This window comes from Melanerpes formicivorus, unplaced genomic scaffold (assembly GCF_026170545.1).
Source record: "Melanerpes formicivorus ecotype bairdi unplaced genomic scaffold, bMelFor1.0.p_v2 SCAF_16, whole genome shotgun sequence".
NCBI lineage: Eukaryota > Metazoa > Chordata > Aves > Piciformes > Picidae > Melanerpes > Melanerpes formicivorus.
The window spans coordinates 1003049-1126048 of record NW_027142368.1 but is presented as its reverse complement, the minus strand read 5'-3'; the positions used below and the strand labels follow the sequence as shown (position 1 = coordinate 1126048).

Below are 123000 nucleotides of genomic sequence, written 5' to 3'. Positions count from 1 at the left end.
AGTGCTACAGGCTGGGGTCAGAGTGTCTGGAGAGCAGCCAGGCAGAAAAGGACCTGGGGGTACTGGTTGATAGTAGGCTGAACATGAGCCAGCAGTGTGCCCAGGCAGCCAAGAAGGCCAAGGGCATCCTGGCCTGCATTAGGAACAGTGTGGCCAGCAGGAGCAGGGAAGTCATTGTGCCCTTTAGTCAACACTGGTTAGGCCACACCTTGAGTCCTGTGTCCAATTCTGGGGTCCTCAATTTAAGAAGGACATTGAGAGACTTGAAGGTGTCCAGAGAAGGGAAGTGAGGCTGGAGAGAGGCCTCGAGCACAGCCCAGTGGGGAGAGGCTGAGGGAGCTGGGGTTGCTTAGCCTGGAGAAAAGGAGGCTCAGGGGAGACCTCTTTGCTCTTTACAACTACCTGAAGGGAGGTTGTAGCCAGGTGGGGGTTGGTCTCTTCTCCCAGGCAAGCAGCACCAGAACAAGAGGACACAGTCTCAAGCTGTGCCAGGGGATGTTTAGGCTGGAGGTGAGGAGAAAGTTCTGCCCAGAAAGAGGGATTGGCCATTGGGATGTGCTGCCCAGGGAGGTGGTGGAGTCACCGTCCCTGGAGGTGTTCAAAAAAAGGCTTGGATGTGGCACTTGGAGTCATGGTTTGGTTGTCAGGAGGTCTGTGGTGACAGGTTGGACTTGATGATCTTTGAGATCTCTCCTATGAAGAAAGACTGAGAGCTTTGGGGCTGTTGAGTCTCAAGAGGAGAAGGCTGAGAGGAGATCTGATCAGTGTCTATAAATATCTGAGGGGTGGGGGTCAGGATGAAGGTGCCAGGCTCTTTGCAGTGGTGCCCAGTGAATGGACAAAGAACAATAGGTGCAAAGTGGAACAGAGGAGGTTCCATCTCAACAGGAGGAGAAACTTCTTTGCTGTGAGGGTGACGGAGCCCTGGAGCAGGCTGCCCAGAGAGGCTGTGGAGTTTCCTTCTCTGGAGAGATTCCAAACCTACCTGGACAATGCAATCCTGGGCAGCCTGCTGTGGGTTGGGGTTGGACTGGATGATCTCCAGAGGTCCTTTCCAACCCCTTCCATGCTGGGATTCTGGAGGAGCAAAAGTGCTGCTCACAGCACTACTGCTCTCTTTGTAGGCATACACAGCTAAAGCTTCTTTCCTTTGTTTCTCTCCAAAAGACTTAGCTGCGGTGTTCTCTGCTGGGAAATGTTTATTCTGTTCCATTTTGTCACCCAGTTCCAATGGAAGTAAAGGTGCAAAGTAAACTGCAAAGTAAACTGCAAAGTTCTAAGGTGACTAGGAGTGCAGAAAGGGCTGGAGGTTTGACATGTACAGTTTGACCTGGAACTGCCAAGCACTTGTGAGCAAGAAGTCACTGACACTGCCCACTTGGGAACCTGCTTATGGGCAGCACTGGCCCAGCACCTATCCTGATGAGGCTGCTCTGATCCAGAGCACTCCTGGGAGCACCACCCTCTGCATGCCTGTAAATTCATCTCAGAGTGATTATTTCTCACTGCTTACTTAGGAGGATGCAAGTGTCTGTGGGCAAACAGCAGCATTCTTTTATTCTCAGGGGTAAAAGCCTCTGCTTGATGAAGCACAGACTCCCTTTTGGAGGCAGCTTGCCTTTTTTTGTGTCCAAAATGATTTTGCATTCATAGCCAGAGACTGCCCTGTAGTGGTGAAGCCAAAATTTGCAGCCTCACTGATTCTCAGGCAGGATCTTTTGCCTCCCTTCTGTCAAAGTAGTCAGCCCATCAGAAAAAGGGACACAAGAGGCCTTCATTACAGAGTGGAAGAAAAACCTGAAGAAAGGATTTTCATCTGCATCTGGGTGGAGGCAATGCCAGGCACAAATCCAGGTTGGGCAGGGACTGGCTGGAAAGCAGCCCTGAGGAGAGGGACTTGGGGGTGCTGGGGGAGGAGAAGCTCAACCTGAGCTCTCAGTGTGCACTTGCAACCCAGAAAGCCAATCAGATCCTGGGCCACATCAAGAGAAGTGTGGCCAGCAGGGCAAGGGAGGTGATTCTCCCCCTCTGCTCAGCTCTGGGGAGACCCCACCTGGAGTACTGCCTCCAGTTCTGGAGCCCCTATGACAAGAGGGATCTGGAGGGGCTGGAAGGTGTCCAGAGAAGGGCCAGGAGGATGAGCAGAGGGCTGGAGCACCTCTCCTGTGAGGACAGACTGAAGGTCTCTCCTGAGCCTCCTCTTCTCCAGGCTAAGCAACCCCAGCTCCCTCAGCCTCTCCTCACAAGGCTGTGCTCCAGACCCCTCCCCTGCCTCATTGCCCTTCTCTGGACACATTCAAGTGTCTCAATGTCCTTCTTAAATTGAGGGGCCCAGAACTGGACGCAGGACTCAAACTACTTTGGGTAACCCTGAGAAGGAAGACTTCCTTTTCTGTGCGCACATTTTTGCTCATCTCTCTCTAGACAGGGTTGATGCACAGGGGAAAGGCAGCTGATGTCATCTGTCTGCACTTGGGTAAAACATTTGACACTGTCCCCCACAACATCCTGGCCTCTGAAAGACATGGATTGGATGGGTGGACCACCCAGTGAAAAAGGAATTGGCTTGATGGTTGTACTCAGAGTGATAGCCAATGTCTTGGCAACTACATGGAAACAGGAGTGGTGCTCCTCTGGGCTTGTAATGGGGCTGGTGCTGTTTATCTTCTTTGTTGGTGGCATGGACAGGGGGATCTTCACAGAGAGAGTAATTGGCCATTGGAATGTGCTGCCCAGGGAGGTGGTGGAGTCACCATCCCTGCAGGTGGTCACAAAAATATTGGATGTGGCACTTGAAGCCATGGTTTAGTTAGTCATGAGGTGTTGGGTGACAGGTTGGACTTGATGATCTCTGAGGTCTTTTCCAACCTTACTGATTCTATGATCAAGGCACCCTCAGCATGCTTACCCCTGACACCAGGCTATGTGAGGTGGTCAACATGCTGGAAGGAAAAGATGTCACCCATGTCACCCAGAGGGCCCTTTGAGAGGCTTGAGAGGTGGGCCAGTGCCAGTCTGATGAAATTCAATAAAACCAAGGACAAGGTCCTGCACCTGGGTCAGGGCAACCCCAAGCATAAGTACAGGCTGACAGATGAGTGAATGGAGAGCAGTCCTAAGGAGAAGGACTTGGGGGTGCTGGGGGGTGAAAGGTTGGACCTGAAGCAGTAATGTGTGCTCACAGCCCAGCCCCAGTCATGTCCTGGGCTGATCCCCAGCAGCATGGGCAGCAGGGGCAGGGAGGGGATTCTGTCCCTCTGCTGTGCTCTGCTGAGACCCCCCCTGCAGTGCTGGGGCAGCTCTGGAGCCCTCAGCACAGCCAGGGACCTGGTGAGGCAGGGCCAGAGGAGGTCACAGCAATGCCGGCAGGGCTGGAAGCCCTCTGCTGGGAGGCCAGGCTGAGAGAGTTGGCCTTGGGCAGCCTGCAGAGGAGAAGGCTGCAGAGCATCTTAGAGCAGCCTTCCAATACCTGAAGGTGGCTACAGGAGAGCTGGAGAAGCACTTTTCACAAAGGCATGGAGTGACAGGATGAGGGCAATGGCTTCACACTGGAAGAAGCTGGATTTAGATTGGACACTAGGAGGAAATTCTTCTCCATGAGGGTAGTGAGACACTGGGACTGGGTTCCCAGAGAAGATGTGGAGGTTCCAAGCCTTAAAGTGTTGAAAGCCATCTTGGCTGGGACCTTGAGCAACCTTGTGTAGTTGGAGTTGTCCCTGCCCTGTGTCAGGTGGGCTGGAACTAGATGATATTTCAGGTACTTTCCAACCCAAACCATTCTTTGGCATTGTTCTGGCAGCCAGCATCAACTTCTGCCACACCTTATGTGTTGGGAGCTTTAGATAGTCCTCCTGATGCTTCAGTTTTTAAGGAGCCAGAAACAGAGCTTAAGACTTAGGGAACAAGTCAGGTGACTTAGAATACATAGAATAAAACAGGTTGGAAGAGACCTTCAAGATCATCACATCCAACCCATCAACCAATCCAACACCACCTAAACAACTAACCCATGGCACCAAGCACCCTATCAAGTCTCCTCCTGAGCACCTCCAGTGATGGTGACTCCACCACCTCCTCGGGCAGCCCATTCCAATGGGCAATCACTCTCTCTGTGTAGAACTTCTTCCTAACCTCCAGCCTAAACCTCCCCTGGCACAGCCTGAGACTGTGTGCTCTTGTTCTGGTACTGGATGCCTGGGAGAAGAGACCAACATCTGCCTGTCTACAACTTCCCTTCAGGTAGTTGTAGAGAGCAAGAAGATCACCCCTGAGTCTTCTCCAGGCTAAGCAACCCCAGCTCCCTCAGCCTCTCCTCACAGGGCTGTGTTCCAAACCCCTCCCCAGCTTTGTTGCCCTTCTCTGGACACCATCCAGCAAGTCAACCTCCTTCCTAAACTGAGGGGCTCAGAACTGGACACAGGACTCAAGGTGTGGCCTAACCAGTGCTGAGCACAGGGCACAATGATTTCCCAGCTCCTGCTGGCCACACTCTTCCTGATGCAGGCCAGGATGCCCTTGGCCCTCTTGGCTGCCTGGGCATACTGCAGGCTCATGTTCAGCCTACCATCAACCAGTACCCCAAGGTCCCTCTTCACCTGGCTGCTCTCAGCCACTCTGACCCCAGCCTGTAGCCCTGCATGGGGTTGTTGTAGCCAAAGTGCAGAACCTGGCACTTGGATGTGTTCAATCTCCTGCCCTTGGCCTCTGCCCATCTGTCCAGCCTGGCAAGGTCCCTCTGCAGAGCCTCTCTACCCTCCAGCAGATCAACTCCTGCCCCCAGCTTGCTGTCAGCTGCAAATTCACTGCTGATGGACTCAATGCCCTCATCCAGATCATCAATGAAGATGTTAAAGAGCACAGGGCCCAGCACTGATCCCTGGGGCACTCCACTGGTGCCTGGCTGCCAGCTGGCTGTGGCACCATTCACCACCACTCTCTGGGCTCAGCCTCCAGCCAGTTCCTAACCCAGCTCAGAGAGCTGCTGTCCCAGCCAGGGGCTGACAGCTTGGCCAGCAGTATGCTATGGGGGGACAGTGTCAAAGGCCTTGCTGAGGTCCAGGCAGACCACATCCACAGCCTGCCCCACAGCCCCCAGGCAGTCACCTGATCATAGAAGGAGCTCAGGTTGGTCAGGCAGCACCTGCCCTTCCTAAATCCATGCTGGCTGGGCCTGATCCCTTGGCCATCCTGTAAGTGCTGTGTGATTGCACTCAAGATGACCTGTTCCATGATCTTGCCTGGCACTGAGGACTTCCTGTAACATCAGGTGGATCTTGTCTCATCTTTTCAAACTCAGGCTCATCAAGACCACACGTGAATAAGTCCAAACCCCCTGTGTTTCGAGAGATGCTTTTTTAATCATTCAGAGGAAATGAGGTGATTATAAAAGGCCCCAGAAGGCCATGCACCACCAGGAAGAATACAAATTTGTGTCCTTCTTTCGTCCACAAATAAATAGAGCAGCATTAACAATGCACAGAGAACAATCAGGGTACAGAAACCAGGCAAATGCAAAGGTCAGCATGAGCCAAGGAAGAAGAGAATGGTGCATAGGCCTTTTAGATCACCGTTGAAGGTTATTTCTCCTTCGTTTTGAGGCTAAGCTGATGGCCCTCCTGAGGCGATTCAGAGTGCGCGCAGTGTCATTTTCTTCCCTGCTCTACTTCCTCTCTGTGGTTTGGCACTCAGTGTCTTGACAGCTGCAGCTCTCCACATACATATACGTATGTGTGATGGTGTCCCCTTCGGGGCATTGCAGTGTCACTTCCTTCGTTGTAGTCTCTGATTCCCTGCAGCAGGAACAGCTGTGGTCCATGGAATTGGCCTCAACAGAGTACCTGTTAAGATAGGAAACAGCAGCGTTACCCGGTGCCAGCAGCAAGGAGCAAATGAGGCACAGAACTCCTGTGACAGGTTTGGAATAAAACCATAGAATCACTCGGTTTGGAAGAGACCTTTAAGATCACAGATTCACAGAATCAACCAGGTTGGAAGGGACCTCCAAGATCATCAAGTCCAACCATTCACCCAACCCTAACTAATCAACCAGACCATGGCACTAAATGCCCCATCCAGGCTCTTCTTAAACACCTCCAGGGACACTGGCCATACCCCCTCCCTGGGCAGCCCATCCCAAAGGGCAATCTCTCTGTCTGTGAAGAACTTCTTGCTAAGATCCAGCCTAAACTTCCCCCTGCCCAGCTTGAGACTGTGTCCTCTTGTTCTGGTGCTGGCTGCCTGGGAGAAGAGACCAACCCCCAGCTGGCTGCAACCTGCCTTCAAGCAGTTTAACCCAGCACTGCCAAGTCACCACTAACCCACAGCCTTCAGCCAACACCTACATATAATTTAAGACCTGTAGAAGAGCCACAGCTGTGGCTAATGCAAGTGCTGAGCTCCCATGACAGAGCAGCAGTTATCACAATGTGCTTTTAAAATTCATTGCATTTCCTGAGACTTCCTTCTGCCAAACCGATTAGTCCTAGAAAAAACACCCAGGGAGTTCTATGAGCTCAGCTTCCCTAAGGAAGTGCTGAAGGATGTCCACAATTAAAGGCAGATGAAGCCCTGACCTGAATAAGGAAACTGTGTAGGTGAGTGGCTGTAATGCCATCTACAGTGGCATCACATCCATCAGTTGGCTACAAGGGTTATGGTTGCCTCCCATGAATCCCAGTGCACATCCCAGTACTAACAGGAAGGGGAAGCACCAGCTCTCTCCATTCCCATCTCACACTGAAGGATTGTTTGCAGCCTTGTGCTCATCAGCTTCCCAAGCACCATTCCTAACCAGGCTATAAACTGTGTCAAGACTCCTCCTTTGCTCATGTTTGTGTGCAGAGGCAAGACTCTAAGCTGCTAAGGGATTTCCACACACTGATATCCCCCTGGCTAATGGGGGATCAGCCTGAGATTGGGACAAAAGGCAATGGTTTGAAACTCAAGTAGGGGAAATTTAGGTTGGACATCAGGAGGAAGTTCTACACAATGAGGGTGGTGAAACCATGGAACAGGTTGTCCAAGGATGTGGCTGAGGCCTCAATCCTGGAGACATTCAAGATAAGACTTGATGTGGCCTTGGGCAGCCTGCTCTAGCTGGAGATGTCCCTGATGCCTGCAGGGGGGTTGGAGAAGATGTCTTTTGAGGGTCCCTTCTAATCCAACACACTCTGTGAATCAGCTTTGTCCCATGTAATATGCCCTGTGGCATATTCAGTGACAGCTTCTTTGAGGAGCAAGAATCCTATTCCTCCTGTGTTTTAGTAGCTCAGTCCCAGGTGTCCTACTAGCCACTTTCTTAGAGACATTTCCTCATGGAGTCTCCTGTTTCAGAGAAAATCCTAGAGTGAAACTACTCTACTAACACCACTCCTACAGCACTGCTTTTCTAACTTCTTTACTGGGCAAAAACTGTGCAATGTTTGACTCTTCCTTTAAAGGATGTAGGACCATTTCATTTTGGATGTTAGTCTTTGAGAAGCAGCTTTTCAGTTTAGGGACATCAAGCCTGGCTGCTCTCCGGGCTCCTTCCCACCACAGGAAATAATCCATGTTGTGGTGGTTTCAAGCCAAGATGATCTGACACAAATGACAGCTGGACATTAATGGATGAGTAGACCTTATAATATAATGGTCCAGGATGGAAGGGACCTCCAGAGGTCATCCAGTCCAACCCCCTCTACAGTCAGCAGGGACATTCCCAACTAGATCAGGCTACCCAGCACCTTCTCAAGCCTCACCTTGAACATCTTGAGGGAAGGAGCCTCAACTACCTCCCTGGGCAACCTATTGCAGTGTTTCACCACCCTCATGGTGCAGAACTTGTTCCTAACATCCAATCTAAATCTGCCCTTCTCTAGTTTGAAGCCCATAACAATGTCATACACTTCTCTGCTCTGTATTAAAACAAAACAACTGTTCAGTCACAGACTTCACAACTTTATGCCCATGACATGGCAAGCAGGTTCCAGGTCTTCTACCATTCTGTAGCCTACCTATTTATTGTTCCTTTTATATAAACAAGCTCAGTGCCAGCAGGGCTGAAATCTCATTGTTCTATCAGTTTACTCACATGGAGAAGGTTCCACATGTTCCTTCACACTCAGTCATGACAACTCTCTCCAGAGAGCGGCAGCCCTGGTAGACGATGAAGTCAGTCCTCTGGCGGACAGAGCACGGCGTGGGGCTATCCAGAGGTGCACCTGCAGGGAAAGAGCAGAAAACACTTCCAGTGAAATAGCTCCAGGATCTCCCTGCAGCTCAGCACTCTCTGGGCTTCACTTATTCACTTAAGGTATTGTCTTTGGTGCTCTTTCTGCTTTGGTTTAAACTTGCCTGGAGACATCAGACTACTGGTTATAGAAGTGACTGTTTGAATAGAATCATGGAATTGTCAGGGCTGGAAGGGACCTCAAGGCTCAGCCAGTTCCAACCCCCCTGTTGTGGCCAGGGACACCTCACACTACAGCAGGTTGCTCACAGCCACATCCAGCCTGGCATTTAAAGCCTCCAGGGATGGGACTTCTACCATCTCCCTGGGCAACCTGTGCCAGTGTCTCACCACCTTGTGGTGAAGAACTTTGTCCTACCATCCAATCTGAATCTACCCATTTCTAGTTTTGCTCCATCCCCCCCAGTCCTATCACTCCCTGACACCCTAAAAGTCCCTCCCCAGCTTTCTTGTAGCTCCCTTCAGATACTGAAGGCCACAAGAAGGTCTTGTGGAGCCTTCTCTTCTCCAGACTGACCAGCCCCAACTCCCTCAGTCTGTCCTCATAGGAGAGGTGTTTCAGCCCTCTAATCATCCTCGTGGCCCTTCTCCAACCTCTGTGGTTGGAAAATGGCTGATTCAAGAGGAAAACTCATTCCCTGTGCTGTTGGCTCAGGTATACTTACAGGTCCTGCAGCAACCGTTGGGCAAGAATGTGATGGTTCCCTAAAAGAACAAAGAAAGAGGAGAAATTATATTATTTTCTTTCCCTGTATTAAGGAGGCTTTTAGGGCAGTAACTGAGGAGAGCAATTCCTCAGCAGCTGGAAACAATCAAAGTAAACTGCATCATTATTCTTGTTCCCCATATTAAGGAGGCTTTTAGGGCAGTAACTGAGGAGAGCAGCTGGAAACTACCAAAGATATCTGTAGCACTGGTCTGAATAGTCCAGACTTGAAGACTATCAGTCTGCAAAGGATTGTGATAATAAAGATAATACTTTGAAGGAACTCTACAAAGTTGCCATTGTACATTTTTTCCCCCTCAGAATCAAACCTAAAAACTATTTTCTGGGAGATGTTTGTATCTGAAGGGTGGTACTGGCAGCCTACAGGGGGATCAGCTTGTAGCATTCAAGAGAACTTGGTTCTTGTAGAGACTGCACAGAGCAGTCAGCAAGGAGTCTGTGTCTCAGCCCTGAGCAGTGTTTTGGCTTCTGAGAGACAGCTGCCAGCTACAAGCCTTGAATTCTCACCCATATCTCTTATTTTATGCACCCTAAAGATCTGTGCAGGGTGCAGCAGAAACTTCTGTCCTGGGGACTGGGAAACTTCAGTGAGCGGTCATCAAGAGCTTAACCGGCCTTCCGTTGCTAGTTAGGTGTCTGAACCGGGCTGAAGCCATCTCTGCACTGAGTAGAGGGTAAGTTTTCCCTGCTCACTTACAGGTTTGCAGCTTTCCTCACTGAATGCTGGGCAGGTGATCTCAGATGTGGAGGAGATGAACTGGTCGTGGAGGTTTATACAGCTATAGATGGTGCAGTTGTTTTGAGGATCGTTTTTGAACTCCCCAGGCTGCAAGCGAAACACAAAATGCAATAAGGAAAGGTGAAGGGAGCTCAGACAGAAATTTTCCTGCCCTCTGACAATTACTTTCCTCTGACTTCCCAGTCAAATCTTTTTAGGTTAAGAGCCACTGGAGGTACAGATTCTCATATGTCTTGCAGTATGCCATAGGTGAAGAGAATCTTACCCAGATTTCCCTTGGAAAACATAAATCCCTCTAAAGTTTGTTGAGTACATTAAAGTTGTAAACAAAATCATCCATGCCCAGGGTGAGCTAAACTGTTATGTGGTAATTAAGAACAATCCTAAACTTCCACCCTACAGGGGCATTTCCTACTCATTTCCTACTCAGGCCTTACTGGTGCTTTTCAGCACTCAGACATCAAACAACACAGCAAAGGCCAAGCTTCCAGAGCACGCAAGGAAAACCCTTCCAATGGGATTGGATTCCAGGAAGAGCCTCCCAGGAAACTTGATTTCCTGAGTCCTTCCTTCAGGCCAAAAAACCTTGGAGATAGGCTTTGCTTTAGGTAAACCTTTGGCCTTTCAGGTGCAAAGTTGCACTAAGCCTTAGCCCTGGCAAGGAGATGTTCCCTCTCTGAAAGGGAGAACTGACAATCATAGACTCATAGAACAGTCTGGATTGGAAGGGACACCCAAAGGCCATCTACAACTACCTGAAAGGTGGTTGTAGCCAGGAAGGGATTGGCCTCTTCTCCCAGGCAACCAGCACCAGAACAAGGGGACACAGTCTCAAGCTGTGCCAGGGGAGGTTTAGACTCGAGGTGAGGAGGAAATTCTTCACCGAGCGAGTCATTCGTCATTGGAACGGGTTGCCCAGGGAGGTGGTGGAGTCATCGACCCTGGAGGCGTTCAAGGGGAGATTGGACGTGGCACTTGGTGCCATGGTCTAGTCATGGGGTCTGTGTTGATAGGTTGGACTCAATGATCCTCGAGGTCCTTTCCAACCTAAGTGATACTGTGATACTGTGTGATACTCCTAGCCCCTCTGCAGTCAGCAGAGACATCCTCAACTAGATAAGGCAGGGATGTAAGGTGTAGAGCATACTTACACTCAGGATGAGGTTGGAGTCGTTCTGTGCGTGTATAACACACTTAGTCTGCACACATTTTCCACAGCATTCACCATTCTCTGCCTGAAGCTCATAGCCCTAGGAATTAGAAATGAAAGCACTGTGATAAATGCATTTTTGAGGAATCAATAACAAAATACTAACCCATTCATAGATTGGGTTCAGGCCTTTCTGTGTTCCAACCCAGTGGGAGACAAGTAATAAAAGCAGACAACTGATGGAATAAATTGAAAGGCTGTGATAAATAAGCCTAATAATTAAATATCATTCCATTGATCACAGAATGGTTTGCCTTGGAAGAGACCTTAAAGATCATCCAGTTCCATTTCCCCTTGCCATGAACAGGGACACCTTCTACTAGATCTGGTTGCTCAGAGACCCGTCCAACTTGTCCTTGGGCATTTCCAGAGAGGAGGCATCCACAGCTACTCTGGGCAACTTGTGTTAAGCTGCTCCCATGCATCACCACCCTCACAGAGGAGAAATTTCTCCTTATTTCTAATCTAAAGCCTACCCTTTTTCAGTTTAAAGCCATCACCCTTTGTTCCCAGTACAAACCCTTGTAAAAAGTTTGTTCCCAGTTATCTGATCAGTCCCTTGAAGCACTGAAAGGCCACCAGGTCTCCCTGGAGCCTATTCTTCTCCAGGCTGACCAAGACCAACTCTCTCAGTCTGGCTTCACAGCAGAGCCCTCCCAGCATTGCTATGTCCTCCTCTGGCCCCACTCCAACAGATCCCTGTCTAAGCTGTGCTGAGGGCTCCAGAGCTGCCCCAGCACTGCAGGGGAGGTCTCAGCAGAGCACAGCAGAGGGGCAGAATCCCCTCCCTGCCCCTGCTGCCCATGCTGCTGGAGATCAGCCCAGGACATGGCTGGGGCTGGGCTGTGAGCACACATTGCTGCCTCATATCCAACTTTTCACCCCCCAGCACCCTCAAGACTGTCTCCTCAGGGCTCCTCTCCATCCACTCATCTCTCAGCCTGTACTTATGCTTGGGGTTGCCCTGATCCAGGTGCAGGACCTTGCACTACAGAAACTCCCCAGCTAATCCTGCCAACATGCACTGAACACTGCAAATTACACAGGCAGGCTTCACACAGCAGACTGCTCCAGGAGAGTTGGTACCCACACTGGGTTTGAACTCCACCGTTCTGCCTCTTGTGCTTTGCTTACATCACTCATTAACCAAACTGCTTTCCACACACATGGCTGGTTTGGGGGTTTGTTGTTTCAGTTTGTCACTTACTGGCTGACAAACTGTGTTGCACGGAACGTATTCACACGAGATGATGTTCAGCTGCGTGCTGGAGTTCACATTGCTAGTGCAGACACAGTTCTGGCACTTGTCAACAAAGACTGAGGAATTAGGCTGGAAATTTGAAGGAAGCAAACAAAGATTAATATATTAGTGGTATATTAATAAGGCATGACACCATGTGACAGACATTTCTGAATTTAGTTTAACTTGTGTCTTTACTGCAGCCTTACACAGCACTGACAAACTCTGATATTAAACCTAGACAAAGCCTAAACCTAGACAAATCCTAAGCCTAGACAAATCCTAAACCTATACAGCCTTACACAGCACTGATAAACTCTGATATTAAACCTAGACAAATCCTAAATTAGACAAATCCTAAATCTAGACAAATCCTAAATCTAGACAAATCCTAAACCTATACAGCCTTACACAGCACTGATAAACTCTGATATTAAACCTAGACAAATCCTAAAAGTAGACAAATCCTAAGCCTAGACAAATCCTAAACCTAGACAAATCCTAAGCCTATACAGCAATGATAAACTCTAATACTAAACCTAATCAAATCCTAAGCCTAGACAAGTCCTAAGCCTAGACAAATCTTAAACCTATACAGCCTTATACAGCAATGATAAAACTCTGATATTAAACCTATACAAATCCTTAGCCTAGACAAATCCAAAGCCTATACAGCTTTATACAGCAATGATGAACTCTGATATTAAACCTAATCAAGTCCTAAGCCTAGACAAATCCTAAGCCTAGACAAATCTTAAACCTATACAGCCTTACACAGCACTGATAAACTCTGATATTAAACCTAGACAAATCCTAAATTAGACAAATCCTAAATCTAGACAAATCCTAAATCTAGACAAATCCTAAACCTATACAGCCTTACACAGCACTGATAAACTCTGATATTAAACCTAGACAAATCCTAAAAGTAGACAAATCCTAAGCCTAGAGAAATCCTAAATCTAGACAAACCCTAAACCTATACAGCCTTACACAGCAATGATAAACTCTAATACTAAACCTAATCAAATCCTAAGCCTAGACAAATCCTAAGCCTAGACAGCTTTGTACAGCAATGATGAACTCTGATATTAAATGTAGACAAATCCTAAGCCTAGACAAATCCTAAACCTAGACAAATCCTAAGCCTATACAACAATGAGAAACTCTAATACTAAACCTAATCAAATCCTAAGCCTAGACAAGTCCTAAGCCTAGACAAATCTTAAACCTATACAGCCTTATACAGCAGTGATACACTCTGATATTAAACTTATACAAATCCTAAGCCTAGACAAATCCTAAATCTAGACAAATCCTAAATCTAGACAAATCCTAAACCTATACAGCAATGATAAACTCTAATATTAAACCTAGACAAATCCTAAGCCTATACAGCTTTATACAGCAATGATGAACTCTGATATTAAACCTAGACAAATCCTAAGCCTATACAGCAATGATAAACTCTAATACTAAACCTAATCAAATCCTAAGTCTAGACAAATCCTAAGCCTAGACAAATCTTAAACCTATACAGCCTTATACAGCAATGAGAAACTCTAATACTAAACCTAATCAAATCCTAAGCCTAGACAAATCCTAAGCCTAGACAGCTTTATACAGCAATGATGAGCTCTGATATTAAACCTAGACAAATCCTAAGCCTAGACAAATCCTAAACCTAGACAAATCCTAAGCCTATACAGCAATGAGAAACTCTAATACTAAACCTAATCAAATCCTAAGCCTAGACATGTCCTAAGCCTAGACAAATCTTAAACCTATACAGCCTTATACAGCAATGATAAACTCTGATATTAAACCTAGACAAATCCTAAGCCTAGACAAATCCTAAGCCTATACAGCTTTATACAGCAATGATGAACTCTGATATTAAACCTAATCAAGTCCTAAGCCTAGACAAATCCTAAGCCTATGCAGCAATGATAAACTCTAATACTAAACCTAATCAAATCCTAAGCCTAGACAAATCCTGAGCCTATACAGCTTTATACAGCAATGATGAACTCTGATATTAAACCTAGACAAATCCTAAGCCTAGACAAATCCCAAGCCTAGACAGGCCAATATTAGACCCATACAGCCCTACATTTAAACTATCAACCCTCTATTAAACCCACCAGCCCTATATTAAACCCATATAAACTCAGATATTAAAATGACAGGTATCATAAAGAAACCAGCTGCTAGACCAAAGAGAATTTACTAAGATCTAAATCTGGTCAGAATAATACTTTGTACAAATCTTTCCAGTTTTGAAAGCAGGGTCTTAAAAGTGCAATCATGTCATAGGTTGGGTTTTTAATCAGCTGCTGTTGTTCAAGGCCATCCTGCCTCCTGCTGACAGTTCATGTGGCCTGACTCAACTCTAACCCCAAACCTCTCTCTGGTACAGACCTGCAAACAGTTCTTCAGCCTTTCAATCTGTTCAGGAAATATTTGGACTTTGTGTAATTGGTGAACTCCTGATGGGAACTTAAACATTTCTGAAGCACTGATTGTATTAGACAAAGCTGCTCACAGCCCTCCTGATAAAGTACCCTGAGTAGTCTCTTAATCATTTTCAGAAGACTGTTGAAATAGGAACTTACCAAGAACTCAGCATTCTCATGAACACAAACTCCCTTGGGAACTGTTAACAAGCAAAGAATTAGATGGTTACAGAGAGGAAGGAACAAAAAGAGGTCTTCACCCCACTCTAGTTCTCTAACACTCCAACTCATTTCTTCCACAATGCTTATGGTCAAATGCATTGCTTGTTCCCCATTTCTGGTAGCAGATCTGACACATGTGAAGTATAAGAACAAATACTGCACGTGCAATATGTAGGCAGTGCAGTGCTTAGCCAAGAATGGCCACTTCACAGGTGCCAGTCATGTTTTGATTCAGAATACAGAATTAACCAGGTTGGAAAAGACCTCAGAGATCATCAAGTCCAACCTATCACCCAGCACCATCTGATCAACTAAACCATGGTTCCAAGTGCCTCATCCAGTCTCCTCTTAAACACCTCCAGTGATGGTGACTCCACCACCTCCCTAGGCAGCACATTCCCATGGCCAATCTCTCTTGCTGGGAAGAACTTCTTCCTAACCTCCAGCCTGAACCTCCCCTGGCACAGCTTGAGACTGTGTCCTCTTGTTCTAGTGCTGGGTGCCTGGCAGAAGAGACCAACCCCCACCTGGCTACAGCCTCCCTTTAGGGAGTTGTAGAGAGCAAGAAGGTCTCCCCTGAGCCTCCTCTTCTCCAGGTTAAGCAACCCCAGCTCCCTCAGCCTCTCCTCACAGGGCTGTGCTCCAGACCCCTCCCCAGCTTTATTGCCCTTCTCTGGACACCTTCCAGCAACTCGAATTCTTTCCTAAACTGTTGAGCCCAGAAGTAGACACAGGACTCAAGGTGTGGCCTCAGCAGTGCTGAGCACAGGGCACAATGACCTCCCTGCTCCTGCTGGCCACACTCTTCCTGGTGCAGGCCAGGATGCTATTGGCCTTCTTGGCCACCTGGGCATACTGCTGGCTCATGTTCAGCTGCTGTCAACCACTACCCCCAGGTCCCTTTGTGCCTGGCTGCTCTCCAGCCACTCTGATCCCAGCCTGTAGCACTGCCTGGGGTTGTTGTGGCCAATGTGTAGAACCCAGAACTGAGATGTGTTAAATCTCGTGCCCTTGGACTCAGTTGCTAAGACCAAAAGCCATCTTTGCAAAGCTACCTTTCTCCTGGAGATGCTGACAGGAACTTTTTACCAGCCCCAGTTGGTTCTGTACTTGTTCTTACAGGTACTTAGAACCAGGAAAACCGAACTTGAGCCACTCATACTGTGTCTGATTTTGTAGTTATTCACCATAAACAGTGTTAGTGGTAACTTCTTAGTAGATGTTGTCTGTGTTTGTTACCCCCTTTCAACAGGCTATTGCATGCTTATTGCATGTCTAACTAGGTGTGATGCTAATTATATCATAGGTAATGCTAATCAGAGTAATATGTTTTCAAGGGACTTACCACACTGGTACACAGGACAGCACTTGCCACTGGGAATATAAGATTGAACTTCAAACCCTAGACTACACTTGGGAGCTGTAGATGTGCACAGGCTTGTGTTGCATTCTGAAAACAAAGCAAAATAAGAAAGGGAATGAGCCAGAAAGCACATTTAATCACAGCTGCTAGAGACAGGCATCTAGCAAAGCATGTTAGATAGACTCCCCACTGCTAGGGAAGAGTGCAGGTCCTCCAGGTGCTAAAACAGTATCACAGCTCTTGGCAGAGAAGTAGGGGACAGTAGTTATTCTCTTTAAGGTTGCAGGTAACTGCTGCAGAATGAAAACCCACGTAGAATTCCATACTCTATCTGCATTTTACTTGAATAAAAAGTGGTCCTGAGCTACAGGTTCAGTTATATTGAGTCAGTGCAGTATTCACCCTTATTTTCCCTAACACTAGGCAAGCTGAATTTAGAAAGCATGGGGAAAGATCCTGTCTTGTGACTCCCTGCTGCAGGTCTCTGGTGCTAGCCTACTTTAGTTCTCTTTTCCTTTCTCTTCCTAAAAGATACAGAAAGAGTAGAAAGAAAAGTATAAACTTACTGCAGGAGTTGATGGGGCAGCAAGCATCTTCCGAGTTGACCACAGCGACCTTATAGAAACCTTCTCCATCACAAGCGGTCTGCTCTTGTGCAGGACATGTATGAGGCGCACACACAATGCCGTTTCCACCTTCCAGGCAAATGCAGTCCTGACAGTCCACTGTAAACCTTTCCCCAAACTGTTGTTAAAGAAAAAGGGAGTGATTACATGGTCACCAGTTAAAAAGAACAGCAGTAAAAACAGAAATGAAAAGCTGAGAGAGCCCAAAACAAAGACCACTCTCCTCTCCCCACCTTCAACCTCTACGTGAAAGGCAAAAGCACATAGCAGCCTACCTCTCTCGGTATCATGTCCATTCCAACACAGCCTGTGAAAACACCAACACAAATCTCCATTACCATCCATATAACAGTAGACATCTCCTCCATATGTTGCTTGAGTGCTGCCCAAAACCTGATCTATGTTGCATACATGAGAAGGAAACAACAAGGCAGAAGCCAGCACAGCCTCCAAGTGAAGCAGTAAGACTCACCGCAGGTTTTGACGCAGACATCTATGCTGGAGTCATAGAGCATAGTTCCATTGGGACAGAAGCAGCCTTCCACTTGCTTAGTGGAAGTTTGATTTTGTGAACTGCATGAGACAAAATATTGCAAGGAACACTGTTACTGTCACAGGCAGGCAGTGGAGGATTGTGCCAAACAGCCTCTCACTGAAGGCAGCGTGGCAAATGATGTGCACATAGAATCATCATAGAACTCTCAGGGTTGGAAGGGACCTCAAGGATCATCCAGTTCCAATGCCCCTGCCATGGACAGAGACACCTCACACTAGAGCAGGTTGCTCAGAGCCACATCCAGCCTGGCCTTAAACCTCCAGGGGTAGGGCTTCTACCACCTCCCTGGGCAATCTGTTTGTGAAGAATTTCTTCCTAAAGTTACAGAAGTGTCTATTTCTTCTTCCTACCAGTTATAGAAGTGTCTATTTAAATAGAATCATAGAATTGTCAGGGTTGGAAGGGACCTCAAGGATCAGCCACTTCCAATCCCCCTGCCATGGGCAGGGACACCTCACACTACAGCAGGTTGCTCACAGCCACATCCAACCTGGCCTTTAAAGCCTCCTGGGATGAGGCTTCCACCACCTCCCTGAGCAACCTGTGCCAGTGTCTCACCACCTCGTGGGGAAGAACTTCTTCCTACCATCCAATCTGAATCTACCCATTTCTAGATTTACTCCATTTCCCCCAGTCCTATTAATCCCTGACACCCTCTCCAGCTTTCCTGTAGGCCCCCTTCAGATACTGGAAGGCCACAAGAAGGTCTCCTCAGAGCCTTCTCTTCTCCAGACTGAACAACCTCAGCTCTCTCAGTCTGTCTCCATAGGAGAGGTGCTCCAGAGGTGCTCTGTCATTTCAGGATGGTCAGCATTCAGGTCTGTTGTCACCAAACAACATGAACACTAGAGGCAGCCAGATTGAGGATCAAGAGACCAGTGGTACCAAATTTGACAGTTTATGAGATGACAAGAGGCTGTTGTCTCTCATCCACCTGTGACTGCAGGGTGCTAAGAGCCATGAGTAACTGTGAAGGAATTATTTACCTTGATTTGCAGGTTGTCTCTTGAATAGGACCACATGCTCTGTATTCTTTCTCTGAGGGACACGTATAAGCTGGAAGGGGAGAAAAGAAGAAAAGGGAGGAAGAGCTCAGTAAGATTATATAAAAGCCCTGGGACCTCATGCTAAGAAATTAAAGACTGGTGACTCATTTGCTTATGCACCTTTGACAATCTTGAGAAGCAAAGGAAAAATCAGCCCCAAACCCCAGATATCAGACTCACATCTCTCTATTTTATGCCATTTAGCCACCAGCACAATTTACATTAAGGAGGTAAAGTAAAGAGTCTACATCTCAACCACTCTATCTTTTTTCCATAATTTTGGTCTCTTTTGCCCAATTTCTCAAGGGAAAAGTGTATCTTTACCCTCTGTCATCTTCTGACTGCATCCAGAACAGGTTTAGGTAGGATATTAGGAACAATTTATTTCCTGCAAGAGTGGCCAGGGATTGGAAGAGGCTGCCCAAGGATGTGATGGAGTCACCATCCCTGGAGGTATTCAAGGAATATGTGGCCATGGCTCTTAGGGACATGGCTTGATGGCTGTGGTGGTGTTGGGTTGATGGTTGGACTTGGTGATCTTAGAGGTCTTTTCCAACATTTATGGTTCTGATTCTATGAAAACAAGTAACTAAATACAGAATGGAATGGAATGGAATGGAATGGAATGGAATGGAATGGAATGGAATGGAATGGACCAGGTTGGAAAAGACCTCAGAGATCATCAAGTCCAACCTATCACCCAACACCATCTAAGAAACTAAACCATGGCACCAAGTGCCTCACCCAGGCTCTTCTTCAACACCTCCAGGGATGGGGACTCCACCACCTCCCTGGGCAGTACATTCCAGTGGCCAATCTCTATTTCTGTGAAGAATTTCTTCCTAACATCCAGCCCAAACCTTCCCTGGTGCAGCTTGAGACTGTGTGCTTTCATTCTGTCACTGCTTGCCTGTGAGAAAAGACCAACCCCCACCTGGTTACAGCTTCCCTTCAGGGAGTTATAGAGAGCAAGAAGGTCTCCTCTGAGCCTCCTCTTCTCCAGGCTAAGCAGCCCCAGCTCCCTCAGCCTCAGAAAGCTGCCTGTGTGCAAACAACTGTCTCTTGTTACAGATGTTTCTGGCACAGTCAAGAGATTTATATTTTTGCTTCCCAATAATAAATGCTTCCCATTGCTCAAAGATGTTGCCTGTAAAATACCTTGCAGAAAGCAGGAGGTGTGATCCATTGGTGTCACCACTGCTTGGGCAGCGATATGACTCACCATTAGGACATGCCACCTAAGCTTCCCTACTAATTCCAAGACAAATGGCCAAATACTTACAGCAGACACCATTGGTGTGACTTCTCCAGTCAATGCACACATTTTGATCAGCACAGGTGGCAGCATAGATCTGCAGACTTGAGCATTCCAGGTCTAAGTTGGGCAGCGCACAGCTATCAAACACGCAGGCTGCATAGTACTTGTCCGGGTTGACGGCACCGTGGCATGGCTGAAACACACTAGAAGCAGAAACAGTTCTCATGGTTAGTGTGGCACTTTCCAGCCTTTAAGAAAAACACCCCACAGAGTTGAGTCCTCCAGGAGGACCAGAAAAGACAAGCAATGGATTGGAAAATTGTAATGTTGTTATTCAGTGCCATAATTCTGCTGTCATAGAATCACAGAATTGTCAGGGCTGGAAGGGACCTCAAGGATCAGCCAGCCCCAACCCCCCTGCCATGGGCAGGGACACCTCACACCACAGCAGGTTGCTCACAGCCACATCCAGCTTGGCTGCAAAAACCTCCAGGGATGAGGCTTCCACCACCTCCCTGGGCAACCTGTGCCAGGCTCTCACCACCCTCATGGGGAAGAACTTCTTCCTAACATCCAATCTCAATCTCTCCACTTCTAGTTTTACTCCATACCCCCCAGTCCTATCAATCCCTGACACCCTAAAAGGTCCCTCCCCAGATTTCTTGAAGCCCCCTTCTGATACAGGAAGTCCACAATTAGGTCTCCCAGGAGCCTTCTCCTCTCCAGCCTGCACAACCCCAACTCTCTCAGGCTGTCTCCAGAGCAGAGCACCTCCAGCCCTCTGCTCATCCTTGTGGCTCTCCTCTGGACACCTTCCAGCACCTCCAGAGCCTTCCTGTAACGGAGGCTCCAGAACTGGATGAAGTGCTCCAGGTGAGGTCTCACCAGAGCAGAGTAGAGGGGGAGAATCCCCTCCCTGTCCCTGCTGGCTATGCTTCTCTGGATGCAGCCCAGGATGTTACTGGTTTTCTGGGCTGCAAGTGCTCACTGCTGGCTCCTGTTGAGCTTCCAATTACAATATCTGAAGGGGGCTACAGGAAGGTTGGGGAGGGACTGTTTGGAAGGGCCTGAGGGGATAGGACGAGGGACAATGGTTTGAAAGTGGAGGAGGGGAGATTTAGATAGGACATCAGAAGGAAGTTCTTTACATTGAGAGTGGTGAAATACTGACAGAGGTTGTCCAGGAATGTGATTCAGGGCCCATCCCTGGAGACATTCAAGATCAGACTTGATGTGTCCCAGGCACTAGCCTGATCTTGTTGGAGGTGTCCCTGCAGACTGCAGGGGGGGTTGCACAAGATGCCCTCTGAGGGTCCCTTCCAACTTAATGCAATCTGTGAATCTGTGACACATGCTTAACATTTTCTCCCCTCAGCTACAAAACACTCTGACACCAGCATCTTCTGTCCAGGACAGAATGTTACCAAGTGGAACCATGACCTACTTTTCTAAAGAGATTACTTTGATTTCTTCTTTTTCTCAGTACTGACATGCCATTCCAAAATGAAGATTCACTTGGGCTGTTGTCTCCTGAGTGAGTGTGGGGAAAGGCAACAGCACAGGACAGTGGAGGGCAGAGAATGTAGAACATGAGAGTATCAAGAACAGTTGATGTAGTAACCAGAAGGTTGGAATCAAACTATCAGCAAAGAATGACACCGAGAAACAGTAAAAAGAACAGAAGCAACCCACACAGTAATAGCTAGAAGCACTTTATACAGAGAAATGAAACCTCCAATTGCCACCTAATTTGAGGAGAGAAGGCTTCCAGCCCCCAGAGGAATGCCTACCTTCCCCGGAGCAGCTCACAGATGGCAGATTCTTTGCAAGGCTGCACCGTGGTTATGCTGGGTGACTTTGTAGGAGATAATCCTGGAGAGCACTGTGGTTTGGAGGGATCAACAACTTGCCAGTGATCTCCCATGGTTTCACAGTTTTCTGCAAGCATCCCATTTGGCATCATGCAGTCATCTGCAGTATTGTTATTGCAGGTACCTAGAATGGAAGAGGGGAGAAGGATTCAGTATCTGAAGGGGGCCTACAGGAAGGCTGGGGAAGGACTTCTCAGGATCTCAGGGAGTGATAGGACTAGGGGGAATGGAATGAAGCTGGAGGTGGGGAGGAAGTTCTTCCCCATGAGAGTGGTGAAGCCCTGGAATGGGTTGTCCAGGGAGGTGGTTGGGGCTCCATCCCTGAAGGTGTTTAAGGCCAGGCTGGCTGAGGCTGTGGCCAGGCTGATCTAGTGTGGGGTGTCCCTGCCCATGGCAGGGGGGTTGGAACTGGATGATCCTTCCAACCCTGACTGATAGTACGATACTATGATTCACTCACACATTTGTTATCAAATTCCACTCATCCTTCTGGCAGGGCTGTCCTTTCCCTCTTTGTGGTTTTCTGACAGCACCCAAATGACCAGAGTAAGCCCTTACCACACTGTCCTTGAGTGTTGTTGCCAAACAGGCTGTAGGGCATCTTGATGGAAAAGGACAAGCCATTGTAGGTCACATTCATCTTCAGTTCAGGGATTTCCACCACGCTGTTTATGCCTGACTTGTAGATGAGCACACCAAATTTCTTGTAAGGCAAAGCCACTTGCTGTTTGTTTACTGTCACCTAGTTAACAAAAGAAACCAGAAGGGAGGCATGTTTAGTTTGGCTCTAGAAAACAACTGACTCCTTCATTAGCTTGCGTTGGAGACAGAATGTAAAGGCCTCAAGTTGCACCAGGGGAGGTTTTGGTGGGACATGGGAAGAAACTTCTTCACTGTTTTCAAACATTGGAACAGGCTGCCCAAGAAGGTGGTTGAATCCTTAGCCCTGGAAATCTTTAAAAGAGGCAGGGATGTGGTGCTGAGGGACATGGTTTATCACCAGCCTTGGTAGTTAGATGATCTCTTGAGGTCCCTTCCAACCTCTAATATACTGTGATACTGTGACACCTGTGATAATGGTTGGGATATATGATCTTAAAGGTCTTCTCCAACCAAAATGATTCTAGGATTCTAATGTGCTTTTAGTTTGAAATAAGTGTCCCTTTTATGTTACAAACTTCTACTCTGAGCCAAAAAGAAAAGGCTTATCAGCACCTGATAACCTAGGCTAAAACTCAGAGTTTCAGCCAGCTAAATTCCAGCACTCAACAGGTTTATTGGAATGACTGTGGCACCAAGGACACCTTGTGACAATGCAACAGAAAATCCTCCTAAATTCCTAGTGCACACAGGCATAACTTTCATTACATAAAGGGAGCATACTTGTAGAAAGATGAAAGAAATAAGCCAAAATCTGTATTATTCATTTAAATCTATATGGAGCTAACACTACTGCTTTTACTCAGCAATAGTAGATCTACCTTGAGTCCTGTGTCCAGTTCTGGGCCCCTCAGTTTAAGAAGGACATTGAGAGACTTGAAGGTGTCCAGAGAAGGGCAACGAGGCTGGGGAGGGGTCTGGAGCACAGCCCTGTGAGGAGAGGCTGAGGGAGCTGAGGTTGCTTAGCCTGGAGAAGAGGAGGCTCAGGGGAGACCTCATTGCTGTCTACAACTACCTGAAAGAAGGTTGTAGCCAGGTGGGGGTTGGTCTCATCTCCCAGGCAACCAGCACCAGAACAAGAGGACACAGTCTCAAGTTGTGCCAGGCAAAGTTTAGGCTGGCAGTGAGGAGAAAGTTCTTCCCAGAGAGAGTAATTTGCCATTGGAATGTGCCATTGGAATAGCTATTGGTGAGCTTTGAGGCTGCTCTCCTTTGTGCTCAACAGCCACAGGTCTCTTTGCTTTTCCTTCTCACAGAGATGCTCCAGGCCCCTCAGCAGCTTTTTAGACCATTTTTTTTCTTTAACACTGTGAATATAATGATCAGGCAGATGCTGTATGAATCTTTCAGGGAAGAACCCAAAGGTGTCATCCTTGCTTACCTCCACTTCCATAGTGTTTGGTGTGACGGTGGCCATGCGCACTTCCTGAGTCTCGTGCCTCACAATGAGGGTCCGAGGACAGGAGACCACATCCCTTGTATCACAGTGGTAGTTATCAATGTAGACACCAAAGTTGTCCACTTTCTTGTTAATCTCTTCCACCAGGACATAGGTACAGTTTCCTTGGAAGCTGTAGTACAGTCCATCAAAAGTCATGTAGTGGGGGTCTCCCCAGCCAGTGCAGTAGCCTAGGAAAGCATAGAGCTGGCTTAGCTCCTTGTGGCAAGGTACCAAGAGCAGATCAGACAACAAAGGGAATCTGTAGGTGTGGGATTCAGCTCATCTGATTTTAAGGAGTTCAGTTTCTGAAGTGTGCATGTCAATGCATTGGATCATTAGCTCATTATCTAGGACATCCGTAGCAGAGAAAAAGAGGCCCTCCTCAGGGCACAGCTCGTCTGACACCTCTGACAGACAGCTGAGAACAGGATCAACTGCAGTTTAGGTAAGCCTTTATCCATAGTCTGAACAAGGCACTGCTGTGTAGACTTCTAGCCTAGAGATAGCTGCATCTGGACATTTCAATCCTGCTTAGGGAGGCCAGTTTATTCCACTAATGCAATAGTTACTTGGAAATGATGGCAAATTAAGTAAAAGCCCCCAGTTAGCTCAGAAAACACAATGAAGCACTCCAGACAGACCAACACTAGAAATCTGAGGGCCACAGCCTTGTGAGATACTTGTCTCCTGATAAATGTTGTTGCTCTTGACAGAAGTATTGCTCCCACAGGAGACCTATGAGGAGAGGCTAAGGGAGTTGGGGTTGCTTAGTCTGGAGGAGACTCAGGGGTGACCTTATTGCTCTCTACAACTACCTGAAGGGAGGTTGTAGACAGGTGGATGTTGGTCTCTTCTCCCAGGCAACCAGCACCAGAACAAGAGGACACAGTCTCAAGCTGCATGAGGGGAGGTTTAGGCTGGATGTTAGGAAGAAGTTCTACACAGAGAGAGTGATTGCCCATTGGAACGGGCTGCCTGGTGAGGTGGTGGAGTCACCATCATTGGAGGTGTTCAGGAGACTTGATGGGGTGCTTGGTGCCATGGTTTAGTTGATTAGGTGGGTTGGATTAGTTGATAGTTTGGACATGATGATCTTGAAGGTCTCTTCCAACCTGGTTTATTCTATTCTATTCTATTCTAAAATATTCCACAACATAAGTACTTACAGTCACACTCCCAGTGCCAGCAGCATCCATCGTCATCAATGACTTGCACAGGAGAAAGCCCGTTGGCACATGTAGGCTTAGGAGGTGGATCACAGACCACAGGAACCACTTGGATTTTATCATCTTCTATACACACTGCCTTAATGCATTCACAGAGCCACCATGTCTCTCCTGGCTGTGTGTGGAAAGAGAGGAGAAGGGGGAAGAGAAAGAGAAACCTTATGAAGCAGTCAGACTGACCACACTTACACCTGAACATCCTTTACAAAGATTTAAAGTGCCATATGTATTGACCATGTTTTCCCCACCAGAAGCCTGAAAACTGGAAGGTAGTGCAGCAGTCAGCACCATCAAGGCCTGGAAGATGAGGTAGCACTGCTGAGAGCTGCTGAGTGAAAAGCATCACTCACACAACTTGAGCCAGCAAGCTGAAGGGGGAATAGCCTACTTTAGTTTCAGCTAAAAATGAGGTGTCTCACCACTTAGACTCCCTCTCTAATGAACAGTGAGAGACACTGGTCAAAACCAGTGATCAATAGATGATCAATCCCCTTCTATGAATTCCTAGAACAGATAAACAGCTAAAGCTATAGTGACTACCAGTTCTTTGGTGAGTAATGTCCAAGCTGATTACTTACATGCATTGCGGTTGCATGCACTTTTTCTATCTCCCATCAGTTTTTCAGCTAGGTATCATTTTTATCCCTGCAGACCTACTGAGCAAGTTGGTAGACACCTGAGCTATGAGGAGGCATTAGAAATGTGCAAGGTATTAGCTTGGCTGGATCACAGGTGGATCAGAGGTGGAGGGTTCAAATTTCACAAGCACTGGAATGTGATGATCTGTGTCAGACCTCTCCTGAAGCCAGCCTATGGCCAAGTATGACTCACTCCAAACACAGACTAGTTCAGCCTTCTGGTTTCTTGTTGGGCTGCACTTTAAGCACACACACAACTTCTCCACACAAAAGCAGAGACAGAACTACTTAGGCTACCTCCTCATCAAAGTTACCCCACAATAATAAGAAACACTGAACCATTCTTCACTGAAAGGGTTCTCAAAGTCTGGAGCAGGATCCCCAGGCAGGTGGTTGAACCCTGCCATCACCCCAGTCCCTGGAAGTGTTTAAAAGAGGTAGAGTTGTGGTGCTGAGGGGTATGGTTTAGCACCAGACTTGGCAGAGTTAGAGAATGGTGGGACTCAATGATCTTAAAGGTCTTCTCCAACCAAATTAGTTCTAAGATTCCTAACTCACAGAATCACAGAATCAACCAGGTTGGAAAAGACCTTTGAGATCGTCACTCCCTGAAGAAAGCTATCCTTGAAGAACAAATAGAAGGTTATAAGCTATCAAACTGACTATCATAGAATATTAGAGGTTGAAGGCACCTCCAGAGATCATTGAGTAAAACCCCCCTGCCCAAGCAGGATCAGCTAGGGTAGGTCACACAGGAAGGCATCCAGGCAGGTCTCGAAAGTCTCCAGAGGAGGAGACTCCACAACCTCTCTGGGCAGCCTGTTCCACAGCTGCACAGTAAAGAGTTTTCTCCTCTTATTGAAGTGGAACCTCCTGGGTTCCAGCTTGTACCCATTGTTCCTTGTCCTGTTAGTGGTCAGCACCAAAAAGAGCCTGGTACCTTCATCCTGACACACATCCCTCAGGTATTTATAGAGATTGACAAGATCCTCTCTCAGCCTTCTCTTCTCCAGACTAACCAGTCCCAAGTCTCTCTTCACTGGAAGTCACAGTGACATCCAAGAGAACAAGAAGAAATTGCATGGAGCGATACTTCTCCATCCAGATTAACGTCCACCCCACATTTCTGCCCTTGACATGATGTGCCTCATCTCCACCCAAAGCACAATGCTAAAACAACTCACAAAAGCCACTTACCACATAAGATTCATCGGGTGAGATAGTACAATTCTTTCCAGGAGTGGTTGGTGGTGAAGATGTAGTTGTACTGTGTGGAGTAACTGTACTCGGAGTAGAAGTTCCTGGGATGGTGACTGCACTTGATGTGGTGGTTGGCCTAGAAGTAGTAGTTGAGATGGTGGTGGTGGTGGTGGTGGTGGTAGAAGTGACTGTACCAATGCTGCTAGAGGTTGTTCCTGAAGTGGTGGTAATAGATACTGTTGGAGTTGTACCAGAGGTGGTGACTTGCTCTGAGGTGGTTTGCTCTGGCGTTGTTGTAGCCCCTAAAGCAAGGAGAAAACACCAAGGGGTTTTTGTTAAGTGGGCAAATGGTGCTTGCTATGAATTTCAGTTGCTAATCAGCAATTGCTAATCAGCAACTGAAATTCAGCAAAGTTAAGCATAGGGTATTTAGAAAGGAATGAAGCAGAAACTGTTTTATTAATGGCTTTTGCATACCAGAGTCATTAAATAACCTCCTACCACCTGCACAGAAATCTTTATGTAAACCCTTCATCATCAGTCTGTCCTGGATGGAAGAGCTGTCTGCAGTGTTAACACTGCAGAGAAGAGCAGGGGAATTCACTGAGCTGATCAGTGAACTCTGCTTAGTTCTGTATTGCTGTCATACCTCATCCCATGGATAAGCCACTCTTCCTTGTGCTGCTTCTTGCCAGCATTGCTTATCTGATGACTCTGGGCAGCTGCTAGAGCAATCTGTGGTCTATACCTAGCTCCCAGGCCTTTAAGACTACTCACAAGCTACTTTAGCATTCTAGGAACCCAAAAACCACTCTCCTGTTTTTCTTTCTTCTTGCACATGGCAGACAGTTTTTGTTATAGGCCCTAACACAGGCTCCTCAGGGGCTAGCCTCAGAGACATCTGTTTGTGCTTTCACCACACAATGTAGTAAGCAAGTAGCAGGGAAGCAGCCTGTGTGTTAGAAGAATGCAATCATAGTGCTGGAAGTCAGGAGTATCACAGAATTACAGAAGAGTCTGGGTTAGAAGTGACCTCCAAAGCTCATCCAGTCCAACGCCTCTGCAGTCAGCAGGGACATCCTCTACTAGACCAGGCTGCCCAGAGCCCTGGTGAGCCTCACCTTGAATATCTTCAGGGATGGGCCCCAACCACCTCTCTGGGAAACCTGTTCTAGTGTTCCAGCACTCCCATGGTGCAGAACTTATTCCTACCATCCAATCCAAATCTATTCTTCTCTACTTTGAAGCCACTGCCCCTCGTCCTATTACTACAGGAGGAAGCAAGATACACTGCTTCAGCCCACACTGTCCACTAGGACAGTCCTTCAACTGCAGTTAACTCACATTTGTGTGAGGATAGGCAAACTCCTTCGTGGTCAGAAGGAAACAGAACAGGTGATGTACTGTCACACAGGCAGGTTCACTGGGATGTTAGAGAGTCAAAGCATCATCTGGCTTCCCAGCTGCATGCAGACAGCTGGAGAATGATTCTTATGGGAATACTGGGAAAAGCCAGCTGCACAGAGCGTTGGTCTGTGGCAAGAGGTAAACCTCAGTCTGAATCCTTTTCCTAAATCCTGCCAGGGAAAACCTTCAAGGCTTCCTACAGCCAGCAATGGCCACAGAGGCAATACAAGAAAGGGAAGAAAGCCTGCCAAACAGAGCCTGAAATGACAGTGCCACAAAACCAGGCCCCACTTCCACTCCACACCACAGGTCCTGCTGAGTACATTTGCTCCAGCTGAAGGACAATGTCCAACAGAAGCAAAAGCAAGATTCCCCCTCCCTTCAGAGCCTGCCTCAGGCAGAGAAACAGGAATGAAAACACTCCTGATGTTCCCACTAATCAGAGGAATGGAACTGAGAACTAGAACCATGTTGTGCAATATCCCGCCTATCAAGAGGTCAGTGCAGAACCTGCTCTACTCCATACCCATAAGAGCCCACCTGGAATACTACATCCATCTCTGTGGTCCCCTGTACAAGACACACATGAAACTCGACAGCCAGGTCCAGAAGAAGGCCAGAAAAATGATCAGAGGTCCAAAACACCTTCCCCAGCAAGAGAGGCTTAGAGAGTTTGCGTCATTCAGCTGGAGAAGGGAAGGCTCCAGGGAGACCTTATTGCAGCCATTCAACAGATAAAAAGAAACCAGTCTTTTACTGCAGCATGTAGAGACAATATAAAGGCCAATAGCTTTGAACTCAAAGCTCAGGGATTTAGAATGAATGCAAGGAAGAGATATTTTGTGATGGGTGTGGTGAGACTCTGGAAAAGGTTGCGCAGAACATTATGGATGTCCCAGCTCTAAAAGCATTCAAGGTCAGGTTGAATGGAGCTCTGAGCAACCCTGTCCATGGCAGAGAGATTTGACTAAAAGATCTACAAAAAGGTGCCCTGCAAGCCAAATTCTGCCATGGTTCTATGCTAATTTAGAACTGTCCAGCAGGTATACCTTCAGAGAAGTGAAATTCAAACAGAAGTTAGGCTGCAAAAAGAAAAACAAAACCAAAGGGATTTTTCCCATTATAATGGCAAAATGACAACACAGCCAGAGGATTACCTTGCTGTCCTTCAGTTGGTGGCACTACTGGGGGTTTGGTAACTATAGTTGGACCTGGGACCGTGCTTGCAGTAGTTGTGCTGCTGGGAGGTGTTGTGGTCGTGGTGCTGCTGGGAGGTGGTGGTGTTGTGGTTGTGGTACTGGGAGGAGGTGGGGTGGTTGTGGTGCTAGATGGTGGCACAGTGGTTGTGGTGGTGCTGAGAGGAGATGTTGTGGTGGTGGTACTGGGAGGAAGCGTGGTGGTGGTGGTGCTGGGAGGAAGAGTCGTGGTGGTGGTGCTGGGAGGAAGCGTCGTGGTGGTGGTGCTGGGAGGAGGCGTGGTGGTGGTGCTGGGAGGAAGCGTCGTGGTGGAGGTGCTGGGAGGAGGCGTGGTGGTGGTGCTGGGAGGAAGCGTCGTGGTGGTGGTGCTGGGAGGAGGCGTGGTGGTGGTGCTGGGAGGAAGCGTCGTGGTGGTGGTGCTCGGAGGAGGTGTGGAGGTGGTGCTGGGCGGAAGAATCGTGGTGGTGGTGCTGGGAGGAAGTGTGGTAGTGGTGGTGCTGGGAGGAAGCGTCGTGGTGGTGGTGATGGGAGGAAGCGTCGTGGTGGTGGTGCTGGGAGGAAGCGTCGTGGTGGTGCTCGGAGGAGGTGTGGAGGTGGTGGTGCTGGGAGGAAGCGTCGTGGTGGTGGTGATGGGAGGAAGCGTCGTGGTGGTGGTGATGGGAGGAAGCGTCGTGGTGGTGGTGCTGGGAGGAGGCGTGGTGGTGGTGCTGGGAGGAGGCGTGGTGGTGGTGCTTGGAGGAGGTGTGGAGGTGGTGCTGGGCGGAAGAGTCGTGGAGGTGGTGCTGGGAGGAAGTGTGGTGGTGGTGGTGCTGGGAGGAAGCGTCGTGGTGGTGCTCGGAGGAGGTGTGGAGGTGGTGCTGGGCGGAAGAGTCGTGGAGGTGGTGCTGGGAGGAAGTGTGGTGGTGGTGGTGCTGGGAGGAGGTGTGGTGGTGGTGGTGCTGGGAGGAAGTGTCGTGGTGGTGGTGCTGGGAGGAAGTGTGGTGGTGGTGGTACTGGGAGGAAGTGTGGTGGTGGTGGTGCTGGGAGGAAGCGTGGTGGTGGTGCTGGGAGGAAGCGTCGTGGTGGTGCTGGGCGGAAGAGTCGTGGTGGTGGTGCTGGGAGGAAGTGTGGTGGTGGTGGGAGGAGGTGTCGTGGTGGTGGTGCTGCTGGGAGGAGGCGTGGTGGTGGTGGTGCTGGGAGGAGGCGTGGTGGTGCTGGGAGGAAGAGTTGTGGTGGTGGTGGTGGTGCTGGGAGGAGACGACGTGATGGTGGTGCTGAGAGGAGGCGTGGTGGTGGTGCTGGGAGGAAGTGTCGTGGTGGTGGTGCTGGGAGGAGGTGTGTAGGTGGTGGTGCTAGGAGGAAGAGTCGTGGTGGTGGTGCTGGGAGGAGGTGTCGTGGTGGTGATGGGAAGAGCCGTGGTGGTGGTGGTGGTGGTGGTGGTGACTGGGGTGCTGGTAGGTCCTGAAATGCACTCTGGCAAGTTAGGAATGCAGCAGACACTGATCTCATAGTTGAGGCAGACAGGCATTGGAATTATCCCTCCCGTGGTCTGGTCCTTGTTGTTACAGATCAGGCCGTGCTGCACGCTGCATTCCACCTTCTGCCCTAAGTTTTCAATGGGAGTGTCAGGGAATTTTGTTGCTCTGCAGGAAATGTTCTCTGCTTTGGCACACTCCCAGGAGGGGATTTCGTTTTCAATGTTTTCAAAGGTTTCGTAGTCGCCACTGTCGCTGTCAGGAGTTGGGTAGCTCACATCAATCCAGTCGCTCCATTGGCAGCTACAGTCTGGGGGACACAAGAGCAACAGTTAGACACAGCAGGGCAGAACATAACACTCGCAGGTGGTGCTCTGGGCCTCCACTGCACACAAGGCTGGCCCTGGGGCACTTCTACACTGGTCACCAGGCTTGGCCACAACAAAGCTCATGTGTCTGGGCAGGCCTCCCCTTCTCGCCCCACAGAGCACAGCAGGGTCAGATATGGACACAGGCACTGCCAAGCCATGGAGGGTCCCTCCCAGCCAGGGCACCTGGCTCTCTTGGGCTTCTGGTGTGCAAAAGCCAGTCTTGTAAGGGGACTGCATGATAGGGGCAGCACAGGACAGACAGTGAAGGTGCTCAGAGAGCATCATCTGCTGCACAGCAAGGCATCACACAAGGCCACAAAGCAGACTCATACCTATAGGGGTGCCGGTGGTGGTGGGGATGGGAGGATGCACTGTAGTGGTGGTGGTGCTGGGAGGTGGTGGTGTGGTGGTGGTGGTGCTGGGAGGAAGTGTGGTGGGGGTGCTGCTGGGAGGAAGTGTGGTGGTGCTGCTGCTGGGAGGAAGAGTGGTGGTGGTGGTGCTGGGAGGAGGCGACGTGGTGGTGGTGGTGCTGGGTGGAGGCGACGTCGTGGTTGTGCTGGGAGGAAGCGTCGTGGTGGTGCTGGGAGGAAGCGTGGTGGTGGTGGTGCTGGGAGGAGACGTGGTGGTGGTGGTGCTGGGAGGAGGCGTGGTGGTGGTGGTGCTGGGAGGAGACGTGGTGGTGGTGGTGCTGGGAGGAAGCGTGGTGGAGGTGGTGCTGGGAGGAGACGTGGTGGTGGTGGTGCTGGGAGGAGGCGTGGTGGTGGTGCTGGGAGGAGGCGTGGTGGTGGTGCTGGGAGGAGACGTCGTGGTGGTGATGGGAGGAGGCAACGTGGTGGTGCTGGAAGGAAGCGTCGTGGTGGTGCTGGGAGAAGACGTGGTGGTGGTGGTGGTGGTGGTGGTGGTGGTGGTGACTGGGGTGCTGGTAGGTCCTGAAATGCACTCTGGCAAGTTAGGAATGCAGCAGACACTGATCTCATAGTTGAGGCAGACAGGCATTGGAATTATCCCTCCCGTGGTCTGGTCCTTGTTGTTACAGATCAGGCCGTGCTGCACGCTGCATTCCACCTTCTGCCCTAAGTTTTCAATGGGAGTGTCAGGGAATTTTGTTGCTCTGCAGGAAATGTTCTCTGCTTTGGCACACTCCCAGGAGGGGATTTCGTTTTCAATGTTTTCAAAGGTTTCGTAGTCGCCACTGTCGCTGTCAGGAGTTGGGTAGCTCACATCAATCCACTCGCTCCAGCGGCAGCTACAGTCTGGGGGACACAAGAGCAACAGTTAGACACAGCAGGGCAGAACACAACACTCGCAGGTGGTGCTCTGGGCCTCCACTGCACACAAGGCTGGCCCTGGGGCACTTCCACACTGGTCACCAGGCTTGGCCACAACAAAGCTCATGTGCCTGGGCAGGCCTCCCCTTCTCGCCCCACAAAGCACAGCAGGGTCAAATATGGACACAGGCACTGCCAAGCCATGGAGCGTCCCCTCCCAGCCAGGGCACCTGGCTCTCTTGGGCTTCTGGTGTGCAAAAGCTAGTCTTGTAAGGGGACTGCATGATAGGGGCAGCACAGGACAGACAATGCAGGTGCTCAGAGAGCATCATCTGCTGCACAGCAAGGCATCACACAAGGCCTGAAAGCAGACACATACCGATAGGGCTGCCGGTGGTGGTGGTGATGGGAGGAGTTGTCGTGGTGGTGCTGGGAGGAAGCGTGGTGGTGGTGGTGCTGGGAGGAGATGTCGTGGTGGTGGTGCTGGGAGGAGGCGTGGTGGTGGTTGTGCTGGGAGGAGGCGTGGTGGTGGTGCTGGGAGGAAGTGTGGTGGTGGTGGTGCTGGGAGGAGACGTCGCGGTGGTGGTGCTGGGAGGAAGCGTGGTGGTGGTGCTGGGAGGAAGCGTCGTGGTGGTGGTGCTGGGAGGAAGCGTTGTGGTGGTGCTGGGAGGAGGCGTGGTGGTGGTGGTGCTGGGAGGAGGCGTGGTGGTGGTACTGGGAGGAGGTGTGGTGGTGGTGGTGCTGGGAGGAAGTGTCGTGGTGGTGCTGCTAGGAGGAAGTGTGGTGGTGGTAGTGCTGGGAGGAGGTGTGGTGGTGGTGGTGCTGGGAGGAAGTGTCGTGGTGGTGCTGGGAGGAGGCGTGGTGGTGGTGGTGCTGGGAGGAGGCGTGGTGGTGGTGGTGCTGGGAGGAAGTGTCGTGGTGGTGCTGCTAGGAGGAAGTGTGGTGGTGGTGGTGGTGCTGGGAGGAGGCGTGGTGGTAGTGCTGGGAGGAGGTGTGGTGGTGGTGGTGCTGGGAGGAAGTGTGGTGGTGGTGGTGCTGGGAGGAGGCGTGGTGGTGGTGATGGGAGGAAGTGTCGTGGTGGTGGTGATGGGAGGAGACGTGGTGGTGCTGGGAGGAAGCGTCGTGGTGGTGGTGCTGGGAGAAGACGTGGTGGTGGTGCTGGTGGTGGTGGTGGTGACTGGGGTGCTGGTAGGTCCTGAAATGCACTCTGGCAAGTTAGGAATGCAGCAGACACTGATCTCATAGTTGAGGCAGACAGGCATTGGAATTATCCCTCCCGTGGTCTGGTCCTTGTTGTTACAGATCAGGCCGTGCTGCACGCTGCATTCCACCTTCTGCCCTAAGTTTTCAATGGGAGTGTCAGGGAATTTTGCTGCTCTGCAGGAAATGTTCTCTGCTTTGGCACACTCCCAGGAGGGGATTTCGTTTTCAATGTTTTCAAAGGTTTCGTAGTCGCCACTGTCGCTGTCAGGAGTTGGGTAGCTCACATCAATCCACTCGCTCCAGCGGCAGCTACAGTCTGGGGGACACAAGAGCAACAGTTAGACACAGCAGGGCAGAACATACTCGCAGGTGGTGCTCTGGGCCTCCACTGCACACAAGGCTGGCCCTGGGGCACTTCTACACCGGTCACCAGGCTTGGCCACAACAAAGCTCATGTGCCTGGGCAGGCCTCCCCTTCTCGCCCCACAGAGCACAGCAGGGCCAGATCTGGACACAGGCACTGCCAAGCCATGGAGTTTCCCCTCCCAGCCAGGGCACCTGGCTCTCTTGGGCTTCTGGTGTGCAAAAGCCAGTCTTGTAAGGGGACTGCGTGATAGGGGCAGCACAGGAGAGACAGTGTAGGTGCTCAGAGAGCATCATCTGCTGCACAGCAAGGCATCACACAAGGCCTGAAAGCAGACACATACCTATAGGGCTGCCGGTGGTGGTGGTGATGGGAGGAGTTGTCGTGGTGGTGCTGGGAGGAAGTGTGGTGGTGGTGGTGCTGGGAGGAGATGTTGTGGTGGTGGTGCTGGGAGGAGGCGTGGTGGTGGTTGTGCTGGGAGGAAGCGTGGTGGTGGTGGTGCTCGGAGGAGGCGTGGTGGTGGTGCTGGGAGGAAGTGTCGTGGTGGTGGTGCTGGGAGGAGGCGTGGTGGTGGTGGTGCTGGGAGGAGACGTCGTGGTGGTGCTCGGAGGAGGTGTCGTGGTGGTGCTGGGAGGAGGTGTCGTGGTGCTGGGAGGAAGCGTGGTGGTGGTGCTCGGAGGAGGTGTCGTGGTGGTGGTGCTCGGAGGAGGCGTGGTGGTGGTGGGGGTGCTGGGAGGAAGCGTGGTGGTGGTGGTGCTGGTGGTGGTGGAGGTGACTGGGGTGCTGGTAGGTCCTGAAATGCACTCTGGCAAGTTAGGAATGCAGCAGACACTGATCTCATAGTTGAGGCAGACAGGCATTGGAATTATCCCTCCCGTGGTCTGGTCCTTGTTGTTACAGATCAGGCCCTGCTGCACGCTGCATTCCACCTTCTGCCCTAAGTTTTCAATGGGAGTGTCAGGGAATTTTGCTGCTCTGCAGGAAATGTTCTCTGCTTTGGCACACTCCCAGGAGGGGATTTCGTTTTCAATGTTTTCAAAGGTTTCATAGTCGCCACTGTCGCTGTCAGGAGTTGGGTAGCTCACATCAATCCAGTCGCTCCAGCGGCAGCTACAGTCTGGGAGACACAAGAGCAATAGTTAGACACAGCAGGGCAGAACATAACACTCGCAGGTGGTGCTCTGGGCCTCCACTGCACACAAGGCTGGCCCTGGGGCACTTCTACACTGGTCCCCAGGCTTGGCCACAACAAAGCTCATGTGCCTGGGCAGGCCTCCCCTTCTCGCCCCACAGAGCACAGCAGGGCCAGATCTGGACACAGGCACTACCAAGCTATGGACCGTCCCCTCCCAGCCAGGGCACCTGGTTCTCTTGGGCTTCTGGTGTGCAAAAGCCAGTCTTGTAAGGGGACTGCGTGATAGGGGCAGCACAGGAGAGACAATGTAGGTGCTCAGAGAGCATCATCTGCTGCACAGCAAGGCATCACACAAGGCCTGAAAGCAGACACATACCGATAGGGCTGCTGGTGGTGGTGGTGGTGCTGGGAGGAAGCGTGGTGGTGGTGGTGCTGGGAGGAGATGTCGTGGTGGTGGTGCTGGGAGGAAGTGTGGTGGTGGTGGTGGTGGTGCTGGGAGGAGGCATGGTGGTGGTGGTGCTGGGAGGAGGCGTGGTGGTGGTGGTGCTGGGAGGAGGCGTGGTGGTGCTGGTGGTGGTGGTGGTGACTGGGGTGCTGGTAGGTCCTGAAATGCACTCTGGCAAGTTAGGAATGCAGCAGACACTGATCTCATAGTTGAGGCAGACAGGCATTGGAATTATCCCTCCCGTGGTCTGGTCCTTGTTGTTACAGATCAGGCCGTGCTGCACGCTGCATTCCACCTTCTGCCCTAAGTTTTCAATGGGAGTGTCAGGGAATTTTGCTGCTCTGCAGGAAATGTTCTCTGCTTTGGCACACTCCCAGGAGGGGATTTCGTTTTCAATGTTTTCAAAGGTTTCGTAGTCGCCACTGTCGCTGTCAGGAGTTGGGTAGCTCACATCAATCCACTCGCTCCAGCGGCAGCTACAGTCTGGGGGACACAAGAGCAACAGTTAGACACAGCAGGGCAGAACATACTCGCAGGTGGTGCTCTGGGCCTCCACTGCACACAAGGCTGACCCTGGGGCACTTCCACACTGGTCACCAGGCTTGGCCACAACAAAGCTCATGTGCCTGGGCAGGCCTCCCCTTCTCGCCCCACAGAGCACAGCAGGGTCAGATATGGACACAGGCACTGCCAAGCCATGGAGCGTCCCCTCCCAGCCAGGGCACCTGGCTCTCTTGGGCTTCTGGTGTGCAAAAGCCAGTCTTGTAAGGGGACTGCATGATAGGGGCAGCACAGGACAGACAATGTAGGTGCTCAGAGAGCATCATCTGCTGCACAGCAAGGCATCACACAAGGCCTCAAAGCAGACACATACCTATAGGGCTGCCGGTGGTGATGGGAGGAGTTGTCGTGGGGGTGCTGGAAGGAAGCGTGGTGGTGGTGGTGCTGGGAGGAGATGTCGTGGTGGTGGTGCTGGGAGGAGGCGTGGTGGTGGTTGTGCTGGGAGGAGGCGTGGTGGTGGTGGTGCTGGGAGGAGGCGTGGTGGTGGTGGTGCTGGGAGGAGGCGTGGTGGTGGTGGTGCTGGGAGGAGGCGTCGTGGTGGTGGTGCTGGGAGGAAGCGTTGTGGTGGTGGTGCTGGGAGGAGGTGTGGTGGTGGTGGTGCTGGGAGGAGGTGTGGTGGTGCTGGGAGGAGGCGTGGTGGTGGTGGTGCTGGGAGGAAGTGTCGTGGTGGTGCTGCTAGGAGGAAGTGTGGTGGTGGTGGTGTTGGGAGGAGGCGTGGTGGTAGTGCTGGGAGGAGGTGTGGTGGTGGTGGTGCTGGGAGGAGGTGTGGTGGTGCTGGGAGGAGGCGTGGTGGTGGTGGTGCTGGGAGGAAGTGTCGTGGTGGTGCTGCTGGGAGGAAGTGTGGTGGTGGTGCTGGGAGGAGGCGTGGTGGTGGTGATGGGAGGAGACGTGGTGGTGCTGGTGGTGGTGGTGACTGGGGTGCTGGTAGGTCCTGAAATGCACTCTGGCAAGTTAGGAATGCAGCAGACACTGATCTCATAGTTGAGGCAGACAGGCATTGGAATTATCCCTCCCAGTGTCTGGTCCTTGTTGTTACAGATCAGGCCGTGCTGCACGCTGCATTCCACCTTCTGCCCTAAGTTTTCAATGGATGTGTCAGGGAATTTTGCTGCTCTGCAGGAAATGTTCTCTGCTTTGGCACACTCCCAGGAGGGGATTTCATTTTCAATGTTTTCAAAGGTTTCGTAGTCGCCACTATCTCTGTCAGGAGTTGGGTAGCTCACATCAATCCAGTCGCTCCATTGGCAGCTACAGTCTGGGGGACACAAGAGCAACAGTTAGACACAGCAGGGCAGAACATAACACTCGCAGGTGGTGCTCTGGGCCTCCACTGCACACAAGGCTGGCCCTGGGGCACTTCTACACTGGTCACCAGGCTTGGCCACAACAAAGCTCATGTGCCTGGGCAGGCCTCCCCTTCTCGCCCCACAGAGCACAGCAGGGCCAGATCTGGACACAGGCACTGCCAAGCCATGGAGTTTCCCCTCCCAGCCAGGGCACCTGGCTCTCTTGGGCTTCTGGTGTGCAAAAGCCAGTCTTGTAAGGGGACTGCATGATAGGGGCAGCACAGGACAGACAATGTAGGTGCTCAGAGAGCATCATCTGCTGCACAGCAAGGCATCACACAAGGCCTCAAAGCAGACACATACCTATAGGGCTGCCGGTGGTGATGGGAGGAGTTGTCGTGGGGGTGCTGGAAGGAAGCGTGGTGGTGGTGGTGCTGGGAGGAGATGTCGTGGTGGTGGTGCTGGGAGGAGGCGTGGTGGTGGTTGTGCTGGGAGGAGGCGTGGTGGTGGTGGTGCTGGGAGGAGGCGTGGTGGTGGTGGTGCTGGGAGGAGGCGTGGTGGTGGTGGTGCTGGGAGGAGGCGTCGTGGTGGTGGTGCTGGGAGGAAGCGTTGTGGTGGTGGTGCTGGGAGGAGGTGTGGTGGTGGTGGTGCTGGGAGGAGGTGTGGTGGTGCTGGGAGGAGGCGTGGTGGTGGTGGTGCTGGGAGGAAGTGTCGTGGTGGTGCTGCTAGGAGGAAGTGTGGTGGTGGTGGTGTTGGGAGGAGGCGTGGTGGTAGTGCTGGGAGGAGGTGTGGTGGTGGTGGTGCTGGGAGGAGGTGTGGTGGTGCTGGGAGGAGGCGTGGTGGTGGTGGTGCTGGGAGGAAGTGTCGTGGTGGTGCTGCTGGGAGGAAGTGTGGTGGTGGTGCTGGGAGGAGGCGTGGTGGTGGTGATGGGAGGAGACGTGGTGGTGCTGGTGGTGGTGGTGACTGGGGTGCTGGTAGGTCCTGAAATGCACTCTGGCAAGTTAGGAATGCAGCAGACACTGATCTCATAGTTGAGGCAGACAGGCATTGGAATTATCCCTCCCAGTGTCTGGTCCTTGTTGTTACAGATCAGGCCGTGCTGCACGCTGCATTCCACCTTCTGCCCTAAGTTTTCAATGGATGTGTCAGGGAATTTTGCTGCTCTGCAGGAAATGTTCTCTGCTTTGGCACACTCCCAGGAGGGGATTTCATTTTCAATGTTTTCAAAGGTTTCGTAGTCGCCACTATCTCTGTCAGGAGTTGGGTAGCTCACATCAATCCAGTCGCTCCATTGGCAGCTACAGTCTGGGGGACACAAGAGCAACAGTTAGACACAGCAGGGCAGAACATAACACTCGCAGGTGGTGCTCTGGGCCTCCACTGCACACAAGGCTGGCCCTGGGGCACTTCTACACTGGTCACCAGGCTTGGCCACAACAAAGCTCATGTGCCTGGGCAGGCCTCCCCTTCTCGCCCCACAGAGCACAGCAGGGCCAGATCTGGACACAGGCACTGCCAAGCCATGGAGTTTCCCCTCCCAGCCAGGGCACCTGGCTCTCTTGGGCTTCTGGTGTGCAAAAGCTAGTCTTGTAAGGGGACTGCATGATAGGGGCAGCACAGGACAGACAATGTAGGTGCTCAGAGAGCATCATCTGCTGCACAGCAAGGCATCACACAAGGCCTCAAAGCAGACACATACCTATAGGGCTGCCGGTGGTGGTGGTGATGGGAGGAGTTGTCGTGGTGATGCTGGGAGGAAGCGTGGTGGTGGTGGTGCTGGGAGGAGATGTCGTGGTGGTGGTGCTGGGAGGAGGCGTGGTGGTGGTTGTGCTGGGAGGAGGCGTGGTGGTTGTGCTGGGAGGAAGTGTGGTGGTGGTGGTGCTGGGAGGAGACGTCGTGGTGGTGGTGCTGGGAGGAGACGTTGTGGTGGTGGTGCTGGGAGGAAGCGTGGTGGTGGTGCTGGGAGGAAGCGTGGTGGTGGTGCTGGGAGGAGGCGTGGTGGTGGTGCTCGGAGGAGGTGTTGTGGTGGTGGTGCTCGGAGGAGGTGTGGTGGTGCTGGGAGGAAGCGTGGTGGTGGTGGTGCTGGGAGGAGGCGTGGTGGTGGTGCTGCTGGGAGAAGACGTGGTGGTGGTGGTGGTGGTGGTGGTGACTGGGGTGCTGGTAGGTCCTGAAATGCACTCTGGCAAGTTAGGAATGCAGCAGACACTGATCTCATAGTTGAGGCAGACAGGCATTGGAATTATCCCTCCCGTGGTCTGGTCCTTGTTGTTACAGATCAGGCCGTGCTGCACGCTGCATTCCACCTTCTGCCCTAAGTTTTCAATGGGAGTGTCAGGGAATTTTGCTGCTCTGCAGGAAATGTTCTCCGCTTTGGCACACTCCCAGGAGGGGATTTCGTTTTCAATGTTTTCAAAGGTTTCATAGTCGCCACTGTCGCTGTCAGGAGTTGGGTAGCTCACATCAATCCAGTCGCTCCAGCGGCAGCTACAGTCTGGGAGACACAAGAGCAATAGTTAGACACAGCAGGGCAGAACATAACACTCGCAGGTGGTGCTCTGGGCCTCCACTGCACACAAGGCTGGCCCTGGGGCACTTCTACACTGGTCCCCAGGCTTGGCCACAACAAAGCTCATGTGCCTGGGCAGGCCTCCCCTTCTCGCCCCACAGAGCACAGCAGGGCCAGATCTGGACACAGGCACTACCAAGCTATGGACCGTCCCCTCCCAGCCAGGGCACCTGGTTCTCTTGGGCTTCTGGTGTGCAAAAGCCAGTCTTGTAAGGGGACTGCGTGATAGGGGCAGCACAGGAGAGACAATGTAGGTGCTCAGAGAGCATCATCTGCTGCACAGCAAGGCATCACACAAGGCCTGAAAGCAGACACATACCGATAGGGCTGCTGGTGGTGGTGGTGGTGCTGGGAGGAAGCGTGGTGGTGGTGGTGCTGGGAGGAGATGTCGTGGTGGTGGTGCTGGGAGGAAGTGTGGTGGTGGTGGTGCTGTGAGGAGGCGTCGTGGTGGTGGTGCTGGGAGGAGGCGTCGTGGTGGTGGTGCTGGGAGGAGACGTCGTGGTGGTGGTGCTGGGAGGAGACGTCGTGGTGGTGGTGCTGGGAGGAGGCGTGGTGGTGGTGCTGGGAGGAGGCGTGGTGGTGGTGCTCGGAGGAGGTGTTGTGGTGGTGGTGCTGGGAGGAGGTGTGGTGGTGCTGGGAGGAAGCGTGGTGGTGGTGGTGCTGGGAGGAGGCGTGGTGGTGGTGGTGGTGACTGGGGTGCTGGTAGGTCCTGAAATGCACTCTGGCAAGTTAGGAATGCAGCAGACACTGATCTCATAGTTGAGGCAGACAGGCATTGGAATTATCCCTCCCGTGGTCTGGTCCTTGTTGTTACAGATCAGGCCCTGCTGCACGCTGCATTCCACCTTCTGCCCTAAGTTTTCAATGGGAGTGTCAGGGAATTTTGCTGCTCTGCAGGAAATGTTCTCTGCTTTGGCACACTCCCAGGAGGGGATTTCGTTTTCAATGTTTTCAAAGGTTTCGTAGTCGCCACTGTCGCTGTCAGGAGTTGGGTAGCTCACATCAATCCACTCGCTCCAGCGGCAGCTACAGTCTGGGAGACACAAGAGCAACAGTTAGACACAGCAGGGCAGAACATAACACTCGCAGGTGGTGCTCTGGGCCTCCACTGCACACAAGGCTGGCCCTGGGGCACTTCTACACTGGTCACCAGGCTTGGCCACAACAAAGCTCATGTGCCTGGGCAGGCCTCCCCTTCTCGCCCCACAGAGCACAGCAGGGCCAGATCTAGACACAGGCACTACCAAGCCATGGAGCGTCCCCTCCCAGCCAGGGCACCTGGCTCTCTTGGGCTTCTGGTGTGCAAAAGCCAGTCTTGTAAGGGGACTGCGTGATAGGGGCAGCACAGGAGAGACAGCGTAGGTGCTCAGAGAGCATCATCTGCTGCACAGCAAGGCATCACACAAGGCCTCAAAGCAGACACATACCTATAGGGCTGCTGGTGGTGGTGCTGGGAGGAAGCGTGGTGGTGGTGGTGCTGGGAGATGTCGTGGTGGTGGTGCTGGGAGGAGGCGTGGTGGTGGTGGTGCTGGGAGGAGGCGTGGTGGTGGTGGTGCTCGGAGGCGTCGTGGTGGTGCTGCTGGGAGGAGGCGTCGTGGTGGTGCTGCTGGGAGGAGGCGTCGTGGTGGTGCTGCTGGGAGGAGGCGTCGTGGTGGTGCTGCTGGGAGGCTGTGGAGGTGTTGGCACAGGAGTAGTGGTCGATATGGGTGGAGGGGTGTCTGTGCTCGTCGTGGTTGAAGGTGGTGCTGTTTGAAGCAGCAAGGAGAGACAGGTCAGACAAAGGTGCAAGAGAGGTTAGTGGGACATAATATGCACTGAACACAGGTTGTGAACAGAATGTAGCTTCCACAGATTGACAGCAGTCAGCCCACTCTTAGGACACTGAGGGCCTGTTTCACCAGACCTTCCTTTCTGTCCCCAGAGAATTCCAGAGCAGTGCGCAGAGAGTCCTTTCCTAGGAAAAAAATCTAGAAATGTTGCTCTAATGTGCTTCTCATTAAATCTCACTTAAAATACCTGCCAAGAAGTAAAAGGGAGGAGTAAGGCTCTGGGAGGCTTTCTGTTGGCCTTACTACTCAGAACATCTCTCAGTCTCTTGGAGTAAGAACTTAGAGGGGAAGCTACGGTCTGGGAAGGAAACAAGCATTTATAGAATGGTTTGACCTTAAATATCATCCAGTTCCTACCCCCCTGCCATGTGCAGGCACACCTCCCACCAGCCCAGGCCTCATCCAGCCTGGCCTTCAACACCTCCATGGAGGAGGCAGCCACAGCCTCCCTGGGTAACCTTTGCCAGCATCTCCCCACCCTCACTTTCAAGAATTTCTTCCTAATCTCCAGGCTCAATCTCCCCTCCTCAGCTTCAATCCATTCCTTCTCATCCCATCACAACAAACTCTGGTAAAAGGTCCCTTCACAGCTTTCTTGTAGGCCTGCTTCAGGTACTGGAAGGCTGCTCTAAGGTCTCCCTGGAGCCTTCTTTTCTCCAGGCTGAGCAACCCCAACTCTCTCAGCCTGTCCCCACAGGGGAATTTCTCCAGCCCTCTGGCAACATTCCCACAGGAAAATGTTTTGCTCTGAAATTCACATAAAATACGAAAAAACCCAGCAAGAACCAAATCCAAGTTCCCTGTTATTTGCTAGCAAATAGAATTATGCAAAAATCAATATTAATAGTAGGTAACTGCTGATGCTTATAATGAACAGATGTTACTAACAGGGTGAGTTCAATATCTCTGAACTATACATTGCTTAGTAAGGGAATATATTCCTGTCTGTTTGTAATTTCCCTGTGTCAGCCTGATGAAGTAGTTCACAGAGTCACTACTCGATAGCAGCAGCCAAAGGCCACAGTTCATAGCAAGGGGCAACCTTCAGAGTGAAGGCAGGAAGAGAAATCCTTCCTAAATCCATAACCACAGGCAAACTTTAGCACTGAGGGACGGAAAGCAGCATGAGAAAGGCAAGTTCTGCACAACCCCACCCAGACAACACCCAAAATGATGGTACTCTACATCATCTTGTACCACAGGTCCTTCTGGGAACCTTCTCTCCAGCAGAAGGATAGATCCCCAAGCCAAGACTTCCTGGCAGCTCAATATCTGCTGTAGAGAAGCCATGCCTTTAGTAGCCAACAGCCCTTTATTTCTCCTATGTCAAAACATGAGTCTGCTAAATACCTGAAGAGGTTGAAGGTCTTGGAGTGGTGGTGGTTGGGGTAGATGTGGTTGTGGTGGGCCGCCTGGTTGTAGTGGGGGTGGGTACTGTTGTGCTGGAAGTGGTTGTAGTTGGTGTTGAAGTTGGTTTAGTCTCACAAGAGGTTTCTTGCTGCTCGCAGCAGTTTACCCTGATTTCATAATTGTAGCAGAGTTCCCACATAGTCACATCTTGATCCTTGTTGTTACAGATCAGTCCATAAGACACATTGCACTCTACTTTCTGGCCAAGTTCCTCTATGCTCACATCAGGCACATCTTTAGCCCTGCACTCAATTGTCTCAGGAGCTTTACAGATTTTGTCTCCGTATTTCTTTCTTATGGCCTCGTACGTTTCATAGTCACCGCCATCCACTTCTGGATTGCTAACATCAAACCACTGGGTCCAGTCACAGACTAACGCAAAGCATGGAGCTGCAAGGAAAGGCAGAGATTCAGCACCTGAGCTTCCAGAAAGCATGCTGAGAAGATTTTCCATCCTATTCTGTTAAGGACTACAGCAGTGCATTGCAACTTGCTGTTTTTCACAAGAGAAATGAGCTCTAACATTGGCTCTGAAGTACCAGGGGATACATTAGGAGGCTTCAGGGAGGTTGTAGCCAGGTGGGGGTTGGTCTCTTCTCCTGGGCAAGCAGCACCAAAACAAGGGGACACAGTCTCAAGCTCTGCCAGGGGAGGTTTAGGCTGCATGTTAGGAAGAAGTTCTTCCCAGAAAGAGAGATTGGCCATTGGAATGTGCTGCCCAGGGAGGTATTTAAGAGGGGAATGGGTGAGGCACTTGGTGCCAAGGTTTAGTTGATTAAATAGTGTTGGGTGATAGATTGGATGATCTTGAAGGTCTTTTCCAGCCTGGTCTGGTCTATTCTATTCTATTCTATTCAAAATAAAATTACAAGCTGAAGCCTTTGAAGATCTTTTACCTTTCTATAATTATCACAATTTTGCAAGTTAGTTATTTGTCTTTTAAGTACCGTTTCTCCCCCCCCTCCTTATTACCCATCTTTAATTTACCCTTCCTTTAAATCTTACTTTGACATTTTTTGATAGCTTAAATTTCTATTTACAACTTACTTGTAGTGATTGGAGGTCTTGTAGTTGTAACTGGAATAGAAGGAGGGGAGAAAAAAGAGAAGAAAAAAGATTACTCCATCATCTGCAAGCATTAAAGAAACACTAATATATGGAATATTAGTTTGAAATGCCCTAATTATATTTGCTTTGGCTGGGGGTGCTGGTTGATGGTAGGCTGAACAGGAGCCTGCAGTGTGCCCAAGCAGCCAGGAGGGCCAATGGCATCCTGGCCTGCATCAAGAACAGTGTGGCCAGCAGGAGCAGGGAGCTCATTCTGCCCCTGTACACTGCACTGGTTAGGCCACACCTCGAGTCCAGTTCTGGGCCCCTCAGTTTAGGAAAGAGGTTGACTTGCTGGAACGAGTCCAGAGAAGGGCAACAAAGTTGGTGAGGTGTTTGGAACGCAGCCCTGTGAGGAGAGACTGAGGGAGCTGGGGTTGCTCAGCATGGAGAGGAGGACACTCAGGGGTGACCTTCTTGCTCTCTACAAGTACCATAAGGGAAGTTGTAGACAGGCGGATGTTGGTCTCTTCTCCCAGGCACCCAGTACCAGAACAAGAGGACACAGCCTCAGGCTGTGCCAGGGGAGGTTTAGGTTGGATTTTAGGAAGAAGTTCTATATAGAGAGAGTGATTGCCCACTGGAATGGGCTGCCTGGGGAGGTGGTGGAGTCCCCATCCCTGGAGGTGCTCAAGAGGAGATTGGACGTGGCACTTGGTGCCATGGTCTAGTCATGAGGTCTGTGGTGACAGGTTGGACTTGATGATCTTTTAGGTCTCTTCCAACCTTGCTCATTCTATGATTCTATGTTCCAGGCTTCTCAGCTTGAGAAGAACGTTGAGACACTTGAAGGTGTCCAGAGAAGGGCAACGAGGCTGGGGAGGGGTCTGGAGCACAGACCTGTGAGGAGAGGCTGAGGGAGCTGGGGTTGCTTAGCCTGCAGAAGAGGAGGCTCAGGGGAGACCTCATTGCTGTCTACAACTACCTGAAGGGAGGTTGTAGACAGGAGGGGGTTGGGCTCTTCTCCCATGCAACCAGCACCAGAACAAGAGGACACAATCTCAAGCTGTGCCAGGGGAGGTTTAGGCTTGAGGTGAGGAAAAATTTCTTCCCAGAAAGAATAATTGGCCATTGGAATGTGCTGCCCAGGAAGGTGGTGGAGTCACCATCCCTGGAGGCGTTCAAAAAATATTGGATGTGGCACTTGGAGCCATGGTTTAGTTGTCAGGAGGTGTTGGGTGATAGGTAATAGATTGGACTTGCTGATCTGGGAGCTCTTTTCCAACCTGGTTGATTGTATGATTCTCTCTGTGCATCTCTTCTGAAGACTTACCTGTGATGGTAGGAGTGGTGCTAGGAGTATGGGTGGAAGTGGTGGTCGGGAAGGATGTTGGACAGGGATAAGTAGTTCCAATAACCACAGAGCCATTTTCTGCACAGATGTATATGATGCATGTTTCACCATTCTCTACCCTGGCCACAACTTCGTCCACTTCATATCTTGTTCCGTTGACGACACAAGGACAGCCTGCAAGAAAGAGCTTCATTGTGCCATTTTTCTGCTGCCAGCTAAGAGACAAAGGCAACTGGCTTGTGGACTAGTAAGCATTTACATGAGACTTGGGCTTCTTTCAGAGCTACACCTGGAGCTTCCAGCTAATACGTTGCACTCATTTATCTTTAAATTTACAGGAACGTAAAACATATTTAGTAAAGCCCTGCAAGAAGGATGGATATTAAGAACAAATTCTTTACCTTGAGGGTAATGAAACACTAGAACAGGTTGCCCAGGAATGTAGTTAAGGTCCCACTCCTGGAGATATTCAAGGTGTGGCTCAAGAGTGCTTTGGGCAGTCTAAACTAGTGCCCAGATGGCCAAGAAGTCCAAGGGCATCCTGGCATGCATCAAGAATAGGGTGGCCAGCAGGAGCAGGGAGGTCATTCTGCCCCTGTACTCAGCACTGGTTAGGCCACACCTTGAGTTCTGTGACCAGTTCTGGGCCCCACAGTTTAAGAAGGACATTGAGACACTTGAAGGTGTCCAGAGAAGGGCAACAAAGCTGGGGAGGGGTCTGGAGCACAGCCCTGTGAGGAGAGGCTGAGGGAGCTGGGGTTGCTTAGCCTGGAGAAGAGGAGGCTCAGGGGAGACCTCCTTGCTCTTTATAACTCCCTGAAGGGAGGTTGTAGCCAGGTGGGGCTTGGTCTCTTCTCCCAGGCAACCAGCACCAGAACAAGAGGACACAGTCTCAAGCTACACCAAGGGAAGTTTAGGCTTGTGGTGAGGAGAAAGTTCTTCCCAGAAAGAGAGATTGGCCATGGGGATGTGCTGCCCAGGGAGGTGGTGGAGTCACCGTCCCTGGAGGTGTTCAAGAAGGGATTGGACGTGGCACTTGGTGCCATGGATTAGTCATGAGGTCTGTGGTGACTGGTTGGACTTAGTGATCTCTTGGAAGGTCTCTTCCAACCTTGGTGATTCTGTGATTCTGCTGAGTGCAGAGGGGCTTGAACTACATGACCTTTGGAGGTCCCTTCTAACCCAGACCACTCTATGATTCTATGAAGAACAGACTTAGAAAACAAGTTTTGGAATGTTCTGAGAGGAATAAGAGCTTCCATTTACTACCTGGCACCTTTCCATAACCCTGCATGTTCTGGGAGTGCAAGCTCTTGTAGTGAAATCCATTACTTTGGGTATGGGGTACAGGGAGAAAATAAGAGGACATGAGAAAAGATTAGACAAGCAGCCCTAACAGAGAAGTTCAAAGATGTTGGCCAATATTCTTTGGCCACAAATTTCACTTGCACTGGGAAGAATTATCCCAAATCAGTACTAAATATCTTGTAGAGAAGACACAGCAGGTTTAGGCATGGTTTTCTTTTTCATCTGTAGAGAAACCCAAACGTTCTTTACCTGGGATTGGTGTGCACTCGATTGATCCCGAGGGGCTGCAGACACTGAAAGCAAAACAGTCAAAGTTTAAAATGTTGCAGATGTTTCATGGCACAGAAATTTAGAGATCTCTCTGCCTTCATCCTGTGGGATATTTTTCTGGGTGCACTATTTTCCAGTCTTGCCTATCATGGTTTTATTCAAGCTCAGATGAACTCTTTCATTCTTTAAGTATCTTAAAACTATCATGGAACCAACTTGTGTTGCAATAAAAACAACTGTTGTCCAGAGGAGTGAACTTAGACCTCAATTAGGCTTTGGGAGCTGGGATTGTTTAGCCTGGAGAAAAGGAGGCTCAGGGGAGACCTTACTGCTCTCTACAACTCCCTGAAGGGAGGTTGTAGACAGGTGGGGGTTGGTCTCTTCTCCCAGGCACCCAGCACCAGAACAAGAGGACAGAGTCTCAAGCTGTACCAGGGGAGTTTTAGGCTGGATGTTAGGAGGAAGTTCTTCCCAGTAAGAGTGATTGGCCTTGGAATGTGCTGCCCAGGGATGTGGTGGAGTCACTGTCCCTGGAGGCATTTAGGAAGAGCCTGGATGAGGCACTTGGTGCCATGGTTTAGATGATTAGATGGTGCTGGGTGATAGGTTGGACTTGATGATCTCTGAGGTCTTTTCCAACCTGGTTAATTTATTCTAGTCTAGTTTAGTCTAGTCAGCTGAATTTCACCTCTGTTTACTTCAGAGCCAGTAAAGAAAACGAGGGGCTGAACATACAGAAATTCTTTCCTGAATTACTACAAAAGGGGTGGGGGGGGTTGCATCTTTCTGTACCATTTTGTGCAATTCTCTTCTGTGGGTGTCTCATTCCCAACAGGGATGTAAGTTCCATTGATGTAACAGCCACATTCATCTGCCTTGACACACTCCTTTGTCTCTTCATTATACACAGGCTTCTCTGGAGGGCACCTGGGGTAGCAACCTGTTGGTGAAAAGTAGAACAGGATACAGGATGAAGATAAAGGGTTAACTCAATGTCTGGATGCCTTCTAAAGTTAACTGAGTCTCACTGAATCAAGTATAGTAAAAGAAACCTCCAAGTTCCAGCTCAAATTAATCCTTAGTCTTTCCAGAAGATTTAAGTCAATCAATTCTTGTTGGTAATGTTGGGGGGAGGAGGGTTTAATCATGAAAACCAGGGAAGTTGTGGTATCCTAGTTCTTGGAGAACCCCCAATTTATATTCATTTCTGTTGCCAGCCACTAACTTTAAGACAAAGAAGCCTTCCAGTGCTTTACAGACAGTGAAATGTGGTCACTAGATCAACTATATTTTTGTGAAGAACTTTTTTACTACCTTCATAGAAACACTAGACCTTGATCATGTGCCTTTAGTAGACCAAATGTCTCCAGCCCAAATAGATAATTCATGATCTCTAAGGTCCCTTCCAAGCTAAACCATTCTATGAATCTCAAGCACAAGGACTTGCACCTCCCAATTCCTGCAAATTGAATACACTAAAAATAGAGGGAGCCCTCCCATAACCCTCTCACAATATCTTCATCAAGAATTCAATATACAGCAGGATCAATTGTGTCTGATATCAAAGGTATTTTCCATTGTAAAGGGAGGAGGATGCTGTACATTTATAAAGTCAAGATGGGTCTGATGCATAAACAATTAGAAGGTTACAACCCCCCAGCTATCAGAAACTTTCTTCCTTACCACTCAGAAGGTTTTCCCTCTGTTGAAATGCCTTAGGATGGGGTGCATAATAATAATGGTCTAGTAGTCTTGTGATACTAGTCATGCAAAGATCTAACTCCATGTCTGACAGTAATGTAACTATCACCCACTCATGTTAACAAACTACATTATAGGAAATGTTTATGGAAGAATGGAGACAAATTCAACATAAGAGGTTTAGGAACAGCACTGTCAAGTGGACTGATTATTCTGTGTTCACTAAATGATACCTGGAAAAACTTAGATGATATCAAATACAAATATAGCAAGGAATTCCTTACCTTCCAGGTATGGCACTGTGAAGTTGGTGCTGACATTATTAATCACCCTGCAGGTCATGATCTCTTTGCCACAAGGCTCATAGTGCCATTCACACAAATCAGGAGGGTTGTAGTAGTCACAGAATATTGCTGATGAGAGAAAGGGGGTTAATTAAAAACGTGGTCGCCACAATGCAGCTCTGATCAAATCTTTGCAAGCACAAGCTAAATGAAATTCCACATCAAGATAGCAGCTCCTGCTGTTCACTGATTGCCCAGCATAATGGAAGGATGACTTGAAACCTAACCTAAAAAGGGGGGAGAAAGCAAAGAAAGAGGGGGGGGGGGGGGGGGGGGGGGAAGGACAGAAAGAAAAGGGAGAAGGAAAAAAGGGGGGAAGGAAAAAAGGGGGGAAGGAAAAAAGGGGGGAAGGAAAAAAGGGGGGAAGGAAAAAAGGGGGGAAGGAAAAAAGGGGGGAAGGAAAAAAGGGGGGAAGGAAAAAAGGGGGGAAGGAAAAAAAGGGGGGAAGGAAAAAAGGGGGGAAGGAAAAAAGGGGGGAAGGAAAAAAGGGGGGAAGGAAAAAAGGGGGGAAGGAAAAAAGGGGGGAAGGAAAAAAGGGGGGAAGGAAAAAAGGGGGGAAGGAAAAAAGGGGGGAAGGAAAAAAGGGGGGAAGGAAAAAAGGGGGGAAGGAAAAAAGGGGGGAAGGAAAAAAGGGGGGAAGGAAAAAAGGGGGGAAGGAAAAAAGGGGGGAAGGAAAAAAGGGGGGAAGGAAAAAAGGGGGGAAGGAAAAAAGGGGGGAAGGAAAAAAGGGGGGAAGGAAAAAAGGGGGGAAGGAAAAAAGGGGGGAAGGAAAAAAGGGGGGAAGGAAAAAAGGGGGGAAGGAAAAAAGGGGGGAAGGAAAAAAGGGGGGAAGGAAAAAAGGGGGGAAGGAAAAAAGGGGGGAAGGAAAAAAGGGGGGAAGGAAAAAAGGGGGGAAGGAAAAAAGGGGGGAAGGAAAAAAGGGGGGAAGGAAAAAAGGGGGGAAGGAAAAAAGGGGGGAAGGAAAAAAGGGGGGAAGGAAAAAAGGGGGGAAGGAAAAAAGGGGGGAAGGAAAAAAGGGGGGAAGGAAAAAAGGGGGGAAGGAAAAAAGGGGGGAAGGAAAAAAGGGGGGAAGGAAAAAAGGGGGGAAGGAAAAAAGGGGGGAAGGAAAAAAGGGGGGAAGGAAAAAAGGGGGGAAGGAAAAAAGGGGGGAAGGAAAAAAGGGGGGAAGGAAAAAAGGGGGGAAGGAAAAAAGGGGGGAAGGAAAAAAGGGGGGAAGGAAAAAAGGGGGGAAGGAAAAAAGGGGGGAAGGAAAAAAGGGGGGAAGGAAAAAAGGGGGGAAGGAAAAAAGGGGGGAAGGAAAAAAGGGGGGAAGGAAAAAAGGGGGGAAGGAAAAAAGGGGGGAAGGAAAAAAGGGGGGAAGGAAAAAAGGGGGGAAGGAAAGAAAGAAAAGAAATAGGGGAAAGGAAGGAAAGGAAGGAAAGAAAGAAAAGAAAGAGGGGAAAGGAAGGAAAGAATGAAAAGACAGAGGAAAGGAAGGAAAGAAAGGAAAGAAAGAGAGGAAAGGAAGGAAAGAAAAGAAAGGGGGGAAGGAAAAGAAAGAAAATAAAGGGGGAAGGAAAAGCAAGAAAAGAAAGAGGGGGAAGGAAAAGCAAGAAAAGAAAGAGGGGGAAGGAAAAGCAAGAAAAGAAAGAGGGGGAAGGAAAAGCAAGAAAAGAAAGAGGGGGAAGGAAAAGCAAGAAAAGAAAGAGGGGGAAGGAAAAGCAAGAAAAGAAAGAGGGGGAAGGAAAAGCAAGAAAAGAAAGAGGGGGAAGGAAAAGCAAGAAAAGAAAGAGGGGGAAGGAAAAGCAAGAAAAGAAAGAGGGGGAAGGAAAAGCAAGAAAAGAAAGAGGGGGAAGGAAAAGCAAGAAAAGAAAGAGGGGAAAGGAAAAGCAAGAAAAGAAAGAGGGGAAAGGAAAAGCAAGAAAAGAAAGAGGGGAAAGGAAAAGCCAGGGTGGATAAAAGATAACTGCAATGCACACATTTACTACTTCTGTTTGTTCCCTGATACACTGTGAAAACAAATTGCATTTCTTAGCCAGCAGGACCTTGACATGAGTGTATGAAGGATTTATTTGATAGGCTTTATGGTGACAGGTCAAAAAATACAGCTGAGTTTAACTGTTACTCACGGCATATATCAGGAGTTCTCCAGAAGACACAAGCCTCAGCCTTGGTACACTCTTGAGCATATGCAGCAACTGAAGAACAGAAGCACTCACAATCTCCACCACTGTCACAAGAGCAGGCATCATGAACACAAGCCTCATAGAAAGGCTTTGGGTCCACCTGTAGGGGAAAGAAACGACGCCCCACTTCAGCTTCAAATCAGTTTCCAAGCTCACAAATCTTAAGACATTTCTTGAGCTACAAGAATTGAGCTGGGCAGAAATGAGAAGTTTGGACCAAAATAGTAATGCAGTGCCTTCAGAATTTGCTATGACTGAAAAAAAAATGAAGTAAGAGTCCTTGGCAGGGGACACATTTCCTAAGAGTTCCATTTTACTGCTCTCAGACTCAAGATAGATTGATGCCAACGAGGTCTTACCTGGCAGCAAGCTTTGCTAGCCAAGTGGTAACTATAGGAAAGCAGACATGAAGCAGAGAGGTTTATGCCTGCCAGTGTCTGGAGTTTAGACAAGGATACATTACCAAAACATTCCCACTTCTTTTTTTTCCCCCCCTTTTTTTCCCCTTAGGACTGCAAGAGGAGAAACTTAGACTGGGTATTATCTGCTGAAGGGAGCAGCTCAGACACGCACATTAATTAAATCGATAAAGTCACAGTATCACAGTATCACTTAGGTTGGAAAGGACCTCGAGGATCATCGAGTCCAACCTATCAACACAGACCCCATGCCTAGACCATGGCACCAAGTGCCACGTCCAATCTCCCCTTGAACACCTCCAGGGTCAATGACTCAACCACCTCCCTGGGCAACCCGTTCCAATGCCGAATGACTCGCTCGGTGAAGAACTTTCTCCTCACCTCGAGTCTGAACCTCCCCTGGCGCAGCTTGAGACTGTGTCCTCTTGTTCTGGTGCTGGTTGCCTGGGAGAAGAGGCCAACCCTTTCCCGGCCACAACCACCTTTCAGGTAGTTGTAGAGGGCAATCAGGTCACCCCTGAGCCTCCTCTTCTCCAAGCTAAACAACCCCAGCTCCCTCAGCCTCTCCTCACAGGGCTTGTGTTCAAGGCCTCTCACCAGCCTTGTTGCCCTTCTCTGGACACGCTCAAGTGTTTCGATGTCCTTCTTAAACTGTGGGGCCCAGAACTGGACACAGGACTCAAGGTGCAGCCTAACCAGAGCAGAGTACAGGAGCACTATGACCTCCCTGCTCCTGCTGGCCACACTATTCCTAATGCAGGCCAGGATGCTATTGGCCCTCCTGGCCACCTGGGCACACTGCTGGCTCATATTCAGGTGGCTGTCAATCAGCACCCCCAGATCCCTCTCTGTTTGGGAGCTCTCAGCCACTCTGACCCCAGCCTGTAGCTCCGCATGGGGTTGCCGTAGCCAAAGTGTAGCCCCTGGCACTTGGACTTGTTGAATGCCATCCCATTGGACTCTGCCCATCTGACCAGTCAGTCGAGGTCCCTCTGCAGAGCCTTTCTACCCTCTGACTAACATCTGCCCCCAACTTTGTGCAAACTTGCTGATGACTGACTCAATGCCCTCATCCAGATCATCAATGAAGATGTTAAAGAGCACAGGGCCCAGCACTGATCCCTGGGGGACACCACTGGTGACTGGCCTCCAGCTGGATGTGGCACCGTTCACTACCACTCTCTGGGCCCGGCCCTCCAACCAGTTCCTAACCCAGCACAGAGTGTAATGCTTTGTCTTTGTGACTTTTCCACTGGGAGTTAAGAGCAAATTGTTGCTAATATTAGCAGTACTTCAGGGAAGAGACAAGACATGGAGGAGTGCTCTCTGTGCACTGGGCTCTGGAAGCTGTGGGCCTGACATAAGTGTATGCTGTGACAGCATGGAGGCACAGCACTAGGGCTAAACCTGTCTAAACTACATGATCTCAGTGGTCTCCTACAAGATTCCTTCTGTGGGCTATTAAAAAGAGCAGTGGGCTCTTCCACAGCCAGAGAATCACAGAAATCACAGAAACATTCAGGTTGGAACAGACCCTCAGCATCACCAAGTCCAACCCAGAACCCTACTCTACAAGGCTCACCCCTAAACCATATCCCCAGGCACCACATCCAAACCACCTTTAAACCTATCCAGACTTGGTGATTCCACCACCTCCCTGGGCAGCACATTCCAGTGCCTGACCACTCTGGCTGGGAAAAACTTCTTCCTACTGTCCAGTCTAAACCTACCCAGCTGTAGCTTGAGGTCATTCCCTCTAGTTCTGTCACTAATTAGTTAGGAGAAGTGACCAGCACCAACCTCTCCACAATGTCCTTTCAGGTAGCTGTAGAGAGCAATGAGGTCTCCCCTCAGCCTCCTCTTTTCCAAACTAACCATCCCCATCTCCTTCAGTCACTCTTCATCAGATTTATTCTGTAGGCCCTTCACCAGCCTCATTGCCCTCCTCTGCCCCACCACTCACTGCCCTCTACAAACCTTGGAGTGGCAAATTTTGAAGACATCACTCTGGATGATGCTGCACTCTTTCTCTGCCCAGGACTTCCGATGTGGCTTCAGGTCACAGGGCTTAATCTCAGATGTGGCATCTGGGCACATTGAAGACTGCTTCCAGGAATTCCCAAATTTCAAAGCACTGGTCTCCTGCAGCCCACTCCTTGTTGTAAAGTCGTTGTTTGACTTGCCATCAAAGTTGCCACACAGACCACACACGTTGCCCTGGTGAAGATAATGAACACATTCACAGCTTAGAAATATGCCATGGAAGTGAGAGGCAGACGTGATGAGAGTAGGACCTAAGCATTGTCATTATAAAGGACAACTGACTCTCAGCGTCAGTGATTTGTCTTAGAATACAATAGAATTAGCCAGGTCGGAAGAGACCTTCAAGATCATCATGTTCAACCTATCATCCAACACCACCTAATCAACTAAACCATGGCACCAAGCACCCCATCAAGTCTCCTCCTAAATACCTCCAGGGATGGTGACTCCACCACCTCCCTGGGCAGCACATTCCAATGGGCAATTACTCTCTCAGTGAAGAATTTTGTCCTAACCTCCAGCCTAAACCTCCCCTGGCACAGCTTGAGACTGTGTCCTCTTGTTCTGTCACAGGTTGCCTGGGAGAAGAGACCAACCCCCACCTGGCTACAACCTCCCTTAAGGTAGTTGTAGAGTGCAAGAAGGTCTTCCCTGAGCCTCCTCTTCTCCAGGCTAAGCAACCCCAGCTCCCTCAGCCTCTCCTCACAGGGCTGTGCTCCAGACCCCTCCCCAGCTTTGTTGCCCTTCTCTGGACACCTTCCAGCAGCTCAACATCTTTCCTAAACTGAGGAGCCCAGAACTGGACACAGGACTCAAGGTGTGGCCTGACCAGTGCTGAGCACAGGGCACAATGACCTCCCTGCTCCTGCTGTCTACACTATTCCTGATGCAGGCCAGGATGCCATTGGCCTTCTTGGCCACCTGGGCACACTGCAGGGTCATGTTCAGGCAGATGTCAATTAGTACCCCCAGGTCCCTTTCTGCCTGGCTGCTCTCCAGCCACTCTGACCCCAGCCTGTAGCACTGCCTGGGGTTGTTGTGGCCAATGTGTAGAACCCAGCACTTCATCATCTGTCCTTCCAAACCATTTGTACAAGGGTTAAACATTTGTCTGTACTCAGCAAACTATTCAGCTGTCTCTTTGAAAACTATTCTGTCTAGTATGCTTCCATGTCTCTGTGGCTAGCCCTCCATCCAACTTATAACACTGAAGAGTGGCTAAAGCTCTTTCAGCTGAGAATTAATTTTTTCCCATTCTTCTCAATATTATAACTCAACTATTAATATATGAGGGAATTTGGTCTGAGGAGACCTTATTGTGGCCTTCCAGGATCTGAATGGTGCCAACATAAAAGCTGGGGAGGAACTTTTGAGGGTGTCAGGGAGTGATAGGACCCCATGGGGGGAATGGAGGAAAACTAGAAGTGGGGAGATTCAGATTGGATGTTAGGAAGAAGTTCTTCCCCATTAGAGTGGTGAGACACTGGCACAGGTTGCCCAGGGAGGTGGTGGAAGCCTCATCCATGGAAGTTTGAAGGCCAGGCTGGAGGTGGCTGTGAGCAACCTGCTACAGTGTGAGGTGTCATCTCTTCCAACCTGGTCTATTCTATTCTATTCTAGTCTAGTCTAGTCTATTCTATTCTAAAGGGGGGTAGGAACTGGCTGGTCCTTGAGGTCCCTTCCAACCCTAACAATTGTATGAATTTCATTCTGCTCAAAATTTGGTTTAGCAAAAGCTTCTAATGTAAGGAGCATCACTTCTTCATCCATGGGGGGAAAAAAAAACCCAACATGTCAGGGACTCATTTTTCTTGAAAGAAAGAATGTGGTAGAACAATTTAAGGTACCTTGGCCCCCAAGCAACAGCATGTCCCTAGTTATACAAAGCTGCATCTCCCCATTCAGCCCCACCCATTCAGTACTCAATTCAGCCTGCTGATTATCAGAAATCACATTGGACAGAGAGGTTGGGCTTAACTCAGGGCTGAGATTCCAAGCAGGTTTCCAAGTCTATGCACATTCAAGCCTGCATCCCCTAAATTGCTTTGGATGTGTAGCTCTTAAGTCAGAATGCTTTAGACATTTGGATTTATTGCAATCATGTGCCCTGCATTCTGAAGGACTCAAAGCAACTCCAGTAGCCCCTCTGCAAGCTGTGACAGTAATGATGCAAGCTAATCAGCAAGGTGCAGAGGATATAGGAATTAAATGTGGAGTCAGATTAAAAGAATGTTTACATTTCCTTATAGAACAGTTTGGATTGGCAGGGACCTTAAAGATCATCTAGTTTCAACCCCCCTGCCATGGGCAGGGATATCTTCCACTGGCCTGGGTTGCTCATGGCCTCATCCAACCTGGCCCTGAACACCTTCAGGAAGGGAGCATCCACAGCCTCCTTGGGCAACCTGTTCCACAACTACCTCCACAGCTACTCTGGATAACCTGTTCCAGTGCCTCACCACTCTCATGGGGAAGAATTTCTTCCTAATTCTAGCCTAAATCCAGCTTTTTCCAGCTTGAAGCCATTACCCCTCACTCTGTCCCTACATACCTTTGTAAATGGTCCCTCTCCAGCTTTCCTGCAGCCCTCTTCATGTACTGAAAGGCCAGAATAACATCTCCCTGCAGCCTTCTCTTCTCCAGTCTGAACCACCTCATCTCCCTCAGCCTGTCAATATCTCTTCTATCTTTTCATACTGCTACTTCTGAAAAGACAGGCAGGTCCTAACCTTGAAATCAGGGGTCAGCTTGATGAAAACAGTAGTCTTCTTATCCCAGATAAGTATCACACCATTGCTGGCTTCAATAACGAGGTAGAGGCCGACGGTCCTGTTCCAATAGCGCACGTCGTCCCCAACGTCGCGCTGAATTTCCTTGTAATCTTTGTCCTCCAATTTCAGCTCAGTTTTCTGAAAGGCAAGAAGAGAAGTATTAGAACACCTAGCTTTCACAGAATCACAGAAACATTCAGGCTGGAACAGACCCTCAGCATCACCAAGTCCAACTCAGAACCCTACTCTACAAGGCTCACCCCTAAAACCATATCCTCAAGCACCACATCCAAGCCACCTTTAAACACTTCCAGGGATGGGGACTCCACCACCTCCCTGGGCAGCGCATTCCAGTCCCTGACCACTCTTGCTGGGAAAAACCATTTCCTACTGTCCACTCTAAACCTACCCAGTGGCAGCTTCAGGCCATTCCCTTTTGTTCTATCACTAATTGCCTGTGAGAAGAGACCAGCACCAACCTCTCCACAATCTTCTCTCAGGTAGTTGTAGACAGCTATGAGGTCTCCCCTCAGCCTCCTCTATTTCACACTAACCATCCCCAGCTCCTTCAGTCTCTCCACACCAGATTTATTCTCCAGGCCCTTCACAGCTTCCTTGCCCTCCTCTGCCCTGGCTCCAGCACCTCCACATCTCTCTTGTATTGAGGTGCCCAAAACTGGACACAGTACTCGAGGTGTGGCCTGAGTACCAGGGGACAATCCCCTCCCTGCTCCTAATGGACAAAGCACTCCTGATCCCAGCCAGGATGCCATTGGCTTTCTTGGCCACCTGGCACGTTGCTGGCTCCTATTCAGTTGCTTGTCCCCAGGTCCCTTCCTGCCAAACAGCTTTCATGATGAGACAAACTTTTAGCTGCCTATAACAATACAGTTCGTTCTGAAGCTAACAGCTCAAAGTCTGGGATGACTTTCCAAGATGACAGAAAGTGGTCTAGAATACTGGAGAGAGGATTCAGTACCTGAGAATCTACACCTTTACAGATTAATTTAAGAGGGCCTCTAATCTTTAGCTAGAGTAATGGCCTCACCAAATCATTTTGGTTGGAAAAGGACTTTAAGTTCATCACATTGAACCATTATCCACATAGAATAGAATAGAACAGAGTAGAGTAGAGTAGAGTAGAGTAGAGTAGAGTAGAGTAGAGTAGAGTAGAGTAGAGTAGAGTAGAGTAGAGTAGAATAGAATTAACCAGGTTGGAAAAGACCTTCAAGATCATCAAGTCCAACCTATCAGCCAACACCATCTGATCAACTAAACCATGGCCCCAAGTGCCTCATCCAGGCTCCTCCTAACACCTCCAGGGTTGGTGACTCTACCACCTCCCTGGGCAGCACATTCCAATAGCCAATCTCTCTTGTTGGGAAGAACTTCTTCCTAGCATCCAGCCTAAACCTCCCCTGGCACAGCTTGAGACTGTGTCCTCTTGTTCTGGTGCTGGCTGCCTGGGAGAAGAGACCAACCCCCACCTGGCTACAACCTCCCTTCAGGGAGTTGGAGAGAGCAAGAAGGTCTCCCCTGAGCCTCCTCTTCTCCAGGCTAAGCAACCCCAGCTCCCTCAGCCTCTCCTCACAGGGCTGTGCTCCAGAACCCTCCGCAGCCTCGTTGCCCTTCTCTGCACATGTTCAAGAGTCTCAATGTCCTTCTTAAACTGAGAAGTCCAGAACTGCACACAGTCCTCAAGCTGTGACCTAATCAGTGCTGAGTACAGAGGCAAAAACACTTTCCCTGACCGGGAATTGAACCCGGGCCGCGGCGGTGAGAGCGCCGAATCCTAACCACTAGACCACCAGGGAGGCTTGGGATGGATTCGATTGAAATTAAGCAGGTTGGAAAAGACCCTTGAGATCATCAAGTCCAACCTAACACCTGACACCATCTAATCAACTAAACCATGGCCCCAAGTGCATCATCCAGGCTCTTCATAAACACCTCCTGTGATGGTGACTCCACCATCTCCCTGGTCAGCACATTCCCATGGACAATCTCTCTTGCTGGGAAGAATTTCTTCCTAACATCCAGCCTAACTTCCCCTGGCACAGCTTGAGACTGTGTCCTCTTGCTCTGGTGCTGCTTGCCTGGGAGAAGAGCCCCTGCCAGCCTCCCTTCAGGGAGTTGTGGAGAGCAGTAAGGTCTCCCCTGAGCCTCCTCTTCTCCAGGCTAAGCAACCCCAGCTCCCTCAGCCTCTCCTCACAAGGCTGTGCTCCAGACCCCTCCCCAGCCTTGTTGCCCTTCTCTGGACACCTTCCAGCATCTCAACATCTTTCCTAAACTGACGGGCCTTGAACTGGACACAGGACTCAAGGTGTGGCCTGACCAGTGCTGAGCACAGGGCACAATGACCTCCCTGCTCCTGCTGGCTGCACTATTCCTGATACAGGCCAGGATGCCATTGGCCTGCTTGGCCACTTGGGCACACTGCAGGCTCATGTTCAACCTACTACCAACCACTACCCCCAGATTCCCTCTTCTACCAAGCCTGGTGCTAAATCATGTCCCTTAGCACCACATCTATCCGCTGTATGCAGGCATTAGAGCTGCTTTTAGGGATGTGGCTTTGAAGGGTTATCTTTTTAATGTACTTGAATACTGATACATACTCACTAAGTATCATTACTCACCCCAAGAAATATCTTAATAGCCTTTGAGCAGGTGACTCCTGTAGTTCCACAAGGGACATTCTCTGTGATGATGCTGAAGGTGCCGCTGGACTCTTGGTCACCACAAAAATCCTATTGAAAAAGGGGGGGTGGGGGGAAGAAATAAAGACAGTTAGGTAGAACATTTAATTCTGAGTTCAATCTCATGAGAATTGCAACCATTCAAATCTCCCCCACGTGTAAATCTTTGCTGGGGCTTTGGCTGTGAAATCCTGCAATCATTTCTTTTACTCTGCAGACACAGGCATTGTTGAGACAGCCTCATGTGTGGCAAAATCTGGGGAACAAATGGGGCAATGAAACAAGATGAAGACTGTGTGTGCTTAAATACATCTTTGGTTTCTAAACATGCAGTTTTGATTTGTTCCATAACTGATGATGACCTGTTTGTTCTCACTGTGAAGTGGTCCTGTTGCATGAAACTTATGACCACTATGTCAGATAAAAACCAACAACACAACCCACCAAGACATTCACACAACTTGCCTGCACTGAAAATAGAGAAGTTATCTTGGCAGAATGTGCAAACACCTAAGAGAGAGTTGCTGGCAGGCAATAGGGAATCTTAGAACAAAAAAGGACAGTAGATGTCCTTCCAGTATGTTAAGGGGGCTATAAGAAAGCTGGGGAGGGACTTTTGAGGGTGTCAGGGAGTGATAGGAATGGGGGGGATGGAAAAACCTAGAAGTGGGGAGATTGAGATTGGATGTTAGGAAGAAGTTGTTCCCCATGAGGGTGGTGAGACACTGGCACACATTGCCCAGGGAGGTGGTGGAAGCCTCCTGCCTGGAGGTGTTTGCAACCAGGCTGGATGTGGCTGTGAGCAACCTGCTGTGGTGTGAGGTGTCCCTGCCCATGGCAGGGGTTTGGACCTGGCTGCTCCTTGAGGTCCCTCCCAACCCTGACAATTCTCTGATTCTGAGTCATGTCAGGCCTTCTGATGAGCATTACCTGAGTAGCCACATATTCACAGCTGCCATCAAAGTCATAGAATTTCCCATCAAAGGTGATGTAATGCCCACTTCCATAGATCATACAAGTCCCATAGCATTCATTTTCAGAGCAGGTCCAAACTCCTTTTTGGCAGGTGCTAGAAGAGGGAAGAGGAGGTGAATTTTCAGATCCTGTTTGGAAAGCTGCAGAGCAATCCAAGCAGCTGCCTGGTACATGACAAGGTACAGAGTGTCTTAAGTCTGAATGTCAGAAGCTTAGGCTGGTTTTAAGCCTAGAGCATCATGCTTAACCAGTCACAGTTTTTTAGATGTAATAGCACTTATGTTTCTAAAAATGAGGACATTTTCCCCCAATAAGAGCTGCCTGCTGCAAACAGCACTTTCAACACAATCAGATTTCCTCAGGCAGCAAAGGAATATGCCTGAAAATAAAAGTTTGTACTTGCAGCTAGCACAGCCACTGTAGGACACAAGCCTGGACATGACCACTTGGGGTGGGCTGAAATTTCCCCCAGCATTAACTTTTAGCCAGACCAACTCAGTTAGAAGCAGATGAAGCTGTATTTACAAGCAAAAAAGTACACTCTGCAATGGAATGCAATGATTGTGTACAAAATATCCAGGATTTACAACATTATACAGGTATTTATGGTTAACAAATAACACAAAAACCCCCTGGTCAGAAAGACCAATAGGTGTTCAAGAGGGGATTGGATGTGGCACTTGGTGCCATGGTCTAGTAGGCAAGGGGTCTTGGGTGACAGGTTGGACTTGATGATCTTTGAGGTCTTTTCCAACCTTGTTGATTCTATGATTCTATTCTATGATTCTATGACCAGGGAAGTGTCTCCACTGCCCCTTTCCCAAACCTCCCAACCCCCCCACAGTACCTAGAGATAGAGAGAAGCTGCGAGAAAAGCAGTGGGTTAGGCTTATCTCAAGGTCAGCCAGAAGTGTTATCTTCTCCCAGGCAAAGCAGAACAGCCAAGATTAGAGGAGAAGAGAAAAGGAATGAAAAGTGCAGAATTGTTATGGTAAAGATCCTTTTACCCCAGACATATGGAATGGAATGGAATGGAAGACCAGGTTGGAAGAGACCTTCAAGATCATCAAGTCCAACCTATCATCCAACACCATCTAAACAACTAAACCATGGCACCAAGCACCCTATCAAGTCTCCTCCTGAACACCTCCAGCAAGGGTGACTCCACCACCTCCCTGGGCAGCACATTCCAATGGGCAATCACTCTCTCTGTGTAGAACTTCTTCCTAACATCCAGCCTAAACCTCCCCTGGCACAGCCTGAGACTGTGTCCTCTTGTTCTGGTGCTGGTTGCCTGGGAGAAGAGACCAGCCTCTGCCTGTCTACAACCTCCCTTCAGGTAGTTGTAGACAGCAAGAAGGTCTCCCCTGAGCCTCCTCTTCTCCAGGCTAAGCAACCCCAGCTCCCTCAGCCTCTCCTCACAGGGATGTGCTCCAGACCCCTCCCCAGCCTTGTTGCCCTTCTCTGGACACCTTCAAGTCTCTCAATGTCCTTCTTAAACTGTGGGGCCCAGAACTGGACACAGTACTCGAGGTGTGGCCTAACCAGTGCAGTGTCCAGGGGCAGAATGACCTCCCTGCTCCTGCTGGCCACACTGTTCCTGATGCAGGCCAGGATGCCATTGGCCCTCCTGGCTGCCTGGGCACACTGCAGGCTCATTTATCCAATGAATTTGCTTAGAACAATCTTTTGTTCTCCTTTTCACAGCCAATAGTGATTTATTCACATTTTTCTACTTTTCTGCTTGAAACCTGCAGCTCAATTTTAAAGGCATAGCCTAAAACCACCACACCACTGTCATATTCTGGAAGAGAGCAGGAAATCGCAGCTTACCAGGTGTTGCAGTCCACTTTTATATTCTGTCCAGAAGAATACCACTCGTTGTTGTGAATGCAGGGGCAGTCATTGTGCTCCACACAGCCTCCCATCCCATCATCATACAGACCTTGAGGGCACACACATCCTGAGACACACTCTGCCTGGAACTAAGGACCAGAAGGAGCAATGGTCACTTTAAGACAAAGCACTGCATGTCCATTCCACTTCTTCAGAAGTCCCCCAGTAAAAACTGCATTTATAACCAAGCAGCCTCATGGAGATTAGTTTTCTGAGGTTTTCCTTTTGAGGTTTCTAATCCTTTTTCCATTTCTTTACTGTTTTGATTGCCTAAGAACTGAGCTCATATTACACATATTTCTGACTCTGCCAGGTCTGATGCTAAACCATGTCCCTCAGCACTACACCTCTGCCTCTTTTAGGCACCTCCAGCAATGGGGACACAACCACCTCCCTGGGGAGCCTCTTCTAGTGTGTGATAACCTTTTCAGTGAAGAAGTTTCTTCTAATGTCCCACCTCAACCTCCTCTGGCACAACTTGAAGCCGTTTCATCTCATCCTATCACTTCTTACTAGGGAGAAGAGGCCAACCCCCACCTCACTGCAACTCAAGAAGCTAGAGAGAGCAATGAAGTCTCCCCTCAGCCTCCTTTCCTCCAGGCTCAAGAACTCCAGTTCCATCAGTCACTCCTCACTAGACCTGTTCTCCAGACCCTTTCCCAGCTTCTCTGGACCCACTCCAGCACTCCAATGTCTTTCTTGTAGTGAGGAGCCCAAAACTGCACCCAGTGCTCAAGGTATGGCCTTATCAGTGCTGAATACAGGGGGACAATCACTGTCCTGGTCCTGTCAGACACACTATTCCTGGTCCTGTCAGACACACTATTCCTGATCCTGTCTGACACACTATTCCTGATCCTGTCTAGGATGCTTTTGGCCTTGGCCACCTGGACATATGATGGTTTGGACTAGGAAAATCAAACCAAGGAGAAATAGACTGTTAGCTGCAACTGGGGTTTCTGTGTTGCACTGTGTCATTTAAAGAATACAGAATAAAGGAAAGATCACAGAATGTTAGGGGTTGGAAGGGACCTCAAAAGGTCATCCAGTCCAATCCCCCTGCCAGAGCAGGATCACCTAGAGCAGGTCACACAGGAATGCATCCAGGCAGGTTTCGAATATCTCCAGAGAAGGAGACTCCCCAACCCCCCTGGACAGCCTGCTCCAGGGCTCTGTCACATTCACAGGGCAAAAATTTTCCTCCTCTTTCCATGGAGCTTCCTGTGCCTCAACTTCCACCATTGCCCCTTGTGCTGTCATGGGGCATCACCCAGCAGAGAATGGTTCTATCCTCTGGGAACTCATACTGCCCATCTTTATCAACATGAATGAGGTCACCCCTCAGGCTCCTCTTCTCCAAGCTACAGAGCCCTCAGCTCCCTCAGGCTCTCCTCTCCTAATGATTTTTGTGGGTCTGCACTGGACTCTTTCAAGCATTTCCCTGTTCTTCCTGAACTGAGGGCCCCATAACTAGACACAGAGTGAAGTGGAACACATACATGCTCAGTTTCAGGAGTCTGGCAGCTCAGCTGTACAGGTGTTTGGGAAGTCCAGTTTGATGCACTGCAGTCAAAGTACAGCTTCTCAGAAGAACACTCTGTTAGACCTGGAAGGTACATTGTGGGTTTAGATGGATCAAGAAAAGGCACAGGAAATGTGTGTGAAAGATGGTGCTGACCAAGACAGACATCTCAAGGCATGTCTCCTCTTCAGAAAAAAAATCAAGGCTCAGTGAATAGAATAGAATAGACCAGGTTGGAAGAGACCTTCCAGATCATCATGTCCAACCTATCAACCAATCCAACACCACCTAATCAACTAACCCATGGCACCAAGCACCCTATCAAGTCTCCTCCTGAACACCTCCAATGATGGTGACTCCACCACCTCCCTGGGCAGCCCATTCCAATGGGCAATCACTCTCTCTGTGTAGAACTTCTTCCTGACCTCCAGCCTAAACCTCCCCTGGTGCAGCCTGAGACTGTGTCCTCTTGTTCTGGTACTGGGTGCCTGGGAGAAGAGACCAACCTCTGCCTGTCTACAACCTCCCTTCAGGTAGTTGTAGAGAGCAAGAAGGTCTCCCCTGAGTCTTCTCCAGGCTAAGCAACCCCAGCTCCCTCAGCTTCTCCTCATAGGGCTGTGTCCCAAGCCCCTCACCAACATTGTTGCCCTTCTCTGGACTCGTTCCAGCAAGTCAACCTCCTTCCTAAACTGAGGAGCCCAGAACTGGACACAGGACTCAAGGTGTGGCCTAACCAGTGCAGTGTACAGGGGCAGAATGACCTCCCTGCTCCTGCTGGCCACACTCTTCCTGATGCAGGCCAGGATGCCATTGGCCCTCCTGGCTGCCTGGGCACACTGCAGGCTCATGTTCAGCCTACCATCAACCAGCACCCCCAGGTCCCTCTCTGCCTGGCTGCTCTCAGCCACTCTGCCCCCAGCCTGTAGCACTGCCTGGGGTTGTTGTGGCCAATGTGCAGAACCTGGCACTAGGATGTGTTCAATCTCATGCCCTTGGACTCTGCCCATCTGTCCAGCCTGGCAAGGTCCCTCTGCAGAGCCTCTCTACCCTCCAGCAGAAGTTGTTTAGGTGGGTTGGATTGGTTGATGGGTTGGACTCGATGATCTTGAAGGTCTCTTCCAACCTGGTTTATTCTATTATTATTCTATTAACTCCTGCCCCCAGCTTGGTGTTAGCTGCAAATTTACTGCTGATGGACTCAATGCCCTCATCCAGATCATCAATGAAGATGTTAAAGAGGGATGGGGCCCAGCACCGATCCAACACAACAAGACGCAAAAGCAGAACTGCTTCACAGAAAGAATAAAACCCAACCAATGTAAAAGGTGGAGAATCCAAATGGAGAGCTTCAGCTGGGCTTAGAGCTGGGTTCTGGGTCTCTAATAATTTATTTTATCAACTGCCACTTACTTGTGGTCCTTAGTTTCACTGAAGTGCACTGGACCCTTGCATTTCGGCACACACTGGGGAAGGAGAAAGAAAGAAAGAAAAGAGGGAGTTAAATCGAAGGATTTGTTAACATCAGTTTGAGAATGTTTGTCAGAGACATCCTGCATAACTTCCACTGATAGCTCAAGGTGAATTCTACTGAAGGGCAGTCATGAATTTTCACTGGGAGACGAATTGCAGCGAGACTTTCAGGCAGAATGCACGGAAAGGTTGTGGCGGATAATCTCTAAGGTCCCTTCCACCCTAAGCCATTCCATGATTCTGTGAACATTAGGATTACACCCAGCCTTTTCTCTGACTTTTACACCTCTGCTCAGCAAAGCCTTATTCGTGGTGCAGCTTCAGAGCAACAATTATCACAGATCCCAGGATGTTAAGGCTGGGAAGGGACCTCTGGCGATCACCAAGTCCAACCCCCTGTCAGAGCAGGAGCATAGAATCCAGCTCAGGTCACACAGGAACACATCCAGACAGGGCTGGGAAGGCTCCAGAGAAGGAGACTCCACAACCTCCCTGGGCAGCCTGCTCCAGGGCCCTGTGACCCTTACAAAAGAGAAATTCTACCGCATATTGAGATGGGACCTTCTGTGCTGTAGTTTATATCCATTGCCCCTTGTCCTATTCCAGGGCACAAGTGAGCAGAGCCTGTCCCTGTCCCTCTCCCCTCCCTCTGGACCCCCAGCCCTCAGATATTTATAAACATTTATTAAATCCCCTTTAAGCCTCCTCTTTTCCAGACTCAAAAGCCCTAGGTCCCTCAGCCTCTAAAAAGTCCCTCCCCAGCTTTCTGTAGCCCCCTTTCAGATACTGTTTGGGTTTTCACAGGATGTCAGGGACTGGAAGGGACCCAAAGAGATCATTGAGTCCAACCCCCCTGCCAGAGCAGGAGCATGGAATCCAGCACAGGTCACACAGGAGCACATCCAGACAGGGCTGGAAAACCTCCATAGAAGGAGACTCCACAACCTCTCTGGGCAGCCTGCTCCAGGGCTCAGTGACCCTCTCTGTGAAGAAGTTCCTCCTCATGCTGAGGTGGAACCTCCTGTGTTGCAATTTATATCCATTGCTCCTTGTCTTATCCCTGGGTGCAACTGAGCAGAGCCTGTCCCTGTCCCCTCCCTCTGGACCCCCAGCCCTCAGATATTTATAAGCATTTATTAAATCCCCTCTTCCCTTCTCCAGATTAAAAAGCCCCAACTATCTGTGAAGGTTGGCACTCACACCTCCATCCCAAGCTGCATTTTCTCAGTCATTAATTCATTCCATTGCATTTGCTCAGCAGGAAGGTGTTGGGTCAGTATTACACAGGCTCATTAAAACACCTAACCAGCTTACACCTAACAAGGAAGCTTTCAGGGGGCTTTTAATTCCCAAATCAGAGAATTAGTATCATAGTATCATTCAGGGTTGGAAGGGACCATAAGGATCATCTAGTTCCAACCCCCCTGACATGGGCAGGGACACCCCACACTAGATCAGCCTGGCCACAGCCTCAGCCAGCCTGGTCTTAAACACCTCCAGGGACAGGGCCCCAACCACCTCCCTGGACAACCCATTCCAGGCCTTCACCACTCTCATGGGGAAGAACCTCCTCCTCACATCCAGCCTGAAAATCAGGCTGGATTAGAGAACTGTCAAGGTTGGAAGGGACCTCAAAGTTCCAACCCCCCTGCCATGGGCAGGGACACCTCATACTACATCAGGTTGCTCGCAGTCACATCCAGCCTGGCTGCAAACACCTCTGGGTATATAATTATAACTAACAATAAGACCTACCAGCGCTCTCCATCCTTTGTGACATACTGCCCTGGTTCCAGGTATGTTCCCTTGTAGTAGCATGAGCACTCAGAGACAGACACGCAGCTATCATCGTTGTCCAAGTAGGTACCATAGGCGCAGCCGCAGCCGTCCACAGGAGCGAAGTCTTGGGGGCAATACTTCTCTCCGTCGGCCAGGGAGCGGCAGGTCTGCTGGCACAGTGTCAGGTTGTAAAGGAAGACTTGGTTTCCTGTGCAGGCAGAGACTTCACTAGCTGGAGGGAAAATAAACAAACTGATAAGCAAAGGATCCAGAATCATAGAATCACAGCATCAATAAGGTTGGAAAAGACCTCAGAGATCATCAAGTCCATCCTGTCACCCAACACCTCCTGACTGCTAAACCATGACACCAAGTCCCGCGTCCAATCCCCTCTTGAACACCTCCAGGGATGGGGACTCCTGGAGTTGCCATCCCTGGAGGGGCTGTCCTGAAGCCCCTTCAGGTACTGGAAGGCTGATCTAAGGTATCCTGGTGCCTTCTTTTCTCCAGGCTGAACAGCCCCAACTCTCCCAGCTTGGCCCCACAGGGGAGCTTCTTCAGCCCTCTGATCACCTTTGTGATCTACTCTGGACCCTCTCCAGCAGCTCCAGGTCCTTCTTGTGCTGGAGCCTCCAAAACTGGAGGCAGTGCTACAGGTGGGGGCTGAGCAGAGCAGAGCAGAGGGGCAGAATCCCCTCCCTGTGCTGCTGCTCTCCCTGCTCTGGCTGCAGCTCAACACACAGCTGGCTCTGGGCTGCCAGGGACCAGTGCCGGCTCCTGGAGAGTTAGTCACCAACTGACACTCCCAAGGCCTCCCCCAGGCTGCTCTTGAGCCACTCTTTACCCAGTCTATATTTGTGCTTGGTATTGCCCCAACCCAAGATGTAGAACCTTGCACTATCCTACTAAACACTGTCTCTTTAAAAGCCCCTTAGACATTTCTGAAAGACTCCAAATCCTTTAAGACTGAAGTAACTGAGAACCAAGTTCAGAAAGAACCTGTTTATTTCTCATGGCTAATTAATTCCATGAGGACTATAGATCCACTACTTACTGCAGACAGTGTCTCTCCAGCCTTCCAGTATGATGCCTTTGAAAGCACAGGCTCTGGCGTAAGAGGACAGGGCAGCACACAAGCACTCTTCACTGTCTTCGCAGAGGCAGGTGTCATATTTGCAGTTCTGCAGAAAGAAGGAAAGGGTCAGGCAAAGCCCACAGGAAACCAACAGGCAGCTGCAGCTCGGGTGCTGTGAAATATTCTGTGTCCTGTTCCTGGTGTTTTTTAGTACTAACTCTCACAGTTGGAGAACCATGGAAGGAATGGGCCAGAAATATTTCATCCACAATGAAAATGTTTGGATGCTTATCCTAACCTAAGCCAAGCCTCTTGAATTCTGACAAGACAGCCAGCCTCCTACCAACATCCTTCTGAAAGGATTTTGATAGCATCCTCAGTTACAACTTCAAAATGCTGAGGTCCATAAAGCCCCAAATCATAACAGCAAAACATTAACCAGGGCTAGGAAGATCTTCACAACACTGAAGCTCAGACTGAGCTCCAGGATTGAGCAATGGGAATTTCCTTTCTGTTCAGGTAAGCCTCACTTACTGCTCAACAGTGATGAACACAGGGGAAGAAGAAGGTGCTCATGGTGCTGGTGGGGATGAGAAGCTCAACATGAGGCAGCAGTGTGCATTTGCAGCCCAGAAAGCCAATCACACCCTGGGCTGCATTAAGAGAAACATAGCCAGAAGGTCGAGGGAGGTGATTCTCCCCTACTCTGCTCTGGTGAGACCCCACCTGGAGCACTGTGTCCAGTTCTGGAGCCCCCAGCACAAGAAGGATCTGGAGCTGCTGGAGCATGTCCAGAGAAGGGCCATGAGGATGAGCACAGGGTTGAAGCTGCTCTACTATGGAGACAGACTGAGAGAGCTGGGGCTGTTCAGTCTGGAGAGGAGAAGGCTCTGAAGAGACCTTCTTATGGCCTTCCAGTATCTGAAGGGGGCTACAAAAAGCTGGGGAGGGACATTTTAGGGTGTCAGGGAGTGATAGAGCTGGGGGGTGGATGGTGCAAAACTAGAAGTGGGGAGATTGAGGTTGGATGTTAGGGAAGAAGTTGTTCCCCATGAGGGTGGTGAGAGCCTGGCACAGCTTGCCCAGGGAGGTGGTGGAAGCCTCATCTCTGAAGGTTTTTGCAGCCAGGCTGGATGTGGTTGTGAGCAATCTGCTCTGTTGTGTGGTGTCCCTGCCCATGGCAGGGAGATTGGAACTGGATGATCCTTGAAGTCCCTTCCAACCCTGACAATTCTCTGACTCTAGCCTGTAAATGATTTGGTGTGGCATCCAACCAATACAGGACACTCAATATTTGATCTTACTATTTTCTGACTTAATAAGCAACTAATATGCAAGGATCCACACCTGAACCTTCTTTTCAGCTCAAATACCCAGTTCAACAAACATGTACTTTAAATGCATAAGAAGAACAATACAGAAGAAGAAATACATAAGAAGAACAAATCTGCCAGCTGCTTCAGCAGCTCTCCATAAGAATCTCCTCATAGGAGATATTCAGGTGCAGAGTCTACTGCCTCAGATATCACTGCAAAACCTTCACCAGGTTTTATGGACAAGCTACTCAGTAATGCCTCAAATGATTGGATAATGACAAATGTCTGTAGTCATCCCTCTGAAATAAAGCAGCACTGAAAAAGAGGGCAAGGTCACCATACCTTGTAGTAATCAGAAGGGTCAACAGCTTCGTGGCACCCTGCAAAAGGACCTTCTGAGTCTTCCAGCAAAGAACACCAATGCTCAGCATAATTTGCTGGAAAAAAAAGGCAGAAAAAGGACATTATTTCATCACAGCCCTCTGGAGATTACATAGAATAGAGTTACATAGAATAAACCAGGTAGGAAGAGACCTTCAAGATCATCACATCCAACCCATCAACCAATCCACCACCACCTAAACAACTAACCCATGGCACCAAGCACCCTATCAAGTCTCCTCCTGAACACCTCCAGGGATGGGGACTCCACCACCTCCCTGGGCAGCACATTCCAATGGGCAATCACTCTCTCTCTGTAGAACTTCTTCCTAACCTCCAGCCTAAACCTACCCTGGTGCAGCCTGAGACTGTGTCCTCTTGTTCTGGTGCTGGGTGCCTGGGAGAAGAGACCAACCTCTGCCTGTCTACAACCTACCTTCAGGTAGACCTCTTGGCTGCCTGGGCACACTGCAGGCTCATGTTCAGCCTACCATTGACCAGCACCCCCAGGTCCCTCTCTGCCTGGCTGCTCTCAGCCACTCTGACCCCAGCCTGTAGCACAGCGCTGCTCCTTCTGGCAGAAGCCAACCTCCTGACTTCTCAGCATGCTTACCACTTTCAATGCTGAGGCTGCAAGGGTCTTCCAGATTTTCTGTCTGGTCTGCACAGGTGGACTGAGCTTTCCATGTGTTAGCAAAAGCAGAGCCTGTAGCTTCCACCAGCCCACTGCTTGTTTTGAAGTCATCACCTTCCATTCCGTTGAAGTTTCCACAGAGACCTATTGGAAAAGGGAGAGGGAAATTGTTCCTCGTCATTACTCATTCTTATTCTGAAAGGTCAAGCTGAAAGGGCCAACTGATCACAGAACCTCAGAATTTGTGGCAACTGATCACAGCATCACAAAGAGAATTCCATGCAGCTGATTATGCCATCTCACTGTGAATGTAACTCTAAGTACTGAAGACTTGGGAGCCTTATTTTAAGTCTTGAACCTCTTGAAATTAGTCTTCATGGAGACAGCTCAGCCTCAGGAGATCACACCCTCATCCTGTAGCTTTTTAAGCTTACTGGTGATATTGAATTCACAAAATGCACTAAAACTCTGAGTTTGTGGATAGCTAGCAATTAAACTGAATACAACAGCAAAGAACAGTCTAAGAAACTGATGTGCCAACACCAACCTGGTAGCTCACTACAGTGTGAAAGAATAAAAACACATTTCTAGTTTGCCTGAGTCAATTCTCTTTCAATCTTTGGCTTTCTGCTTTTAGTTTCCTCCTCTTGGATCACTGAGGAGCACAAATCATCCCTCATGTAAAGAATACATGAGTGTTCAGCTGAGCTGCAGCATGGTTTGCTTCCCATTTGTGGAGACACTTGCCTTGGAGTTTCCCTTGAACTGACTGATCCACAATCACAAAGAGCTGCATGATTGGAGACAACTGAATCTGCAGCTGAAGCCCAGCAGCAGTCTGGACAATGAGGTAGTAGGAAGATGGCTTGAAAATGGAGAAGCTGGCTGGAAAAGAGAACATGCAAAGTGCAGTAAACACACACATGAGCTACAGAGTGAAACACATCCTACTAGATTCAAAAATCACAGAATAGAATCAACAAGGTTGGAAAAGACCTCAAAGATCATCAAGTCCAACCTGTCACCCAACACCTCCTGACTACTAGACCATAGCACCAAGTGCCACATGCAATCCCCTCTTCAACACCTCCAAGGACAGCGACTCCACCATCTCCCTGGGCAGCACATTCCAATGCCTAACAAATCTCTCTGGGAAGAACTTTCTCCTCACCTTGATCCTAAACTTCCCCTGGTGCAGCTTGAGACTGTGTCCTCTTGTTCTGGTGCTGGGTGCCTGGGAGAAGAGACCAACCCCCACCTGGCTCCAACCTCCCTTTAGGGAGCTGTAGAGAGCAAGAAGGTCTCCCCTGAGCCTCCTCTTCTCCAGGCTAAGCAACCCCAGCTCCCTCAGCCTCTCCTCACAGGGCTGTGCTCCAGACCCCTCCCCAGCTTTCTTGCCCTTCTCTGGACACCTTCAAGTGTCTCAAAGTCCTTCTGAAATTCAGGAGCCCAGAAGTGGACACAGGACTCAAGGTGTGGCCTAACCAAGGCTGAGTACAGGGCTCCTGCTGGCCACACTATTCCTAATGCAGGCCAGGATGCCATTGGCCTTCTTGGCCACCTGGGCACACTGGTGGCTCATGTTCAGACAGCTGTCAATCAGCACCCTCAGGTCCCTCTCTGCCTGGCTGCTCTCCAGCTGCTCTGACCCCAGCCTGTAGCTCTGCCTGGGGTTGTTGTGGCCAAAGTGCAGCCCCTGGCACTTGGACTTGTTGAATGCCATCATGTTGGACTCTGCCCATCTGTCCAACCAGTCAAGATCCCTCTGGAGAGCCTTTCTAAATAAATATCACCTACCAGGAAGACTCTAAGGTCAGGATCAAATTGATCATTTTGGCACCCAGAAGTCACTGTTCAACTAGACACAGTGCTGGTCCCCACTACCTGAACACATTGCTTAGCTATAGTGACTCATGCCTGCAATACATTTAAGCTATTTATTTATTAGGTGGTCTATTTTATTGCCCAGACCACTTTATTTTCTCTAATTTAATCCATTTATTTGTTGGGTGGTCTGTTTTATTGCCTAGAGCACTTCAGTTTCCCCAAACATTCATCTACACACTGTAGCTGTTATTGCATGGGCACACCTGAAGCTATCATCCCATGAAGATTTGTCCTCTCAGATAAAGGATTTGCTGTCTTGCAGGTAAGTTGTCATCTGCAGGTAGGGTGGTAAATAAGAAGCAGCACACAATGTGTCAGGGTGCTGCATGAGCATGTCTAGGAAGGAGTGATAAAGACAAGCTCTGCACTTCTTTTACATGTTACTCCCAGAGCTCACAGCTGCTCTCTGATAGTGATCAGCTACCAGAAGTCACAGAATCACAGAGTGTTAGGGGTTGGAAGGAACCTCAAAAGATCATCCAATCCAACACCCCTGCCAGAGCAGGGTCACCTAGAGCAAGGTCACACAAGAACACATCCAGGCAGGTTTTGAATATCTCCAGAGAGGGAGACTCCACAACCCCCCTGGGCAGCCTGTTCCAGGGCTCTGTCACCCTCACAGGGGAAAATAAATTGCCTCCTGTTTCCATGGAGCTTCCTATGCCTCAACTTCCACCACTGCCCCTTGTGCCATCATTGGGCATCACCCAGCTGAGCAGTACCCTCTGGGTGGTCACCCTGCACATCTTTATCAACATGAATGAGATCAAGCTCCTAAATTAGGTGAGCTGAGTCTGCCTCTCAAAGTGTCCAAACCCACTGATTATATCAAATGCTGCTGGTCTCTCATGTGAGCTGCAAAGATGCTATAAGTGCAACCTTCATTCCTTCCCTGCTTTACTGGAAGATAACAGCAGCTACCTTTTGTCAGATTTTCTTCCCACAGGAAAGCAAAACCAAAACCACAGGGAGGAAAGTGAGGTGGAATAGACACACCTGGGCCTCACCATGACTGAGAGCCAGGACATGGCTACATCGTGCAGCCAGGCTTGGAAAACTCTAAATACCCCTCTTTATGGGCTGTAAATTTAAACCATGACAACTGCTCTTTCCCAAGCTACATGCCAAAGTGTATTCAAGATGCATGAAGAAGTGAAGGACCTTGCTTTCAGTCACTCACTCTACACAGAGGCAGCCTGCCCACCAAGTTCTCAGTGACAGCTGTTAAATGACATTGATCCCAAAGCTGATACAAAATCTGAGCAAATTCCACAGGCCTCTCTTCTACTTTTGCCTCTGACCAAACACATCCCCATGTGAGAAGACCCTTACCTGACACATGAGGCACATTCACTGTCATGTCATTCAGTAACACGCTGCCATCGGCTCTGAAAACCACCACCTGTGAAGCAGCAAACAGAACCAATGAAGCTCCAGGCTCTGGGAGGAAAAAAGACTCATAAAATTAAGCAATTAAGAGAGGAGATGTTTTGGACATTCAGACTGTGATAAGAACCTCAACTCTCTGGCAGGAAGAATCTGTTGGAAAATTGAATGTGGCAGCAAAACTCCAGGAGACAAATAAGGTTTCATCTCCCTGTTCAGCATGGGGGTTGGAAGAGACCTCTGGAGATCATCCAGTCCAACCCCACTACCAAAGCAGGGCACCCACAGCAGTTTGCCCAGGAGCACAATGGAAAATTATGTATATATGTGTGTAAAATTATGTGTATATGTGTGTAAAATTATGTCTCAATGTAGTCTAGATATTCCTATAACCAACCAGAATATTAAAGTGAATGAAAAATACAAATATGTAAGAAGGTAGGGTTGTACAGATAGTCTAAGGTGGGATCCCTTCTGAATTCTAAGGTGAGATCCTTTCTGAATCCTAAGGTGGGATCCCTTCTGAATCCTAAGGTAGGATCCCTTCTGAATCCTAAGGTAGGATCCCTTCTGAATCCTAAGGAGAGATCCCTTCTGAATCCTAAGGTGGGATCCCTTCTGAATCCTAAGGTGGGATCCCTTCTGAATCCTAAGGTGGGATCCCTTCTGAATTCAAAGGTGGGATCCCTTCTGAATCCAAAGGTGGGATCCCTTCTGAATTCTAAAGTGAGCTCTCTTCTCAGTCCTACAGGGAGATCCTTTATGAATTCTGAAGTGAGATCCTTTCTGAATCCTAAGGTGACGTCCCTAGTGAATCCTAAGGCGAGCTCCCTTCTGAATCCTAAGGCGAGCTCTCTTCTGAATCCTAAGGTGGGATCCCTTCTGAAAACAACTCAATTAGATCTATAAATTGTATCTGAATACAGTAAAATAGTGTGAAGGCAGGAAGAATGTTGCTTTTCATTCCAGCCAGCCTGGAGTACAGTGAGGCTAATCATAAAGCAGAGACGAGAGAAGGGAAGAGTGGGCTATGACAGCTTGTTTGAGTCCCATCTTTGGTCCAGTTTAAGTCTATTTTGAGTTCTTGAGGCAGAAATCAGAGTCATTTTTCAGCCTTATCTCTCCACAACAGTGACTAAGAGGAGTCAGTCATTGCTCCACACTCCAGGAATGATGGTCATTTTCCAGCACATCTAGCAGGGCACACCAAAGACTTACATTCTTCTTGTTATCAGCCAACAGCACAACAGTCTTCAAACAGCTCTGCTTGTCTGTGGAGCCACAGGGAGCCAGCTCTGCCAGGAGTGCGTGGCTCTCATTTGCAGTACCCTACAGCCACAGGGAAAGAGATGTCCGTTAGTCCAATCAAAGGTCTCACAAGATGATTGCCAAAAGAAAGGCTGAAGGCACCAGGCTACTATTACTGCAGAGCTGAGCTCCTAAAACCATTACTTCAGCACTGGCTCTGCAAGCTGACTCATCTCACTCCGTGGTAAGGTTTCTACTTCAACAAGAGTTTTGTCAGTGTCTGGGCAGCAGGTTCTTTGGGAATGATGAATTAAACAGCTGCCTGGCTCCTTTCTCTAGCTGACTTTGACACAGAAACAGCTATTGCAGATCAGGCTGAGAGCTTCTGATCCAGAGAAGTGCCGGTGCTTGCAGGCTACCCATCCATGCAGCTAGAGAGAGCCATAAACATGGAGGACTCCCCTGGATGCTAACAACATAAGGACTCTGCTGTCTGACTAAGTTAACCACTCAGCACAGTAAGTTCCCAGCTCCCTCCTGGGGTTGGTAGAGCCTGTCCTGTCCTGATTTTTTCACAGTCTCACAATATCACCAAGGTTGGAAGAGACCTCGAGGATGATCGAGTCCAAGCTGTCACCACAGACCTCATGCCTAGACCATGGCACCAAGTGCCACATCCAATCCCCTCTTGAACACCTCCAGAGATGGTGACTCTACCACCTCCCTGGGCAGCACATTCCAATGGCTAATGATTCTCTCTGTGAAGAACTTGCTCCTCACCTCGAGCCTAAACTTCCCCTGATGCAGCTTGAGACTGTGTCCTCTTGTTCTGGTGCTGCTTGCCTGGGAGAAGAGACCAACCCCTTCCCGGCTACAACCTCCCTTCAGGTAGTTGTAGAGGGCAATGAGGTCTCCCCTGAGCCTCCTCTTCTCCAGGCTAAGCAACCCCAGCTCCCTCAGCCTCTCCTCACAGGGCTGTGCTCCAAAACCCTCCCCAGCTTTGTTGCCCTTCTCTGGACACCTTCAAGTCTCTCAATGTCCTTCTGAAACTGAGGAGCCCAGAACTGGACACAGGACTCAAGGTGTGGCCTAACCAACGCAGTGTACAGGGGCACAATGACCTCCCTGCTCCTGCTGGCCACACTCTTCCTGATGCAGGCCAGGATGCCATTGGCCCTCTTGGCCACCTGGGCACACTGCTGGCTCATGTTCAGGCAGCTGTCAATCAGCACCCCCAGGTCCCTCTCTGTTTGGGAGCTCTCAGCCACTCCGACCCCAGCCTGTAGCTCTGCCTGGGGTTGTTGTGACCAAAGTGCAGCCCCTGGCACTTGGACTTGTTGAATGCCATCCTGTTGGCCTCTGCCCATCTGTCCAGTTGGTTGAGGTCCCTATGCAGAGCCCTTCTGCTCTCTAACTGACCAACATCTGCTCCCAGCTTGGTGTCACCTGCAAATCTGCTGATGACTGACTCAATGCCCTCCTCCAGATCATCAATGAAGATGTTAAAGAGCACAGGGCCCAGCACTGATCCCTGGGGCACACCACTGGTGCCTGGCTGCCAGCTGGCTGTGGCACCATTCACCACCACTCTCTGGGCTCAGCCTCCAGCCAGTTCCTAACCCAGCTCAGAGTGTTGCAGTCCAAGCCACATGCTGACAGCTTAGTCAGCAGTTTGCTGTGGGGGACAGTGCAGCTTTCAGCATTTCTGCTTGCCTCATCCCAGAAAAGAATGGGAGTACAGCCCAAATGACAGCTACAGCATATCAGCACACAGCTCTGCTCACTCTGTAACAGAGAAGCCCTACAGTACACAGTACCTTGGCCAACACGTAGTAGCAGTCTCCATGGAAGGTGTATTTCTTCCCATCAAAGGTGGTGATATGGGAACCTCCTTCCACTGAGCATTTGCCTGGGCAGGGTACCCCTTCGCATGTCCATCTGCCTGAGCTGCAGGTGCTACAAACAGACAAATAATTCAGAAATCAATTAGAGCTGTTAGAGGAGCTGAGAGCACTGAAAGCACTGAAATCTGCCAGGCACAAAGATCTCCACAGGTCTTTTAAAACTTCAGCTTTGACCAGTCCCTCAGGATTTCCCCAGTGCCACATGCAGAGATGCCAGAAAAACTATGGGAGAACTGATTGTTTAGACGTGCAATATAACCTTTAAGGTCAGAATGTTGTCAGGAAGCCTCCTGTGAAAATAGAGGGTGGCAGCACACTGATCCATTTAGAATAATAGAATCATAGAATTGTCAGGACTGGAAGGGACCTCAAGGCTCAGCCAGGTACAACCCCCCTGCCATGGTCAGGGACACTCCACACCACAGCAGGTTGCTCACAGCCACATCCAGTTTGGCCTTCAAAACCTCCAGGCATGAGGCTTCCACCACCTCCCTGGGCAACCTGTGCCAGTGTCTCACTACCCTCATGGGGAACAACTTCTTCCTAACATCCAATTCGAATCTCTCCATTTCCATTTTTATTCCATTCCCCTTCTCCTATCATTACCTGACACCCTCTAAAGTCCCTCCCCAGCTTTCCTGCAGCCCCCTTTCATTCCAAGCAAGGTGTATAAGCAACCCTGACCCTTACCATTCTTCGCACTCATTGGTAATGTTTTGCCCAGGTGCATACTGCTTCCCTTGGAGCTTGCAGGAGCACTGGCTGCGTTCTATGCAGCCTCCATCAGTGATGTCATCATACACAGTTCCTGCAAAGCACAACAGGAAGCCATTTCAGCTCTTTCTGAAGAGAAGAAACTCTCAGGGTCTCAGCTCGAGACAGAAAGTAGAGACTGAGCTTAGCAAAGCTGGTTTTTTTGTGTGATATAAGACATGTCCTAGAAAACTGAAGTGTAGCCATGAGTGCAACTGAACTCAGGTCACAGAACCATACAACGGTCCAAGCTGGAAGGGACCACCAAAGGTCACCCAGTCTGACCTCCCTGCAGTCATCAGGGACATCCCCAACTAGATCAGGTTGCTCAGAGTCTCATGGAGGCTCACACTGAATAACTCCAGGGAAGGAACCTCAACCACCTCCCTGGGCAACCTGTTCCAGTGTTCCACCACCCTCATAGTGGGGAACTTAATAATATTAATAATAAACAGACCAGGTTGGAAGAGACCTTCAAGATCATTGTGTCCAACCCATCAACCAACCCAACACCATCTAAACAACTAACCCATGGCACCAAGCACCCCATCAAGTCTCCTCCTGAACACTTCCAATGATGGTGACTCCACCACCTCCCTGGGCAGCACATTCCAATGGCCAATCACTCTCTCTGTGTAGAACTTCCTAACATCCAACCTAAACCTCCCTTGGTGCAGCTTGAGACTGTGTCCTCTTGTTCTGGTACTGGCTGCCTGGGAGAAGAGACCAACCTCTGCCTGTCTGCAACCTCCCTTCAGGGAGTTGGAGAGAGCAAGAAGGTCTCCCCTGAGCCTCCTCTTCTCCAGGCTAAGCAACCCCAGCTCCCTCAGCCTCTCCTCACAGGGCTGTGCTCGATGCCTCTCCCCAGCTTTGTTGCCCTTCTCTGGACAACTTCCAACATCTTTCCTAAACTGAGGGGCCTAAGCTTGAGTCCTAAACACAGGACTCAAGGTGTGGCCTAACCAGTGCTGAGCACAGGGCACAATGACTTCCCTGCTCTTGCTGGCCACACTCTTCCTAATGCAGGCATTCATTAATCAACTATTACCTCCTTTAAGGAGAAAAAAAAACCAAACTCTTATAATTGCGTTCTCCTAGGAGGGGAAATCATGAGCAGAAGTACTCATTTCTCAGATGCAATTTGACCACTTTTCAGGTTTTTGCTGTGACCTCCCTCAACAGACCTCTTGGTTTAGTTCCGTACGCAAGAGCTAGACCAACAACTTGCCTTCAGGGCAGAAACATCCATCCATGTAGTGCTCCTCACAAAGGCTGCTGACTTCTGAGTGTGAGCAAGTGTCCATGCAGGGGGAGCTGCTTTCTCTGTAGACCATATTCTTTGGACAGGTCTTGGCTGAAAGAGTAAGACAGCAGCAGTTATGTGAGAGTGAAGTCCATCATTCCTCAGAAAGCAGAGATCATATCCCCTACACCTCTCAAGTCAGTGGTGTCCTAAGCCAGACTCCATCTGGTCAAGCATGGTTGGCTGTTTCTCAGCTGCCCTCCCTACTTTCCATATTTTCTTCTTTTGGTTTCAAATGGACCAAATGATTGCAGGCACCTGCAGCATCAGACCTCCCAGGTTTTTAGTGGGAGCAGAATTTCTACTTGCTGAAAATGATTTCTGAATAACAAAGGCAATTAAAGAATGACAGAATCTTTCAGGCTGGAAAAGTCCTTTAAGATCAAGTCCAGCCATTAACCCCACACTACCAAGTCTGGTGCTAGACCACATCCCTCAGTACCACATCTACACAGCTTTTAAAGCTCTTTAGAGGTGGGAACTTCACTACTGCCTTTGGCAGCCTGTTCCATGGCTTCAGAACCCTTTGGGAGAAGAAGTTTTTCTTAATGCTCATCCCAAACCACCCCTGGTGCAACCTGAGTCCATTTCCTCTCATCCTGTCACTTGCTACCTGGGAGATGAGACCAACCCCCTCCTGACTTCAACCTCCTCTCAGGGAGCTGTAGTGTGCAATGAGGTCTCCCCTCAGCCTCCTCTTCCCCAGACTGAACATCCCCAGGTCCCTCAGCTGCTCCTCCCCAACCCTGTTCTCCAGAGCCTTCCCCAGCTTTGTTGCCCTTCTCTGGACCCACTCCAGCTCCTCAAGCAATGTCCTCCTTGGCATGAGGGGCCCCAAACTGAACCCATTATTAAAGAAGAGATCAGGAAGACCACAGCATGCAGTTTACTGCGCTATGGGTGTGAAATACATAATGTATGGCTACAGATTTGCAGAGGAGGACTGAATTCAGATGCTTCTCAGTGCTGCAGCCATGAAATGCTTGGGAAGCTGTAGAGAGCTGCTTACGGCAGAAGCTCTGCGTCCTCCACTCTCCCGGCCGGCCCCCGGCGTGCGAGCACTGGCGGGAGTACTCAGAGATGGTGCTGCAGAGGCAGAAAGAGTCCTCTTCTCCGCTGCAGGCACACTTGTCCTGCATGCAGGCTTGGATGTACATCTCCAGGTTAAGGCGCAACTGGCAGTCAGTGAAGGCGGAGGAGGTCAGCAGACTCTCGCACTCATCGCGCTGAGGGGAAAGAGGAGACCTGTAACCACCTCAGCTTCTAGGCACTTCTTGTTGGGTCTTAAACCTCTTGCCATCTAAAGAGCAACACCCAGAAGGACCTCCATCCAGAGGGACCTTGACAGGCTGGAGAGCTGGGCCCATGACAACCCCATGAGGTTCAACAACACCAAGTGCAAGGTCCGCAGCTGGGTCAGGGCAATCCCAAGCACTGATACAGGCTGGGTAGGGGCAGGCTTGAGAGCAGCCATGGAGAAAAGGCCTTGGGGGTGCTGGGGGAGGAGAAGTTCAACAGGAGCCAGCAGTGAGCACTTGCAGCCCAGAGAGCCAAGCAGAGCCTGGGCTGCAGCAAGAGATGCATAACCAGCAGGTCAAGGGAGGTGATTCTCCTTCTTTACTCCACTCTGCTGAGACCCCACCTGGAGCACTGCCACCAGTTCTGGAGCCTCTATTGCAGGAAGGCTCTGGAGGTGCTGGAGCACATCCAGAGAAGGGCCATGAAGATGAGCAGAGGGCTGGAGCTGCTCTGCTATGGAGACAGACTAAGAGAGTTGGGGTTGTGCAGGCTGGAGAGGAGAAGGCTCCCAGGAGACCTTCTTGTGGCCTTCCAGGATCTGAAGGGGGCTCCAAGAAGGCTGGGGAGGGACTTTTGAGGGTGTCGGGGAGGGACTTTTGAGGATGTCAGGGAGTGATAGGAATGGGGGGGATGGAGCAAAACTAGAAGTGGGAAGATACAGATGTTAGGAAGAAGTCGTTCCCCATGAGGGTGGTGAGAGCCTGGCACAGGCTGCCCAGGGAGGTGGTGGAAGCCTCCTGCCTGGAGGTGTTTGCAGCCAGGCTGGAAGTGGCTGTGAGCAACCTGCTGTGGTGTGAGGTGTCCCTGCCCATGACAGAGGGGTTGTACCTGGCTGATCCTTGAGGTCCCTTCCAACTCTGACAATTCTATGATTCTAACAGTTGATCAAGAAAGAAAGAAAACATTTGCCCCAGAAGGGACAAAGTCTTCCCAGTTCCTCATACACTAACTCTCATCAGCACAGGGGTCTCCCGGGGTCCATGCAGGTGAAGTTCACCACCAGGAATACTCACATGCTCGTTACAGCTTGGAAGGGCTTGAGTTTCATCAGGATCCTCACATTTGGTATTGGGTTTGTTGATCTTCTGCAAGTTTCCATATGTGATTGAATTATAGCTGGTATCTGCATAAAAAAAAAACACAAAGAGAATTTGCTGAGGCCCCAAAAGTGGCAGCAGGGAGGATCTGATACCTGAGACTCCAGTGATGAAGGAAAACAGTTCCTGTGGTATTAAAAGTGCCTGTTGGACACAGGTCTCTGCTTTGAATTATGTCTATTATGCCTAACTGTGCTTAAAAATGTGAGGAGAAAAGGAGGCCAGCAGGGAAAAGAATAAGATGATTCCTTAGACAGGAATGCAGGACTGGGATATAACATTTATTCTGGGGCAACCACAGCTGAGATTTATTCTCTTGTGGTGCTCCTAAGCACATTGGTTATCAAATTACCTGCTGCGATAACTACCATTATAAATAGGACCATGGAATCACAGAGTGGTTTGGCTTGCAAGACACAGAATGAAAGAATGTTAGGGGCTGGAATGGACCTCAAAAGCTCATCCAGTCCACCCCTCCTGCCACAGCAGGATCACCTAGAACAGATCACACAGGAATGCATCCAGATGTGTTTTGAATATCTCCACAGAGGGAGACTCCACAGCTCCCCTGGGCAGCCTGTTCCAGGGTTCTGTCACCCTCACAGGGAAAAAGTCCTTCTGCATGTTCAAAAGGAACTTCTTTTGCCTCAGCTTCCTCCACTGCCCCTTGTGCTGGCATTGGGCATCACCCAGCAGAGCCTGGCTCCAGCCTCACCCTGCACATCTTTATCAGTATGAATGAGGTCACCTCCCAGGCTCATCTTCCACAAGCTATAGAACCCCAGCCCCCTCAGGCTCTCCTTCTATGGAGGATGTTCCACTCCTTTGATCATCTTTGTGGCTCTGTGATGGACTCTCTCCAGTAGCTCCTTGTCCCTCTTGAACTGAGGGGGCAAGAACTGGACACAATATTCCAGGTGCAGCCTCACCAGGGCAGAGTAGAGGGGGAGGAGAACCTCTCTCAAGCTAATGACCACAGCCCTTCTAATCCACCCCAGGATGCCACTGACCTTCTTGGCCACAAGAGCACATTGCTGGCTCATGGCCAGCCTTCCATCCACTGGGACCCCCAGGTCCTTTTCCCCTTTACTGCTCTCCAACAGCTCAGTCTCCAACCTACATGGGTTTGTGCTTTCCCAGGTGCAAGACTATACATGCCCTCATTGAGCTTTTAAAGGTCACCTAGTCTAACCCCTGTAGAGTGAGCAGAGATATCTTCAAGTAGATCAGGCTGCTCAGGCTGGCTCACCTCCATCGATAAACTCATTGTAGATAGGAATTCCATTGTAATCCCCACAGAGACCACAGGTACCGTTAGCAAATTTGCTGTCCAGCTCCACCTGCACAGTGGAAAGAAAAAGGAAAACCAGAAAAATCATTCTTAGGAGCATGAAGGAATTCCAAAGCAAAGAGATTTACTCAAAAAGAGACTGGTAAATGGTGGAAGTGATGGTGAAGTCAAGACTCTAAGGCAAGCATCCATGGAAAAATAATGTGTAGCACAGCTAATAAATCATAGAATCAATAAGGTTGGAAGAGACCTCAAGGATCATCAAGTCCAACCTGTCACCCAACATCTCCTGACAACTAAACCATGGCACCAGGTGCCACATCCAATCCCCTCTTGAACACCTCCAGGGATGGGAACTTCACCACCTTCCGGGGGAGCACATTCCCATGGCCAATTACTCTCTCTGGGAAGAACTTTCTCCTCACATCCAGCCTAAACTTCCCCTGGCACAGCTTGAGACTGTGTCCTCTTGTTCTGGTGCAGTTTGCCTGGGAGAAGAGATAAACCCCCTCCCAGCTACAACCTCCCTTCAGGGAGTTGTAGAGAGCAAGAAGGTCTCCCCTGAGCCTCCTCTTCTCCAGGCTAAGAGACTGGTTGGGGTTGGAAGGGACCTTGAACATCACCTAGTTCCAACCCTCCTGCCATGGGCAGGGACACCTCCTGCTAGACCAGGCTGCTCAAGTCCCCAGGGATCATACATACCATCAATGCATCTTCCAGGTTCCAAATCAGACTCAGGCCAAATTTGGCATACACTTTGGTGTAGATGTCATTGCTCTCAATCAACAAGCCAGAGCTGTAGTAAGGTGTCTTCACACTAGAAAGAAAACCAGGGACTTTGCATTAGTACAGAACCATAAGGGGAGGGGGACCTTAATGTTTGCAAAAAGCCAAACATCTTCAGAAAGAGAGAAACCACTCTCTGGATGCCTGATCCTAGCTACACAGGAGGCCCTGTTGTAATGAGGCATAAAGTCCCTACTGTGTGACACCTGAAATGCAAAGCAATTTCAGAGGCAAAGCTTCCCCAAAGGTAGAGGTTCTTTAACAAAAAAAAAACCAACAAAATATCCAATGTCTTCAATTTCCAGGGACAGTCATCACTGTGGTTTGATAGGGAATATTCAAACACTCACTAATAATTTACTCCAATGAAAGAAGCAACAACCCAAACAGAAGCTTTCCTTTACCAAAAGGGCTGGCAACCTTTTCAGGCAGTTTGATTGCTCCTTTGCAAAGAGCTTCCTCCTGAAGAGTGAGTTTAAAAAGCACAGGCAGATACAGGGGCTGCAAGAAAGTTTGAAAAGAGGGTGGTAAGAGGAATTCCTCCTCAGAAGTGAGCTCAAAAAGCTCAGGCAGATACAGGGGCTGCCAGAAAGTTTGAAAAGAGGGTGGTAAGAGGAATTCCTCCTCAAGAGTGAGCTCAAAAAGCTCAGGCAGATACAGGGGCTGCCAGAAAGTTTGAAAAGAGGGTGGTAAGAGGAATTCCTCCTCAAGAGTGAGCTCAAAAAGCACAGGCAGATACAGGGGCTGCCAGAAAGTTTGAAAAGAGGGTGGTAAGAGGAATTCCTCCTCAAGAGTGAGCTCAAAAAGCACAGGCAGATACAGGGGCTGCCAGAAAGTTTGAAAAGAGGGTGGTAAGAGGAATTCAGTAGTCTGTTAGTTCATTAATCACTGGTTGACAGGGCCAAGCTTGTTTATGGTGACAGCAAGACAAGTTAATGTGACAGAAGATACTTGGCAGAAGGCTGAGCATTGATGTTTGATAGAGTGGCTTGAGAGCAGCTCTGAAGAAAAAGGCTTGGGTGTATTGGTTGCTGAGCAGCTACCCAGGAGCCAGCAGTGCCCTCCTGCAGCCCAGCAGGCAGCTGTGTGCTGGGCTGCAGCCAGAGGAGTGTGGGCAGCAGGGCAAGAGAGGGGATTCAGCCCTGCTGACACCTCAGCTCCAACCCTGCCTCCAGTTCTGGTGTCCCCAGCAGAAGGACACAGAGCTGCTGGAGGGGGTCCAGAGGAGGCCACAAAGATGATCTAAGGGCAGGAGCAGCTCTGCTGTGAGCACAGGCTGAGGGAGCTGGGGGTGTTCAGCCTGGAAAACACTCTGGGGGGACCTAAGAGCTGCCTTCCAGCCAGTTTCTTCCATCTTCAGACCTGGGTCTTAACCTATGAGGTGCTTCAGAGTGCACGTATATAGACACACTGAAAGAAACAGGCTGAGAATAGAATAGAATAGAATAGAATAGAATAGAATAGAATAGACCAGACCAGGTTGGAAGAGACCTCTGAGATCAAGTCCAACCTATCATCCAACACCATCTAATCAACTAAAACCAGGGCACCAAGTGCCTCATCCAGGCTCTTCCTAAACACCTCCAGGGATGTTGATTGCACCACCTCCCTGGGCAGCACATTCCCAAGGCCAATCTCTCTTGCTGGGAAGAATTTCTTCCTAAAATCCTATCTCCTCTGGCACAGCTTGAGACTGTGCCCTCTTGTTCTGGTGCTGGCTGCCTGGGAGAATAGCCCAACCCCCACCTGGCTACAATCTCCCTTCAGGGAGTTGGAGAGAGCAAGAAGGTCTCCCCTGAGCCTCCTCTTCTCCAGGCTAAGCAACCCCAGCTCCCTCAGCCTCTCCTCACAGGGCTGTGCTCCAGACCCCTCCCCAGCTTTGTTGCCCTTCTCTGGACACCTTCAAGTCTCTCAATGTCCTTCTTAAACTGAGGGGCCCAGAACTGGACACAGGACTCAAGGTGTGGCCTCAGCAGTGCTGAGCACAGGGCAGAATGACCTCCCTGCTCCTGCTGGCCACACTCTTCCTGATGCAGGCCAGGATGCCATTGACCTTCTTGACAGGAAAGGATAGGCTGTGAAACTTCTTGGCATCAGTCATAGTGTCAGACAAGTTCCTGGTGCAACCACGTTACAGGAAAAGAAAATCACTACAGCTTGCTGTGCAAAACTCCCTACTGCCACACCTGACCTGCACTGTATCTGCTATAAACCCTTGATGAATGGCCACAGGATGATAAAAAATTGTCTGTGAAGATCAGGAAACAAAGCACTTTTCTTAAGCCACAGAGCAAGAGAAAAAGACCCTGGAGAAATGCTTCTTCACCTCTGAGGGTTTGCTAAACCATCTGTGTGACCGTTTTAGGCTGTGCCTTTAAGAAAGGGACAGTTGCTGGAACACTCTGGCTGAATATTTTGAAAACAAAGATAGGTCTAAAGGAATTCCATTGGTAGATAGGTAAAATGCAACTTGAAGTTTCAGTTCTGTTTGAGTCTCCGTCCTGTTCTCTCTGCCTTTTCAGCCTGTCTGCTTCTCTCTTTGAGCAACAGCTGCGGGATCTTGAGCTAACAGATAAGAAAACTAATTCTTGCATATCATAGTATCATAGTATCAGTCAGGGTTGGAAGGGAGCACAAGGATCAGCCAGTTCCAACCCCCCTGCCATGGGCAGGGACACCCCACACTACATCAGCCTGGCCACAGCCTCAGCCAGCCTGGCCTTAAACACCTCCTGGGACAGGGCCCCAACCACCTCCCTGGACAACCCATCCCAGGGCTTCACCACTCTCATGGGGAAGAACTTCCTCCTCCCCTCCAGCCTCAATCTCCCCACCTCCAGCTTCATTCCATTCCCCCTAGTCCTATCACTGCCTGAGATCCTGAGCAGTCCCTCCCCAGCCTTCCTGGAGCCCCCTTCAGATCCTGGAAGGCCACAATGAGGTCACCTGGGAGCCTTCTCTTCTGCAGACTGAACAGCCCCAACTCCTTCAGTCTGTCCTCACAGGAGAGGTGCTCCAGCCCTCTGCTCATCCTCCTGGCCCTTCTCTGGGCACCTTCCAGCACCTCCACATCCCTCTTGTAATAGGGGCTCCAGAACTGGACACAGTACTCCAGGTGTGCTTTGAACTAACAGAATTCCCTCCTTAATGATTACCTTTTCTCTCTCTCTAAACCCTTTTTGGGAAAAAAAGGGAGGTAGGGGGAGAGAGGAGGTACAGGGGAGTGGGGCCCTCCTCTGGCTGGAGGAGGGAGTTTTGCCCTGTATTACTTTCTTTGCTGTGTGTTTCTGTACACATTGTAAATACTGTATATTGTGTATATATCCACTTGCATTTCATCCTGCTTGTAAATATAGCTGTAATTCATCTTTGCTTCTCCGACTGAGTTAGCCGTGGTTTCTTTGTGTGTGGGGGAGAACTGAACTGTCTTTCACCACCACATAAATTCATTTGGCACCCAACGTGGGGCTCAAACCCACGACCCTGAGATTAAGAGTCTCATGCTCTACCAACTGAGCCACGTGATCCTCCCTCCCCCACAATCTGCTAAGGTAAACTCAAGGTGATGCCATAAACCAAATGAGAAATAAATCATTCTCTGGCTCATGAGGTGCATTGTTTTGTGCATGCAAACCTCTTCCTGACTTGCACTGAGATACAGAATACAGAATAGAAAGCAGAGTTAACCAGGTTGGAAAAGACCTTTGAGATCACCAAGTCCAACTTATCAGCCAACACCATCTAATCAATTAAACCATGGCACCAAGTGCCTCATCCAGGCTCTTTTTAAACACCTCCAGTGATGGTGACTCCACCACCTCCCTGGGCAGCACATCCCAATGGCCAATCTCTCTTGCTGGGAAGAATTTCTTCCTAACATCCAGCCTGAACCTCCCCTGGTGCAGCTTGAGACTGTGTCCTCTTGTTCTGGTGCTGGCTGCCTGGGAGGAGAGACCAACCCCCACCTGGCTACAACCTCCCTCAGGCCAGTGTAGAAGTGCTGATTAATGTCAAAGGTCCTCCTCAAAGCAATTTTTATGCTGGATTGCAAAGGGCTTATGGAAGTGCTTGTAGCAGTCACCTCAATGGTATAGAGACAGCTGTGTAAAGAATCAATCCTGCATTTCCCTTCCCAGCAAACTTCCCTGAGAGGCTCTTAGAATAATAGAATCAAAAGATGGGAAAAGACCTCAGATATCGTCAAGTCCAACCTGTCACCCAGCACCTCATGACTACTAAACCATAGCTTCAATTGCCATGTCCAATCCCTTTTTGAACAGTTCCAGGCAGGGTGACTCCACCACCTCCCTGGGCAGCACATTCCAATAGCTAACCACTCTCACTGTGTAGAACTTTCTCCTCACCTCCAGCCTAAACCTCCCCTGGCACAGCTTGAGACTGTGTCCTCTTGCTCTGCCGCTGGCTGCCTGGGAGAAGAGACCAACCCCCTCCTGGCTACAGCCTCCCTTCAGGTAGTTGTAGAGAACAAGGTCTCCCCTGAGCCTCCTCTTCTGCAGGCTAAAGGAACTTATGCTAAAGGAACTTACATCTCCCCATCCACCACAGCCACTTTTGGTCTGAGGTAGACTGTGAAGTCCTGGACTGCCAGCAGGATGTACTGGATCTGAGGGTGGTTGCTGCTGTTCAGAGCACGCTGAATGTGGACAGAGAACTCCTTGTAAGACCCTTGGCAGTCAGAAGCAAAATTATACTCGCAAAGGCCAGGGAACTGGTAGATGTCTCCATCAAAGGTTTTGAAGTGGTTGTTTCCCCAGGTGCTGCAGACAGATTGGGCATGGTTTCTTGTCCTTCCTGTGGAGTGATACAAAAGAAACAGGTGTGAAAACTGCCCAAATGAGCTAGCACCAGGCAAAGTTAATTGTTGCCTTTTATAGCAGAAACCACTCCCAGTTGTGTTCAGAGTGACTCCATAGATCTCAAACCTGATTAAGTGTCTGCCTATGAAGCAGAAGAGATGTGAGCCTCTAAGAGAAAATCAGAGTGAACAAATATTGGTGAGACCTGGATGTGTCACATAACCCTCACCCTGAGGTGAAGGGACTTGTCTGTGTGGGGTGAGGAAACAGCCCCCTGCCCATTAACAAGTTGCTGCATCATTGCAATGGAGCTGCTTAGCCAAGCCCATGAATTTATCCTGCATCACACTACCATGGTTTTTAGCAACACTATTTCTAAGAGCTATTTCTTCACTGCTACAGCACACACAGAAGAGGAAACAGAGCTAGGAATCAAGGAAGTACTACTCATACTCTGGAGGACAAAGACTTTAAGTATTAGGCAAGGACTTGTGCACAACGAGTTTTGAAAGCTTTTGCTACCAGGAGTAGTGATTTCTGTTATGACAGAGTAGAAGTTATCAGAAGGTAGAAAGATTAGAGGGCAGGTCAGCAAATAACCACGGTAGAGGAAATAAAGAAATTACCAATGAAAGTATTTTCTTTTGCCAGAGCAAGACTTGAAGGTGGTGATACTTCCCTTCCCAGTCCCTTGTACCAAGAAATAATAGCTGATCATTCCCAAGATAGAATCATAGAATCAATAAGGTTGGAAAAGACCTCAAGGATCATCAAGTCCAACCTGTCACCCAACACCTCATGACTAACTAAACCATCGCTCCAAGTGCCACATCCAATCCTCTCTTGAACACCTCCAGGGATGGTGACTCCACCACCTCCCTGGGCAGCACATCCCAATGGCCAATTACTCCTTCTGGGAAGAACTTTCTCTTCACCTATAGCCTAAACTTCCCCTGGTGCAGCGTGAGATGCTGTAGGTTAGAGGTAAGCAAACCCCCACACCTGATCACCACACAATATTCATCACCTATTCTTCCAAACGGAGTTTCCACTGTGAGTGCTCCATTTCAACCCTCAAAAACAGGCTGGTAATAAATCAGAGTTCTACAGGACTGCTAATGTGCTGAGTGACAGAGCAGGCTTTGCTCAGTGTCATTACATTCCCTCCTGAAGAAAGTATCACAGAGTGCCAGGTTGGAAGAGACCTCAAGGATCGTCTGGCCCAACCTTTCTAGGTGATGGTGGAGCTGTAGTGAGCTGGCCCAGCACCCTGCCAAGCTGAGTATGAAAACTGGGCAGTGTAGGGGAATCCACTGCTTCCCTTAGGAGATTAATCCAATGTCTGACTGCTTTCATTTCCTTCTGGAGTCCAATGGGAATCTCCCCAGCAGTAACTTTGCCCCATCACTGCTTGTCTTTTCCATGGCACTCCTTGCAAAAAGGGAGTCTCCAGAGTCAGAAGACACAACCATCCAACTTCTCCATCGCCGTAACCCAAACTCCTACAGCTGCTTTCTGCCATTCCTAGGAAAAAGTCTCAAGGCATGGGAAGAAAGGAAGCACTGGAAACATGTTCCAAGCAGATCAAACTAGAGAATAATGCAGCAGGTATAGGTACCAAGAAAGCAGGATCTAGCTATGTTGGCCGAGCTATGCAGCTTCATTTGAAATCAAGAAGTCAAAGGCACATTATAACTCCAGTGCATGATTTAAAGTCACTGCCTCCCTCAGGGCTTATTGCTTCTCCCCCTCTTGTCCAGCAGGCAATCCACTACCATTTTGCTCCTAGAGCTTACCTGTTCTTATTTCGTTGGCGCAGCAAAGTGCCAGCCAGAGCAGGAAGAGGCTGGCCCCTCTTAGCCCCATGGTGGCTAAGGTGGCTGAACTGGCAGCACCACTGAGAACTCTGGCTTTTTATAATACCCACTGATGCAACTGATTCTATCACAGAGGAGGAGATCCGAAGGGAGGAGTAAAGAGGAGGGCTGAAAAAACAGGCGTGAGGTTTGCAGAAGATAAGGAGTCAACAGGCAGGTGTTTTTCACCGTAAATGAAGGAATTCAGAATACAGGAAATGGGATAATATTGATTCAGTAATCACCAACGTTTTTATTGCTCTGCTGCATCTACAGGATGCTATGCTTTTAAATCCTTCAAATGGCCACACCAAGTTCAACCTGCAGGAACTCCTACAACAAACAGTGCCTTGCGACGCTGCTGAGCAAAGACATCCCTTGAAGGAAGTTTACAACGAGATGCCCTCAGGCCATGGCTTCAGAGCCCAAGGATCTCTTGGGTCTCACCATCACACAGAACAATTTCTGCAAAAGTTAAATGATGCTTCTGAAGCTCCTAGGAAACAAGAGTAGCCCTTACAAATGCAGGCAGTGAAGCACCTAGGAGAAATGAGTAGCCCTTACAAATGCAAGTAGTGAAGCTCCTTGCAGACAAGAGTAGCCCTTACAAATGCAGGTAGTGAAGCTCCTCGCAGACAAGAGTAGCCCTTACAAATGCAGGTAGTGAAGCTCCTTGCAGACAAGAGTAGCCCTTACAAATGCAGGCAGTGAAGCTCCTAGGAGAAACGAGTAGCCCTTACAAATGCAGGTAGTGAAGCTCCTTGCAGACAAAAGTAGCCCTTACAAATGCAGGTAGTGAAGCTCCTTGCAGACAAAAGTAGCCCTTACAAATGCAGGTAGTGAAGCTCCTTGCAGACAAAAGTAGCTCTTACAAATCAACATGACAATCCTAGGTGATCTGCTTTAGGTGATCCTTCTCTGGCAGGGAGGTTGGACTCCATGATCTTCAGAGGTCTCTTCCATCATTCTGTGACACACCATGCACTGTAACATTATTTTTGCAGGAAACTGGGGCTGTTCAGTCTGGAGAAGAGAAGGCTCCCAGGTGACCTCATTGTGGCCTTCCAGCATCTGAAGGGGGCTCCAGGAAGGCTGGGGAGGGACTGCTCAGGATCTCAGGCAGTGATAGGACTAGGGGGAATGGAATGAAGCTGGAGGTGGGGAGGAAGTTCTTCCCCATGAGAGTGGTGAAGCCCTGGAATGGGTTGTCCAGGGAGGTGGTTGGGGCCCTGTCCCTGGAGGTGTTTAAGGCCAGGCTGGCTGAGGCTGTGGCCAGGCTGATCTAGTGTGGGGTGTCCCTGCCCATGGTAGGGGGGTTGGAACTAGCTGATCCTTGTGGTCCCTTCCAACCCTGACTGATACTATGATACTATGATAACTAATGGATTCCTTTCATGGGTAAAACTCTGAGGAGCATCTTAAACAAAGTATAGCCCATGTTTTCTCACCCAAAGTTTCTCAGTGCAGTGTCTAGAAATCTCTAATCCTCTTAATAGCTCAGAGTGCTCCTTAATTTCGTTGCTCCAATTACAGGCAGAACTCTTGTATTTGGTGAAACACCATGGAAATTCTTCACTTATCCTGTCTTGGCTGCTCTACTCAACTAGAAACACCCCTCTGGCATGGCCTTCAGCTCTTGTTTCCTTGTATTTGCTGGTTTTATTTTAAGGTCTTCTTATGTGCCCCCAAAACCCCTCAAAAGGTTTAACACTTTCTCCTTTTCCTGTCTGGAGACAGTTTTACACATCTCACCCTTCCTTTGGGTATCCTTCACTCAGCACTTGTGACTGAAATGAAGTGGCCAGCCTTTTCTCTTCTGGGTGTCTATGACTAGAAGAACAGAAAATTTATATTCCTTGGAAAATAAAAATCACAAATAGTAATAACCACTGAGAACAAAGCATTCAGAGAGAAAAGAAGAAACTCTGCCTGCAGAGGCCTTGCCCTGGGAGTTACTTTAGGAGGTCTAACTTCTTATGACACCTCAGAGACTTCTCCCATCTTGGAATTTTCTGTCTTTTATGCCACCAAAACTCTTGGTTCAGAAATGTTTCCTAGAAGAACTTGGAAGATTCCCATAGGACTTTGTTTGGAGCTTTTCTTTTCCTCCTTGTGTTTTTCCAGAGAGTGTCCTGGCTGGAACTACTGATGTCCGGGAAAATAAGGCTATCCATAACTTAACTCATGGAGTTCACAGAATCATAGAATCAATAAGGTTGGAAAAGACCTCAGAGATCATCAAGTCCAACCTGTCACCACAGACCTTATGACAACTAAACCATGGCTCCAAGTGCCACATCCAATCCCCTCTTGAACACCTCCAGGGATGGGGACTCCACCACCTCCCTGGGCAGCACATTCCAAAGGCTAACAACTCTCTCTGTGAAGAACTTTCTCCTCACCTCCAGCCTAAACTTACCCTGGCACAGCTTAAGACCATGTCCTCTTGTTGTGGTGCTTATAGATTCCATTATTCCATGATAAAAAGGAAAACAAAAGCTTATTCTAAACAAAGTTTTGGATACATCTCTGGGATAAGAGAAGCTGTATCATAATTCTTCACATTTCACCTTCCCATTCCTGTTCTCTTCTGATCTTGGCAGATTTGCTTTTCTTGGGAGAAGATAATGTGCTTTCACCTGACTTTGGGATAGGTCTAACTCACTGCTTTCACAGTATCACAGTGTTATAACATCGCCAAGGTTGGAAGAGACCTCAAAGATCGAGTCCAACCTGTCACCACAGACCTCATGACCAGACCATGGCACCAAGTGTCACATCCAATCCCCTCTTGAACACCTCCAGGGATTCGGACTCCACCACCTCCCTGGGCAGCACATTCCAATGGCAAATCACTCTCTCAGTGAAGAACTTTCTCCTCACCTCGAGCCTAAACTTCCCCTAATGCAACTTATTCATTGCATTCCTTTGTAGAGCATAGTTCTTGCCTGTCAATACAGCTTCATTTGCTTCTAACTGAGTTGGTCTGGCTAAAAGTTAATGCTGGGGGGAATCTTCAACCTACCACAACCACCTCTGTTTCCTTATTGACAGAAGGATAATGATGCTATCTCTGTCTACCAGCTGCTTTGCATGCTTGTCAACAACAATCAGTCTGTGGGGCAGACACGACAGCCTGGGTTCTTTCATTCTCAGCTCCCTTGCAGCCTCCTGCATTATGCAGTTTAATCCAAAGGAATCTTGCTGTCAATGCACAGGTAGCTCTGCATCCATATGGATGCACTCATTCATTTATCACCATCCCTGGAGGTGCTCAAGAGGGGATTGGATGTGGCACTTGGAGCCATGGTTTAGTTGTCAGGAGGTGTTGGGTGACAGGTTGGACTCGAGGATCACTGAGGTCTTTTCCAAACTCATTGATTCTATGATTTACAGAATCCCAGGATGGTAGGAATTGGAAGGGACTTCCAGGGCAACAAAGTTGGTGAGGGGTTTGGAACACGAGCCCTGTGAGGAGAGGCTGAGGGAGCTGGGGTTGCTTAGCCTGGAGAAGAGGAGGCTCAGGGGAGACCTTATTGCTGTCTACAACTCCCTGAAGGTAGGTTGTAGACAGGCAGAGGTTGGTCTCTTCTCCCAGGCAGCCAGCACAGAACAAGAGGACACAGTCTCAGGCTGCACCAGGGGAGGTTTAGGCTGGATATTAGGAAGACTTTCTATACAGCGAGAGTGATTGCCCATTGGAATGGGAGGTGGTGGAGTCACCATCATTGGAGGTGTTTAGGAGGAGACTTGATAGGGTGCTTGGTGCCATGGGATAGTTGTTTAGGTAGTGTTGGATTGGTTGATGGGTTGGACTTGATGATCTTGAAGGTCTCTTCCAACCTGGTCTATTCTATTCCATTCCATTCCATTCCATTCCATTCTATTCTATTCTATTCTATTCTATTCTATTCTATTCTATTCTATTCTATTCTATTCTATTCTATTCTATTCTATTCTATTCTATTCTATTCCATTCCATTCCATTCCATTCCATTCCATTCCACCACTGGAGGTGTTTAGGAAGAGACTGGATGTGGCACTTGGTGCCATGGTTTAGTTGATTAGATGGTGTTGGGTGATAGGTTGGATTTGATGATCTTAGAGGTCTTTTCCAGCCTGGTTAATTCAATTCTATTCTATTCTATTCTATTCTATTCTATTCTATTCTATTCTATTCTATTCTATTCTATTCTATTCTGTTCTAGGAGATCACCTAGTCCAACCCCTCTGCTAAAGCAGGTTCACCCAGAGAAGACTGCCCAGGATTGTGTCCAGGCAGGACTTGAAAGTCTCCAAAGAAGGAATTACTACAAGGTGATAACTGGAGGTAACAAAATCTGCTTTGGAACACAGACAAATCTGCACTAGCATCTTTGCTTTAAGCTTTCTTCAGTTCTCTACACCTGAATTGACCTGTCTGTGGAACTTCATAACATACCTTGGTCATTTTAATTCATTTATTATAATTAAATTATTAATTTAAGTCATCTTCCTTTTTCTAAGGGTTCATTTGCCTTCAATACCAAAGACACATCTTACAGTTCTGCATGCACTACAGTCCTCTGGAATTCCAAACATAGAATCACAAAATCATCAGGGCTGGAAGGGAGCTCAAGGATCATCCAGTCCCAACTCCCCTGCCATGGGCAGGGACACCTCACACCACAGCAGGTTGCTCACAGCCACATCCAGCCTGGCTGCAAACACCTCCAGGCAGGAGGCTTCCACCATTTCCCTGGGCAACCTGGGCCAGGCTCTCACCACCTTCATGGGGAACAACTTCTTTCTCACAGCCAATCTCAATTTCCCCATTTCTAATTATACTCCATCCCCCCCAGTCCTATCACTCTCTGACACCCTCAAAGGTCCCTCCCCAGCTTTCTTGGAGCCCCCTGCAGATCCTGGAAGGCCACAATAAGTTCTCCTCAGAGCTTTCTCTTCTCCAGACTTAACAACCCCAACTCCCTCAGTCTGTCTCCATTAGGAGAGAATATGGAATGCTACCTGGGTACAAGCTACCCTTGTGCAAGTGGCATCACCACAACAAGCAGTGAGGAGGAAAGCTTTCACATTTAGGTCCTGCTGCTGAGCCTTTACAGCAAGAGTTTTACAAAAGCTCCTCAAGTCCATGAGTAGACATCCACGTTCTCTTATTCTTTTACTGTATGCCTGACCTAGGAGACCCAACACCTGTGCCACAACAGCCACTGCCAGAACTCAGAGTTGGAACTGAAAGTTGATTGCATGGCAAGAGTGTTTGTTGTAGCAGCAGATGCAGAAGGGGAGATAAAGGCTGAGTCTTGAGTCATAGCTGTGTCAATGCAGAGAGTGTTTCCCTGCCCTTAAACTTTTATGAGACTCTTTTAATCATTCCATCAGCATAACTAAGTTTTAATGCTCATATTAAATACAGAGTAAATTTATTTTGCAGTGTACTTTCTGCTAGGAACAAAAAGACAACTTGCACAGGGGGTTTTCTCCTTTCGGAATTACACTGCAGAAGAAAAAGGCCTCTGTGGAAAATTGAAGCACACAGAACCACAGAATCAGCCAGGGTGGAAAAGACCTCAGAGATCATCAAGTCCAACCTATCACCTAACACCTCCTGACAACTAAACCATGGCTCCCAGAGCCACATCCAAACCTTTTTTGGACACCTCCACATGGTGACTCCACCACCTCCCTGGGCAGCACATGCCAATGGCCAATCTCTCTTGCTGGGAAGAACTTTCTCCTCACCTCCAGCCTAAACTTCCCCTGGTGCAGCCTGAGGCTGTGTCCTCTTGTTCTGGTGCTGGGTGCCTGGGAGAAGAGCCCAACCCCCACCTGGCTACAACCTCCCCTCAGGGAGTTGCAGAGAGCAAGAAGGTCACCCCTGAGCCTCCTCTTCTCCAGGCTAATCAACCCCAGCTCCCTCAGCCTCTCCTCACAGGGCTGTGCTCCAGACCCCTCCCCAGCTTTGTTGCCCTTCTCTGGACACCTTCCAGCATCTCAACATCTTTCCTAAACTGAGGGGCCCAGAACTGGACACAAGACTCAAGGTGTGGCCTAACCAGTGCTGAGCACAGGGCACAATGACCTCCCTGCTCCTGCTGGCCACACTGTTCCTGATGCAGGCCAGGATGCCCTTGGCCTTCTTGGTGCAGTTGGAGGATTGTGGAGGATGCAGGCAGGTGGAAGAATCACAGAAACATTCATGTTGGAAAAGATCTTCAGGATCACCAAGTCCAACCATTAACCCTACTCCACAAGGTTCACTCCTAAACCATATCCCCAAGCACTTCATCCAAATCGCTTTTAAACACACCCGGTGTTGGTGACTCCACCACCTCCCTGGGCAGCCCATTCCAGTTCCTGCCCACTCCTTCCACATTTTTTTTCCCCAATGTCCAGTCTAAACCTGCCTTATTGCTGCTTGAGGCTGTTCCCTCTCCTTCTATCACTAATTACCTTTGAGAAGAGACCAGCAGCAACCTCTCTACAATGTGCGTTCAGGTAGTTGTAGACAGCAAGGAGGTCTCCCCTCAGCCTCCTCTTTTCCAAACCAAACAGCCCCAGAGAGGGTAGCAGAACAAAAATCTCATAGCTGTTTCCACACATCAGCATCACTGACAGAAGCTTGCTTCTTGCCACCAGCAGCAGTAAGTCAGGCACACCAAAACAGACAGGGAAGAGCATTCAGTCACCAGGTGTCATTGTACTTTGTGAGCCAATGGTCATCCTGGGATTGCTGTGAGAGGACTGCAGTGAGATTTCCTCTTGGTATTTGTATAGAGAGAAACAGACCGAAAATGCTTGGAAAGTGGTTTATTCTTCCTAAAACAGTCAGCCCAGGCAGGTGTCAGCTGTATCTTAACTTCACCACAACAACCCCATGCAGTGCTGCAGGCTGAGGTCGAGTGGCTGGAGAGCAGCCAGGCAGAAAGGGATCTGGGGGTACTGATTGATAGTAGGCTGAACATGAGCCAGCAGTGTGCCCAGGTGGCCAAGAAGGCCAAAGGCATCCTGGCCTGCATCAGGAACAGTGTGGCCAGCAGGAGCAGAGAAGTCCTTCTGCCTTGTACTCAGCACTGGTTAGGCCACACCTTGAGTCCTGTCTCCAGTTCTGAGCCCCTCAGTTTAAGAAGGACATTGAGAGACTTGAAGGTGTCCAGAGAAGGGCAACAAAGCTGGGGAGAGGTCTGGAGCAGAGCCCTGTGAGGAGAGGCTGAGGGAGCTGGGGTTGCTTAGCCTGGAGAAGAGGAGGCTCAGGGGAGAGCTTCTTGCTCTCTACAACTCCCTGAAGAAAGGGTGTAGCCAGGTGGGGTTGGTCTCTTCTCCTAGGCATCCATTCTCCACTTCTACTTCCTTCTGTTTGCTGCTACTTCATACTCTGGTTGCAAAACATTTGTACTTAACTGAAAGAGAAAGAAATGGGGATAAACACATGAGAAAAATACTGGAAATTAGGAAGGGATGGAGTGGGTAAGATCTTCAACTAGCAAGTAGAATAGAATTAACCAGGTTGGAAAAGACCTTTGAGATCATCAAGTCCAACCTATCACCCAACACCATCTAATCAACGAAACCATGGCACCAAGTGCCTCATCCAATCCCCTCTTGAACACTCCAGCGATGGGGACTCCACCACCTCCCTGGGCAGCACATTCCCATGGCTAACAACTCTCTCTGGGAAGAACTTTCTCCTCACCTCCAGCTTAAACCTCCCCTGGCACAGCTTGAGACTGTGTCCTCTTGTTCTGGTGCTGGGTGCCTGGGAGAAGAGACCAACCCCCCCCCCGGCTACAACCTCCCTTCAGGTAGCTGTACACAGCAGCAGTACAGAGTCTATTCTCCTATTTCATGTATCACCCAGATTAGTCACTTGCCTGATAAATGAACCATTTCACATCTTGCTCCACACTTGATGGAATGCTTTATTTAATGGTTTGCTTACTGACCTGACAGAATTCCCTATATTTAAGCTTTAATCTCAACTCTGTGAGCCATGGTATAATGGTGGTGCTGGTTTCACTGGGCACTATGGAAACTTGGCTTTGACACATGAATATTTGACAGAATCACAGAATTGTCAGGGTCAGAAGGGACCTCAAGGCTCAGCCAGTTCCAACCCCCCTGCCATGGGCAGGGACACCTCACAACACAGCAGGTTGCTCACAGCCACCTCCAGCCTGGCTGCAAACACCTCCAGGCAGGAGGCTTCCACCACCTCCCTGGGCAGCCTGGGCCAGGCTCTCACCACCCTCCTGGCCAACAACTTCTTCCTCACAGCCAATCTCAATCTCCCCACTTCTAGTTTTCCTCCATTCTCCCCAGTCCTCCCTGACCCCCTCCAAAGTCCCTCCCCAGCTTGCTTGGAGCCCCCTGCAGATTCTGGAAGGCCACAAGAAGGTCTCCTGGGAGCCTTCTCCTCTCCAGCATGCACAAGCCCAACTCTCTCAGGCTGTCTCCAGAGCAGAGCAGCTCCAGCCCTCTGCTCCTCCTCCTGGCCCTGCTCTGGACACCTTCCAGCCCCTCCAGAGCCTTCCTGGCACAGAGGCTCCAGAACTGGCCCCAGAGCTCCAGCTGTGGTCTCAGCAGAATGGAGCAGAGGGGCAGAATCCCCTCCCTGGCCCTGCTGGCCACACTTCTCTGGCTTTCCTTGGCTTTCTTGGCTGCAAGTGCACACTGCCAACTCATATTGAGCTTCTCCTCCCCCAGCACTCCCAAGGCCTTCTCTTCAGGGCTGCTCTCAAGCCAGTCCCTGCTCAGCCTGCTTGGGATTGCCCTGACACAGATGCAAGACCTTTAACTAAGAATCTTCAGTTTTCCTCCTCCTGCCACCCAATATTACAATCCTGACAGAACAATTTCCTACATTTGCCACAGTTATGGTAAAGTTTAACCATTTTTGTTGTTATGTAAGTAAGGAACTATGTCATTAATTGGCCCTGCAGTTGAGTGTGAGGGGGGAAAACTGCGTCAACCGTAAGGATACACCTGAGTCATGCCCAAGGCTTCCAGCTGCCATCCACATCTTCTGACATGACCTTGTAACTAGCTTCTGAATCATCAGAAAGACAACACTGTGGGTAAAGAGCACTCTGTCACAGCAGCCCTCTGAATAGAGCAGTGCACGCTGAAGAGCACTGACATGCTGCCTGCCACACAGCAAAGGAGAGGGAAGGATGGATTACACAACCTCAGAAAGCTTTCCCTTCACGCAGTCCCATGATGTTTTGTGCTGTTTGTGTTTGCTTGCCACGCTTGACTCTGGTCACAACAGAGAGCAAAACCAGGAGGAAAAGCAATGAATACTTTTGAGCATTCCTTAATGCTTACCCTTTTCAGTTGCTGCTTTATTAAATGTCAGCTTTCAGAAGCAGACTATCTGCACTGTAAAACACCAGCAGTGTGAGTGGCAGTCCAGTCAGGTCTGGAAGAGAGGAGAGGAGAGGAGAGGAGAGGTTCGGAGAGGAGAGGTTCGGAGAGGAGAGGTTCGGAGAGGAGAGGTTCGGAGAGGAGAGGAGAGGAGAGGAGAGGAGAGGAGAGGAGAGGAGAGGAGAGGAGAGGAGAGGAGAGGAGAGGAGAGGAGAGGAGAGGAGAGGAGAGGAGAGGTTCGGAGAGGAGAGGAGAGGTTCGGAGAGGAGAGGTTCGGAGAGGAGAGGAGAGGTTCGGAGAGGAAAGGAGAGGAGAGGAGAGGAGAGGTTCGGAGAGGAGAGGAGAGGTTCGGAGAGGAGAGGAGAGGAGAGGAGAGGAGAGGAGAGGAGAGGAGAGGAGAGGAGAGGAGAGGAGAGGAGAGGAGAGGTTCGGAGAGGAGAGGAGAGGTTCGGAGAGGAGAGGTTCGGAGAGGAGAGGTTCGGAGAGGAGAGGAGAGGAGAGGAGAGGAGAGGAGAGGAGAGGAGAGGAGAGGAGAGGAGAGGAGAGGAGAGGAGAGGAGAGGAGAGGAGAGGTTCGGAGAGGAGAGGTTCGGAGAGGAGAGGTTCGGAGAGGAGAGGAGAGGTTCGGAGAGGAGAGGTTCGGAGAGGAGAGGAGAGGAGAGGAGAGGAGAGGAGAGGAGAGGAGAGGAGAGGAGAGGAGAGGAGAGGAGAGGAGAGGAGAGGAGAGGAGAGACCTTTGAGATCATCAAATCCAACCTATCACCCACCACCATCTAATCAACTAAACCATGGCACCAAGTGCCCCTTCCAGTCTCTAGAACACCTCCAGTGCTGGTGACTCCTCCACCTCCCTGGACAGCCCATTCCAATGGCCAATCTCTCTTTCTGTTGTGTGGATCAGGAGTAGTTCTTTCACAGAGATGACTCTCCATGAGCAGGAGTGCTTCATGTCTCCCAAAAAAACAGAGCTTTTTCTCACAGTGATGCCAGAGAGGAACTCTTCACTCTGCAGCTTCCTGAGTACTCATTCCATGAGGGTTGCCATACCTATATCTGTCTTGAGGGCTCACATTCACATCTCTGAGAATGCACTTGGAGAAGATGATTGTTGTAGGTCCCTTCCAGCTGAACAACTCTATTCTAATATCTGAATCCTTGGGCTCTAAGGCCTCTTCCTTGCTTTTGAAACTTTTCAGCTTTGCTTGGAACACCTAAGAGTGTCATTGTTCCAAAGACAAGGAATGCAGGAGGGAGCTTGTTCCTACAATGCAGAAATGAGAGGGACTTGCTGATGAGAAGAGGGAATCATAGAATGGTCTGGTTTGGAAGGGATCTCCAAAGGTATCACAATATCACAGTATGACCAAGGTTGGAAGAGACCTCAAAGATCATCCAGTCCAACTCCCCCTACAGTCAGCAGGGACATCCTCAACTAGATCAGGTTGCCCAGAGCCCTGTCCAGCCTCACCTTGCATATCTCCAGGGATGGAGCCTCAACCACCTCCCTGGGCAACCTGTTCCAGTGTTTCACTACCTTCCTGGTGCAGAACTTGTTTCTAACATGCAATCTAAGTCTTTTCTTCTCTAGCTTGAAACCATTGTGCCTTGTCCTATCACTACAAGCCTTAGTAAACAGGAAGAGGAGCATGGTCTTGGTTAATCCAAACATTTGATATCAAGCATAGCTCCTGCCCTGGAACAGGAACTTTGGTGTGGATGTAAACCCAGATTGTTTAAAGTCATTGACAAAGATTTTTCTCAGTTTATGCAAGGAGAAAGATGAGGAGAAGAGAGAAATTCTTATCTTTCCCTGGACAGTAAGACTTTGTTGGCCATACCACAGCAGCATGTTGCTGATGTGTAAGGGCATGCAGAGCAGGGGAGACAGAGCAAAGCCACCTTTCCCTGCCCAGTCTGAAGACCAGTTATTTTTCCAGCAGTGCTTCCTTATGCAGGGAACATTATAGAGAAGCAACATTTCATAACAGCCCTGTGAGAGATGTTTGCTGTGAGCAAATAGCTTAATAAAAAGGCCAAATCGAAAGCAGGTCCAGCAGATGTGTGATAATATCTCCTCTGCACTTTCCCAAGGCAGAGAGCAGAGCAGATTTCCCAGTTCAGAGCAGCATTTGCATCAATATAGTGGCTGAGTGTTGCTCGAGCTGGACAAACCTATATTCAGGCATAAAGATTCTTTCTTTTCCCTCCTGTGGTGGGTTAATGTTGGCTGCTTGTGAATCCTCACCCAGCAGCTCCTTCACTCCCACTCCTCAGCAAGACCTTTCTTCCTCCCTTCTCTCTCTCATTCCTACACAGTTTTACCCTTGTTAAAAGGTATTGACACAGAGGCAACGTCAGTTTGAGAAGCTCAGCTGTGCCCTGCAGTGGGTTTGCAGGGGCTGGCTGGAACTGGCTGTGCCCAGCTCAGGGCAGACAGACTCATGGATTGTACCAAGTTGGAAGAGACCTTAAAGAACATCTTGTCCAACTCCCCTGCAGGCAGCAGGGACACCTCCAGCTAGATCAGACTGCCCAGGGACACAGCGAGGCTGATCTTGAATGTCTCCAGGGATGGAGCCTCAACCAGATCCCTGGGCAACCTCTTCCAGTATTTTACCAACCTCATTGTGCAGAACTTCCTAAATCTGCCCTGCTCCAATTTCAGACCATTACCCTTCATCCTATCACCATATGCCCATCTAAAGTGTCCCACACCAGCCTTCCTATAGGTACCCATCAGATATTGAAAGGCAGCTCTAAGGTCTCCCCCAGAGCCTTCTCTTCTCCAGGCTGAACAGTCTCAATTCACAGGATCACAGGATGATAGGGTTTGGAAGGCACCTCTGAAGATCATCAAGTCCAACCCCCCTGCTGAGCAGGAGCAGAGAATCCAGCACAGCTCACACAGGAATGCATCCAGATGGGGCTGGAAAGTCTCCAGAGAAGGAGACTCCACAACCTCTTCTTGCAAGCCTGTGCCAGTGCTCTGTGACCCTCACAGTGAAGAAGTTCCTCCATAGGTTGAGGTAGAACCTCCTGTGCTGGAGTTTATATCCATTGTCCATGTCCTATCCCAGGGAGCAAGTGAGATAGGACAAGGACAATTCTTTCAGCCTGTCTTCATAGGAGAGGTGCCCCAGACCTCTGACCATCTTTGTGGCCCTCCCCAGGACCCACTCCAGCAAGTGCATCACCCTCTTGTGTTGAGGGCCCCAGACCTGGACATATTACTCCCGGTGAGGTCTCACACAGCAGAGAGTAGAGTGGCAGAATCACCTTTCCCATCCTGCTGGCCCTGTTGACCTCTCCCTGAAGAAGCCCCTTCCACAGTCCATTGATCCCATATAAACCCAACCTGCCTGTACACTGATCATCACAGAAATATCTCATCTGAGAGTGCCACATCTTCCCCAAAAAAAGGATCTTTTTCTGCTGTTTGAGACCAGGCTGGACACAAATGTCTATAAACTAACAGTGCAATTAGGCATGGTGAGGTGTAGACTTCACAGGGCACTTATAAAGAATGCACACCCTTAAGCTTTTCCTTCCAGGCTTCATGGACTATATAAAGATTCCCCAAACACTTGCACTTTGCTCCTAGAGAATGGAATGGAATGGAATGGAATGGAATGGAATGGAATGGAATGGAATGGAATGGAATGGAATGGAATGGAATGGAATGGAATGGAACGGCATGGCACGGAATAGAATAGAATAGAATAGAATAGAATAGAATAGAATAGAATAGAATAGAATAGAATAGACCAGGTTGAAAAAGACCTTCGAGCTCACTGAGTCCAAACTCACCCAACACCATCTCACCAACTAACCCATGGCACCAAGTGCCACATCCAGGCTCCTCTTAAACACCTCCAGGGATGGGGACTCCACCACCTCCCTGGGCAGCACGTTCCAATGGCCAATCTCTCTTGCTGGGAAGAATTTCTTCCTCACCTCCAGCCTAAACCTCCCCTGGCACAGCTTGAGACTGTGTCCTCTTGTTCTGGTGCTGGGTGCCTGGGAGAAGGGACCAACCCCCACCTGGCTACAACCTCCCTTCAGGTAGTTGTAGAGGGCAATGAGGTCTCCCCTGAGCCTCCTCTTCTCCAGGCTAAGCAACCCCAGCTCCCTCAGCCTCTCCTCACAGGGCTGTGCTCCAGACCCCTCCCCAGCTTTGTTGCCCTTCTCTGGACACTTTCCAGCAACTCAACCTCTTTCCTAACCTGAGGGTCACAGCAAAAGAAAAAGAAATAATTAAATGAACCCCCTGAGGATGTATGAGATTTTAATTCATTAGAATCACAGAATAGCAGCTTGGAAGGGAGCCTGAGGGTCAGCAGGCAACCAGCACCAGAACAAGAGGACACAGTCTCAAGCTGTGCCAGGGGCAGTTTAGGCTCAAAGTGAGAAGAAAGTTCTTCCCAGAGAGAGTTGTTAGCTATTGGAATGTGCTGCCCAGGGAGGTGGTGGAGTCACCATCCCTGGAGGTGTTCAGAAAGGGATTGGACGTGGCACTTGGTGACATGGTCTAGTCATGAGGTCGGTGGTGACAGGTTGGATTTAGTGATCTTTGAGGTCTTTTCCAACCTTATTGATCCTATGATTCTATGATCTGGTCCAACCTTTCTAGGTGATGGTGAAGTTAAAGTGGGCTGGCTCAGCACCCTGGCAAGATGATCCTTCAAACTGTCCAGTGTAGGGGAATCCACTGCTGCCCTTGGCGGGTGACTCCAGTGTCCAGCTGTGCTCCTGGGGAACCATTGCCTTCCGGAGTGCTGCTAACTAAGGAAGAGACAGCATTGATTTTCCACACATTGATATCAAACAGACAGAACATGAACTGCTTAATCTCAGAGATTACAAACCATGGCTTATCTGAGCCCTAATAGGAACTACTTTGTAGCTATTGAAGGAACAACTTCCTCTTTTGATGGAGCCGCCGCCTCAGCGTGGTGACCCCGGGCTCGCCAGGTCTCTCTCTCATGCAAGCCCTGATGTGGAACAGAGCCAAAATAAACTGCAGCCAAGGGGGGGAAAAAATGAAATTAAATAGAATTTTAAGAAATCATCTTTTGCCTGAGGGGAATTCAGTGACTTCAGAGCAATTATCTGCTGCTCAACTGGGATGCATCGAGGGGAAGGGTGCAGAGAGCAGTTTGGGTGGAAGGGAATCTGGTTTTATGGTGCTTGTACAAGATTGTCTGAGGCTGTCTAATCCTGTGTGTTATCTTGATTCCTGGTGTACAGATAATGTGAATAAGGCAGTAAACAAAGCACACCTGAATGAACTGGGGAGTGATTGATGCTTCACTTATGGCATTTGCCTTCCTCCTAAGCTCTCTAATTGACTAAGAAGGTGGATCCTCTTTCTGTCACTCCTGAGAAACTACCACACAGGCTGGCAACTCCCGTTCCACAAAGTCAATTTAGAAAGCATAAAAGCAGGGCTGATGTGAACAGCAGATTAGTGTACACTACTGAGTCACTGAGTGGAGGTCAGGCAAGAACCTGTGCACAGAGCCTGCATGGTTCTTAGGGAAAAAGCTTTCTTATCTGATTAGCTGAAAGAGAACAAAAGAGAGAGACAAGGATACAGAGTGAAAATGAAAACCATAGAAGATTTCAGTTTCCAACTTGCTACACAATGGGTAAACAAATATTTGCATTCAATCCAAGAGAGGTATAAGAAAATAATGGTTGCCTAAATATACTCATTTGGAGAGAAGATTTGGATTTTAGTTCCTTCATAGGCTGGGAGGTGATTTGCTGGAGAGGGTACCTGGGAGTCCTGCTGGACAGCAAGCTCTGCATGGGGCAGCAATGTGCCCCTGTGGCCAAGAGGACCAACGGGATCCTGGGGTGCATGAAGAGGAGTGTGGCCAGCAGATCAAGGGAGGTTCTCCTCCCCCTCTACTTTACCCTGGTGAGACCTCACCTGGAATATTGCGGCCAGTTCTGGGCTCCCCAGTTCAAGAGGGACAGGGATGTGATGGAAGGAGTCCAATGGAGGGCTACAAGGATGCTGAAGGGACTGAAGCACTGCCTGGGGAGGAGAGGCTGAGAGACCAGGGACTGTTTAGTCTGGAGAGGAGAAGACTGAGAGGGATCTGATCAATGTCAATGAGGGCTGGAGATTAGGAAGGAAGGGACAGAGAGAGACTCTGCTCACTTGTGCCCTGTGATCGACAAGGGGCAGTGGATATAAACTCCAGCACAGGAGGTTCCATCTCAACATGAGGAGGAGCTTCTTGACTGTAAGGGTCACAGAGCCCTGGAGCAGGCTGCCCAGAGAGGTTGTGGAGTCTCCTTCTCTGGAGACTTTCTAGCCCTGTCTGGATGTGTTCCTGTGCGACCTGTGCTGGATTCTATGGTCCTGCTCTGGCAGGAGGGATGGACTTTAAGATCTCTAGAGGTCCCTCCCAACCCCTAACATCCTCTGATCCCTTTCCTTGCCACCATTCATCTCCTCATTTCGTATTACCCCATGTAACAACCAAGTGCTTCTCACAGAAAGCTGCAGTCTGGAACTGCTTCAATGCCACAATAACTCTCTACAAATGAGTCAAAACGTTGCAAAAGAAGAGTGAAAACACAAGAGTCAGCTCAAAACCTGAGGAAAGGTCTGTTCAGTCCTGTGAAATACCCTCAACCACACAGCACTCAAGTTGTGTTTCTGTTGTGGTTTGACCCCAGCTAGCAACTCAGCCCCACACAGCCACTTGCCCTTGCTCCCTGCTGGGGTGGGGGAAGAGAGTGTAGAAGGGTGAAAGAGAGAAAACTCCTGGGTAAAGATAAAGACATTTTAATAAGCAAAGCAAAACCTGTGCTAATAACTAGTAATTGCTAATTCTCTGGTAAAGCTGTGCCAGGGGAGATTCAGGCTGGTCCTTAGGAAATCTCTCATTAAATATTATAATGGCCTGCCCAGGGCAGTGGTGGAGTCACCATCCCTGGAGGGGTTCAAGCAATGTGTGAACCTGGTGCTTAGAGATATGCTTTAGTGCTGACCCTTCAGTGCTGGGCCAAAGCTTGGGATGAGCTTGAACGTCTCTTCCAACCAAATACATTCTGTGATTCTGTGAAGTTGTGCTAGGAGAGGTTGAAGTTGGAGATGAGGAAAGCTTTCTTTCCTGCAAGCCTAGCCAGGCACTGGAACAGGCTGCCTGGGAGGTGGTGGAGTCACCATCCCTGGAGGTGTTTACAAAATGTGAGGACATGGCAGTTTGGGACATACTTTAATGGCCATGGTGGTACTTGCCTTAAGGCTGATGATCTTAGAGGTATTTTTCAACCCAAACCGTTCCGTGTTCTGTGACTATTACAAAGGATTTTTGCTGCCTCGCTCAGCTGTTCCCTGTGACACGCCCTGGCCAGGGTGCTGAAAACACCCTGGAGGTAGAACAGAGCACAGCAGAGCAGAACTAACCAGCTTGGAAAAGACCTTCGAGATCATCAAATCCAACCTACCACCCAGCACCATCTAATCAACTAAACCATGGCACCAAGTGCCACATCCAGTCTCTTCCTAAACACCTCCAGTGATGGTGACTCCACCACCTCCCTGGGCAGCACATCCCAATGGCCAATCTCTCCTTCTGGGAAGAATTTCTTCCTAAAATCCAGCCCAAACCTCTCCTGGTGCAGCTTTGAGCAACCTCCCTGTCAAACAGCCCAACAGAGAGGATTTCAGCTTCCTTTTTCAGCATTTAGCTTTAGGTCACTATCTTGGGCTGCAATATGAGCAAACGTGTGCTATTAAGGGAAAGATGAGACCTACTGGACTTGATGATCTCAGAGGTCCTTACCATGCTGGGTCAGAGGTCTTGATGCTTGGATCCAATGATCTCAGAGGTCTTTTCCACCCAAACAATTCGATGATTCTAAACTAGTCCTAAGCTATGAAAATTGGAGGATTGTGTCATAGAACTCAGGGCATCTCCAGCATTCCTTGAAGCTTGTGGTAGCTGTGGTCTGGGTCAAGCTTTTACTCATTCAAGAGGTAACCCTCCCAAGATTGTTAATAAGGTTTGACAGGACAAGGAGTGAGGGTTTTAAGCTAAACCAATCAAACAAACCCAACCAAACAAACCCAAAATAAACCCCAAACAAACAAAACAACCAAACCAAGGGAGAAATTTCGACTGGATACAAGAAGACATATTTTCTTTACACTGAGAGTGGTGAGACCCTGCCCATGTTGGCCAGAGAGGTGGTAGATGCCTCATCTATTGCAGGTCAGGTTGTTTGGGGCTCTGAGCAAGATGTTCCTGCTCTTTGTAGAGGAGCTGTACTAGATGACCTCTAAAGCCCTTACAACATAATTCACTCTATGATTCTAAGGTATCCTTTTCACTTCTGACAGACCAACATTGCTTCTACACTACTAAGGCTAGGCCACACCTGGAGTCCTGTGTCCAGTTCTGGGCCCCTCAATTTAAGAAGGTGTCCAGAGAAGGGCAATGAGGCTGGGGAGAGGTCTGGAGTACAGCCCTGTGAAGAGAGGCTGAGGGAGCTGGGGTTGCTTAGCCTGGAGAAGAGGAGGCTCAGGGGAGACCTTCTTGCTCTCTACAACTCCGTGAAGGGAGGGTGTAGCCAGGTGGGGGTTGGTCTCTTCTCCTAGGCATCCATTTTGCACTTCTACTTCCTTCTGTTTGCTGCTGTGTCATACTCTGGTTGCAAAACATTTGTACTTAACTGAAAGAGAAAGAAATGGGGATAAACACATGAGAAAAATACTGGAAATTAGGAAGGGATGGAGTGGGTAAGATCTTCAACTAGCAAGTAGAATAGGATTAACCAGGTTGGAAAAGACCTTTGAGATCATTGAGTCCAACCTATCAGCCAACACCATCTAATCAACGAAACCATGGCACCAAGTGCCACATCCAATCCCCTCTTGAACACTTCAGGGATGGGGACTCCACCACCTCCCTGGGCAGCACATGCCAATAGCTAACAACTCTCTCTGGGAAGAACTTTCTCCTCACCTCCAGCCTAAACCTCCCCTGGCACAGCTTGAGACTGTGTCCTCTTGTTCTGGTGCTGGGTGCCTGGAAGAAGAGACCAACCCCCCCCCCCCCCCCCAGCTACAACCTCCCTTCAGGTAGCTGTACACAGCAGCAGTACAGAGTCTATTCTCCTATTTCATGTATCACCCAGACTAGTCACTTGCCTGATAAATGAACCATTTCACATCCTGCTCCACACTTGATGGAATGCTTTATTTAATGGTTTGCTAACTGACCTGACAGAATTCCCTATATTTAAGCTTTAATCTCAACTCTGTGAGCCATGGTATAATGGTGGTGCTGGTTTCACTGGGCACTATGGAAACTTGGCTTTGACACATGAATATTTGACAGAATCACCATCAAGACCAACCCCCTGCCAGAGCAGGATCATAGAATCTAGCACAGGTCACACAGGAACACATCCAGATGGGTCTGGAAAATGTCCAGAGAAGGAGATTGCATCACCCCTCTGAGCAGCCTGCTCCAGTGTTCTGTAACCCTCACAGTGAAGAAGTTCTTCCTCATGGTGAGATGGAACCTCCTGTGCTGTAGTTTATACCCATTACTGTTTGTCCTATCACAGGGTGCAATTGAGCAGAGCCTGTCCCCTCCCTCTTGACCCCCAGCCCCCAATACTGATGGACATTGATCAGATCTCCTTTCAGTCTTCTCTCCAGACTAAACATCCCCAGGGCTCTCAGCCTCTCCTCACAAAGTAGTTCTGCAGTCCCTTCAGCATCCTTGGAGCCCTCCCTGGGACTCTCTCCAGCAGATCCCTGTCCCTCTTGAACTGGGGAGCCTAGAACTGGATGCAACCTTCCAGGTATGGCCTCACCAGGGCAGAGTAGAGGGGGAGGAGAACCTCCCTTGATCTGCTCTCCACACTGCTCTTCATGCACTCCAGGATCCCATTGGCCTTCTTGGCCACAGGGGCATGTTGCTGACATTATGAGAAAAGTGCCTTCTGTACAAAGGGAGAAGCACACCAGTGCTCAGCACTTCCTGCAAAGATTTAACTCGTGAAACCAAACCCCCAGCTTGCTCCAGTTAGAACCTGCAACCAGTTCTGCCTATTGCCCTCTCTTCCTCTCAGTCTTGCACGGAGATGTCATGTAAGGCTTCATCCCTCAGACAAGAGTTGCTTTTTCACCTCTATTTACCCACTGGATTTAAATGCACCCTTTTACAAACCCAGCAGCTTATGTACACAGAGGTTTTATAGACCCCAGCCCTGGCTCCTCCTTACGTCACAGAAGCTATTTCAAGCTACTTAAAGAAAAAGGCTAACAAATAAATCCTGCGATGAGAAAGAGCGAAGCTAAGACTCTGTTGGATCAGTGATGTACACACTGCCTCTCCTGCCAAGGAACACAGACCAGTGTGATTGACCTAGGGATGCTGGTTGATGGTAGGCTGAATATGAGCCTGCAGTGTGCCCAGGCAGCCAGGAGGGCCAAGGGCATCCTGGCCTGCATCAGCAACAGTGTGGCCAGCAGGAGCAGGGAGGTCATTCTGCCCCTGTACACTGCACTGGTTAGGCCACACCTTGAGTCCTGTGTCCAGTTCTGGGCCCCTCAGTTTAGGAAGGAGGTTGACTTGCTGGAGCGTGTCCAGAGAAGGGCAAGAAAGCTGGGGAGGGGTCTGGAACACAACCATGTGAGGAGAGTCTGAGGGAGCTGGGGTTGCTTAGCCTGCAGAAGAGGAGACTCAGGGGAGACCTTCTTCCTCCCTACAACTACCTTAAAGGAGGTTGTAGACAGGCAGAGGTTGGTCTCTTCTCCCAGTCAACCAATACCAGAACAAGAGGACACAGTCTCAGGCTGCACCAGGGGAGGTGGGAGGTTTAGGCTGGAGGTTAGGGAGAAGTTCTACACAGAGAGAGTGATTGGCCATTGGAATGTGCTGCCCAGGGAGGTGGTGGAGTCCCCATCCCTGGAGGTGTTCAGGAGGAGACTTCTATTCTATTCTATTCTATTCTATTCTATTCTATTCTATTCTATTCTATTCTATTCTATTCTAGGCTACCTGCATGCAAAGACACAGCCTTCTTTGCTTGTCTGTGCTCTTTGCAGACAGGCTGACTGTCTGGAGTGGCTGCTTCTTACTTTCTGAATGTTTTCTTCTGTAGAATCAGTCTGATGAAGAGTGACTGAAGGAGCTGGAGATGGTTAGCTTGGAAAAGAGGGGGCTTGAGTGCAGACCTCATTGCTGTCTACAGCTACCTGAGAGGAGGTTGTGGAGAGGTTGGTGATGGTCTCCTCTCACAGGTAATTAGTCATAGAAGAAGAGGGAACAGCCTCAGGCTGCAACAGAGCAGGTTTAGACTGGGCAGTGGGAAAAGAGTGGTCAGGAACTGGAATGTGCTGCCCAGGAAGGTGGTGGAGTCACCATCCCTGGAGGGGTTTAAAGGTGGTTTGGATGAAGTGCTTGGGGATATGGTTTAGGAGTGAACCTTGTGGAGTAGGGCTAATGGTTGGACTTGGTGATCTTTTCCAACATGAATGTTTCTGGGATTCTTCCACCTGCCTGCATGGCACCAGAGCGCACACAATCCTCCAACTGCACCAAGAAGGCCAGTGGCATCCTGGCCTGCACCAGGAATAGTGTGGCCAGCAGGAGCATGGAAGTCATTCTGCCCTGTGCTCAGCACTGGTTGGGCATGGAACAGAGGCTCCAGACTTGGACACAGAGCTCCAGGTGCGGTGTGAGCAGAGTGGAGCAGAGGGGGGGAATCCCCTCCCTGGCCCTGCTGGCTATGTGTCTCTTGATGCAGCCCAGGCTCTGCTTGGCTCTCCGGGCTGCAAGTGCTCACTGCTGGCTTGTGTTGAGCTTCCCCTCCACCAGCACCTCCAAGGCCTTTTCTTCAGGGCTGCTCTCAAACTATGCTTTATGCCCCAAGGTTTTCCAGTTGAAGAGTAAACACTTCACATCACATTTCAGCACACACATTCATTTTCAGAGCAGTGAAAATCAGAAAGCAATTAGCAGCTCTGTGCACTGAGTGTCCTTCCAGTCTCTCCAACACAGCTCAGCTGCTTGTACAACTGTTTTACCAACCACCCTAACTCTGCCTTCAACCAGAACCATGTTGCAATAAGCTGCACTGATGCAGCTCAGTGGGTGAACGAGAGCTCATTCATCACAACACAGACATGCACCTAGCTGGACAGAATCCCCCTCAGTTCTTATCAGCTGGATTCTCATCCAGTAGATGAGGCTATTAATCACAGAATCAATAAGGTTGGAAAAGACCTCAGAGATCATCAAGTCCAACCTGTCATCCAACACCTCATGACACCCAAACCATGGTTCCAAGTGCCACATTCAAGCCTTTTTTGAACATCTCCAGGGATGGTGACTCCACCACCTCCCTGGGCAGCACATTCCAATGGCCAGTTACTCATTCTGGGAAGAACTTTCTCCTCACCTCCAGCCTAAACTTCCCCTGGTGCAGCTTGAGACTGTGTCCTCTTGTTCTGGTGCTGCTTGCCTGGGAGAAGAGCCCAACCCCCACCTGGCTACAACCTCCCTTCAGGGAGTTGGAGAGAGCAAGAAGGTCACCCCTGAGCCTCCTCTTCTCCAGGCTAAGCAACCCCAGCTCCCTCAGCCTCTCCTCACAGGGCTGTGTTCCAAACCCCTCCCCAGCTTTGTTGCCCTTCTCTGGACACCTTCCAGCATCTCAACATCTTTCCTAACCTGAGGAGCCCAGAACTGGACACAGGACTCAAGGTGTGGCCTAACCAGTGCTGAGCACAGGGCACAATGACTTCCCTGCTCCTGCTGGCCACACTGCTCCTGATGCAGGCCAGGATGCCATTGGCCTTCTTGGCCCCCTGGGCACACTGCAGGCTCATGTTCAGTTGCTGTCAACCACTACCCCCAGGTCAGGTTCCTCTCTGCCTGGCTGCTCTCAGCCACTCTGTCCCCAGCCTGTAGCACTGACTGGGGTTGCTGTGTCTAAATTGCAGCACCCAGCACTTGGACATGGTCAGTGCTTGCTCTTTGTGGAGGCAAGCAGCTCTGAAACAGGATCACTTTGGTACAGAGTAACCTGAGGAGCTTTGGGGAAGAGCACTAATGGGAAGCTGATGGCTCTGCAGCAGGTTTAAATTCTAGAAGCACTGAGACAGTGAAAACTCCTTTGACAATAAAGAAACAGCTCTCCCATTAAAGCAGGTACCTGGCCCAAGATAAATAACCCAGTAAGGATGTTATTGACTCTCAAATAATCCAGGTTCCGGGAGGAGCTGAGGAGCTAGCAACAGCTGCTTGCCACAGCTGATAAATTATTATGAGACTGCACAGACGTGGAGTTTGCACCCATCCTCACGCTGGGGACTTGACTTATGGCCAGTTCCTGCTGTAAGGAAAGGGAGTTCCGGCTTCCTAAGGCCCTTCTGCAGCTCCTGTGTAAATATGGGAAGCAGCAAACCATTTCTTAGGAAAGGAGGCCTTAGGAAAGACAGGCAGCTGGGCAGCTCGCGCGCACGCCAGGGCAGCGGCCTCGCGCCAGGGCTGTGTGGGGCACAGCAGCTGGTGAGGTCTGACTAGCACCACAGAATAGCACAGGCTGGAAGGGACCTTTAAAGATCATACAGTCCAACCCCCCTGCAGAGCAAGGTCACCCAGGGCAGGTCACACAGCAACACATCCAGGTGGGTCTGGGAAGTCTCCAGAGAAGGAGATTTCACTGTCTCTCTGGGCAGCCTGCTCCAGAGCTCTGTTTCTCCTCCTGAGGAGTTTCTCTCCCCACGAGGGTGGTGAGAGACTGGCAGGGAGGTAGTAGAAGCTTCATCCTTGGAGGTGTTTGCAGCCAGGCTGGCTGTGGCTGTGAGCAACCTGCTGTAGTGTGAGGTGTCCTTGCCCATGGCAGGGGGTTGCAACTGGCTGATCCTTGAGGTCCCTTCCAACCCTAACAATTCTATGATATTATGTTGAGGTAGAACTTTCTGGGTTCCAGCTTATCCCTGTTGTTCCTTGTCCTACCACTGGACACCACCAAAAAGAGCTTGGCCTCTTCACCCTCACACCCAGCCCTCAGATACTGATAGATATTGATCAAATCCTTTCACAGCCTTCTCTTGTGCAGACTAAACAGCTCCATGGCTCTCAGTCTTTCTTCATAGGAGGGATGTTCCAGTCCCCAAGCCATCCTTGTAGCCTCTGTTGGACTCCCTCCAGTAGATCCTTGTCTCTCTTGAATTGTAGAATCCAAACCAATATTCCAGGTGTGGTCTCACCAGGGCAAAGTAGAGGAGGAGAAAGTTATTCACAGAATGAGGCTGAGGGAGCTGGGCATGTTTAGCCTGGAGGAGGCTCAGGGGAGACCTTATTGGTCTCTACGACTACCTGAAGGGAGGTTGTAGCCAGGTGGGGGTTGGTCTCTTCTCCCAGGCAGCCAGCACCAGTACAAGAGGACACAGTCTCAAGCTGTGCCAGGGGAGGTTTAGGCCAGAGGTGAGGAGAAAGTTCTTTCCAAAAAGAGTAATTGGCCATTGGAATGTGCTGCCCAGGGAGGTGGTGGAGTCACCATCATTGGGGGTGTTCAGGAGGAGACTTGATAGGGTGCTTGGCTGCATGGTTTAGTTGATTAGGTGGTGTTGGATGATAGGTTGGATGCGATGATCTTGAAGGTCACTTCCAACCTGGTCTGGTCTGGTCTGGTCTGGTCTATTCTATTCTATTCTATTCTATTCTATTCTATTCTATTCTATTTGTCTGCTTCTCCTATTTTGTAGTGCAGATCTGTCCACCCAGGCAGAGATTCATAAAACACTTTGGTTTAGAAGGGACCCTCAAGATCATTTAGTTTCAAACCCCCTGCCATGGACTGGGACACCTCCCACTAGCCCAGGTTGCCCAAGGCCTCATCCAAACCTGAGTGAGAAGTAATGAACCTCAAATGGTTGTGCCTCCAGATGAGGCAGGGAGAAAAATCAGACAACCAGGATAACCATGAAGTAGTCACCAGAAGAGAAGAATGTTGGATTCCAGTTGTTCTATCAGTTCACAAGGTTCATGGTATTGTCAATCTGACCTTGAAAGCTCAGAGCACACAAAGTTCATGGAGGAGGTTCTAATCACTCTTTTGGTCTATCTTTAGAATAGAATAAACCAGGTTGGAAGAGACCTTCGAGATCATCACATCCAACCTAACATCCAACACCACCTAATCAACTAACCCATGGCACCAAGCACCCTGTCAAGTCTCCTCCTGAACACCTCCAGGGATGGTGATTCTACCACCTCCCTGGGCAGCACATTCCAACGACCAATTACTCTTTCTGGGAAGAACTTCTTGCTAACATCCAGCCTAAACCTCCCCTGGCACAGCTTGAGACTGTGTCCTCTTGTTCTGGTGCTGGGTGCCTGGGAGAAGGGACCAGCCTCTGCCTGTCTACAACCTCCCTTCAGGGAGTTGGAGAGAGCAAGAAGGTCTCCCCTGAGCCTCCTCTTCTCCAGGCTAAGCAACCCCAGCTCCCTCAGCCTCTCCTCACAGGGCTGTGCTCCAGACCCCTCCACAGCTTTCTTGCCCTTCTCTGGACACCTTCCAGCATCTCAGCATCTTTCCTTACCTGAGTGGCTCAGAACTGGACACAGGACTCAAGGTGTGGCCTAACCAGTGTGGTCCTCCAGCCCTCGCACTTAACACAGCTGCAGAGGAACCAACTCTCCAAAACACAGAGGAATAAGGTGATTGGATTTTAGTACGAGACAAGGTAAAAGGAAGCAACTGAGGTTACAGGAAGGTCTGCAGTAGGATTCAGAGCATCCAACTTCCTGCTAGTCCACTCCCTCCCATCCCTCTAATTCCTTTCATATTTACCTCACCCCACACCTTCAACCCCCTCAAATGAACTATATGAACTATATTACCTGGACTGCAGCAAGGCCTTGGACACCATCCCCCACAGCAAACTGCTGGCTAAGCTGTCAGCTCGTGGCTTGGACTGCAACACTCTGAGCTGGGTTAGGAACTGGCTGGAGGCTGAGCCCAGAGAGTGGTGGTGAATGGTGCCACAGCCAGCTGGCAGCCAGGCACCAGTGGTGTGCCCCAGGGATCAGTGCTGGGCCCTGTGCTCTTTAACATCTTCATTGATGATCTGGATGAGGGGGTCGAGTCAGTCATCAGCAAGTCTGCAGATGACCCCAAGTTAGGGGCAGATGTTGGTCAGTTAGAGGGTAGCAGAGCTCTGCAGAGGGACCTCGACCGACTGGACAGATGGACAGAGTCCAATGGGATGGCATTTAACAAGTCCAAGTGCCAGGGGCTGCACTTTGGCCACAACAACCCCAGGCAGAGCTGCAGGCTGGGGTCAGAGTGGCTGAGAGCTGCCAAACAGAGAGGGACCTGGGGGTGCTGACTGACAGCTGCCTGAATATGAGCCAGCAGTGTGCCCAGGCAGCCAAGAAGGCCAAGGGCATCCTGGCCTGCATCAGCAACAGTGTGGCCAGCAGGAGCAGGGAAGTCATTGTGCCCTGTGCTCAGCACTGGTTAGGCCACACCTTGAGTCCTGTGTCCAGTTCTGGGCTCTTCAGTTTAAGGACATCGAAACACTTGAAGGTGTCCAGAGAAGGGCAACAAGGCTGGGGAGAGGCCTTGAACACAGCCCTGTGAGGAGAGGCTGAGGGAGCTGGGGTTGCTTAGCCTGGAGAAGAGGAGGCTCAGGGGAGACCTCATTGCCTTCTACAACTACCTGAAAGGTGGTTGTAGCTGGAAGGGGTTGGTCTCTTCTCCCAGACACCCAGCACCAGAACAAGAGGACACAGTCTCAAGCTGCACCAGGGGAGGTTTAGACTCGAGGTGAGGAGGAAGTTCTTCACCAAGCGAGTCATTCGTCATTGGAATGTGCTGCCCAGGGAGGTGGTGGAGTCCCCATCCCTGGAGGTGTTCAAGAGGGGATTGGATGTGGCACTTGGTGCCATGGTCTAGTCATGGGGTCTGTGTTGATAGGTTGGACTCAGTGATCCTCGAGGTCCTTTCCAACCTAAGTTATACTGAGATACTGTGATACTGTGACATGGTGTGGGTCAGCCTCCTGCTTCAACTCTGGTGCATACTCCTGTTATTCTCCTCCAACCTCAAATACCCTTCCCCTTCCTCCTGGACCTAGGTATGAAATAGCAGGAGACAAGCTCTGCCTCAAGTACATGCAGGGAGTCCACTCTTCCCTTTTCCATTCCTGCTGTTACATAACTGGGAGGATGCAGAAGGTCTGATCCAGTTTCAGCTGTGTGGGGCAGGGAGGATGAGCTTTCAGTTTCTTCATTTATCCTCTTTTCTTCTACAGGAGGTTTGACAAATGTTTTCCCTCCACTGTACACACCTCCAAACAGTAGTTTGCTTGCTAGAAGAATGCCAGCTATGCTCTGCCCTCTGCAGCAGCCCTGACCGGTTGCTTCACTCTGGAGACAGGGAAGGAGGAAAGCTTTCAGTTCAAACAATGGCTGCAAGTCATGCGCAGGCTGGCAGCTGGCATCTCTCAAGATCTGGCCACACTGCCACCAACACAAGCTTTAACTTAAGAGGGCTCCTCACAATCTCATCATTCAGTGTTTTCTTCCTCCTCCTGCCCTGAACTCAAGTAGAGTTTACTACAACCTGGCTTTTAACTGCCAAACCCCCAGGACATCAGAATCACAGAATCACTGAGGCTGGAACAGACCTCTGAGATCAAGTCCAGCCTATGTTCTAACACCACCACATCAGCAAAACCATGCCACCAAGTGCCACATCAAATCTTTTCTTAAAGACCTCCAGGGATGGCAACTCCACCACCTCCCTGGGCAGCACATTCCAGTCTCTGATTCCCCCTTCCCTGAGGAATTGTTTCCTAACATCCAGCCTAAACCTCCCCTGGCACAGCTTCAGGCCATGCCCTCTTGTCCTGTCACTGGTTGCCTGGGAGAAGAGCCTGACCCCCACCTCACTACAGTTTCCTTTTAGGTGATAAAGTCCCCTCTAAGTCTCCAGACTGAGCACTCCCAGCTCCCTCAGCCTTTCCTCATACAACTTTCCCTCCAGTCCCTTCCCCAGTCTTATCACTCTCCTCTGGACCTTCCCCTTTTTCAGGGGCTGGTGTGACATCACACCCCCTGCAGAGCCTCTCTGTTGTTAACTCATGAAAAAAGCATCCCCACAGCCTTCCAAAGGCCTGGCCTTGCAACCACCAGCATCCAGTGACCTACATAAAATCTGACACATCAAGCAAGGTCAAAACAGGAAACCTTCTCCATCTGTCCCTCCTCAGATCAGAATTTTTCTCAAAAGAGCAAGAACAGCATCCTCTACTTTGCTCAGAAGGCAGAAAGCAAAGAGGCCAAGTGGGACTGAAATAGAGGAAAATATATTCCAAGTAATAGAGAGCTGCAAAGCTGCTGAGGGACCTGGAGCAGCTCTGGGAGCAGCAAAGGCTGAGAGCCCTGGGGCTGAGAGCCTGCAGAAGAGCAGCCCCAGAGGGCAGCTGAGCAATGCTCAGCAAGAGCTAAAGGAGCTGTGGGGGGCAAGAGGCTGGGGCCAGGCTCTGCTGAGTGGTGCCCAGGGACAGGACAAAGGGCAATGAGCACAAACTGGAACCCAGGAGGTTCCATGTGAGGAGGAGGAAAAATTCCTTTGATATGAGGGTGCTAGAGACCTGGAGCAGGCTGCCCAGAGAGGTTGTGGAGTCTCCTTACAGGAGAGATTCCAAATCCACCTGGACATTGTGATCCTAGGGAACCTGCTGTGGGTGACCCTAGTTTAAGCAGAGGAGTTTGGCTGCCTGATTTCTGGAGCTCTCTTCCAACTCCCATCAAGTCTGTGATAAAAAGTCTGTTTACAAATCTCAATCTAGTGAATCCTCCACTGTTTACTGTAGTTCATTTAAGTATCCCCTCCAATGTCTTCCAGCTTTAGCTTGTCACCTGTGAGTACAGAATCACAGAATGTATCTGGCCAGGCACCAGTGGTGTACCCCAGGGATCAGTGCTGGGCCCCATCCTCTTTAACATCTTCATTGATGATCTGGATGAGGGCATTGAGTCAGTCATTAGCAAATTTGCAGATGACACCAAGCTGGGAGCAGATGTTGGTCAGTGAAAGGGCAGAAGGGCTCTGCAGAGGGACCTCGACAGACTGGACAGATGGGCAGAGGCCAACAGGATGGCATTCAACAAATCCAAGTGCCAGGGGCTGCACTTTGGCCACAGCAACCCCAGGCAGAGCTGCAGGCTGGGGTCAGAGTGGCTGAGAGTTGCCAAACAGAAAGGGACCTGGGGGTGCTGATTGACAGCTGCCTGAACATGAGCCAGCAGTGTGCCCAGGGGGCCAAGAAGGCCAAGGGCATCCTGGCCTGCATCAGGAACAGTGTGGCCAGCAGGAGCAGGGAGGTCATTGTGCCCTGTGCTCAGCACTGGTTAGGCCACACCTTGAGTCCTGTGTCCAGTTCTTCCCAGAGAGAGTTGTTAGCCATTGGGATGTGCTGCCCAGGGAGGTGGTGGAGTCCCCATCCCTGGAGGTGTTCAAGAGGGGATTGGATGTGGCACTTGGTGCCATGGTCTAGTCATGAGGTCTGTGGTGACAGCTTGGACTCGATGATCCTCAAGGTCTCTTCCAACCTTAGTGAGACTGTGAGACTGTAAGACTCTGGTTGGAAGAGACCTTCAAGCTCATCCAGTCCAATTCAGCACTGAAGGGGCAATTCTAAACCATGTCCTTAAGCAGCAGGTCCACACTTTGCTTGAACACCCCCAGGGACGGTGACTCCACCACTGCCCTGGGCAGGCCATTCCAATGTCTGATAACACTTTTAGTGAAGAAATATTTCCTAAAACCCAGCCTAAACCTCCCCTGGTCTTTGCAGCCCATGCCATTGATTAGGGATATCCAAAGAGTACATATTTCTGTAGCAAAGAATATCATGGCAGCTGCCATCAAATCAGCTTCTTGTCCTGGTGTCCTTGGCCTTGCAAAGCATCAACAGTCATCCCTTCCTGGAGAGTATGTTGATTGATTCATAGAACCACAGAATGGTTTAGGTTGGAAAGGACCTTCAAGATCACTCAGCTCGAACCTCCTGCCCTGGCCAGGGATACCTCCCACCAGTCCAGATTGCTCAAGGCCTCATCCAGCCTGGTCTTGAACACCTCCAGGGAGGAGACATTCACAAGCTCTGAGCAACCTGTTCCAGAGTCTCCCCACCCTCACTCTCAATAATTTCTTCCTCCTCTCCACTCTCAATCTCTCCTCTCCCAGCTAAAAGCCATTGTTCCACATCCTGGCACTCTCAGCCCTTGCCTGAAGTCCCTCCCCAGCTCTCCTGGAGCCCTTCAGGTACTGGAAGGTTGCTCTGAGGTCTCCCTGGAGCCTTCTCTTCTCCAGGCTGAGCAGCCCCAACTCTCCCAGCCTGCTCCCACAGGGAAGGCTCTCCAGCCCTCTGAGCATCTTCCTGGCCTCCTCTGGACCCGCTCCAGCATTTTGATGTCCCTCTGCTGCTGGGAGTATGTCAGAGCACTCCTTCCTGAGCTAGGCATTAAAGCAAGACCAGCAGGTTGTGAGTGACCTGTTTTCTTTTTCTGCTGGCTCTGCTGCTGAAGCCTGTCTCTGAAGCTAGAAGAGCCTGGGAATTCAGTTTGCTCTCTAGGTAGCAATGAAGAAGTCCTCCTGGCTTTGCAGCAAAGGCAATTTTTTAATTATTATTCATTTCATATTAAAAAATGGACAAGGATCAGCACCGCTTCATGAATGAAATGACAATGAGGATCAGATTCTTTCTGTTTTGTTAAATTCCTTCACCAAGACAAGGCCAAGGGGTAGGTGGAAGGAAAACTTTCTGCCTGCATGGCTTAGTGATTCAGTCTCATTAGCACATATATCTCTCACAGGAATAATTGCCTCAGTGTGGTGTTTGTGACCAAGACTAACAATTAAACATGGAGGGGAAGCAGGGGGATTGAGCTGCACTTTGGCCACAACAACCCCATGCAGTGCTACAGGCTGGGGACAGAGTGGCTGAGAGCAGCCAGGTAAAGAGGGACCTGGGGGTACTGGTTGACAGCAGGTGAACATGAGCCAGCAGTGTGCCCAGGGGGCCAAGAAGGCAAATGGCATCCTAGCCTGCATCAGGAACAGTGTGGCCAGCAGGAGCAGGGAAGTCCTTGTGCCCTGTGCTCAGCACTGGTTAGGCCACACCTTGAGTCCTGTGTCCAGTTCTGGGCTCCTCAGTTTAAGAAGGACATTGAGAGACTTGAAGGTGTCCAGAGAAGGGCAACAAAGCTGGGGAGGGGTCTGGAGCAGAGCCCTGTGAGGAGAGGCTGAGGGAGCTGGGGTTGCTTAGCCTGGAGAAGAGGAGGCTCAGGGGAGACCTTCTTGCTCTCTGCAACTCCCTGAAGGGAGTTTGTAGCCAGGTGGGGGTTGGGCTCTTCTCCCAGGCAAGCAGTACCAGAACAAGAGGACACAGTCTCAAGCTGCACCAGGGGAGGTTTAAGCTAGAGGTGAGGAGAAAGTTCTTCCCAGGGAGAGTTGTTAGCCATTGGAATGTGCTGCCCAGGGAAGTGGTGGAGTCACTGGCCCTGGATGTGGCACTTGGAGCCATGGTTTAGTAGTCATGAGGTCTTGGGAGACAGGTTGGACTTGATGATCTCTGAGGTCTTTTCCAACCTCATTGATTCCATGATCTGAAACTCATCACAGGAAGGCACAAGCTGCATGAAGACAGTGCCAGGTCTGTCCTCGCCAGTAGATGGCATCAGGACTTCTCGACAGGAAAGGGATCAAGGACAAACCTCCATGCTGGTAGCCCAAGCTACAGCCACTGTACTGTAGCCACAGCCACTCTTTCATTTTCTCATTGAACAGAATCCTTTGTCTTCCACGTGCTGGCTTTGTATTTCAGAGGGCAGGCAGATACAAGACCATACACACCCTGACCATAACAGGAGAGAGATGAATAGAATAGAATAGAATAGAATAGAATAGAATAGAATAGAATAGAATAGAATAGAATAGAATAGAATAGAATAGAATAGAATAGAATAGAATAGAATAGAATAATTAACCACGTTGGAAAATACCTCAGAGATCATTAAGTCCAACCTATCACCCAGCAGCATCTAATCAACTCAACCATGGCACCAAGTGCCTCATCCAGGCTCTTCTTAAATACCTCCAGGGATGGTGACTCCACCACCTCCCTGGGCAGCACATTCCCATGGCCAATTCCTCTTGCTGGGAAAAATTTCTTCCTAATATCCAGCCTGAACCTCCCCTGGCACAGCTTGAGACTGTGTCCTCTTGTTCTGGTGCTGCTTGCCTGGGAGAAGAGACCAACCCCCACCAGGCTACAACCTCCCTTCAGGTAGTTCCAGACAGCAAGAAGGTCTCCTCTGAGCCTCCTGGGTGCCTTCCATTTCAAGACATTCCATGATATCCATTGGTAGCTATTTAATATGCAATATTCCTTAGTAAACAGCCATAGCTCTCTACTACTAAGTGTGACCAGCACCCCCTCTGCTCTGATGGGACCCGACCTGCAGCACTGCATCCAGCTCTGGTGCCCTCAGCATAAGGACATCAAACTGCTGGGGGTAGTCCAGAGGAGGCCCCAAAGATTGTCACAGAGCTGGAGCTGAGGACAGGCTGAGAGAGCTGGGACTCATCAGCCTGGAGAAGGGAAGGCTCCAGGAGACCTTAGCACAGCCTTCCAGTACCTGAAGGGGGCTAGAGGAGAGCAGGGATGGGACTTTTGACAAGGGCTGGGAGTGACAAGATGAGAGGGAATGAGGTGAATCTTGAGGAGGGGACACTGGGAGATGAGGAAGAAATTGTTGAGAGTGAGGGTAGGGAGACTCTGGCACAGGCTGCCCAGGGAGGCTGTGGCTGCCTCCTGCCTGGAGGTGTTGAAGGCCAGGCTGGATGAGGCCTTGAGCAAGATGGGCTGGTGGGAGGTGTCCCTGCCCATGGCAGGTGGGTTGGAACTGGATGATCTTGAATGTTCTTTCCAACCTAAATCATCTTATGGCTCTAGAGCTAAAGAGGGTTTCAACAGTACTCCAGTACAGGTTAATTTTACTTGTAACTAGCATCCAGGTTTGGCTCTGTGTAGAAGAACCTCTCATAAAGCAATGCACCTGAGAAAAAGCACTTTTGGAAACAGAAATGGCACCTCAACAATTCCTGCATGTGTAACACTGAAACCAATAGCAAATCAGAGTCACTTGGGTGGAAAAAAAAGCAACCCAAAACTGCAGTGGATAAAGGAATTCATTCTCTCATTGGCTTGGAATTTCTGACCCCAAATGGTTTTTCTCTGCTTCTTTACAGACTCTACAGCAGGTTTGAAGAGAAAGGTATTTGCTACTCAATCTGGAACTCAGAGGTTTCTTATACCTGACAGACAGAAGCTCTTTAATATGTCCTAGGTCTTGTCCTGTCCCTTACAATGAAGTAAAGGAGTGTTTGAAGTTGGCAGCCTGCACAGAAAGGCAGAGTCTGTGCACCACGACAGAATCATCTCTCTGTTATTTCCTGGGTTAGTCACTACACAGAATTGAGCAACCTCTTTAGTGAGGTCCTGCACAACAACTTCTATTTTCAGCCCATAATGACAAACAGAGAGAAAAAGAGTAAGAAATATTCTTGATTTAGAAGA

The 123000-nt window shown here is 49.7% G+C and overlaps 1 protein-coding gene and 1 non-coding gene across 4 annotated transcripts; both read right to left on the bottom strand.

Annotated features, from left to right (window-relative positions):
* Positions 1-5337: 5337 nt before the first annotated feature.
* On the bottom strand, positions 5338-90019 carry MUC2 (mucin 2, oligomeric mucus/gel-forming). 3 transcript variants are annotated; one of them, XM_068147781.1, is made up of 58 exons: positions 89941-90019; positions 87875-88139; positions 83244-83358; positions 82500-82590; positions 81167-81276; positions 79864-80080; positions 78780-78905; positions 77489-77606; positions 76712-76850; positions 74865-74975; positions 73593-73662; positions 71121-71258; positions 70353-70517; positions 69701-69795; positions 68022-68148; positions 66944-67199; positions 65129-65181; positions 63696-63802; positions 62134-62285; positions 60256-60394; positions 59266-59376; positions 56585-56764; positions 53790-54029; positions 51337-51493; positions 49169-49297; positions 47976-48123; positions 47163-47206; positions 45585-45779; positions 44252-44281; positions 43145-43594; positions 41393-41710; positions 40285-40998; positions 39099-39890; positions 37763-38704; positions 36427-37368; positions 35484-36035; positions 34316-35089; positions 32785-33924; positions 31470-32390; positions 29274-31076; positions 26707-27011; positions 24812-24986; positions 23586-23833; positions 22103-22286; positions 21464-21668; positions 19698-19876; positions 18356-18425; positions 17286-17386; positions 17089-17120; positions 16754-16931; positions 16170-16274; positions 14762-14802; positions 12114-12236; positions 10848-10946; positions 9655-9783; positions 8896-8935; positions 8072-8201; positions 5338-5837 (listed from the first exon to the last, which is right to left on the bottom strand). In XM_068147781.1, exons 1-58 carry the CDS (start codon positions 90008-90010, stop codon positions 5660-5662), a joined length of 15768 nt encoding a protein of 5255 aa, XP_068003882.1. In that variant the 5' UTR covers positions 90011-90019; the 3' UTR covers positions 5338-5659. The 3 variants fall into 3 exon arrangements, with proteins under 3 accessions (XP_068003882.1, XP_068003883.1, XP_068003884.1); XM_068147782.1 differs by lacking the exon at positions 34316-35089; XM_068147783.1 differs by lacking the exons at positions 36427-37368; positions 37763-38704; positions 39099-39890.
* On the bottom strand, positions 58369-58440 carry TRNAE-CUC (transfer RNA glutamic acid (anticodon CUC)). Its single transcript has one exon. It is a non-coding gene; the product is annotated as a tRNA-Glu (tRNA).
* Positions 90020-123000: the final 32981 nt, after the last annotated feature.

What these genes read in the sequence shown, in the direction of transcription:
- MUC2 (XM_068147781.1), bottom strand. Translation starts at nt 90,010, where the DNA reads ATGGGGCTAAGAGGGGCCAGCCTCTTCCTGCTCTGGCTGGCACTTTGC. An exon ending in CTGGAGAGACACTGTCTGCA is followed by an intron (nt 67,200 to 68,021) that starts GTAAGTAGTGGA and finishes TTTTCCCTCCAG; the next exon opens with CTAGTGAAGTCTCTGCCTGC. An exon ending in AAAGTGGACTGCAACACCTG is followed by an intron (nt 60,395 to 62,133) that starts GTAAGCTGCGAT and finishes TCCCTCTTCTAG; the next exon opens with CACCTGCCAAAAAGGAGTTT.